The 121,896-nt window shown below is 40.4% G+C and overlaps 11 protein-coding genes and 1 long non-coding RNA gene across 15 annotated transcripts; 6 read left to right on the plus strand and 6 right to left on the minus strand.

The window, feature by feature from the left end:
• Window positions 1-3,705: 3,705 nt before the first annotated feature.
• Window positions 3,706-5,359, minus strand: drd5a (dopamine receptor D5a). The gene has a single exon (XM_020086384.2). It carries the CDS (start codon window positions 5,225-5,227, stop codon window positions 3,845-3,847), a length of 1,383 nt encoding a protein of 460 aa, XP_019941943.1. The 5' UTR covers window positions 5,228-5,359; the 3' UTR covers window positions 3,706-3,844.
• Window positions 5,360-7,365: 2,006 nt separating this feature from the next.
• otop1 (otopetrin 1) lies at window positions 7,366-15,238 on the minus strand. Its single transcript, XM_069511018.1, has 6 exons — window positions 14,185-15,238; window positions 13,831-13,967; window positions 13,415-13,473; window positions 13,071-13,201; window positions 10,425-11,329; window positions 7,366-9,451 (listed from the first exon to the last, which is right to left on the minus strand). The coding sequence occupies exons 1-6, from the start codon at window positions 14,555-14,557 to the stop codon at window positions 9,281-9,283; spliced, it is 1,776 nt and encodes a 591-aa protein (XP_069367119.1). The 5' UTR covers window positions 14,558-15,238; the 3' UTR covers window positions 7,366-9,280.
• A 2,500-nt stretch (window positions 15,239-17,738) lies between these two features.
• On the plus strand, window positions 17,739-18,378 carry LOC138405066 (uncharacterized). The gene is made up of 2 exons (XR_011238726.1): window positions 17,739-18,227; window positions 18,320-18,378. It is a non-coding gene; the product is annotated as an uncharacterized lncRNA (long non-coding RNA).
• Window positions 18,379-19,416: 1,038 nt separating this feature from the next.
• tmem128 (transmembrane protein 128) lies at window positions 19,417-23,241 on the minus strand. Its single transcript, XM_020086539.2, has 5 exons — window positions 23,051-23,241; window positions 21,317-21,449; window positions 20,846-21,007; window positions 19,998-20,106; window positions 19,417-19,849 (listed from the first exon to the last, which is right to left on the minus strand). Exons 1-4 carry the CDS (start codon window positions 23,148-23,150, stop codon window positions 20,007-20,009), a joined length of 495 nt encoding a protein of 164 aa, XP_019942098.1. The 5' UTR covers window positions 23,151-23,241; the 3' UTR covers window positions 19,417-19,849; window positions 19,998-20,006.
• A 2,401-nt stretch (window positions 23,242-25,642) lies between these two features.
• lyar (Ly1 antibody reactive homolog (mouse)) lies at window positions 25,643-29,482 on the minus strand. The gene is made up of 8 exons (XM_020086956.2): window positions 28,836-29,482; window positions 28,616-28,730; window positions 28,419-28,526; window positions 28,244-28,324; window positions 27,498-27,810; window positions 27,123-27,188; window positions 26,873-26,958; window positions 25,643-25,923 (listed from the first exon to the last, which is right to left on the minus strand). Exons 1-8 carry the CDS (start codon window positions 28,955-28,957, stop codon window positions 25,786-25,788), a joined length of 1,029 nt encoding a protein of 342 aa, XP_019942515.1. The 5' UTR covers window positions 28,958-29,482; the 3' UTR covers window positions 25,643-25,785.
• On the plus strand, window positions 28,736-34,782 carry zbtb49 (zinc finger and BTB domain containing 49). 3 transcript variants are annotated; one of them, XM_020086952.2, is made up of 9 exons: window positions 28,736-28,787; window positions 29,495-29,587; window positions 30,056-30,218; window positions 30,873-31,981; window positions 32,090-32,136; window positions 32,223-32,296; window positions 32,506-32,588; window positions 32,737-32,898; window positions 33,557-34,782. In XM_020086952.2, exons 3-9 carry the CDS (start codon window positions 30,067-30,069, stop codon window positions 34,285-34,287), a joined length of 2,358 nt encoding a protein of 785 aa, XP_019942511.2. In that variant the 5' UTR covers window positions 28,736-28,787; window positions 29,495-29,587; window positions 30,056-30,066; the 3' UTR covers window positions 34,288-34,782. The 3 variants fall into 3 exon arrangements, with proteins under 3 accessions (XP_019942511.2, XP_019942512.2, XP_019942513.2); XM_020086953.2 differs by lacking the exon at window positions 28,736-28,787 and having other exon boundaries at window positions 29,500-29,695; XM_020086954.2 differs by lacking the exon at window positions 28,736-28,787 and having other exon boundaries at window positions 29,512-29,646.
• Window positions 34,783-41,175: 6,393 nt separating this feature from the next.
• On the plus strand, window positions 41,176-58,822 carry synpra (synaptoporin a). 2 transcript variants are annotated; one of them, XM_020086974.2, is made up of 7 exons: window positions 41,242-41,335; window positions 41,467-41,532; window positions 44,755-44,888; window positions 55,418-55,542; window positions 56,673-56,871; window positions 56,986-57,177; window positions 57,324-58,822. In XM_020086974.2, the coding sequence occupies exons 3-7, from the start codon at window positions 44,832-44,834 to the stop codon at window positions 57,573-57,575; spliced, it is 825 nt and encodes a 274-aa protein (XP_019942533.1). In that variant the 5' UTR covers window positions 41,242-41,335; window positions 41,467-41,532; window positions 44,755-44,831; the 3' UTR covers window positions 57,576-58,822. The 2 variants fall into 2 exon arrangements, with proteins under 2 accessions (XP_019942532.1, XP_019942533.1); XM_020086973.2 differs by lacking the exon at window positions 44,755-44,888 and having other exon boundaries at window positions 41,176-41,335.
• Window positions 58,823-60,645: 1,823 nt separating this feature from the next.
• On the plus strand, window positions 60,646-65,785 carry LOC109629302 (interferon-induced GTP-binding protein Mx). The gene is made up of 12 exons (XM_069511080.1): window positions 60,646-60,990; window positions 61,800-61,937; window positions 62,066-62,220; window positions 63,157-63,295; window positions 63,383-63,581; window positions 63,734-63,812; window positions 63,902-64,024; window positions 64,140-64,281; window positions 64,356-64,514; window positions 64,608-64,684; window positions 64,791-65,030; window positions 65,166-65,785. Exons 1-12 carry the CDS (start codon window positions 60,804-60,806, stop codon window positions 65,388-65,390), a joined length of 1,863 nt encoding a protein of 620 aa, XP_069367181.1. The 5' UTR covers window positions 60,646-60,803; the 3' UTR covers window positions 65,391-65,785.
• A 758-nt stretch (window positions 65,786-66,543) lies between these two features.
• thoc7 (THO complex 7) lies at window positions 66,544-69,245 on the minus strand. The gene is made up of 8 exons (XM_020086976.2): window positions 68,915-69,245; window positions 68,554-68,674; window positions 68,301-68,422; window positions 67,754-67,840; window positions 67,213-67,270; window positions 67,054-67,120; window positions 66,880-66,949; window positions 66,544-66,715 (listed from the first exon to the last, which is right to left on the minus strand). Exons 1-8 carry the CDS (start codon window positions 69,054-69,056, stop codon window positions 66,654-66,656), a joined length of 729 nt encoding a protein of 242 aa, XP_019942535.2. The 5' UTR covers window positions 69,057-69,245; the 3' UTR covers window positions 66,544-66,653.
• A 918-nt stretch (window positions 69,246-70,163) lies between these two features.
• Window positions 70,164-98,953, plus strand: LOC109628866 (ataxin-7). The gene is made up of 13 exons (XM_020086292.2): window positions 70,164-70,464; window positions 73,230-73,329; window positions 77,691-77,903; window positions 78,101-78,169; window positions 84,736-84,840; window positions 89,585-89,882; window positions 90,609-90,934; window positions 91,121-91,203; window positions 92,122-92,396; window positions 92,567-92,756; window positions 92,870-92,991; window positions 93,196-94,339; window positions 95,847-98,953. The coding sequence occupies exons 3-13, from the start codon at window positions 77,699-77,701 to the stop codon at window positions 95,862-95,864; spliced, it is 2,835 nt and encodes a 944-aa protein (XP_019941851.1). The 5' UTR covers window positions 70,164-70,464; window positions 73,230-73,329; window positions 77,691-77,698; the 3' UTR covers window positions 95,865-98,953.
• A 46-nt stretch (window positions 98,954-98,999) lies between these two features.
• Window positions 99,000-103,259, minus strand: psmd6 (proteasome 26S subunit, non-ATPase 6). The gene is made up of 8 exons (XM_020086291.2): window positions 102,945-103,259; window positions 102,370-102,575; window positions 101,331-101,476; window positions 101,020-101,239; window positions 100,797-100,905; window positions 100,407-100,575; window positions 99,303-99,380; window positions 99,000-99,220 (listed from the first exon to the last, which is right to left on the minus strand). The coding sequence occupies exons 1-8, from the start codon at window positions 103,087-103,089 to the stop codon at window positions 99,124-99,126; spliced, it is 1,170 nt and encodes a 389-aa protein (XP_019941850.1). The 5' UTR covers window positions 103,090-103,259; the 3' UTR covers window positions 99,000-99,123.
• A 2,205-nt stretch (window positions 103,260-105,464) lies between these two features.
• slc2a9l1 (solute carrier family 2 member 9, like 1) lies at window positions 105,465-115,457 on the plus strand. The gene is made up of 12 exons (XM_020086580.2): window positions 105,465-105,561; window positions 106,413-106,508; window positions 106,646-106,806; window positions 106,889-107,013; window positions 110,483-110,612; window positions 111,190-111,338; window positions 111,719-111,906; window positions 112,074-112,184; window positions 112,273-112,374; window positions 112,746-112,821; window positions 112,910-113,037; window positions 113,491-115,457. Exons 1-12 carry the CDS (start codon window positions 105,538-105,540, stop codon window positions 113,674-113,676), a joined length of 1,476 nt encoding a protein of 491 aa, XP_019942139.1. The 5' UTR covers window positions 105,465-105,537; the 3' UTR covers window positions 113,677-115,457.
• The last annotated feature ends 6,439 nt before the right edge of the window (window positions 115,458-121,896 follow it).

A 121,896-nucleotide genomic window follows, 5' to 3' on the forward strand; every position in this document is an offset into this window, starting at 1 on the left:
TGACTGAGATCAGTGAAGATAAAAAAGGAGAGTCTGCTGAGAACTGAGGAGAGGAGCTGGAGAAATGGCTCTCTCTCTCTCTCTCTCTCTCTCTCTGTGTGTGTGTGTGTGTGTGTGCAGTATGAGAGTAAAGAGACATTGAATAGAGATTCAGAACAAATATCAAGTAAGAGTAGTGCATCTTTGTGTTTGAATGTGTGTGTGCAGGACTAGAGAGAGTGATTTTGATGAATGCGTCCTGACGGATGGTGTAACACCCCTAAGCCTGCCCCCACTGCCTCTCCAGCTCTCCTGTCATGGCTGAATATCGAGGTCAAACCACCTTCCATATCTGTTCTACGCCACAAGGACACAACCAGAAATCCAGTAAACACCTCATACCCTCACAGTGCTGCTGTTTCATTAGTTTCATTTGTGATCGATACAAACATCTCTTATAGAATACAGAAGTTATGCTTTTGGGAATTTTATATTATGACCTTCATATTGAATTCAACCTTTTATTTTTTATGTTCAGTGTCAAACTGCATCAGTCTGATAAAAAAAAAACCTTTGCACTGGTGGTGTCCGTGAGTTTAATCACAGGGTGAAGAGTTGTCATTGAAACATCACCTACACTGTCTGATCCCTCCCTCCCCTCCTGTCCGTCTTTCATCCCAATGGAGGATCACTGATCATCAACTGGACGGAGGTGGGAGGTGAACTGGTGAAGCGCGGCCTCCATGTTGGATGTGGTATGAACTTACTGAAGCACAGCCACAGGGCCTCAGTGAACACAGGCTAGTCTTTATTTCATTTAATATGATTCCCTTGGCAGCCGTGCAATTTTCTTTTGCCTCTGATGAGGAAAATGGGAAAATAATAAGAGGTGTCATTTAGAGTTACAGCAAATTACATGTGTCCAATATATTTCCCTCATTCAGTTTCATATAATAAGTGTTTTTTTGAACTTCTTTTTAAACATTTTTAATAAACTCACCCTCAACTACTAAAAACTATGTGAATAAACTTTGTATCTTTGAACAGTAGAATCTAAGTATATTTTAGGGGGCACATGTACTTTACTTGGGTATTACTGCTTCGTCACTCTATTGCACTTTTAACCCCAACACTAAGTTAAAAACAATAGTTAGAAGTGACTTTACAAACTGTATAAAATATAATGCTGTTTATACAATATATTTCAGTGTATAAAGTGGTTAAAATGAATAATATTTCACTCAGCTATAGTTAACAATGCTGTGTATACATTGCCTTTTGTTGAAATATTCTTATAACTTAAATCATACATATAGAATGCTGCTCTACATTTCAAAGACAAACTCTAAACTTTTACTCTACTATATTTAACAGATAAAGAGTTTACATTAAAAACATATGCTGTCCCAACAAAGAACAACAAATTGATGCAGAATAAACTACCTACACTGTATAATTAAAAACTCAACACTACAACAGTAAATACTAAAGAAATTATACATTGATGCACTTTTTATATAATAGTATAAGTACATTTTGCTGATAATATTTATGCACATAATAATGATAATTGTAATAGTTGAAAGCAAGTCTTATTCATAATGAACGGTTGTTACACGTTATATTGGTACTTTTACTTAAGTTAAGGCTCTGGATACTCCTCCCACCACATATGTCAGATAAATGAATGAATGAACACAACATCAGGTGTCACATGGGTTAACGTGAAAACCAGGATTCAGAGAAGGAACACATCAAGTTTAAAAAAATTCAAATTGAGTTATCTTTTGGAGGATTAATTATCTTGTTTTTCATGCTGTACGGGAACATGTTATAGCAAATGGCTTCCTTATGGTTTGCAGACATAATGTAGATCACTGTGGCTTCTGAGATAAATGAGACAGATCGGTCTTTTATCAATTTACCAAATACATTTCATTTATCTAAAGATGACAATAAAATAAAAAATTCAACTTTGCTTTCAAGCATCAACAAATAAAGTTAATCTTAGGGAAATGACAAGACAGGGATGCATAGACTGAGTTACAAGTATTTTTTTATATTTATTAATCTTGTTTCACATGTAAAAAGCTACATAATTTATGTGTTAACACATATATAAGAGAGAAACAGAGAAGCGGTTTTGTTTTGTGGTTGACAGAAAAGCTGAATTGACAGATGCTGTTGGCAGTTCAACAGAATGTGGTCACTCAGGTATTGTGTGTTAGGACAGGGCAATATGATCAGAGGCCAAGGAAAACAGAGCTGCTTCCTGTTTGCTCTTTTTTATTACTTTACAGCTGGCGGAACCTCTGAATGACGGTCAGACTGTATTGAAGGGACTTAGAGGAGCAGCAGCCTATTAGTAAGATGCTCACCGCACAATATCCCCAGTTTGAGTCTGGGGACCTCTGTTGCACGTCGTCCATCACTGTCTCTCTGTGCTAATATTTCCTGTCACTCTCTACCAGCAGTCTGTCCAAAGGTGGTAAACAACTGACAGGGAGATCTAGAAAACAAACAAGACACAGAACAAGTCCGAGGTGGACATGAGATGATAGCAAAGTACAGCTGAGACGCAAGGGGAAACTTGAGGTGAAAAATCCTACAACCCTGCAAAGTTTCATGTCACCTTCAGGAAGATACCAGAGCACGCTGTTCCTCTCAGTATGACAACATTTTATTTGACAAATGATGACACACTTCACTGTTTAAAGGACAGTATACATTCAGATCAGGTCATCTGTACAGTACAAAGATAAGAGAGATGTGGGAGAGGTGATGTATGACATCCAGTTGTGTTGGCCCAGCAGCCTCGCGTGTGTGTAGGCTTTCTATAGCAACCATTCCTCTAGCTGACAATTGGCTGCAACCTTATTGTGTCTGAGTTATTGATTTGCTCCTCGACGTCTTTGGTCATATCGGACAGTCTTTATTCCCGCCTGTCTTTTGTTTCTCGCCTGTGGTTGTGAAAGCAGAAGCGTTCTGTAATTTTCAATACAAATTATTTGTTTTGCATTAATGGTGCCGGTATAAACAGACTCACTTTTCACAGCATTAGATTTTGTGCCTTTACATCATGTTTTGCTTCATGAAAACCTCCTGCCATCGAAGCCGGGGTCAGACTGCATACAAATCCACGTGGTGCAGAGCAGGTGCGCTAGAGGAGTCACTGGGGGTGGGTGCAGTGGGTAAACACTGTAATACTGCATTTGGCATCATGTAACTTATAAGCTCCATACGACACATTCCACTCATGTCTCCAAAGTCGTCTTTGAATAAGCTATAAGGCGCTGAAATGACTGCATTTGAGTAGAACTATCTGGATTGAACTGTCTGTAAGGCTGCCCTCACTTTTCATACTCAGTGGAAAGGCGGCACTGGATACACATGAGGTTTGTAAAGCAGCAAAAGGTTTTCCTTCATAAATCCTCAGTGAGTCTTTACAACATTTCCCCCTCCACGTGGATGAACATGAGACGTGGACGCTCTGAGTAAAGCCTTCCAGTAAACAACAGCTTCAACAACACTTAACCTTTGAACTAATGAACACAGACTTCACTTGCCATGTAAATAAACACCTACACATTACTTTTTTTCAGAACAGGACAACAACATCACATCTCATATTTGACAAAAAGCTGAGGCAGCGCAGGCTGCAGAGACACTCTGCTCAAGTGTCCATGACCAAGTCACTGTAGACTCCCCCACCAGTCGCAAAGGGCCGCTGCTCAGGAGCTCAGAGGACCCTGACCCATGTGGGCCCCTTGTGGAGAGGAGCTTCTGGGGCAAAGGAGCTGAATAAACGATATGGCATTATTATCAATACATCCAATTACGCACGGGGAGACATAGAAAGTAGGAGTCAGTGTAATCCATTAGGTGTGAATGGTGACATCCTGTCCAAACTGATGTCTGCCTCGCAGTCTTCCAGGTCACAGACCGAGTCGGTGGCGTTGTCGTTGTTGTGAGAAAACTGTGAAATCCTGTCGAAGGTCTCTTCGTGCTCAATACATTCAACCACGTTGGGGATCATGTTGACGTAGGCGTTTGCGATTTCCTTGTGGATGAGGGTATCTTGGTTATATGAGACCAGCTCGTTACTAATGTTTACCGTTTCCACCGGGGTGTTGGAGCAGAAATAGCGACAGCCCAGGAGGCTGGCGAAAGCCTTTCTGAACTCGGCGTTGAAGGCGTAGATGATGGGGTTGAGGGAGGAATTGGTCCAGCCGAACCACACGAAGACGTCGAATGTCGTCTCGCTGACGCACGGCAGACCTGCGTCCCGGTCTGTGGCGGGCCTGTCGCAGAACGGGACCATGCAGTTTAGGACGAAGAAAGGTAACCAGCAACACACAAAGACACCCATAATCACCGACAGAGTTTTGAACACTTTGGTTTCCCGTTTGATCGAGGTTTTCAAGGTGTTGTGATGTTGGCACTCTATTCTGTTGGTTCTGCAACTTTGCGCGTGTTCTGCTGCTCTCTCCAGGGAGGCTATTCTCCTAATTTGTATCTGTGCAATCCGGTATATGCGGGTGTAAGTCACAATCATAATCGCCACGGGGATATAGAAACTTATCAAAGAGGAGGATATAGCGTACTCTCTGCTCAGGCTGGAGTCGCAGTTTTCCTCTACCTGCCAACGCGTGGAAGAGTTGTGCGCCCCAGCCATGTCGTCCGCGCTGGCTTTGTGCCAGTTTAACTGCACCGGTATGAATGAAATGAGCACAGACAACGTCCAAGTGATGCTTATCATGACAAAGGCAACTCGCTGGGTCATTTTCCTCTCGTAGCGGAAGGGGCTTGAGATGGCCCAGTATCTATCCACGCTGATAATGCAGAGGTTGAGGATGGAGGCGGTGGAGCACATAATGTCAAAAGCGACCCAGACGTTACAGAAAGTGCCGAAGGGCCAGTATCCCGCCACCTCTGCCACAGCTTTCCATGGCATCACCAGGACGGCCACGAATAAATCCGATAGAGCCAGGGAGACGATGAAAATGTTGGTGACTTTTGTCCGCAGGTGCCGAAAGCGCAGCACCGCGGAGCAAACCAGTATATTCCCCAGGAGGGTCCATAGGATGAGTAGGGACAGCAGACAGCCCGTCACTGTGCGCACCACCATATCCTTCCCCCCTTCGCTTGTTGCCTCTGTTTCGGTGCCGTTCCACATAATCTCTCCTTGGGGTGCCGGCACAGAGTCAATCCCCTGCACCGATGAGAGGTACTTGGCTGGGTTCTCCATCTGTCTCTTCAAGTACAACTGCAGTCCATCGCTCCTTGCGCGGGGACAGGCGCAGTTATCAGCAACTCACTGCATAGTCCCCATTGACCCGCTCGGCTGCCAGCCTGGTGAGAAGTGCGGAACAGACGGAGGGAGAGGAGAGAGCGCGTTAAAACTGAGCCGAGCGACGTGCCAGGTGCGCTGATGGGCTGAAGCGCAGCAGGCAGTGGCGAGCGCATGTTGCAGCCTGGTCGGTCCAGATGTCTGTCCTACAGGCTGCTTCAGTGGATCCCTTAGTCCGAGAGGCGCTGTGTGGATGAGGAGGGAGTCCTCCCAGCCTGACGCACACTAACCTGACCAGGGCTGGGCGCACAGTCCATCACACGTCCTCTGTGCGTGTCGTTGCGCACAACAGTGCGCTGTTCTATAGGAGTGTGAGAAAATCCTCAACATTTTTTGAGGTTTTTCGTCGGAAGAAAATTGTGTAATTGTGTAGCCCAATTAACACTGTGTGATTAAAAAGTCAAATTCGAGAGGTTTCTCTTATTGTGTTTAATCTATCCTCCGATGCGCATTGTTTGACATCACATAATGCCGCAGTCTTGGAGGTGAACAATGATTGTGCTTGATTACATTTAGTAACGTTAATATATTTATATATATGATGTGTTTTCTGTATTTTAGGTTGTAAACGTATTAAACCATACGTATATTTATTTTAACTAGAAATGAGCCTCGCAAGCACTTAGAGCTGTCCATGGTCCTGAAAACAGCAGAAAGCCTGGAGCATAGTATTTCCATCTATCTATCTATCTATCTATCTATCTATCTATCTATCTATCTATCTATCTATGTATCTATCTATCTATCTATCTATCTATCTATCCATCTATCTATCTATCTATCTATCTATCTATCTATCTATCTATCTATCTATCTATCTGTCTATCCATCTATCTATCTATCTATCTATCTATCTATCTATCTATCTATCTATCTATCTATCTATCTATCTATCTATCTATCTGTCTGTCTGTCTGTCTGTCTATCCATCTATCTATCTATCTGTCTGTCTGTCTATCCATCTATCTATCTATCTATCTATCTATCTATCTATCTGTCTGTCTGTCTGTCTAAACCTTCTATGATTATTGACACTGTTTACTGCCTTGAACCGTTAATGAGCATAATTTTGATTCATACTTGCAGCACCGTAAGTCATACTCCTCATGGCTCAATGTTAAAGTATTTTCAGACATATCTTTAATTCATTTTTAGATATAAAACGTGAAAGGCTGATGTGTGCAGCTAAATTGAAAAAAGCCACTTAGATATTTCAAACTGGTTGGAAATATCTATCTGTTTTAGAGTATCTCTAAACCTTTATTTCCCCCGGACGTCCGCAGACTGGAGGTCACAGCTCAGCCACTTTTTTCAGAATTGTGTGAACAGGTGAGTCACATTCACACTCTCTGCGGTCACGATAGCCAGGAGTTCCGAGCCATGCGTCGTGCGCTGTCGTGCGTCTGTGGAGCAGCAGCGGCAGCGGCAGCGGCGTTTCCGGCTCTGAGACCTCGCGGTTATTTTTAGACGTGTCTATGTGCCTGTCAAATCGTTCTGACTCTACGTCAAAATAATCCCCCCGACTCTCGATGCCAAATTCTCTGGAGTATAACCTATAATCTCAGGATGTCGTGTCAGCAGGCAACCTGATTCGAACACAACGTTTACTTCGGTCCATGCAGATGTTGCTGCAGATGTTACCACAGCCACTGAATGTATGTGCGTAAGTCAAAAGTATGACGCTTATGTGCGTGTTTGCTCAGATGGTGCTGGCAAAAATGCGTCATTATGAAGAATATCGTAGCTGTGGTAAAGACAAAGAAATCCACCGATCATTGTTCGTTGATATGAAGTCACAACCTGGAGGCACAGTTGATGCTTTTTTGTTCTATTGCATTAATTTGTTTCTGTGACTTGATTTATTTTATTTAAAAGCACTTTGTCTCGAGAAATTTTCATGGCACCAAAACGCAAGCTGCAGTCCCGATAGCACAATTCTGTGGCGCCATCCTGTGGTGCGAACGTGTATTACAACTGCACCGAGAAGACTCAGGGTGAAAGGGAAAGAGGCAAATGTCAACAAAAGAGATGTGGAATATGAAAAAGCAAACTATCGTTTATTTCGATATACATTCATTACTATAGTACAAATCATTACATATGAGCACCATTTCATTGGAATCTCGCAAAATTGTATCACAGTTTCTGGATGATTCTGATCGGCAAGGTAGTATGTACAGAGAATATTACAGTTTGCACCTAACACACAAGAATTTTACCATTACTTGGCACATAGCGAGGATACATACAGCAGGTAGCACCAGGTTGAGAACTATACATTGATTTAACACATTGTACAGTACAACTATACAGTATATTTGTGCTTTATATAAAGAAGTGATGTCACTGACTGTAATGTTTTTATTGCAGATTCTTCGAGTGTAAACATACAATATCTGCTCTGGCATAATAATTCTGGAACTAGGAGTTGTACAGGTCTGCATAGGCCACCTTGTGTTTCTTAAAAATGTTTCACCTGGCAGAACTGAAGAAGCCTCTAGAACGAGAGGTGGAAAGACTGAGAATCTTTAAAATAACTACTTACATACAATATTCATCTTTTTACCAATGTAGATGCACCTGATTTGAACATGTTAAACCACAATCTTTTCACGTTCACATACATGAATTCAACATGTTGTAGGTTCATCAATTGGAAATGATAGTAAATGTTTGATCTGGTCTTGAACTTTTTAATATAAATTGGATACAAATCACAGTGTATAACAGTGCTATACAGTATTTTACCAAAACCTTTCATTCAACTTGACTTTCAGGATGACACTGATGAAAGTTCACTGAGAGATGCAGGTGTTTCTGAGAACTAGTATCCAACTCATAAAGATTATTTAATATATAGAGCTGTTATAATGGTGTGTTCAGACAAAATTCTCACATGAGTAAGGTCGCTGGACTGATTTTGGGGTCATTGGGGGACTGACTAACTAAATGGGTCAGGGTTAAGTAGCCAATGCTAGAGCTAACTCCGTTCATATAAGTAGAAAGTGGGCTGAAAAATAGCCAACTTATGTTTTCTATAAACTGCAGACGTTTTGTATATATTGTGGTATCTGGTGCCCACAGGAAAGAAGTTGGTCCTTCATTCATGATTCCTAGTGACATGCGTTGAATCTCAACACCGATGAGCTGAGACGTTATCATTTCGTGTAGACATGTATTTTCTTCTATTCATGTCGTTGCATTGATTTTGCATGTAATTGTGCCATGGGAAAAATTGGCTTCACTTTGGTCTAAACACACTGAGAGATTCTTACTATTCTAGTAGCTAAAGTGTTGCATAACATCCATCAAACTACATGAACTACTAAGTAAAGAACATGAGAACGATTATCCATAAAGTGTATGCACATTTTAAATGCAGATAAAATGTGTGTCAAGTGGTAAAAACAAGCCGTCATGGCTCTGTTAAATACAGCACTATTTCCTTATTAAATGCATTAGACTAAAGGTGTTTCAGTGACTTGTACATTTGAGAAATTAAAATCAAGTGAGAAGTCTATTCTCCATTGTCAATTTCTAATATAAAACAATACAAAATGTTTGTGTAGTATTCGCTCTATGTACAATTTTGACAGATGCACCAATGAGAAAAACTTCTACTGATATGTAATTATAAATCAAAAAGTACACTGGTCTTTTTAAATCACTGGAAATCAAAGGTTCTGTTCATCACCATCTACAATAGGCCTTGTGTTTTACAAGGAATTTCTTCAAGGAACGCAGGTGAGCAGGTTCTTCCTCTTCTGCTATCTCCACACCAAGGGATCTACATTTTTGTTTGCCTCTGCAGCTTGTTTTCAAGTCTGTTGGAGTGTGACCGTGACTGCCTCCTGAACGGTTGACCTGCGCTATGAGACACTCTAGGGGAGCTGGTGGTGACAAGTGTTCCCGTGCATGTTACCTGGCATTGTCAGTCATCTGCCAAATATTTCAGACCCTGCGGAACACCTCGAAGAGGGAGGCAACTGAGTGCATGCGGTAGAAAAGGTTCAAGGGGATGGCAAAATTGAGAACTGTCGTCCATATGCTGAAGCCGAAAGTCTCCTGTTCCAACCCGTTGTCGTACTGTGGCCGGCAGCCAAAGGCGGGAAGGATCCATAGCTGAAAGAGAGAATGGAACAGAATTAATTAAACCTGCATTCGCTGACTTCTGAGCCACTCGGGAGAAGCCTGACAATCTGTAAACAAAAGCCTGAAATATGATCACTTTTTAAAGCTGCTCAGTTTATACTACCAGAGGACACACTGCAACATTAGCATGCATTTGTCGTTTCTGGCCACCTGATGAATGTAAGTTTGATATTCACCCTCCTCATAGCTCTGTTTTGGTCTTCATCAACTCGTCTCTAACTTTGACTGTTCTAAATGCTGCACTGATAGTGTAGTGTAATGGAAGTTTTTACATTTGTGTATGTGTAGTTGCATGAGCAGACATGTATGTGGATGACTGACCAAAGAGTTGATCAAATTGTTAATCTAAAAGGGTTAACTTTAAGGTTTACGATGGTGGCTTAAGAGACTTGAGTTTTCTGGCCTCGAGAAACCAAAACTTTATCTCTTGGTATCTCTGATTGGGATCTCACAGGGGGGTCATCCACAGAACATGTAAACAAATGGACAGGATGTCTCCTCCACTGAGTGAAACTACAGGAGGGTAATAAATACCTTTGCATGCTTAGTGGGAGGGGGCTGAGAGTTATAAGAACACAGATTCTCCTATGTTCTTTGCTCATTTGTGCATGTCATTCAGGTGATATGTACTGATGAGTCCATCTGCAGATGCTGAATTAAACTTTCAGAAAGAAGTGTTTGACTTTGTGCTTGTTTCACAGAAATTGTCACCACAGTAGCCACAGCAGGTTTGATACAGTTCCTCTCTAAAAACATCTTTTACTCAAAAAAGATGGATGAGAGAAATGAGACCAAAGAGTATAGCAGCGAGCCGAACAACCAAAACAATCAGCTGACAGGTGGAAATGTAGATGGGTAAATCAGATTTGGATTTACATAAGCATTTAATATATATATATTATTTAGATACTTTACACTTAAACTTAAATTCATATATACTCACAGAGATGTTGCACATTATGAGGAAGACAGAAATATTCTTCAGGATTTGCCTCTTTATATTTGGAGTCTCCACAACTTTGCTCCCCACAGGCAGAGGTACCTCTGACGGTTTCCTCGGACATCTGTACACCTGCCCGCTCTCCTCCTGCTCATTCTCCATGGTAACGCAGGCTTTCTCTGGCGTCTCATAAGCTCGGTTGATGATGCCGTTGTATGGCGGGGCTAAAGAGGAGGTGACGGAGAAGATTTCGGGAGCAGACGGTAACTCTGGGTCCTCCCTCTCTCCGTCCCCTTGCTGGCGGTAAAGAGACTCTATGATGAAGAGGTTCTGCATGTATTTCTCCAGCACAATCAGCAGAGAGTAGAAGAAGTTTGTCCACAGGTACGGAGGGCTGCTATTGGTACTCAACACAGCCACAATGCTGCACCAGGACATGAGCCAGGAGCCAATAGAGGATCCAAACAGCAGCTCTGTGTCCAGCTGTCTCGACGGGTTCTTAGAGGTGTCCAGTGGTATGTGGTCCGCTCGGTATATGAGAAGACCTAAAGCCCCGGCAAAGCACATGAACAGTAGCATGACAATGCCGTAAATGTAGAACATGGAAATGGCAGACTGGCGTGTCTGAAGGGACTCCACATGGGTGATGTAGACCACCAGGATCCCGATAGTGCTGGCCAGGGCTAGCAGACCCAGGAGAGGGCCAACGGACAGGCCCCGGGTTTTGGTGGCCAACCTTTTCCGGTTTGAGGAAAGGTCAATGGTCCGCCCGATGTTTTTCCACATGACGAAGAGCATGGCAGAGACAAAGATGTGGTACTCGATGTTGAAGGGATAAAGATAGTAGAGGCTGCTGGTGAACATGGAGCAAGTGCTGGTGGTGCAGTTACAGAGGGGATCCGAGTGAACTGCAGAACAATGACAACAGATGCATATGCATTAGAGATATGGAAAAGTACAGCAACACATACAACCATTTTTATTCTGTCCCACATTAACCCTTGTTGTCAATCTTGAAAGACAGTATTAACAAAACCTATATCAAACTATCAAGACATAATACAGGACAGAGAAAGAAAATACTGGCATGCATATTAGAGTAAACATAAACATAAGATATAATAAATAGCACATATTTGATAGACTACTTAAGTTTATGTAATGTCAGTACTTCCCTCTGACATTAGAGTCAAATGGTATTATACTGCATTTAATCAAATCAATCAATCTATCAATAAATTAATCAAATTTTAATTGTTTAGACCATATTTACAAATCACAATTTGTCTTAAAGGGCTTAACAAGGTGTGACATCTTCTGTCCTTAACCCTCAACAAGAGTAAGTAAAAACTACCAAATAAAAAACATTAAATCTCAGAGAGCCACATGTGAGTGATCCCAGGATGAACAGAAGTGCAATAGATGTCGCATGTAACTGAACGTATAAACAAAACAGTATTTACAACATTGATTAGAAGAAACTGGTTGTAACATAATGGAGAAGTATGTTAGTGTTGAAGAATTTATACAGATATAAGAAAATGTCTGCTAGAGATGAAGGGAGCAGCAATGACAAATTAACTGAGGAGTTAATCACTCAAGTAGTGGTTCCCTTATTTGACTTGTTACAAAATGGTGTTAGTGCCCACTGTGAGGTTGAAACCAGTTCATCCAAGAAGAGTTTTTTTTAAATGTGTGAAAATGATTATTCAGTGATTGATGAGTAAAATAAACAGACATTAGAGAGTGGACTAAAATTATAAACTTGTGTGGCTGCTGCAGAGGTCCCGACCCTCATGTTGGACACCTCTGATCTACACTAATGCAATCCCAATGATTTGGTCCATCGCAACAATAAAGCCCGATCGTTAGGGTTAAACTAAATTCAAAACAAAAGATTGCCCTGTAATCAGGGATGAGCAAAGATTGGGGTATTTATGAAATGTCTTTTAACTTGATTATTTATTTATTTGAAAACTTCAATTTAAAGTATTTTTAGTTCAATGAAACCACCCATGGTGGTCAGTAATCACGGGCCATATTTTCCTGATTTGAATTTCCCTCATTAGCTGAAAACCTGAGCATCTTAGACATTGGCGACAATACACGTTTTATTCTTACTCACTCCTTGTAAAGCTCTACCCAACATATACCTATAGAGACCATCTCAACAAAACCCTGCCTCCCCTCCCCTCTGCTATGGTCCTGCACCCTTTAATTAAAATGGGAACAACAGTCAGGGTGCAGCCAGCCTCACAGTCAGCCGGATATGAGGAGGAGCAAGCGAACCCCCCAACCCTAGGCTTAGATGTATCAGTTACTGTAATTGCAGCACCCTTGGGAGTAAGCAGCCTGGGGACAAAGCCGTCTGAGGTCAAGTGGGGGGTTGCCAAGGAGGGTGGTGGTGGCTGAAGTGTGGGGAAAGGGCCGGGAAGGGGGCCTCAGCACTAGCAACACTGTGTCTCCTGAAACCTAATAGAGAGATGCTCGACACAAACAAGACCCACCGGGCCTGCCGGGCTAACCTCCCTTCCCCTTGGAAACCGTAATCTCTTTCCTTTTTCTTTTATCCATTGACGTGAGAGCTCAAGTGGACTATTGTACTTTTCTTTCAGGTACAAGCCAGCAATCGACCCCTTGGCCCCTTACCTGTGGTGAGGTTTCCATAGCCTAGGGCAGAGAGTCTTCTCATATGGTTGTTCAAGAAGTGCTCGGCCTCTGACATCACACCGTTGCACCACAGGAGGAGATTTGTAAAGACTGCGTGGATTACACCGAACCTGAGGAAGCAAAGAGTTGCAAACAAGGTTGATGACCCATCATTTGATGGCATTTGGCAGTATTATGATAACATTAGTCTGTTTGTTTGTGGATGTAGATTTCATATTTTGCACATAATTTTTTGTTACTCGTCTAACATTTCATGACTCTGATAACATTGTTGATTTATTTAAAATGTTGTTTGAGTAAAATTCCGACATAATTTCACATACCTCTCAAATGTTTCAAAGCTCTTGATGACGTCCTTGATGTGAAACCAAAGAAAATGCACCTGAACACCAAAACAAGACACAGAACTTAAATATAAAAGGCAAAACCAAACATTACCCAAACTATAAATCGTTTAACTACAACTAAACACGTTTTATAACAGCAAAACCAACTTGGTTAAGTATTTAAGTCCCTTTACCAGCAGGATTTTTCTTGTCATATGCAGTACACTCACTTGATAACAGGGACAATGACAGGACTATATTGTTGCAGCAGCCCTGTCCTCTCCTCAGCAACAAAGAGCACATTATCCACAGACCTACCTGGTTAAGCGGTGCGCAGACAAAAAAAGACACAGTGTCCAACACTGCTGAAAGATTATCACCATATTGAAATGAAAGTGGGGCTGTAAACTTGCCTGTGCTATGGTGTGAGTTGCATGGATGACAGGATATACCCCGAGCACAGCAGACACACAAGACTGGTAGCCAACATAATGCCCGATTCGGAAAGCGTCCATAATGAGTGAGAGGAGCGCAAGTAGAGTCAAGCCACCTACCGAGAGAAAAAAAGATGTAGCGATCAAGTTATTATTATGACTGATGACAAAACCAACATTTATAGAGAAAATGTGTCACAATCACTCGAGAATTGTTGGACTCATGAACACTAAAATACTCCTCTGTAATCTCCACACACACAGACAGTACAATTATATTTGCCATTTTACGCATTTACTGCTGAGACACCGTGCGTAATGGCACAACCTCACCTCTTATCCAGCATGTGGTGGCGTGCACGTCTTTCTCGGTCCGCGTGTTCTTCTGTCTGTCCCGCACCAGGATGTACCACATCATCCAGATCAGCTGAAGGCTCATGAGGCAGGTGACGAAGGACAGAAAGTGCTCTTCCTTGACGAAGGGGTCATGGTGCGCGATCGCCAGCATCAGCGCGGCCCCGATCAGCAGCAGATTGGTCCCGTACTGACCGCTGAGGATCTCCGCGTTCTTCCTCGGGTAGTCCCCAGACAAGCTGAGTTTTAATTTGGCGAAAGTCTTCTTGTCCTGATCGGAGCTGGAGGACGAGGAGGAACTATGGCAGTACTTGTTCAGACACATAATATCCAGGCCGCTGTGTTCCACCATGGTGGGAGACGTAGAAAAACCGCAGAACCGAGAGAAGAGGAGAGTCAAAGCGGCGCGCTATAAGTGCATCTGAGGTGCGTAACCTGTTGCTCCAAGGTGGGGATTCAGACGGACAGGTACTGTGCCAAACATGTTCATTCAATCTTCCAGGTTCGGATCAGTGGCCATGCATAGTTTCAGTGTCCGGCCTCGCCGAGGATGGACTTGATAGATGCCATTGTCACCTTGAAACCCTGAAACTGAAATATGTTGTCGTGCGCCTCGCTGAGTCACTGAAAATGGGAGATTGCGTTTCAGTTCTTGGTGATCTCAGACCCCCGTCCTCCTGAAACCCCCATATGTTTCAGAGAAACCATTGGCTCGCCGTGCCAACCATTCACCGCATAAAGCAGCAAAAACACCAAGCACGGAATTATCCACAATAACAGAAAAAACCGATATGCGCCTGAATCCACCTTTTTAGAGCAGCTGCCAGCGCGTCTTTCCAAGTCTACTGAAATCCTCTCGGGGTGGCTATCGGATGTTAAAGTCTAGATCAAAAAAGAGGATGACATTTCACAAACCTGCGATTTCTGCAGGCTGGAGGGAAGTGACCTGTCCTGACTCAGAGCGCTTCAAATCCAAGTGCCACCTCCTCAAATCCTTATGTCCACTTGTGGTGGAGACATGGTTAAAAACGTTAAATCAGATTTCAATGGTGAAATTCACAATGGCTTCTTGTGAGGAGATGTACGTCAATAAATAGCCAGGGACGGATGAACACAATCAGCATGTGAAAGTCTGCTGACATAGACACGTCATCAGTGTGATGTGGATTGTTATTGGAGGGCTTGTATACACGTCCTTCATAGATAAACAGGCCTGTGATTGGTTTCAATTACAAAAAAATATATTATAAAGCACAACACATGAATGAAATTGATAGGCTCACATGCATTGTGATGGCTTCACAATAGTTCCTATCATGTCGCGGGACTCTTCTCAGTCCCTCCCAGTCCTCAGGGCTGAGGCTGCCTGTCCAGCAGCTTTTTAAGAAGTGGAGCAAGTTGGTGGAAAAGGGATAACAGTCATCAAGAGGGTTTTTGGTGCTTGATTAAAGCAAAACAATCTGTTAACTCTTAATGTGAGCAACACTTGTGTCTATCAATGCCAATTTCCTGAGTATTATATCTTATATTAGTGCATATTATTATCTATTTCACAATAAACTACCGCATACATCTATGGAAAAAAAGATACCACTTCAGATTTCACTTAAATCATCATCAATATGTGTGGCAGCCAATTGCTTGCAGTGTCTGTTGAATTTGATAAAAGAGCTTTATAGTTTAAAGAATAGACCGACATTTCACTTTCCCTATTAATAGCAAAATGTATCATCTTGAAGTGTTCTCTTGAGTTGTCAATTCGATAAAAATCTGTTTAAAAACGATTCAACAGTGAACCTTTTATTTTGTATTTTCGGACTGAGGTTTTTTTATTCAGAATAGTATAGGAGGTGTTGCAGACGGCCTTCAATCTGCGGTGCTCTCTGGATGACTGTGCGCCATTACGCACAGGAGCGTGTCTTCTGCGGGTGTTTTGACGGACAGTTTGACACTACCGTGGTTTGTTCAGGCCATTCAACACAATCTGTTCTAATTGTTCAAACAAACAATTCAAACATCAACTCTGTTTATTTTCCTTCAGTAGCACGAGGAGGAAAAAACAGACACTAAACCTCCCCTGTACGAACCGTTGGCACAGCCTTGGAGTAAAAAAACAAACAAATCCCAAACTGTGAATAGGGGGCGAACCATTTGCCTGTTTATCATGTGTATCTCTCTACACCACCATCACGTGCACCGGATAATTGATCGAGTTATGTTCTTTAACAGCTCATCTCGACACCATCTGCCGCTGAGTATCGATGTCTTGATCACAGACAATCAGCGCGATAAAGAAAGTAGTCTAACATCTGCGTGTTCTCACAGAAGTTTAATGGGCGACTGATGAAGTCTTAACATTTTGATTAAAATGATTGATTGATTTGGAAGCATCCTCCCACCTCGCTGTTTGAGGAGCATCAACCCCCCCCAGTAGACACTGATGGCAAATCATTGACACCCTGACTCACTGTATATGAGCTTTATTATCAACTGTAAAAACAAAAGCTGGAAAACTGTTTCCATCTCGTTATAGTTTACAGAGGGAAATGTGTTTACTACACATTTCATTACATTGAACTAACAATATATATTTACTTTAAAGATTTTACCTAACAAATGATAACCCTATGAAATATATTATATAAAATACTAGTCCATGCAGCTTCACTTTGATACATCTACATGTTTCAATGCTTGATGCATCACTGCTAACACTAATATGGAACATATAAAGGAAACACTGCAAGCTCTCATTCTGCATCACTGGTTTGGATCAGTACATTTTCTAAAATAATAAATCTGGACTTTTAAAGTCAGGACATCTACTTGTGTAAGTGTGTATTTTTATATGCATGTTATGTTTCACAGGAATATGAAAGGTTTATCCACAACTGGGATTAAATAAACCATATGTTGAACATCTATTATCAGATGTAAGTGGATGAACAACTGCTTAAAAATGATAAAACTACAAACATTGGCATCTGGCAGTGTTGTACAGCATTATAGGATTTTCACTGATATGTAAATAAACTGGAAGTTGATCCTCATTAAACGCAGGGTAGTAAAGGGTGAATTTGGGTAAAGTGGGAAATCCAGAATGTTTTAGTTTCTTGTTCTAGTAAAAATCTAATCAACAGGACTTTTACTGTAAGTTAGCATGAGCATCATGTGAGTGAAATCACATGACTTCACAGAAAGGGGTGGGGCCCCTGTTAATCAGAAACTCCCCCTTTGAATTGCATGACAAGGTCAGTAACATAGGATTCTGATAAGATGCATATTAGGATATAAATTTGTCATAAATTAGACAAAGTTCTTAATTGTTATCAAATTAGATTTGTGATGTACTGAGTTTGTTTAAAATTAAAACAGCTGTGCCTCTCTATCATGTATGATTGATAATGAGGGACAGCAGGCTTTGGGTAATCTGTCATTAGAGTTCTCTAAATGGGGGAAATGTGCTTTTATTCACTTCCTGAAATAGATGACATGCAGAAGGTGTCACCTGAGAAAAAGATGAACTAATGGTCAATTTTGAAAGTGACAAGACTGCGCTGGTCAACAAGAAAATGATCAGCTCATGGCCAAACTGAAGGCCATGCAAATTGAGATCCTGCAGAACAAGGGTGACTACCTACTTCAAATCAACACTCTGAAGAACCAGCTATTGAGTGAGAAAGATTTCTGAGTCAAAGAATCAAGAAGCTTGAGAGTCTGGTTGAAGCCACAGAGAAGTGGTTCAACTTGCAGACTTGCAAAAGAATGTTGAGCTCATGGAAAAACTGAAGACCATGCAGACTCAGATCCTTCAGAGTGAGACTGACTGGGACCTTAAAGTCAACACTCAGTAAAATCAGCTCAGGAGGATCAGATCAGGAGTGAGAAGGTGGAGAAAGAGACCTGCCTTTAAAAAAATCAAGGACCTGGTGAGTCTCATCATGGAGCAAGACTCCCAGATCCAAGCTCAGAAGATGGAGGAGGATATCAAGCTGCTCAACGTGAAGAATATTTAGCTTCAGGTAAGCTAACAACTTGTTGGATTGTGAGTTTGTTTCAGATTTAGACTTTGAGAGTGGAAATAATTAAACATGTGTCATCTCTGTCTTTTCAGAAGTTGGCCCTCAAGTCAGACAGCGGCAAGGCCAGAAATAAGGATGAAAGAAAAGCACAGAAGGTGAAAGAAAAGAGGCAGAAGAATGAGCTGAAAGAGAAGAAGGAGCAGGAGGAGAAGAGAATGACATTTGGTCATTCAACCTCTCAACCTCCTTCACCCTTTTAACCCCCTTCACCTCTCCTATCCTTCCACTCCCTCAATCCAGTCTCCCATCCTCTCATCCCACCTCCCCTCTGCTCCCTTATTCACCCCCCTTCCCTCTTCCAAACCACAATTGTGTAAATTATTCTATATGTAATTATTAAAAAAACAAAAAAGTATGTATCACGTCTCGTTTCAATTCTTCTTCAAAACAGCCTGATGTTCATTTTGTAAATCAGACTAAGGTAGATGAGAAAACACAACATGCAATTGGGCATGGATATTGTGATTGAAAGCTAGTACCTTCCAGTGGGTGCAGGTCGCAGGTGCAGTGTCTTGCTCTCAGACCCACCCACGCTCACATCAACCCATTCTATTATTATATGGTATAATATATGTTTTAATATTGTAATATAGTTAAATATAACGAGAATATTCCTCCCAAAAAATGTGTAAATGTGAAGTGCATCTTGTTGACACTAACCCAAATGCAGGCGAAGGAACTTCGAGTTAAAGTGCTGAGAATTTTATAGGATTTCAAAATCAGCATTTGTGTTTCCAGGTGAATGAATTGACATTTAGTCACCGTTTCAATCGATTTAATGGATTTACCGTAAACATGCACAAAAATCAGATCCTGATCCTGACATTCCTTACTCTCATCCAGTGGACTCTCACTGACACTTTAAATGTTTCATTTGGACCATACTGCTGAGGTCTGGTCTGTGTGTTGCAGAGACTGACTCAAGGTTAAAATGTGTGTTTGTGTGTTGAGGATACAGTGTCATATGCGTGATCATCTGTCATATGCTCCTTTGTGTATATCTGTGTGCTTTTGCAAAGCAGGAGCTTGTCTCAAATAACATGTGGATAATTCAAACTACACTGTGTGTGTGTGTGTACCAGATGCTTGGTGGGTGTTTGATTCAGTTTCAATGAAAAGCAACAATTCATTTAAAATTTGTTAACTTAATATAACTTTATTAAAGACATAAACATTTTAACATCCAACATTTAACATACCTCACCACAAACTGCTTGATAAAAAATACAATATTTTATAACTTTTCACAGCTATAAATAGTCCAACACATTTTCTCCAATGCTCTCTCTCACACACACACACACACACACACACACACACACACACAGTGTAGTTCAGGCATATATCACAGAAGACATGTTGACATGTCGCTGTTAAAAAAACTGGTGTAGTAAAATGAATTATGGTTAAATTCCATTTGGTTGTTTGAAGAGAGAGTGAGATTCAGTAAAATGGAAGTGAGGAGATATGGGGGAGTTGGCAACAGAAAATATCTGTAAGTAGTGGAGAAAAAGTATAAAACCACAACTCAGTATTGAGGTTAGCATTGTGTCGATCCTCGGCTGCAAAACAATAGAAAAGATTCTGAGTTGAGATTCACGAATGAAATTAAAGTTTTGATTTTATTCCATAAAGATATTCAACAATTTATGTCCAAATGCAATGTTGTCATTGAAAAGAGAACACACACAAAAAAAGTATTGTCCTCACCCTTCACATTCATCCAAGCAAAGAGATGAGCATGACCACACCCATGAACTGTGTGAAGAGGATGAGTGGCGTGAAGAAGGACCACACTGGCCACAGTGCTATGTTAAAGCTGAGAGAGAAGGACACATGTCACTTACAAATACACACAAATACTGAAACACAAAAACGGCTGCTTCCTCCTACACTGTCATGTTTTACACATGATGCTGCAGTGATCCATAGCTTGTAATGTATCCACTTGATGAGAAAGCAAAAGTGATGGCTTCCTAACAGGCAGAATGAAGAAGAAGAATGTGGCAAGCTGTTAAATGACAGTGAATATTGGTGGTCCTTTCCATTAATATCTGGCTTGGACAGCTTGTTTGGGTGCTGTTGATGATGCCCCGCCTCACAATAAGATAAAAAAAGATGCAAGTAGCCACGAATTTGCACCAGGTGTCATGAACAGATAAATAATATGTGTATGCGATACAATTACATATCTGTTTGAGTTATTATTGAAAAGAAAGAAAATCTTGATGTTAGAGCATTTGAACAAGATTTTAGACAATAGTTTGTTACTTTAATGTTTCAACATAACAGCTTAAAGCCTGTCTGACACTGGATTTTGAGGAATATACCAATGTAACTATATTATGTCTCGTCATGACTATGTGATCTTGTTAAATTATCACATTCAAAAGGGAGATGTATATAATTCAATGTTAAGTGTGATGATAAACATCTGATGCTGATATTATTTGTTTGGTTTCAAATACAGCATCCTATAGTTCCCCTGGTATGAAATTGAAAGGATAAAAGAGTTTGTTCGAGCAATTTGCAGTTATGCTCTTTTGTTTGCGTTTTACCTGCATGATGCAGCAATAAATGCAGCGGTGGTGAGGGGAGGAATGGCAGGGTATTCTTGGTCATAGTGCTGGATGCCTTTGAACCACTCCAGGTATACGATGCAAAACATGGCCAGCGACAGGCAGATCCCAAGGAGTACCAGACCCACATAGAACCACCAGCTGGAAAAAATAGGGGTTAGAAAGAGGGAGAATATTATTGAAGATCTGAAGTTAATTAAAAAAAAATTTTAAAAGATGTAAACTTTGTTGTTTTACATGAGCATGTACCTTCCACAACAACAGACAATTAGGATCTCTGTGTGAAGATAATTTAGAGAAAATACAGAAACTAAAAATAAGGCACAGTTGGAAAGTGACCTCATACGTATGTAATATTTTGCTTAGCTGTGTGTGTATTATGTAGGGTACAGAGACATGTGAATGAAACCTTGGAGGGAGTTTCATCAGCTGTCTCCATAACTCAGTCACCTTTTGATATTATCGTTCTCCATGATGTTTTGGATGAAGTTGACGTAGTAGGTCACAGCCATAGATGCCACGATCCAGAAAACGGAATGTCTGTTAATGCGAGGAAGAGGTTTGGCATCTTTTTCCTCCGGACCTGAAAGATAATCGAAAACAACAATGTCATAAAATCTTCAAATGGGAGTTTCATACATGTGTCCACTTTGAGAGCACAATTCAATCCATGACAACTTTGAAAGTAGAAATGTAAGTAAAGATTATAGGAAATTGATTCATAGCTTATCACATTTAATTGGACCTCAATAATCCACGTGCACACAAATGTGAGACTAGTCTTACATTATTTTACCATTGATTAGATGAGTAATAAATATAGTTAGCACAGTAGTACCATGTAACAAAAACACACTACATTCAATTTCAAATAGTCAGTGAAAGAATTACAGTATAGCATACTATTTACTACCAACTGAGATTTGTCTTGCTTCAATAAAATGTGCCAAATCCCAACCATTCAAATTTCAGGAGCTTAAGAGGTGAATCTGATAGTTTTCCTGGAGATAATCTTACTCCTCCGAGAGCTATTAATCTCTATAATTTACTGGTTGATTAAACATATCAGAGCTTGTTGTTGGCTGATGAAGTGCTGCTCTGCTCTGCAGAGTTCACAGTGAACTCCATGCCTCCATGCCCCAGACAAATAGTTGACCTGCATCTTTAATCAAAGGTTTGCCTTGTGGTCCATCTTGTATACAAGATATACTATAGCAAGCCAGCTCACCTAAAAGACCACCGGAGGCATGTAAACTGGAATAATCGCAGACGTTGATATGAAAGGGATGACCACTCAACAAATGCTTGGTCTGTTGCTTGTATTACAGTGATCGGTTTACACTGGCAAAGAGATGGTATTGGACTGGCGACAGCGTAGGAGTACAGTTTCCTTCTACCGTGTGGCTGGCCTGACACAGCGTTTGCTCCCAATCAAAAGAATCAAGAATTGTTGGGTATCTGCCAGTCGACGCCTCAGAGTGGGACAATTGTCCACTGTACCAGCTGCACACAAACCCCTTTTAGAATGAAAGTGTTGCAGTCGCACTGTCTGTTGTGTATTGGCTGCACTCAGCAGCCAGTTTATTAGATACACCACAATAAAACTAACGAAGGAGTCCAATAGTAAACAAAACTTTCAAATTGAAATGTCCATGGTTTGTTGAGACAGTTTTGTGTTGATGGTTATTTAGAAGGATGCAATGTGATGCTCTTGATTCATGTTGTGTTATATTTTCATTATTGCGTCTAACCCATTTAGTAATACAGCAATCCAGTTCAACAGCAGCACTGTAAAACACGTCCAGCAGTTTCAACAACACATGTCATTCGTCATCACAGTGGGGTTCACTGCAGGTCTGCTGTATCAGGCTGCATTAGCTTTAGCTTGGTGTTCCTAATAAACTGACAGCTTAGTAAATCACGAGTGGCAGCTCGTTATGGTTCCGTGAAAAGAAAAGGTCACTATGTTTAAACCCCGTGGTGGTTGCACACTGGTCTTTCAACAGTTTGAGCCATGTGACTTTAGAATTGGTTTTCTGCTCAAGTTGGTCAGCAGGCTGTGTTTAGCATTTAGTCAGGATGTCAGCCCCCAAACCGGAAGTAAGTGACGTTTCCACTGTTTATAACGCTGTTTAAACTGTGACAGAAAACCCGGCTAATAACGTTAGCCACTACGTTTCTTACTCTTTTCATCTTGGTCACTCGCTGTCGTTGTTTGCATAAGAAACTCTGCATCTCTCTTGAATCTGTTCCGCAGCGTTGCCAGCTCACTGTCGTTCAGCATTATGTTGATGCTATCAGTTTACTAGCATTAGCTCTGAAAGCTAAGTGAAGATTGGAAGGCACTTCCTGTTAGATCCAGAGTCGCCTTTTTTATGACGCACCGGACAGCGACCGTGGTAGTTTTCGTGTTGTCTCGTGTATACAAACGCTAATGTACTTAGAGAAAAACAATAACCCGTAGCTAAATAAACAAACATTGAATTTTTATCCAGATTAAACCAACAATAGGACATAATTACATTACAATGTAAAGGGCAGGTCACACAAAGCTTTAATTCACAGTATGTTTTAAATTATTTCAATTATTTCCAATCATTTGATGCAAAGCTATCTTTGTTACCTGTGAGAATAACTAAATCAATCTGACCTGTCCATTATATTAACACAATGTTTAGTTTCCATATATTTACATTACATGTATGACTGCAAAACGTTGCTAAGAGTAGGATGTTCTTCAATATTAAACCATTATATTTTAAAATATCGCTTAAACAGGTAGAATTTATAAAGCACAAACTGTTTTTAAATTAAAGTTCTATGTTAGGTTGTATTTGTGTTTCCTTATTATGTGTAGTTTTGGAATCATTGGCATTTTTAACATATACTGTATGTCAGATGATATATTGGTATCAGAAATGTTTTTTTCTCTAATGTTGGTATTTACATTTGCCCCAAAAATCCATATCAGTCAGGCTGCAACAGTAAGTGTGTTGTGTACTTCCTTCTCGAGAATCATCTGGATACCAACAGCAAACCAACACCAAACATAAGCTTAAAAGGGTAACTGAGGATATTTGCTAAAAAAAACAGGACTGACTGAGTCTATTTGCTCTCATTCCTCATCATCTTAGCAGTATGCATAGTAGCTGGCTCCATTCCAAAGTTTATCTTGAACGTCTACCTTTACACAGCGCTGGCAAGAATCTGACACTGCTGATGCCTTTGTCCCATTTCACTCCCAATTAAAAACTTTCCAAGAAAAGACAAGATGTGTGCAGTAAAGAAACGTGAATAATACCTAAAGTGGTTGATCCCCAGCAGCCAAACAGCTGACCACTTTTATGCCAGTTTATTAGGTACAAAACAAATGTAAAGTAATACAAATCCTTTAACAATGAAGGTCCAAGTCCTTTTTTTACACTAAGGTGTCATTGATTTAGGACTATTTGTTTATATCAATGTGGTAGACTAACCTTTCTGTATTCACCTGTAAGGAAACATGTCACTCTTGCTCCTCAAACAGGTGGAGGCCACTGAGTCATCAGTTACTCTTCACTCAGGGACGGGGTCTTGTTCCAGAGCAGATGCACTGTTACCTCACGCTCATCCATAGATGCCTGGTGCTTACGAGCAGAACGAATGGACATTTGTATCATCAACAGATCAGAGCAGCACCCAGTATGTGTACTATCTGTACAATGCTGTTTGTTGTGTAAATTCAACTGTGCGATGCTCTGTAACTATATGGATAACGTAGCTCCGTAATGTTAACACTTTTGATTAAATTCAAAGATTGTTCAGTTCCACAAGTAGCAAGTACTGGTTACACAGATAAAACAATCAGAAGAAACAAGTAAATCTGTTTAGTTTCTTAATAATCAAACTTTTCTTCTCTAAGACTGTTTCTTTCAGATGCTGTAGTGTCTCTGCATTGTGTTTAATATCAATAGCAAGTCTTCCGATTAACTTGAAAAAGACTTTCCTCAAATAATTATGGCCATTAAGTTCAGTGTTCAAGGATCAGACTGACCCTTCATGAAAAAAGATAGTGGCCACAGTTCATCATGTCATGTTTATTGGCAGAAATGAGACGTGGAGTGATGTGGAGACCCAGATTTGTTTTGCGACAGTGAAGACAGGCTCAGTTACAGTTTTTCTGTGGGGTCTGGATTAGTCCCACAACAGACTAGAAAACACCATTTTAATACTAGCAAACCTGAGTAACAGCTTGACTAATACCCAAGTATCTAATATACAATTACAGGTAAGCAGTGTGATGAATGAGCATCAGTGTTAAACCTGCTGGGATTAGCAGAGCTTCATAAAGCTGGGCAGATTTCCTCCTGTAGCTCCTCCCGTGTGTGTGTGTGTGTGTGTGTGTACAGGGGGTAAAGAGGCTGCTCATTCTAGTGGTGGAAAATCAGACAGCATTAAAACTTCACCTGAGGCTGACACCAAGCATCTTGCTTCTATGGAGCTTCTGTGTCCACAGCCAAGTGAACCCCGTTCGGGGTGCCGAGGAATGTGCATTAGCTTCGTCCCGTGTGAGAGTCAAATTCACCTCGGGTGCACCTCTCCTGTTTCCCTTCCCCCACTCCAACATCCAATCCCACAGATAAGGTGCCATTTCCCAGCCTTACTGTGGCCTTGGAATGTAGAAGAGAGTCATCGTCTATCACAATTGTCATTTTATACGTTAAACAACCCAGATGCGTTCTGGGATAGCTGGTAAAGCCGACCGGCTCCCCTGCAATCAGAAACAAGACACACATATCACTTATAAAATGGTTTAATCTTCAAGATTATGCCATCTGTATAAAAACATCCACAGGAGGATGACAGACAAGAAACTCTTTTAAATTTTAAAAGTCTATGAACAACATACATTTCATGCCAGAGGTGTGAGATACACAAGTCTAATTTATTAGTTTAACTCTGTCTTTCAAAACTCTAAACTTGGGATTGTTTTTGATCTTCTTGTTGAATATGGCTAGAACCTCCTCTTCAGTTCGAAAATTTCCATCAGCAGTGAACGAATAGTAGGCAGCCAAAATCTGTGAAATCCAGAAGAAAAAAAACATTCGCCTTAACATCATATCAAACAAAAGATTAGTTCAGAGGAACATGCAGGGTTTAGAAGTCAGATGGGATGCTGCGTAAACAAAGAATTACAAACAAAAATACTTCATGGGTGCATTCCAGTACTTCAGCAACTGCCATAATAAGAGCTGTTTAAATTCTCTAAAGGATAACCAAATGAGCTTCAATGTTTCCTAATTTATCTCCTTTCACAGGGTAAACACCAGACCATCCTTTATGAAAAAAAGGAGAAAATGCTTTGCAGCAGCAACATTATATTTACACCTGAAAACACCAGCATAAATAAAAAAAATTAAAAGCAGCGATCCAGAAGTGATGTGAATCGTCGCATGCTCCTGATTTCTTCTCTGTCCCATCTGTTCAGTCAAGAATCCCATGAATAATGACCCGATTTAACGTATAGTTCACTATATCAGCATCAGTATTAAATATAACATTTATTTCAATCCCTTGAATGTGGAATGGACACTTTTTTTCTCCACTTATATAAGGTATTCTTCACACATGTACCTCAGAGCATTATATTGTTTCAACCTTTCAGTCCCTTTTGTTTTATTGTATCTATATATTTAATTTATTAGCCATTTTAATCAAATCTGTTTTGTGGTTAAGTTGCAATTTAAATATTCCCTCTGTGTGAACCGAGAACTTATTATTTTGTTTTAAACAGGAAACCATATTATATATTATTATGCACAGCCTTCGACATGGACTACTGGATATTTTGTGCACATGTTCTGTTATAAATAAAGTTAAAGTTAAAAAAAATCAGGTATAACTGGAGTGGGATTTTCTCTGCACTCTGCACTACAGCTTCTTCACATCTTTCCTTGACCTTGTGGCGTATTCCATCAGGGGGCAAGGAATAGTGGTTAGGAAAGGAGATCACAATTCAATTCTCACCTTCTTCCTGAGTTTCTTCACTGGAAGTTCCTGGTCAGTCGAGTCTCTCAGCACAGCCTTGATATTCCCCTTCCAGTTGAATTTGCCTGTAAGATGATCAGAACAAGAAATTTGCTTCTAGCATGGAGAGTATTCACTGAGGGTAATTTTCTCAAAAAAAGAAACACTGACCCCTGGTGGCTTCACTGTTTAACGCCATCATGTATCTATAACAAGACATTGTTCAAAGACATGAACCAAACCATGTTACCTTTGGAAGCTGTTTGGTCCTCAGTGTCATCTGACACTATGTCAGCAGACTCTTCTGGTTCAACAACTGAGAAAGGGAAGGAAGAAAAGTTGTGCTGTAAGTGCATACTGAGATACTAAATCTACACTTTAAAAAATGAAGAGGAGGATTGTATGAAAATTATAAAGTTTGTTTAAATACATGATAAAAAGTGCAGAAGTTTTACACATGGTTAAAACGCTTAAAACTTTCATTCTTGGCCTACATTTGGAGGCTCAAACTTAATCTATACATCTGGTCTATGTTTACATTTCTAACAATATACAGCATTTGCTGAACAATACAACTAACAGATCATGAGTGAACCTTGACTGAGAATCTTCACAGACAACTTACTCTTTTTTTTCTTGTTGGATGTCTCATTTTCAGCATTGTGCCCGTTTTGCTCTTCATCTATATCCTCTTCGCTGCTGCGCTTTCTCTTTTTGTCCTTTTTCTTAATTTTGCCCGTCTGCTCTCCCTCTCCTTCTTGTGCGTCTGTTTTGTCTATGTTCTTTGCAGATTTCCCGTTCTTCTGCTGACGGGCCTCTTTACGCTCCCTTTTGTTGAGCTTCTTCTTCTTCTCATCACCTGGCGGTCCATTCTGCTCTTCATTCCCGTTAGTATGCACCTTGGCTTCAGGCACTGTCTGCTGGGGGACCTCTGGAGCCTGTTGGGTTGGGAATGAAAATCAACTTAGATGTTGAAAACATGGAATTTATTTTTTTCTATACATTGAAATAATTCATTACACGAAACAGCAGAAGGAAAACCACATACATGACTACATGTCTTTTGCTTGTCTAATGGCTTCAGGTCAAAACTATACCAAACACCTTTAAATGCTGTGAAGAGACTATGGCTCTCATGCTAATTATTTGTGGCAAAAATACACACGCATACATATATATATATATATATATATATGTTTACAATGTATTTTTAAGACAATACTTACTTTTAAACTATTTGATCAGCAAACTAAACTAAACAACTAATACTAAGCTTTCACCTTACCTGCTCTATGCTGACAGAAAATAATATACACAAGGAATGAGCTATAGTAGAAACAAAAATAGTTAACTTAAAGCAGCTGAACTTACACTGTCGGCTGCAGCGAGGATGTTCCACACTTCATCGTGAAGGCTGGTGTTGGTTATTTTAAGACTGTTTCTCATCCAGTTCTGAGGGAGAGACACAACATGAAAACAAGCTGACAACCAGACAGTCTGCTCAATAAAGTAGGAAATGACTGTTACAGTTGGAAGAAACTCTTACCTGAAACTTGGCCTTCTTTCTTGGGACATTGTCGTACATGCTGACTTGTTTGAGCACGTCCTTCAGCTTCGCACTGACCCCGGGTTTGTCCATGGCCTCGTTGACTTTCTTCAGTCAAGAGACATTTCAAGTTAGATTTTAAAAGGCACAGACACAAACATTACTTTTATTATTTCATCACATTCTGTGCATCTCACCTGAATCCACTGCTGCTGCTTCACATCTCCTTTGTTTGCCTTTGCCTCGTAGCCTTTGCCTCCATACTTCTGATCCTCACTGATGCACTTCAGGTGGTTCTTGTAGTCATCGCCCCTGTTCACAGAGAAACAACACAGCACCGATGAAACTGCTTCTGTAACAATGGGAGTGGTGAGTAAACAGCAACAGGGGGGAAGACAGGAAACACTCGGTCGTTACCAGAAATCTTTTCCACAGTCGATGCAGGACAGGACCTGGCAGCCCCGGCACATGTTCACATGTTTATCAACCTGAGCTTTCTTCAGTGATTCACCGCATGCGTTGCAGGTGAAAAACACCATTTTCAAACGCCACTAATGAACGTGGAGGATCCAAACTCAAAACAAACCCGGTGTAATCCTCATGCGACACCCCCGTCTGCAGCGCTAGCTAATGTTAGCCACAGACAGACGAGTAACGTTATGCAAAGCTGACGAGTGTTAAGCTAAGCTAACAGTTGTGAATAGCAGGGAGTTGATCGACATGTGTAAATTCAGTAAGTCGCTACGTTAAAGTAGTTTTGCTTCTGACTCGCATTTAAAAACTGCGACACCCCTGCTCTCCTCCATCCGCGTAAACTTTCCAAAACACACGTGACGGCTGCGACACGCTGTGGCCACTTTAATAGTCTTCCGTGGGCAACCGCAACCAAAGAAAGGTTCTGAGACAAATGAAGTCAAATACCATCCAAACGCCCTTCTGCTCTGAAAGGCTATGCATAGACGTCTTTAGCATGTGAGCCACGTCGTCTTTTCAAGTTAAAACATGTCGCACACTCATTCTCCAACACTGTTTTTTTTGTCTTCCCGGTTTCGTGTTTCGGCGGGTCGAAAAATAAGCTGTACCCGGAAGTGACGCCGAATCCTCGCATTCGAGAAGTGACCCATCATCCAAATAAGAGGTGGAAACCTGAGGCTGCTGCTGTAACACAGGTCTGGACCAGGAACTGATGTGTGTCACTGCTGCTAATGAACAACTCCAGGCTCTCCGTGTGGGTGGAGACACTCCTTAGTTCAGGCTGCAGACTCACACCTCATGAGGCTAGTTTGTTAGCTTAGCTTTGTGTTTGTGACGATCGTCCAATTTTTGCATGGGTGGTCTCATATCACACACACACACATACACACACACACACACACACACACACACACACACACACACACACACACACAGGTTTCTGCCTGGTTGATGAACTGTATGATTTATACTGTATGTGTGAACATTCACTTGTGGAACAATGTTGGCAGCACTCTTTGCATCACTTTTTATCAGTTTACATTCCAAGAGTTACCAGATCAGAGGGATCATTAATAACTCTCTCTCTCTCTCTCTCTCTCTCTCTCTCTCTCTCTCTCTCTGTGTGTGTGTGTGTGTGTGTGTGTGTGTACATGATGGAGCAGTTGGACTGACCATGGACACTCTGTCCAGCCACAGCTCGTACCTCCTGCAGCAGCTCCAGGAGCAGAGGATTCAGGGGCTGCTGTGTGACTGCATGCTGGTGGTCAAAGGCGTCTGCTTCAAAGCCCACAAGAATGTCCTGGCCGCTTTCAGCTCCTACTTCAGGTGCGTTCATATGACCACGTTCGGACCTGGTGGTAACATCCATTCTGAGGGATCCAATCACAAGCGGTCATTGCAAAGCTCAGGTCTGAACACCAAACCTGTCTCAATGAGTCCTGAGATCCGAGTTCAGACCACATTCAGAAGAGGTCACATTTCTTAGCTGTGTGAATACAGTGCATCCTGAGCCACATGTGAACCGTGACAGTTTCACAACCAATACAACAATTTTTGTACTCTACTCAGTGTCCATCTGTTGATTTCTTTTTGGCCAAAATATCAACACTGACATTTTTTTCCCCAAATGGGTAATATCCTATTCCACAGCAGACCTCCATGCTGCACATTGATTCATTCAGCCACTCTCTGTACCTCTTGCTCTCACTGACACATCTATACTTTCAGATTGGGTTAAAAGTAAACAATTTGGTGTTCACAAACTGAAATGACATACATGATTGTTTGCATATAGAGTGGAAAGTTAGTCCGATCACAAGTGGTCAAAGGAAACACATTCAGGAATCATTTTAATTCCAGGTTTGAAGAGACTGGATGTTAACACCAGGTCTGAACAGGCCCCATGTCAATAGATAGTTAATCTACTGGCACATTCGGGAATATGTGTGAATTCCTCCTCTTGCCGTCTGATCTTTTCAGGTCTTTGTTCCAAAATTCCCCCAGTCAGAAGAACGAGGTGTTCAACTTGGTTATCCAGGATGTCAGTGGCATCGGCCAAATATTGGACTACATGTACACCTCCCACCTCGACATCAATCAAGATAATGTACAAGCGCTCCTGGACATCGCTCAGTGCTTACAGGTTCCAAACGTGCAGAGCATGTGCAACACTTTCCTCAAACCTTGTCCCCCACCAGTAGAGATCCCATCATTTTCGCTCCCAGGCATGCTGAGCTCTGAGCACGACTGCCTCTTGGGAAGCAGTCTTCCTCACGATGTAGACCTCCACTGTCCCTCTGAAGGCCAGAGGCCTGGCCTCGGCAATGATGCGGACCACACCAAAAGGCTGCCAGTTGCTGGGCCTAATAACAGCTCTAACTATGACACAACTGGCACCACTCAGGCACCTATAGAAAAACAATTAGTCCACGGCTACAAGCTCCGTAACTTCTACAGTAAACAGTATTTCAAACAAAGCGCAATTCAGACAATTAATGCAGCGAATCAAGGCCCAGGTCCTTTGGTGGTGGTGGAGCGGCAGCAGCAGTGTCAGCTTGGGGTTAACCAGGGAGCCAATAATACACCTGTATGCTCAGGAAACACAGCTCAGCCTAATCCACCCAGCACATCTGTGGCAGTGGAGAAGAACCCTGTCTCCTCTCTGACACCCTCAGACAATTTAAATGCTCCCAACTGTGACTCAGCAGACTCCATGCTCAATAGGCCAGTGCGTCCCAAGAAGGCTGTGTACCTCAAAAAATACAACTACCTGAGGTCTCAGAAAGCTTTGGAGGAGATGTGTGCCGAGTCTGTCAGCGAGCCCGTCCTCAGCTGTCCCAAAGAGAATCCTCAAGAGGAGCCTGTTGTCCAGACTGAAACGCCAGCAGCTCCTGCTGAGGGTGTTACTGCAGGCGAGGAAAGGGTTTCTGAGACAGAGCCACGACAACCCAGTCCTCCACCTGTGACCCAAGAAGAGCAAAATCTGAAGCCGCAGCAGCAGACGGGTAACAAGCAGTACTGCTGTGATGTGTGTGGGAAGATTTTTAAGCACCCGAGCAACCTGGAACTGCACAAGCGCTCACATACTGGTATTTACAGTAAATATTCCAGAATAACACATGTCACTTACACCAATGATTTTGTAGGATTTATTGAATCAATATTTTTAGACGCAAAATGTATGTTTGTTGTTGCAGGTGAGAAGCCCTTCCAGTGTAATGTTTGTGGGAGATACTTCTCACAGGTACAGTTTGGTGTATTATTCAAATGTAGCAAAGTGATTCTTATGTGCCCACATTATATTGAGGTATTTAAGTAATTTTTTTACAGGCTGGGAATTTACAAACTCATTTGCGACGACACTCTGGAGAGAAACCGTACATCTGTGAGTTATGTGGAAAAAGGTGAAGAATCTCCTGCTGTCTATTGTATGTGTTATTGCATGTGATAGTTTTCAAAGCTTGGTAATATATTTCAGGTGTATGCAAAGCTACATATTTAAATACTGTTTAAGTTGCATATTGAGTTAATAACAAATGATTTGTGGTGACAACTTAATGAACTGAGTAAGTATTAGTGTCACATAAATATAATGTTTATCTGTGATGTTCAGCTTTACAGCATCAGGTGATGTCCACCGTCACAAAGTGGTCCACACAGGAGAGAAGCCACATCTCTGTGATATATGTGGACGAGGTATGTGACATCAGTCAACATAACACATCTCATATTTTAGAAGATAAACCATAAACTTGTATAAGCTTGTATAATTTACAGAAACACTGCGACACATTTAGTTTTCATGAGATTGGTGTTAAACCCTCTTCACTGTTTTATCCCTCAGGATTTAACAACTTGAGCAATCTCAAAGAGCACAAGAGGACTCATGCCACAGACAAGACGTTCACTTGTGACCAGTGTGGAAAATCTTTCAACACGCATCGAAAGCTTCTGAAGCACAAGACCCGCCACGCTGGAGAAAAACCACACAGCTGTGCCACATGTGGTAAGGAGCTTACTTTTCCGAGCAGTATGAGAAACTTCTGGTCAGCAGATATGAATGTCAGATATTTAATAATTTCCTGCAGTAGGGCCAATCATTTATTGATTCTTAATACATTGGATCGATTTAGAAAACCACTGATTTTACCTGCAGAGATTGAACAAAACTAGAGCTTTTCACAGATGTATTGGTGTTGATTTTACAGATTATACAATGCAGGATAGATGTGCATTAATGTTTACACTCAGCAAAAAAATATTTATTTTCCTAATTCAAGTTCTATATATTAGTTTGTATTTGTTTTTCCTTTTTTTATTTATAGTTATTTATTGTAAAGTTTATCGTTAAAATGTCAAATATCAAATCTCAGTTAAATTTCTTTTTCATAAGGGATTGATAAAGAATTCTTAGGAATCGTTGCCAATTTCTTTTTTAGCCATGTACCAGCTGATATATTGGACATTTTTTTTGCTCTCCAATGTTGGTATCAGCATCGGCCCCCAAAAATCTGTATTGTCGGTCTCAAGTAAGAATGATTGAGAGCATATTTTAAACTCACCCCTTAAGACTCACCACCTACTTTGTCTTAATAAGTATCTCTGTATGGACCATAGCTAACTTGTGCAAGGTGTTTTACACTTCATTTGTATCATCAACGCAGGGAAGTGCTTTGTTGGCTCAGGGGACCTGCAGCGTCACATACGTTCTCACACTGGGGAAAAACCCTATATCTGTAACGCCTGTGGCAAGAGTTTTACCCGCTCTGCCATGTTGAGGAGACACAGCAACATGCACTGCAAGGGTGCTCCAGCCGACAGCCCGGTCATAGACAACTCTGAGCAGGCGCCGCGTTGCTCAGACGGAGCAGCCTCGTTCTCTAAACCTGACGGCCACGATAAATCTCCTGCCTCTGCCAGCGAGCAGAATTTCTCCACCATGATGCCTCACGCAGACAAACCCTTACCACCTACTCCTTCACCACCACATATAGACACTCCTTCCCCCAGCATGCAACTCAGCCCAGCTTCCACCCCCACCCCCCTTCCAGAGCTCCGCTCCCTGGTACCGCATCAACTCCTCTCCTCCAACCACCAGGAGAAAAGTGCAGCCCTGGCGGCTCCAGACCACACAAAGCTGGGCAAACCCCACCTGTCTCAGGAAGTGGTGTACGGTCCGTATGTGGAGAACGGGAATATGTCTGTGGAGATGGGCAGAGGTCTGGCGGGAAGGCCCTACCTGCCTCCTGCAGACAATCACTGCAGTTCACTTACATCTTCTGGCAGGACCAGCAGTGGCTCCTACAGGTCCAGTGAGGGCCAGTTTATCTCCAGTGTGACACTGTGGGGCCTGGCAATGAAAACTCTGCAGAATGACAATGACATGGAGCAGTGAAACACTTGTACTCATAAGTATAGTATAGCCAGTTCAAAGGGTGCACAACTTTTTCTTGTTGCCACCTTGCTCTTGGTTGGTCTTGTATAAAAGTCTTCACTCGTTTTTCTTGAAATAATGGAATACATTTACTCACAGGGATGAAAATCACTGTTGTGATGCTTCTCTGACAACACCCAATTTAATGATGTCACAACACATGTGCCTCCCTTGACAGCTGATGGAGGACATCCACAGTGATGTCAGTGATTAGGGTGCCAGCTGCAAAGCAAAATGCTTGAATATTAAATATAAAAGAGCGGTGCATGTGCAGTGTTTGTGTGTGTGGATCTTCCCTTTAAATTCCAATGATGCATCAGAGCTTATAAAAATATTCTTTTTTAGTTTGTATATACAGCACTGCACTTTAAAATGTAATAAAATGCAGACCTATTTTTAATTATCAGTGTCAAATGTTAGTATTACATTAATTAGGAATAAATTATGAACATTCTATTCCGTGTGTGACTTTGTTATTTAATAGAAAACAGTTTTAGTTTTATAATATGTTTTCAATGTAGTATAGGTACAAGGTGTTTATTTAACTGTTCGGGCTGTTTAAAACAAATAGGATACAAGGAGGAATTATATAGCCTATAGAATAGAATTTAAACTTCTTTTGACTGAATCACTGTAATAATGTGAGTATAATCATAAAGTGCATGAGTTTTATGATCTCACAAAATCAAAATGTATATATACAGTTTTACTTGCATAAATACAGAAACGAAAATACATTACTAGCCTTTACATCAGTACATCTTCACATCTATATTGATTAAAAATTCAACAGATAAACATGCAGTTATGAGTTTGTAATCATTACATCCGCCATGGAGGTTATGTTTTTATCTGCGTTGAATTGTCTCTGTTAGTTCGCAGGATTCCGCAAAACTACAGGATTAATTATCACAAAACTTGATGTAAGGATGTGATATGTGTCAGGGAAGAACCCATAAAACCTTGGTTTGGATCTGCATCACAGGGTGGATCCAGATTCTTCTTTTTTCACTTTCTTTCACATTGCGAGATCGTCATTGATTTCTCAGAGAATAATGGATGGATGGATTTTGATGAAAAAATGTTAAGATGACTGATATTTATGAGTGGTGGCATTTTGGTGCAGATCCAAATAAAAGATCTAGTGAACTTAAAGGTGGTTTCTTAAAGAGACTGTTGGGCCTTAATGGAGGTATATCATAATGTTCACTGCACAATCTCTTTCTCAGATTTTTCCAGGTGCATTTAAATTTTTGACTTGCAGTGCATTGTTAGACAAAATAAAAAGGAGGCTATTGGGCACCTAATGTAAATATAAACTGTATATGTAAAGTGCTAGGCTCTTAAAAAGACCACAGAGGGCGCTATAAATCACATAGTTCATTGTGGTATGCAAATAAATTTGTCAGAGCCTCAGATACTCTAATGACACAGGTTTGGATCTGCCACGTATTCATCATATCAAATAATGTAAGTTATCTTGTAGAGAACAAAATTAAAACTACCAATGGTAAAATTTACAGCACAACTTAATAGGACGTTATGTAACGTCAGACCCCTCTGACCGACTGCCTGAAGGTATGAACATTGCTCCTGGGATGGATTTGTTTTTTTATGCAAACTGAGAAAGTGTGATTCATGTTCACATCCGGTCAACACTGTGCACCAGTAAACATTGTGCAACAGCACTGCAGCATGCGAGATGTGTAAACAGCGGACTGAGTGGAAAGCATTCACTACAGGACAGGCAGCTGATAATTGGCCGTCATTGTCACAACATACTGTTACCCAATGCCTGCTGGATTAGTTGCCTAGCAACACATTGCATAAGTCTGTTATCATCCTAAATTTCCCTTTGCATCAGTCCTCCAACTGCTGACATACAATGGATCCTGGGCAGGAAAATATACCTGACCCTGATGTTTACACACCAGGGAGAGTGTGTGTCAACGCCACAATATTCCTGCATTCTTGTGCTTTACACAGCGACCATGTTACTGGAAATGAAACGTGCTGTTATCGCCTTTTAGCTGTGATCATTTCACTCTGAACACGTTCTCACTTTACAGCAGACACCAAAGTGTGAGAGCGTGAAGAAAAACCCTTCTGTTCTTTGCAACGAAATCTGAGGATGCAATCTACAGCACTGTCATACCAACCATGATTACTTACAAGTCCGCCTCTTCAATCTCCCAATTTTTGTCCGCTGCTTCACATGCATCCACTCTAACAGCTGAAAATTCTCCGTACATGCGTCTTCAGAAAAGAGGCAGGCTCCTTTGGCCATTGAAAGTGGTTTCCATCTATTCCACGAACTTTGGGGAACTTGGAGTAGACAGAGTAAAACAAGACTTAGTGTTTACATCCACTTGCAGCTCTGCGAGGCTGTATTTATCCATAAATCAGTTTTTAACACGCTCACATGGATACAACCTGCTTCAACTGGTCTGCACCTCTGAGCAGTGTGAGCCAAAACATGCCACATCAACATTAATTGTCACATTTTCTTTTTTATCACCAAAATTACCTTTTTGTAACAAACAGAGCTACTGATGATCATTAACACTTTTATTTCATCCTGTTAAGATGACTGGAATTTCCTGTTTATCCTGCCTCAATAAATCCTCTCTGGACCATATTTAAGTAGTCCAACACTTCTGCTTGTCTCCACCAGGTCCTCTCACATCACACCCAGACATCTTATCATCCAAACTCTGGCTTCCCATCAATTTTATTACCATTCTGTTGCATGTTTTTCAAAATGTTCTATTGCGTACAGTATATATTTATTATGTATTACTACTTTTTGGGATCCACACCAAAATTGATTAAATGGCTACTTTTCTGACACATATCGCATCCTAGTTTTCATGTAATGCTGCTTACTGACATACAATGAAAACGAAGGGGCGAAGGTGATAACACCTGTGACCACATGACAATGTCGGTTATCTTGGAGTTGTTCAATATCTTTGTAGCACGAAAGAAGAGTTATTTTTGAGCAACCTTCATTACTTAACCTCAGAAATCATACAGAGGTCTGGAGTTCTTATATTCAGCCGCGGGGAAGGAATGGAGGTAGGTGGCAGGTTTACACTGGGGATACAGTTTGGTCTTTTCTCCTCCCTCATCCCATCAGATCACCTACTGACAGACGTCTGAGTATTAGTAAACCCTGCCACTGAACTAAAGCAGCTTCACTTGTTATGGAGACAAAAGTGCTTCTTGTGTCTTCATCACATGACAACAACTACACCAGCTATCTGTCTCTGTCTAAAAGTGACTTTGAGAATGAATACTCTCTTCCCATGGTTGTCTCTCCTCCCCCTCTCAATGTCTCTCTATCATGCTACAGTTAATCCTGATTATGTACTCTGTTTAACCAGTGAAGAATGAGACCAGTGCTAATGCCATTTTACCCAGAAACAGTTCCAAAGCCCGTCTTTTGTTCCGGTATCTAATCACGTTTCATTGCTTTGTGTCGTCACAGGCGTATGAGGATAGGTTTAATTAACGAGCGAGTGTGAAATATATGAATCCATCCAAATTCGGCCAACTGTGACATTTAACTGAGGATAATGAGCAGAGCACATTCAAGTTTGCCTGAGTCTCAAACCTATTTTCTGTTGTTGTTCACCTAAATGACAGTTATTGTTTATCTAACCTTCTAAGGATTCTTTCCATATGTTAACCCTTTTGTCTCTTCATGCGATTATAACAATTTAAAAGACTAAATTTCTGGTTGCCATGGATGTTTCTGCAACCAAGCATTTGTAACCAATGTTGCATTTGAAACTGCATCAGCACCATGAGGATGTGGACATGCTCTGGCAGCAGCTCCAGCTCAGCAGTAATTGCTGTGGGGTCCCGGCGTGTTGCATTGTTGGATGAGATGGATAAGTGGCTGACCTAGTCTCTGTGCTATAATTCCTCTGTGTGTCACAATTTGAAAGAGGATTAACCAGAAGAAGAAGAATGGTGATTGCTCCAATACTGCTGCTCTGCTGCCTGGTGGATGTGTGTGATGAGGCTCGGGGGCCAAAATGCATGCATGTCCTGCAGAAAGAATGTGCATCCAAACTCTGCATCTTCCTCCATGCTTATTATCTGCTGCTCTATTTCCTCTTGTGCTCTGTCTTTAACACACACACACACACACACACACACACACACACACACACACACACTGGCCTTTAGCTACGTTACCCAGGTGTGTTCCTGCCTGAGTCTGCATTATCATGAAATGCATTTTGACACCTGTCTCTATAAGTCACAGGTTATTCCCCATTTCCCCCCTCAAGCAAGGAAATGAGGTTGCTTCAGCACATATATATACAGTAACAGGCTGGTGACAGGTAACGGACAGGAAGTTGGTTACGCAGCTAAATACCAGTTGTACATATTTTGAAACACACTGCAGATTAGTGTAGAGATGATTGGCTACATCATCTGGGAGCCAGGTGCTTTGTGTCTGTAGATTTTTATTCCCCATGATGAATTCAGATGTGACAGCAGCTCTTCACTGTTGGTGTGTTCACAGTGATTTGTGCTTCAAATAGTCATATATTCCCAGACAGGACACTGAGTCAAAGCTATGAAATATGCACTAAGAGTATTGCTGCATATTATTACACACTCAGTTTGCATACTTTGAGACTCTCTGACATTGTCAGTTCCATAGCCGATTGTCCTTCCACTTATCAGAGCTCGAGTTCAGGTCACAGAGGCAGTAGCCCAAGAAGGGTATCCCAGATGTCCCTCTACCTAGCCTAGCTTCCCAGCATTTCCTAGGGGACCCTAAGGCTTTCTTAAGCCAGATGGGATATGTTGTCCCTCAAGCGAGATCTGGGTCTACCACGGGGTCTCGTCCCAGTTTGGCTTGCTGGTACACCTCCAACAGAAGACCTCCTTTCAACACGAAGGAGCAACGATTCCAAAGGGAAAAATTGCTGATGAAACAGGTGAAACCTTGCCCAGAATGGACAAAGCGGAAGAATTGTGGTAAATGAGGTGATGATTGACTTTTCATTTTCCTGTAATTGGCACATGTAGCCATAGCAGCTGCTGTTTGATTAAATGCACATAAGATCATGTTATATCAGTTTGGTAAACTAGGGTAGCAGAATTAACATTTCTTCATATGGAAAAAGTTAAAGGTCAATTTGACTTAACCAAAAAAAAAAACAATCACCATCCTATATAGCACAGATTTCTTTCTCTGCATAATATTTCCATGATGTCATGCAGTGCAGTCAAACGACAGCCCGCCATGAAATCCAGTCGATTTGGCTCATAATCGGAATCAGATCCTGAGTAAAAGGACGAAATACACGAGACTCGTTCTTCTTGCTCTGATCCTGATTTCCTATGGTGAAAATATTAGCCAATCAGATTCAATGATTCCTTAATCGCATGGACAGAACCCTTCAGGCAGGCAGTGTGTGTACTTGTGTGTGCCTGTGTGCATTAGAGGGAGAAGGGGAAAGAGACGGTGCAGGGGGGAATTTAAAGAGTATAGGCGAAGAAGCGATAGGGGCGATGCTGTAAAATTAGTCACGCTGTCAGAGCAGTTTGCACTTGGCTTTACAGTGTAGCAGACTCAAGGAAGCACCCCTCCAGTCTCTCTCTCTCTCTCCCTCGCTCGCTCTCGCTTGCTTGCTCTCTCTCTGCCTGGGAGAACTCATTAGACGACTAACTGACTGAGCTTCTGCATCTGAACAAAACAGCAACTAGTCCTACAAAGTTTCCTGAGTGTGTGTGTGTGTGTGTGGCTCCCTGGCTGGTTCCTGGTTGTCATAGATTGCATTAACCTGCAAATGTTATTCATGTTTCCAGCGGGTAAATGTTGTGACTTATTTGTTACAACTACTGCTACTTGAAGGTTTAGTCAGTAACTAGTACCTCTGTCAGTCTACAAAGAATCCGGCTACACAAATAAATTTAAAGAGACACCCTGAAATTGATGTTGTTGACATGTTTCCAAATCATAGACTATATAAAGATGGATGACGAGTCTCTACTCCCTCCACCATCAGATGCAACACAACCTACTTCATCCACTCATGTTGCACTAAGGCCAGACAAGATGCTACCCTGTCTCGCTATCACTTCTTGAGGTACAAAGTACTATTACAAGATGGGAGGGGAAGAGGCTAGCTGGTTAGCATCTTAATTTTGGTAGACTTCTGCAGAACGGTGCTGTCTGTGATATAATCTTTGTAAATCTTCGAATGTCAGCGCAATGAGAAGCCTTTTTTCTATCGGGACACAACTCTTTTTCTTATTTCTTTGTGTCATGAGAAGACAACAAAGATTTTATCATCTTACTCTTGTCAGAGTGTTACATTAAAGCAAGAATTAAAACTTAATTTTGTTTTCTCAGCATAAACATGACTTTTCTTCTTTTAGAGAAGAGGTATTTGGAAATATTATTTTATGAAGTCAAGTTCGTTTGGATACTATGGCTATTTTCATGATCAAATATACTAACTGAATGTTATGTTTGTTTAATGGATGTCTTATTGCTGCAGCTATAGCCGCCTACTGTCAGTTATTAAAATGATTATTATGATTATGATTCATATTATCATCATATGGGCCATTCATCTGTATTGTTTTAAAACACATCACTTAAAGCCTTGAGACTAAGCAGGAGCATGTAGGCACAGTCATTTTAGCTTAATATCATGCTGATGTATTGGAAGTTAAAAACATAAAATAACAAGTTTGTTCCCTCCAATCGAAAAAAAAACATGGAGACGTCAGTCTCTCTTCTTTCAATCCAACCTCGTGTCCACGGCAAAGTCTTTCCCCCAGAAGAAGAAAAAAAACGAAGAGCGCTCGGCTTTCTCCGGTCAGAGTCGGAATCGGAGCCGAGAGGGTCCTGTCTGATACGCGCCACGGTCTCGTCGTCAATCTGGTCTTGTCTTGTGGTTTGAGATTGTTTACATCCAGTTCACCGAGTGAGAAAGAGAAGTATCCTCCTGCTGAAATGGACACCGCCAATCAGGTGCGTAATTTAACGTAATAAAGGTGGTTTTGACGCAGAGATGTGCGTAATTATGCTCTAAATTGGCCAACGTGTCGTTAATTGATGATAGAAATGACAGCGCTGCTTTCCTCTCTCTGTGTCTCCTGCAGCTTGTATCTGTGGGGACGTTTCAGGTTCTGAAATTGCCTCTTGGATTTATTCGGGTTTTGGAATGGGTGAGTTGAACTTTGCTTTTTTGCATGAAATAACTTCACTGATCAATGTAAATACATGAAGGAATCATATTATATAATGAAACATATATGATGTGATGAGTGTCTACGTGTTTATCTTGATAAATCCCTGCACCTTTGTGGTGAAATTAAAATTGATCTCATCTGCTGGCTTTTGCGCGTAAATGTCGGTGTTAGTTTGGCTTACACACAGTAAGCGGACCTTATTCCCGCAATCATCTTCACCATGACTAAATGGCTCAAGTTTATGTAAGGATCCACAGCTCCGTGGGAACCAAAGGGCACTGGAAACCCGTTATGAAGCGTTTCAGTTGTGCGTATTTTGGATGCGTTATTGCGCCAAACCCCCTGCGTTTTGTGTGCCAGTCCACCAAGGATATTGTCCTATTTCCCCCCGAGTGAAATTATATATATGAGGGATGAAATGTGGGAACGGGGTGTCCTCGCTCTGACTGAATCAAAGCTTTACTACCTCTGTCTGTGTGGGTGACTCTCGTGTTTATTGTACAGTGCAGAGACGCCTGAGGAAAAAAAAGAGATAAGTGATTTCCTTTGATGTGAGTTTAGAGAAATTAGCCATAGAGGCTATTCAGTTCTCTCTCTCTCTGTCTCTCTCTCATTCTCTCCCTCTGTCTTATATTTTGTGAGAACCATTTTAAGGATAGATCCACAGAGTGAGGACATTTTGGCCCGACTCACTTTTTCAATGGGTTGTTTGAGGGTTAAGACTTTTTTAGGGTTAGGGTTAGAATTAGGTCAGGGATAGGCATTTAGTTATATTATGTCCATGAGTGTCCCCAATAAGATAGAAGCACCAACTAGTGTGTGTGTGTGTGTGTGTGTGTGTGTGTGTGTGTGTGTGTGTGTGTGTGTGTGTTTGTGTGTGTGTGTGTGTGTGTGTGTGTGTGTGTGTGTGTATGTGTGTGTGTGCCACTTTTATAAATGCCATCAAATGTGCAGAGACTCTCCGCCCCAGAAAAATCTAATAAATGCAGATTTATTTATTTTTGCATGCGAAGGGGAGTAAGCCCTTTCACTCAAACCCACTGTCATCAGACACATTTTAGCTGAGATAGGTCAGATGTATGTTAGTGAGGTGAGTCCCCGAGTGCATCTGTTTTGTGTGTTTGATCAGATTCGCTGTGATATTTGTGGGCTGAAGCCAAAGAAGAAAGCGGACGATCCAGAGCACCATTCGATGATGAAGATAACACTCTGTCATATCTCCCTCTGTGTGTCTTCATGTGTGTGTGTGGCAGATGGGCAGCATGTGTGATTGTGTGAGCATGACTGCACACTGTCCTGTGACATCCGGTGACACACTGATCCACCAATCACCTGACAGAGCTCAATAAGGTGCAGGGCCATTTCTAGAAGGAGAGTTGCAATATTCCTGCTTGGATGATCTTGCTATGAAAATAAAAATATACATGAGAACCTAATTTTAAAGTTACAGTGGGTAGAATTTTGTGATGTCTAGTGTTGAAATTGCATGTTGCAGCTGCATATCCCTCACCTCACCCTCCCCTTCCAATCATGAGAAAGAAACTGTGGTAGCCTTTAATTGTCATGAAAACTCAAAAGGTGTTTAGTTTGTTCAGTCTGGACTAATGTAAAAAACATGGCGGCCTCCGTAGAGAGGACCCCCTCGATGTAAATATTAAGTATTTTAATATAAAGGGCTTTTTCTGGTGTAAAGAAAACTACAATTCATACAATTTAATGAAATGAAATGAAATGAAATTAAATAGTGAGGATTGTTCTACATAAAATTTCTGCCAATACTTTCCGTTCACCTAAATCTTACCCACTGGACATTTAACATTTTACCATTGCCATTCACACAAGCTGACGCGATAGACAGGTATTTATAATTAACTCTAAAGGTAATCAGTCTGACATTGGATGGACGTTTACATGGACACCAATATTCTGTGTGAAAAAATAAGACACTGCCACGTGAACAACATTTTGTCATTACCTTAACCTGAATACGATCATAACCATAACCAAACTAAGACTATTCTAACCCTTGTCGCATTATGTCGATATGTATACGTCTTCATCACATTATAACGTCCTATTGGAGTCTTCACAGTATTTTGCAACATTGACATACGGCACTGGGTTTGAGTGAAACAAGTTGTAGGATGAATTTTAATGTGAGACATAATCCGACTATGCTGGGTGTATTGGAATATGGATGAAACATTCTATTAGCAGCTCATATAAACATTATAATCACATATTATTCATAATAGTTCAATTGTCAGATCATTGGTTCCCATGTCAACGTGGTCACTGAAACTAACTAGCCAGCATTATGATGGACGTTTACTGTATAGCAAGACTAAGATAATTGTCGCATGATGTTTGGTTTCACACTTAGGGTTTTCCAAGAAACAGACTAGACATCAGAAGAAGTCACACAGGCAGAGATTCCAGGAAGTAGTCCGAAAAAACTGTCCACAATCCCAACAGTTTGGAGATTATAGGCACTGAGATATTTGTATCTTCAGTGTTTCTGTCTGGAAGTAGCATATAAAATTATGTATTTATTATGTAATTAACTTTTGCAGCTAATTAAAAACCAACAGCTAGTGAGTTAAAATTTGATCCCTGTTCATTTTAAAGATGATCATCAACAGCATCCTGCACCCAGCCTGAGATACATGCAGCTGACCTTAGACTGAGTAGTGTGAAACCATGAAACACTGCATTGTGGGTTTATAACAATCATGCTTCATTACCTAAAGGCCTGCAGTGAATTTCTTTCCACATTACAACACCAGCAAAAAAAAACACATGTCTGTCAGTTTGGTTTGTTTACACGGCTCCAAGCACTAAAGGTTTTTGTCCGGGCGACGATTGACATTTACCTTGTTAATAACAATGAACCCTCGTCTGTATGGCTGACTGGTCATCAGGACAAACATGGAAGAAAAGGTTGTTTTAACTTTGGTGTAGATGAGTGGGTTTCTTACTGCTTCAGTCAGGACTGCACATGGACAAGGCAAATTCATAATCAACCATGTCTGCAGGAGATTCTCGAGGAGGGTTTCATAGCTCTCTCTCTCTCTCTCTCCCTCTCTCTCTCTCTCTCTCTCCCTCTCCCTCCCTCCCTGTGTGTGTGTATGTATGTGTGTGTGTGTGTGTGTGTGTGTGTGTGTGTGTGTGTGTGTGTGTGTGTGTGTGTGCGTGCAGTTCTTGCCTCGTTTGGCACACTGTCAGTAGCTGGCATATTCTGCTCCAAACAGCTGTAAGGTCTCCTCCTCTCCACCATGGACCAACTCATGCAGAAGCTGTCCTTTGAGATGCGCCCAAACTCTTCACTGCAAGTGTGTGAGCGTGCATGTGTGTTTTTCTTTATGAGTGTGTGTGTGTGTGTGTGTGTGTGTTTGAGAGAGGGATGGAGAAGGAGAGAGGGAGAGCAAATATTGTTCAGTTGATTGAGCACATGATGCAAATAATATACATGCATTTGTTATGCACTGAAACATTGTCGTGGCCATTGTATCATCTCAAACTGTACAAATTTACAAGCACTGTATCGACTCTGTGGCTTCTTGTACTAAACTCGGACTTATGAGTCACAACCAATGAGTCTGGCATGAGTCTAATTTATGAGTAAGGGTCCTCCTCTCATCCAAAACCCACGACTGACCCACTGTCTCATGATGTCATCCTCAGAACCTTACTGTACACTGTTTAGTTTGCATCAGAGTGGGCAGAGAACTGTGTTTGTGTGTGTGCCAGATAAATCTGTACCACAATAAAAGGTCATTTGCCACAAGGGGTTCCACCACACTTTGGACCTGACTCAGGAATTTACAAAAAATCTAAACTTTGAATAAGCCAATTTCATTCTGGATCAGCAGTTTACAATGATAACATGAGCAAACTTGTCAACAGTCTTTGAAACAGTGCACCCAACAGAAGGGTATTGAGCCAGGCATGAGAGAAAAAAACTAAGATGTTTTTTATTTTGCATTAAAATAAAAAGATACAATTTTGAGAGTGAACTTGAAATTTCAAGATGAACATTAAACATTTAAGAGAACATTGTTATAATGTTATAGCATATACACGTATATGTGTGGGAAACTGATTACCATATGTGTTATAATCAGTAGTAGGATTTATGGAGATTGTACAGAAAACGCATCTGTTCAAAAGGACAAACCACACAAAGAAATTTGTGCAAACCGGTAATGGACAGTTGCAATGATACCAATTTGTACCAACACTTAGATGTAACACCGTGGCAGCTCACAAAGCTGTCAGTCCCTCCTCTAACTGGATTTGATGTTGCAGAGGAGTTGACTTTATTCAGTGTTAAGAAACTCCATCCTCTCATTTGTTTTTATTTTGCTATACTGAGTGGCAACTCTTCTCAAGATAAATCATCAGCTGGTCACGATACGTCAAATTCAGATTTAATCAATATTTTGAGTTCAGTAACCTCATAGCTCTAGGTCAACTCCATTTTTTAAATCATGTAGTTTGTGAAAAAACCACACACTCAAGCTACAGAGAAAATGTAGGTTTTCTGTTTTAAGTAACTATAAAGGTCAAAGTATAACAACTCATGCACTGCTGTACATATTCATGGAAATGCCCTTGGAGTTGTGCTGTGTTATTAGGCCATTCTAAATAGTAAACAGATATGTGAGACCTATTACTATATTCATCATGAAATCTAAAAAAAAAGTCTCATTAGTACAGACAAATGCATGCATGGATCCCTTTTTTCAAACACGACACAAAGTGAATACTCTATACTATAACAGCACCACATTATAAAATGAGCAAGACTAGAATTACGTTTGTAGTTATGCAAACCCTCACATGAGTGAAACACACTACAGAAGAAATAGATTTTTGATCCAGTGTGATTTGCAAAATTAGATGTATCTCTTCTTATCTCTTCTTAGAAAAAGCAATCTCTCTCTTTCTCTCTTTTTCTGTCTTTGCCACATTTTGTGGTTTTTTTCATTGACCTATCATCTTGTGCTACAAGGGGTTTTCACAAATGTCTGCACAATATTCACAATAATAATAGTGCAGGGGGCTAGGCGCGCACACACACACACACACACATATACACACGCACCAAAGGAAAATAAATGAAAGGAGGGAGATGCAGAGAGATTGGCGACAGCTGCTGACAGCAATCGCTACACACTTGTCAGGTCAATGATCTGAAATAACTCATCTCTTTTTGACAAGAGGAGTAATGCTTGAGGAAAAAAACTACACCTTTTAAATGATTCAAAAGATGGCGTCAATCTTCGAATATTCATTTAAACAAACATCTCTGTCCACCTGTGTCAGGCAGGTGACCGTGAGCATCACTGATGTTTATATAAGCTAAATCAGTATAGCAAGGTAGTTCACCTCTTTGTCAGGTATTGTTTAAAAAATATTTTTTGGCAAAAATCCCAACATGCTCTGCAGCTGGTGATCTGTCATCTCTGATATCTGTCAGTCAGTAACTACAATGTCTGGTATCACAAAACTTTTTGTGTCTGACATTCCCTCCTCAAACAACTCTGCAAAATATCCACAAACACATCAACATCATCTGACGCTTTTTGTGAGTTATAATAATGTTTACTGCAGGTATTCAAATAATGTGTATATTTTAAATTTGTTAATTAAATCTACTGTGCAACATGCAACATTTGTTCAACACCACAGAGTGGGGAAATTTAAGCTTTTATGGGCAGCCTCTCGCCCAAGATCAACTGGGATTTACATCAGCTTCACCAACAACCCTCAAAGTGTAAGCGGTATAGATAATGGATGGATGTCAAACGTTGTTTTTTGCGCCGTTAACTTGTTGAACTGTGTGTGGCGCGCTTTGCCCCGCTCGAGACGTTGTTCAGTGGACTGGGTTGGATCTTCTTTCTCTTTTTTTGGTGACATTTCATGTGAACAACTGACTGTGAGTCGGTGGATATCTTTCAGGAGTCAATGAAGAGTCTGAAATAGACAAGATACTGACTCCCAAATTGTCCCTAATGACTGTGCTGACACTGTATGAATGATGTCTGATAGAAAGCACTGCATATACAAGTGCTGTACTAATCTGAATTGTAAGGCACATTGAATAAGACTGAGACAGAGTGCTACATACATACAATACAGTCCATTTAACTTGACTGTATAAGTCAGAGTTGTTATTTCATTTGTTATCTAATTAATGTGCCCATTTAGTGCTACTTTCTTTAACCTCATCTGTTCCTCTAATGATATGATGTTTACATTTGTTTGATGGGGTTGGTATTAGTTGTAGAATGTAGCTGATGAACAGTTTGGATGTTTGGACGTGGGCTGTCCTGACCCATCAGTTCAGAGCTGGACCTCTGTCTCCCTCTCGCTCCCTCTGTCTTCATCTCCCTCCCTTTGTCTCCCTCTGTCTCCCTCTCCCTCCCTCTGTCTCCCCCTGTCTCCTGAGAGGATGGTCCACCATCTGTGACTCAGACGGGGAAAAGGTTAGCCTGTCTATTCCTGTAGGTGGACATGTCTGATCAAATGGGACAACACACACACACGCAGAGTACATATGAGCGGTGTGGAGAGGCAGTATACATGGACAAGAGCATGTAGAATAGGAACTGTCATAAAAATACATGGAGATTTTTGTCTCCTTGCTTGTGGTCAGAGCGAGAATAGAAGGCAGAGAAATAGAGGGAAACATGAATGTGGGTTGCACCAGGCAAAAAGCGCTCCCTGTGCAAGGAGGGATTAGCCACTGCTAAAAGAGCTGCTGATTTGAGCTTTTCACATGAAGGCTTGAGGATGTCACCTCTTTGTGTGAAGATGTGGGATTTTCAGCCAAGATCAATTTCACTGAAGTATCAACGGATCAGTAGCTGATCTAGGATTTTCTAAATCAGCGGCCATAAGGGGTCACAATTTACACATAGGGGCTAATTCCATGCACTATTCCTGATTCATCACATTTAAAGGTCCAGTGTTTAAGATTTAGGTGAAAGGGATCTATTGGCAGAAACCTATTGTAGAATAATTCTCATGATGTTTTCACTAGTTCGTTTCATCTAAATCATATGAATTGTAGTTTTCTTTACCCCAGAAAAGGCCCTTTATATTTAAATACATTTACATCAAGGGGACCCTCTCAACGGGGGCCACCATGTTTTTTACATTTGTCCAGACTGGAACACATTTTGAGTTTTTATGACAATTAAAGGCTACCACAGTTTCTTCTTCATGTTTGGAAGGAGAGGGTGAGGTGAGGGGTGTTCAGCTGCAACATGCAATTTCAACACTAGACATCACTAAATTCTACACACTGTACCTTTAAGTCATTCCTTGTTTACTATTAGTTCTGTAGATTTGAGCAAAGCCACACATCATTGAATATGTGTTCCTTGTTCAAGCACATTGTGTACTCCCAAACAGCATATAGAGAAAACAATATCATATTTATTGTTATTATTGTTTTTGTTAAAAAAGAAAGAAAAGACAACTGACAGGACAGGAGCACTTCAGGGGGCCAATCAGAGTTAAGCAGTGCCAGTGCCACACTGGCCTGCATCTGGATCTGCCCCTGAAGCTCCTCTGTTTGATGAGAAGGGGAAACCTTTTGTCTTAGGTGTGGAAGAGGGAATTCAATTGTCAGGGTGTCCTCTAATGCATTTATTCTGCAACATTAGAAGTTGTACAATTCAAATTCAATTTTCTGGTCATTTTAAAGTCTAAAATGTCTAAAGTGTGTATTTCTCATAGTGATCAGTTTAAAAAAGATTTAAGCAAAACAAAACAATCACAAAAAATAATATATGCGAGTGTTGTTTTCCCTGATGTCTCCATTGTGTCAAAGTTCAGTTGAAATGTGCGTCTGACTCTATTTTTAATTCTGATGCCTGCTTGGTGTTTGGTTTTGTGTTTATCTAGCTAGCATAAAATTGCTCATGTTTGCACACTGGCAGACCATAGCAGTAAGAGCAAGTGAGACTCTGAGTGTGTAGCGTGTGTGTGTGTGTGTGTGTGTGTGTGTGTGTGTGTGTGTGTGTGTGTGTGTGTGTGTGTCTAATGCTTCTGCCTGAGTGGAGAGAGTGAGATATTTTTACTCCATGTACACACACACAGAGCTCACACTCACATCTCAGTCCCTGGACACTCAAACACACATGCACAGAGGGGGGTACGCACACACATGCAACCATGCACACACAAAAACATGGCAATGCTGTATAACTACACAGGCGTGAATACACATGACAAATGCAAACAGATTGGAGATGTAGTGTTTAGCAGCAAAGTCAGTCAGTCCATTATTTCTTCTCAGGCCATCAGATCCATATTGTTTTTAATGAGTCTCATCATTGGGGCCATTCTGCTGATAGGCCATGATCACTTTGATGATGATTCACAAAATGCATAACCCTGTTAAAAACCAAATACAACATACATTTTCCGATTATTTTAAACAGTTATCTCTGATTCTGAATCAGACATCATCTCTCCACTGGCCTCCTGAACCAACTACTGTTAATAACTGTGTTGACATCTACTTCTGGGGACATTTATCAGCTAACTAAACCAGCTGCCTTTCCTCTGTAGTAAACAAAATCAGTCAACACAGCTGTCAGGCAAGTTGGGGTCTTAGTATCTTGCCCTGGGGTAACTCAGCATAGGGAATGGGAGAGAGTGGGATTGAACTGTCGTCCCTCCAGTTAGTGGACGACCCGGTCTTCCCTCTGAGCCTTGTTGGAAAATATCAGAATATTAATTCAAATTTTGACACTTGTCACTGCAACCAAAAAAAATGGACATACTTTTTTATATCTCACTATAAGATTGCAATTGCCATATTGTAATTTCTTGAGCCTCATAGATTAAATATATTTTGATATTATTATTATTTTCACATGGTCTCAACTTTTCCCATTTCAAGTGTTTAGAGTAGTTTGATATTACGGTTTGCAGGATAAGCACTTTGAAAGAGATATGCCTCCCTTCTCAATCTGTCTCACTGTTTCATCCGGCTCTTATTTTCTGTGAGTGTCCTAGATTTTCCCTCTCTCTCATTCAGAGGGGCTGATCATCTGAGGCATTTTTCTCCTCCTGAGGCAGCCACTTGACACTGCAACGACTGCTATTGACTTGAATAGAGCAGGTGGACGGTGTGTGTGTGCGCTGTGTGTGTGTGTGTGTGTGTGTGTGTCTGTCTGCATCTTCTTGACAGAAATGTCAAGTGCAGCTCATCAGTGAATGCACCTTTTAGCTCATCTGCAAGTTGGCTTGCCTCCTCACTCGCTGCTCTACCTCTGTCGCTTTCACGCTATCACGTCCTCTTGTTTAAACAGCTCCTCTGGTTTTTCTTGTTAGTTTGAATATTTTACAGACTTATATTCCTCATTCATCAGACCCAGGAGTGATTTTTCAGAGTTACATTGTGAGTCACAGGTAACATTGCGAGATAGGATGTTTTTCAACATTGCTCTCCTGAAGTCAGGCATGTTTAGGGAACTGATGTCTATGAGTTTGTCATATTTGGTGCAGTTTGATTGACATTCACATCCTGATCTCCTGATCTTATCAGTCATGATTGGACTACCAGCGCTGAATGCAAACAGTTCCACCTCATCGTTGGTCCAAGAAAAGAAATCTCTGCTCTTGCTTTGTTGTGTTTTCTGTAATCAAGAAACCAAAGAGACAATCTAGGGGCTGCTGGTCAGGGGATAGAGAAAGTGCTGCACATAGATGCAGTGTATGATTCTGTGTGAATTGGTGAACAGCAAAAAGTGTACTGTAAAGAGCTTTGAGACATCAAGACTCGAAAAAGCTCTATATAGATAGCGACCATTTACCATTTACAATCTGCTTCCTGTTTACACTGGCTCTCACATGCCCAGTGTACGTGAATGGTCACATGATGTACAGTTTCAGATTTGTTAGTCTGAATGGGAATTATTACTGATGCAGAGTTAGAACACTGATATAGATACCAGATTGTTTTAGTTTTAAAACGCCATCTGACGGTTGCTGAAGTCTGAAGCTTGATGATCAGTTTCATTATCCTGAGCCTCCACTTATCCACAGTCTTCATCCCTTTGAGCCTTCAACTTCACCTATGCTACATCCTCAGACAGAATCTTTGCAACCTTATCCACATCCATTACACATCTGTAGTACAAGATGTACTGTTACATCTTTGGCTGAAGTGCGAATACACCTTACTTTGATTTGGATGCAAACTTTGATCTTCACATGAGTACCAGGCTCCTCAGTGTTTGCAGGGAGAAGAGGGCAAACAGGGAGATGTTTCAGAGCTTTCTTTGCGCTGCAGACTGTTTTCATTCCTGCACTCAGGCATTTCTCCCTGTATCAGTCCCCCTCACTCTTTTTGCTTTCCCTCCCTCTCTCCCTCTGTATCTCTTGTTCCCCGAGGAGCCCAGCTGGGAGAGGCAGATAAACACACAGGGGCGCGGGGCTTAGCACCCACCCTCCTTCCACAATGCCACGCTCGCTCCTGTTCAAAGGCCCCAGCCAGAAGTGAGAGGGGCTAAACCCCAACCGAAAATCACAGGGAGAGGAGGCAGCTGTGGGAGAGAGAGAGGGACGGAGGGAGGAATAGAGAATTGTTTATCTGAGACTGTTTGTAATAATTAGGAGGGAGCATTTATTCTGATCACTTTTCTTCTACCATTTGTTTGTTGAGATACACATGTGCTACAGTCTGCATGCACAGTTTTTATGAGCTGCATGGGATTCAGCTGCTTACTTGAATATGTTAAGCGTGTGTGTGCGTGTAGCACCTCTCTGTGTGTTGTTTGTGACCTATCACTTACAAACACTCCAGTAAGGATTTCCCTGCAGATGTTCCAGCTGTGCACGTTGACAGCCACATATAAGCTTTATTCAGCCTCCACCTGAGGCCCGAAGGAAGTGGGAATTGGAGTTATTGGTTTATTTACAGTGTTTGGCTTTGAACTGAGCTGAACCTACTCACCCAGATCAGCCTCACAAAGCCTCACCTTGTATTTGGCATTAACACCCTTGTGAGCAGTCACCAGGGTTCAACAGACGAGAACTGGAGGAAAGTTAGGACAATAGACAGTGGTAAACCTTTTCATATCTCTCTTTGCTTGTGTGTCTGGATGTATCAGCTGTGACAATGCTATGATGTAACTGTAACTCAACCCATTCTGCAAACGCTTGCTGTTGTTTCAATTTGATTTGGATTACAGTCATGGTAAAAATCATCTGCCAAAATACTTACCAGAGAGTGGGAGACATTTAAAAGAAAGGATCACACAAAAATCATGAAAATTCAGGTGATAAAAAAATCTTAGATATTTGTATTATGACAGGGCTACATTAGCTGAGTGTATAATACATGGTCACCATGATGGGAATATCAGCATCCAGATTACATCACAAGCTTTACTATGAGCAGCAGCTGTATCTCATGCTTACCAGTAATATATAACCCTGGTACATTGATCTGTGGTTGGTGGTGTCACATTCTTTATGCTGACATGTGAGTTGTGAGTCTTTATGTATTCTGTCAGTGCTTTGTTGTACACATTTTGCTGCCTCACATTTGTGATGAATTTTAATCAAACGCCTCCTTGTTTGGTTCAGACTGTGAATGCAGACACTTGCATGAGACGAACATGCTCACACTATTATCTGTTCGCACTTCAGGAACGTGCTCACCATTGACTGCATATAAAGAGGCGCTCACACACATCTCCCAGGATGAGTGTGGGTATAGCTGAATGATCTCATTGCGCCCTCCTGAGGCCAAGGGGGGCATTGAGGCTGAAGACAAATATTCTCTACAGCTGCTGGCAAGCTGCACATCCAGCTGCCGGTAATATGGGAGAGGGGAGGCTCATGCTAAACAGGCGTCAGGTCTGATTATGGTGATCATGCTTGTGAGAACTCTTGAGGCAAGAGTCGCTTAATATGGAAAACTGGGTAGAAAGAGAGCAGGAAAGAGCGAGAGAGCATTTTGAAGGCAGAGGTGGTGTGTGTTTGTGCCTAACCCAACCTCAGCCCTAACCCCATATGGTAGGATTGCATTGCTATAAGGAAACTTTGTTTTTACACAGGGGCAATAAGTCAAAGAAAAAACAGTGAGTATATCATGTCCCTCAAGTTAAATATCAAGTTGAAATTGCACGCCATCCATAATGACGTAGGCCGTAGTGTTATTGGACTGGGCAGCAGTGGTAGGGACTGTAGGTGTGGTGAGTGAGAGCACACCAGTATATTTTAATTAAATTACTCAATAATATACATGCCTCTTTCAATCGCAGCATTCACATCATTGAGCATTTGTCTGAGGAAACTACTCACCACACCTACAGGCCTCACTTTCTACTCCAGGTTTAATGGACTATTGGGGGGGTTAACACATGGTTTTAGGGTTAGGGTTAGAATTAGGTTTAGAGTTAGGCATTTAGTTGTGATGGCTAAGGTTAGGGTATTCCACCACATTTCAGAGAGACATGTTGATTCACTGCATTCTGTTATAGTTACTAATTTGACAAATCATGTTGTGATCTTATAAAATATGATTCATTGTTGAAAACGAAACCACTCAACATTTTATTTATATTTACATGTGCTTAAAATGATCTTTTCCTTCTTTTCCAAATAATCTCAAGATTATATAGATGTCACTTGAAGGCCTCTATCATTTCAATTCATATTTACCATTATAAATTAAGTATATTATGGTAGCATTAGCTTTTTACACACATTTTTTTGATACTTTCTCATAGCTGAACACAAAAAGCTGTTTGTGAAGTTTTCAAGTGTCTTGCACGAGGAGCCAGTGAGCTGTTAATTCAAACTTTATTTGTGCACAATATATTCATCTTTTTAGTACACAAGTGCAAAGTGGCCAATCCTGCACATACCTAATGTCCTGTCTCAGCCTCCACTCTGTTTTATTTGTTGTTGTCACTGTAGATATATTTTGGTTATTGTTTCGTCAGTCATACTGTAGTTATATGGCCCATTGGATTTTTCTTTTTTTTTGTCTTCTCTACTTTCTCTCTCTCTTTCTTTCTCTCTTTTTTTATTTCTCTGTCTCTCTCACACCTCATGATAATCACGAAAGTGGTAGAATAATCGAGGACTGGAGGGACATGAGATTAGGAGAAGTAAACATTATACTACTCACACACACACACACACACACACACAGTGTTTCCTCAGGCTGTCTCTCCCAGCTTGTGCTTCATTATCAGAATACTTCTGGGAGCTCTGTAGCATATAAAAGCTGGATTATACTCTCCCCCTCTTCTATGTGGTTATATTTGCTCCACTTTTTTCAAATGTTTTTTTGTGGCTCTAACGTAGCGCTACTTCAATGATTCAATATGTTCGTTTTTTGACATTAAACAACACTTCAAACATTTACAGTGTATAATAAAAGGATACATGTTTAACTGTGTCTCTAGTAAAATACTAGTAGGATAAATAGACTGGGTGGTGGTAATCACATTAACAAAAATCTCAATCTCGCCTGTTGTCCTCCTAATGAGTCGGCTCATTATCTGCTCAGCAAATCTCTAAGCTGACAGCCAGCACTGTGCTCACGCCTCTGATCATGTGTTTCAGTAGAGCTGATGCTCTGATCTGAAGGTGGTCGTGTGTGTCACTGATACAGGGCTGAGGGAGAAAGATGTGGGTCTGACGACATTGTGACAGCATCACCTCATCATGAGTGGTTGTGTGTGAATGTGTGTAACTGACAATATAATATTTTGTGTGGATAATATGGCAGCATAGCTATGTTTTGCATGAGGTCGTCTATCTTCTGAGTTCCAGTTGTACTGTAGCAGGTATCTGATTTCTCTTGTATTATTTTGTGCAGCTTTTTGCCATTTTTGCTTTTGCAACATGTGGGGGCTATTCTGGGCAGCTGCGGGTTAGTGTGGACTGCATGGAGAAGGCCAGCAGCAACCTCAGCATCGGCATCGACTTTGCTTATCCCTTCAGGTGAGTGGGCTTCATTACGAGTCTTCAAAGTATGGTGGCAGGAATATGAATCTGTGTCGGACACTTACCCAGTAAATGATCAGTCACCTTGGTAAATCCAGCAAATGTCTTCCGTCAGTGTTCAATGTCTTTTTGCCTGCACGATGATCTGTTGTTGTTGATTAGGGCTGTGTGTATTTTGAACATGAATACTTCAGTGCAATTTGAACAAATTATTGTTTGTGACTTTTTTTTAACTTCTACACTTAAAGGTACAGTGTGTAGAATTTTGTGATATCTAGTGTTGAAGTTGCATGTTGCCGCTGAACACCCCTCCTCACCTCACCCTCCCCTTCCAAACATGAAAAAAGAAACTGTGGTAGCCTTTAATCGTCATAAAAACTCAAAAGGTGTTTAGTTTGTCCAGTCTGAACTAATGTAAAAAACATGGCGGCCTCCGTAGAGAGGGTTCCCACGATGTAAATATAAAGTATTTAAATATAAAGGGACTTTTCTGGGGTAAAAAAAACTACAATTCATACAATTTAGATGAAACGAACTTGTGAGGTTACTTCTAGATTTGTAGTCTGAGGTCCTCAGGTCTGTGACAACATGTAGGAAGTTAATTAATTTAAAAATAATGTATGTAGGAGTATGTGGGACCCTTTCTTTAAAAGCAGCACTTGAGAAGTTTTTTTCTGATCTTGGTAAAAGTGACTCTTTAATTTCACATCTATTCCATTTAGTTACCTAAAGTTAGATTAGGAAACTGAATTGCAATGGGGGCAATTCCCTTTATCTGCAATCTGAAAAGAAAGTAACTAAATTATCCACTTACTATAACTGCATCCAATGTTTATTCAGCAGATATCACAGGATCACATCTTAATGCTGCTTCACAGACAAACCCCCTAATCATGGTTTGCACACACACTGAAACCAGGTTTTGATGTAGCAAGAGAGAAGTGCCTGAAGAAATAATACTTTTGAAACACTGTGTTTGTTGAGCCAGATATGATATTTGTACTTTCCAGTGTTGAAAAACTAAAAAAATTTCTGATGAGAATAAACAACTCTGGGTAAAACATATAGTGGACCACCATTTTTATTAGGAGCTGAATTTGACCCCTGCAGGTTTCTCTGTGTGCCAGGTTGTACCAGGTGTCCTTTGAAGCACCCATGTGTGAGGGCATGATACGGGAACGCGTGTTCCTCATTGGAGACTATTCATCCTCCGCAGAGTTCTTCGTCACCATTGCTGTCTTTGCCTTTCTGTATTCTCTGATGGCAACCATCGTCTACATCTTCTTCAAGAATAAATACCACGAGAACAATCAAGCACCGCTCATTGTGAGTATTCAATCGCCTCTGACCTGGGATCTTTTTACAACGTGACTGTCAAAGGAATTGTTCGTCAGTTTGACATTTTTGTTCTGTTTTTCTCCTCTCTCGTCGTGCCATCAGGACTTTGTGGTGACAGTGGTGTTCTCCTTCATGTGGCTGGTCAGTTCATCTGCTTGGGCAAAGGCTCTGTCTGATGTGAAACTGGCCACTGATCCAGATGAGGTGCAGCTCCTCATCCCTGCCTGCAAAGACCAGACCAACAGGTGTGGCTCAGTGCACGGATCGCACTGGTCTGGGCTCAACACCTCAGTGGTAGGTTTGCGAGAGTCAGAATGTGCTTCCCAAACGGTTGGAATGAATGAGTAAATAAACCAGAAATGTTCGAGAGTATGCATCACTGAATAAAATTTCTCATCTGCCAGTTTCATATTGCTCTTCCTTGTTCTGATTCTCTTCAGGCATTTGGGTTCCTCAACTTTGTTCTATGGGCTGGAAATATCTGGTTTGTCTTTAAGGAGACTGGTTGGCACAAGGGGTCTTCCAGGTTGGCAGGCGGGGGATCCGAGAAACAGGCCGGCACCTTTAACCAGCAGCCCTACAACCAGGGAAGCTTCGACCAGACGGGGAGCCACAACATCCAGGGAGACCTCAGCCAGCCATCTGAGTACAGCCAGGTGGGAGGTCCCACCTCGTACTCCAATCAAATGTAGCCGTGCCTTTTCGTTTCACAAGTGGCACTTCGGCATTATAAACCAGGGCAATCTTTGGGGGGGGAAGAGGGGAGAAGAGTAGAGTTAATGTTCATTTTCAAATCAGTTTGTTATCAAACTGTCATCAAAAATGTGTCAAAGGTGTCCAAGTACAACCACTGTAGATAGAATAAGTAACGTTAGGTGTTGTACAAAATTACCAGACAAAGTGTTTTGCTCCACTTTCAGAAGTGTTGTTTGCTGAATCTTGTATTTCGTGTAGTTTGAAACACATTAGTGACACTTCCTGTCTCTGTGCTTGGTGATCGACATTTACTGTTTAGAAGGGATGTGTTTTTCAAAGTGGTTTGCACTCTATGGTGGAGGGGAAAAACTGCTCTGCGTTTCTAATGCTCTTCAACTTTTCAAGTGCATGATGTTGTATTTGTGCTAATATGCTCTTGTCAAAAGAAATCATCCATTTTATCTCTGAGAGTTTACAAATCCATAAATCCCTGACTCATTAGTGCAGGTCTGTATTTTGATCTGTATTGTTATGTTATTTTAATGATGGTTATTTCTAATTCAAATAAAAACTCAGAACTTGTTTTAGGGAGAGTTCTGTTACATTGTTTATAAATTCATGTCAACACATCAACATGGGGTTTCTAAAGCAATAACAGCATACTGGAAAAACACTATAAAGGGTCTGTGCAAGAAACAGCCACCACAAGATGCGGCCAGTGCAACTTGTTTCTGTTGCTATGGTTTTCATTCTTAATTGCATCTGCTATCACATTGTCATTTTATCTGAAAAGAAGGGTGTTGTCTACAAGTGTTTACAACTGTTTACAAGTGGCCGCTCTCGCTACACATTACTGTGACTGTTTTCTATGCTATCATCAAACTACTGTAAACTCATAGACATAAGTCGTACCACTCTAAAGCATGTGTAGAGTGGTGCTCATTTACACTTTTAAAGCCCAGCAAAAAAGCGCATCAGTCAGAGAATTTTTCAAAAAATATGTGCAATTGTAAAAAAGAATGGGTGATCTTTGGTTGCTGTTTGTATCGATTTATATGACTTGTGCAACCCTGTTTTTTGACCTCCTAAGCATGTGGCTTGCATTGGTGTAATAAAGCAGAGTGAACATCTATGTATGTATAATAGTCTGACGTCCATGATAAATGTCTGCGGGTAAATATACTTAGTGTAGATCATGATTTACAGGATTTCATTTCAATAAAGATGCACATATTTGTCCATAGTTAGTCTCCTATATCTGCTCTGATCTTTTTGTCTTGGGGTCTGACCTTTGACCTGTTGGTTACAGCAAAAACTGATGCTGCTTCTTCTGTCAGGTACAATGTGAAGTACAGACTGCTCCCTCTGGTGGTCATCAGATACAGTAAAGTACAGTATTTTCCAGACAGGCTTTAATGTACACAACCTTGTCAGTGTCCAACAACTTCTTTGTAGTTGCATTTCCTTTTTCAGGTTGCACAGGTAGTCCAGCTCCTCCAGGAAGGCCCGTCCATACATGCGGTCACAAGAAGGTTTGCTGTGTCTCCCAGCACAATCTCAAGAGCATGGATGAGACACCAGGAGACCAGCCGTTACACAAGGATAGCTGGACAGGGGGTAGAAGGGAATCAACCCAGCAGCAGGACTGGCATCTGCTCCTTTGTGCAAGGATGGACAGGAGGAGTGCTACAAAATGACCTCCAGCAGGCTACAGGTGTGCATGTTTTCTGATCAAACTCAGAAACTGACTCCATGAGGGTAGCATGAGTGCGCAACAACCTCTAGTGGGACCTGTGTTCACAGCCTAGCACCCTGCAGCTTGATTAACATTCACCAGAGAACACCAGAATTGGTAAGTTCGCTATTACACCCTGTTCTCTTCACAGATGAGAGCAGGTTGACACTGAGCATGTGTGGCAGTTGTGGTCTGGAGACACCGTGGTGTCAAACCGGTAGTGCTGGATGATGTTACAGGCCACTGCCAGTGGGTCAATGATGGTCTGGGGAGACATATCCTTGGAGAGTCACATAGGCCTCCATGTCATAGCCAACTATACCCTGACTGGTTTCTGATTTTCAGACCTTACGCTGGTGCAGTGTGCCCTGGTTTCCACCTGGTGCAGGACAATGCCCGGCCTCAAGTGGCCAGAGTGTGTCGGCAGTTCCTAGATGACGAAGGCATTGAGTCCACTAACTGGCCCTCTCGCTCCCCTGAATTACACTTCTATACAATCCCTCAAGATCTTAGTGCCAGACTTAAACTTGTAGTTTAGTATTTTCATTGATTTGTATTAATGTGATTATACTTATACTTACCATATGAATACAAGTAAATACAATTACTGTAACTTTTTAAAAAGTAGGATCCAAGTGCATAACCTACATGAGCATGATCAATTCATAATGCTGCTGGCAGCATGAATACCTTCATTAGTTAATAATGTTGTTCATTTCTTTAAAATAACAACGATGGTTCAGTTGGCCACTTGTTATTTTACATGATATGTGAACAGGATGCAAGCTTGGCCATTGGGCAACTATTACATGGAAAGTAAAAGTAGCTCCACCTCACAGGAAGAGAAATGAAAGTTAAGGAAATGACGCCTGCATTAAGTTTCATTTTCTCACCTTGCTTTTAAGGTTTCATTTCCGCTGTAGAAAATTGTTATTTGTGAATAAAACTGTATCAGTCAAATTTTACCTGGTAATATCCCGGCTAACATTATAACATATTCTTTAAAGTTATATACAGTTCCTGTGATAAATTCAATTTTTTTTTTTACTGAAAATGAGGTGTACTTTCAGACAGACCTGTGGTATACGCTCATAAAGAACCTTGTTGTAAGAGAAGAGTGGTCTTTTGACATGAAGTAGTAATGATCACATTAATTAAGGTTGAGTATTTATATATATATATATATTTAACAATTGTATATTAATGCTTTTTAAACAGTCAAAGCAGACTAGATTTACGCAGATTAAATATATCAAGAGTTATCATTTCCTCTGAGTGAACGAACATGATGCAGCCGCTGCAAGTACATGAAAGTCGAGGAAACGAAACCTAACTTCAGCTTTCTGTGATTCAGCCTCACTGCCATCATATAAAAGACTGAACGAGGCGGAACCACCAGGCTCTCCCTCTCTCAGCATCGCACGACCAGCTGCTGTCTCTGGCTCCTTCTTGAACTCTCTGTCTCCATCACCGACCAGGAGTCCCGACCATGAACAGCCTGAACGAGCAGTATGAGGAGAAGGTGCGTCCCTGCATCGACCTCATCGACTCGCTCCGCTCTCTGGGTGTGGAGAAGGACCTGGCGCTGCCGGCCATCGCCGTCATAGGAGACCAAAGCTCTGGGAAGAGCTCCGTGCTGGAGGCGCTGTCAGGGGTGGCCCTGCCAAGAGGAAAAGGTGCAGTATATTCCCTGGAAAACTACACAATTGTTCGCTCATGTGCCACTAATTAATTAACTAATTAACGCTCCAGACTTGCGCATGCGCCACCAGTTTCACATATACAGAGAACCAAACTCTTCCAAGGCTCTTCTTATTTATACATTGATAAAGTTCTTGCCAACGTAAAACGTTTGTGGATATTGGTTATTTATCAATGTAAACATTTTATTAAGTTAAAACAACACAGGCACTTTCACAGCAGTTAGTTCCCTTCTTGTTTAAATCCTTTATCCATCCTGTCTGCAAAGTGTTTCGTTTCAAAAGTACAATGTCATACACAGGTTTAGGAACCCCTGGTAAAACAATTTGTTACTGTGAATAGTAAAGTGAGTAGGATATGAACCGATCTCCAAAAGGCATATAATTGGAAATGCCTGACACCTCAGGAGCAATATGGAGGCATTTTATGTTTTTTTACATTTGAAGGAGTCACCATTTATTTCAATTGTATTGCTTTTTACCCCTGAAACTCCAAAAGGGTTTTGTGAACTCAAACACTTCACTCAACCCACCATTAGCATAGTAATGGGTATATAATGAGTGAATCATTTTTGGGTGAACTATTGCTTTAAGGTAAACGTTTATATTATATATTATATATATTTACTATGGTTATTGACATTTTGACCAGATGACCGTGCTAAATGAAAAGTATTTTGTGTCTATGCCATCTGAGATTGCCTCCTACTTATACTTTCACCAAGCACAGTGGACTTCAATTTATATATTTCTCCTCTCTCGTTATTCTCTCATTAATAACTCAGGCATAGTGACAAGATGTCCTCTTGAACTGAAGATGAAGAGAAAGAAAGCAGGAAACGTGTGGTACGGAAAGATAAGCTACAGGGACTACGAGGAAGAGATTGATGATCCTGCGGATGTGGAGAAAAAGATTCGAGAAGGTACAGTATACCACATTCTTTAATGTTACTACCAACAGCCAAGAACTGAAGGAGCTATTGTATTTTCTAAGGTTTCATCTTTCATCAGCTTGTTGATTATTATCATATATCACATCCCTTCTCTTCAGCTCAGGATAAAATGGCTGGGGTCGGTGTGGGGATCAGTGATGACCTCATCAGCCTGGAGATCGCCTCTCCTGATGTTCCAGACCTGACGCTCATTGACCTGCCTGGAATCACCAGGGTGGCTGTATCGGGACAACCAGAGAACATTGAACACCAGGTATTCTGGGTCCAGGATCTCTGTAATGAGCGTTTTGGCTCTGTATCAGTTTTAATCCCCATCCATACTAAAATGCCTGTTTTATATAACGTTACCACTCACGCACACTGGGCATTTGCATGCCAGTGTACACAGGAAGCAATTGGTTGTTGGTTGCAGAATTATCTCAGATTGCTCGAATAAAAGCTTGTCTCCTGCACATGTAAACTGATCCTGAACCTAATCCAGGCTAAAAGAAACAAAGCTGCAACTGCTGAATGGGGCACCAAACGCCACCCTGGTGGGCTGAAGCGCAACAAAGCAGCATCACCCACAGTGTACAGGTCACTCCCACAATCAAAGAAACGCAGGACAATGCAGTGTTTATTTTGAGTCCATTGCCCCTTAGTGTCACGTTGGTTAACATGGCTCCAGCAGCTGACAAATATATAGATCTACATCTTTCATAAAGATCATTATCGGAGTAAGCAAAATGATTTAGCAGGTCTCTGAGGACCCTTAAAGGTCCAGTGTGTAAGATTTAGGGAGAGGGTGAGGTGAGGGGTGTTCAGTTGCAACATGAAATTTCAACATTAGATATCACTAAATTCTACACACTGTACCTTTAACAGTCTGCACTCAGCTCTATGGGATCCTTTATTTCATTTTTAATTTTTTAATCCACGGGATCCTCTAAGAATGATGATGCCATGTTTCAACGGAATTGATTGGTCATCGGCCAATGCTTTTATACGGGAAGAAGTGAACAAGCTTTGTAGGAATGAAAACTACAGCAAATCAGTTGCAGATTTGATTGTTCTTCAAACGAAAACGTAGTAATGTGGATGTAATTCTGTAATATTCATTCATTATGTGATAAAAAACACTCTCAAGCACAACAACATTGTTCGTTCTACTACTCAGAACTTGAAAAACAATATGAATCAATACTTTCAGATAAAGAGACTGATCCACAAGTTCATCACGAAACAAGAAACCATCAGCCTGGTGGTTGTCCCATGTATCGTGGACATAGCAACCACAGAGGCCTTGAAGATGGCACAGGAGGCGGATCCCGATGGAGAGAGAACTTTGGGTAAATAGATTGGAATTTTAGAAAACATTGGTCCAGCTCGAGGGGAAGTTACTCAGCTCTCAGTTTATTTCACTCTGTCTCTTTCAGGTATTTTGACCAAGCCTGATCAAGTGGACAAAGGAGCAGAGGAGTCAGTGATTGACATTGTTCATAATGAGGTCATCCACCTGAAGAAGGGCTACATGATCGTCAGGTGCAGGGGTCAGCAGGAGATCACAGAGAAAGTGTCTCTGACTGAAGCATTAGAAAGAGAGAAAGCCTTCTTTGCAGACCATGCACATTTCCAGTAAGTTCAACTTCGGGGTAATGCTACAAAATATGTATATGGTAAAGTGTTAAATGGTTTTGGTTATTTATATAGTGCTTTTGTAGTCTTGATGACCACTCAAAGTACAGGTTCTGTATAATGTACTAAGTCGCTGTTAATTCCTTCTGTAGCACCCTGTACAATGAGGGCCATGCCACAGTTCCGAAACTGGCTGAGAAACTCACAATTGAGCTGGTGCATCACATTGAGGTGAGTTTTTTTATTATTGATTTGTCATAATTATAGTATAAACGATGATTTGTCAAATTTGGTAACAATCACTGCTGTGTTATTTTCAGAGATCTCTCCCTCGACTGGAAGAACAGGTCGAGGAGAAACTAGCACTAACTCAGGCAGAGCTGGAGAGATATGGCAGTGGACCCCCATCTGACCCAGCTGAGAGACTCGTCTTCCTGATTGATGTGAGATCTTCCTCATGCTTCATAATATTTACCAGGCAACACAAATACTCACAGCTACTATACTTTTCTGGACAACTTGTAAACAACTGTTTCTGCTGTCACATGTGGACTCTAGAAAGTAACAGCGTTCACTCAGGATGCCATCAGTCTGGCTGCAGGAGAGGAACTCAGATGTGGAGACAAACTCAATGTCTTCTCTATGCTCAGAAAAGAGTTTGGGAAGTGGAACACCCACCTGGACCGCACGGGACACAACTGTGAGTGTTTAATTTCTGTCTGGTGTACAGCTGTCCATCAGCAGGACTCAGAAATATCTGTTGTTGTGTCGTAGTTAACATGAAGATCGATAAAAAGGTGGAGGACTATGAAGAGAGGTACCGTGGAAGAGAACTGCCAGGCTTCATCAACTACAAGACGTTTGAGGTCATGGTCAATGAGCAGATGAAACAGCTGGAAGAACCATCTGTCAAGAAACTCAAGGATATTGGAGGTAAATGATTGAATAGAAGACAAATGCAATGTGTTTTTCTGCATTCTGTATGCCTCAGTGAAAATCAAGCTGCTGCATTTCCATTTCCTCCAGATGCAGTTAGGAGGGTGTTCTTGCAGCTGGCCATCAGTAGCTTCACTGGATTTCCCAACCTCATTAAAACAGCCAAGGTCTTCTATAAGTTTGATATTGACATTCATTTAATTTGATCTTCATCGTCAGTAAACATGCTGCATACTTTTTTGCAACCAAAGATGTCAAAATCTCATTTTCCAGGCAAAGATTGAAACCATAAAGCAAGAAAAAGAGTCCATTGCAGAGTCCATGCTGAGAACCCAGTTCAAGATGGAGATGATGGTTTACTCCCAGGACAGAACCTACAGCAGCAGTTTGAGTGACAGAAAGAGAGAGGAGAACGAGGAGGAAGAAAAACGTACTAAAAAGACTCCTAAGTTCTTCATGGATAATCATGCAACTCTTCAGGAGTTGATGTTACACCTTAAATCATATTACAGAGTAAGTTTTAATTTAGGGTGATTGTTCATGTACAAATATGATGATTCAGGTTTAGATAGAGGGTCTGTTTTTTTTTTTTTTACAAATGTTAATGTCTCAAACTCATTTCTCATATACGTCTCTATTGTATTCCAGATTGCCAGCCAGCGTCTTGCTGACCAGATACCGCTGATTATTCGCTACCACGTGTTGCAGCAGTCCGCCGTCCAGCTGCAGAGGGAGATGCTGCAGATGCTTCAGGATAAGGAGAATTTGGAGCTCTTGCTGAAGGAGGAGCTGGACATTGGTTGCAAGAGAGCTGCTTTGCAGAGTCGCCACAAACGCCTCATGAAGGCCCGCACGTACCTGGTGAAGTTTTAATGGAGGTTAGAGCATAACTCTACTGTGCTGCATTAATTTGAGAAATACAACAAATCCATGGTTGAAGATTCTCATACTATTTTTTGTTTTATTGTGTAAGTTTGGAATGGACAGGATGTGTTTAATGTCCTGTAATATGCACTATATTGTTGCTCAAGAAAAGGTCATGAAAAGGTCATAGTCCTGTTATTTATTAAACAAGACTTGAATGTTGCCTAATGTATACTTATATTCTTGAAACATATCCAAAAGCAACATATTCATATTTGTTACTGTATTGTTAAAAGAGAAGATTTCACTTGAACTGTCAAATTTTTCGATTCCAACTTGCTTTTAGGGGTAATAGTACTCAGATAATCTCTTGTCTTGAAATAAATATTGGCATTTTTCCTATAGTTATGTATTGTCAAACAAAAATTTTTGTGTTGAATATACAGCTTATTGAGATATCCAAAAGTAGAAATGTTATCTTTTTTCAGACATGTTTTAGGCGGCTTGGCCAATATAAGTTCATTATTAATTTTTGTGGAGAGAATTATCTCTCTTAAGCTGCTGCAGGACTGACACTGAAACAAAAATGGTATGGCTGAGGACCAGACAGAATAAACAAGTAGTGGAGACTTATTATTATTATAAGCTACCCAAACCTGAGATGAGGTGCGGATTCAAGCAATGACTCGGTTCATTTTTGAATACTTTATATTTACTTCAGGAGTGGGGTCCTCTCTACGGAGGCCGCCATGTTTTTTACAGTAGTCCAAACTGGATAGAGTGAACATCTTTTGAGTTTTTATACTCAATTTAAATAAATGTACTTTGACTACCCCTGGTGGTTTCACACAGGAACTTGTAAAAACAAAATCCCATCTTGACAAGATATTAATAGAAAGTTGATTCAATACTAACTCCCTACTAAGTAACTATCCACCAATACTGGATTTTACTAATAACCTTTTTATAGCTTTTTTCCCCCAATCACTTGTATCTTTGTTTATATCAGTCTAATGTGCTGTATGAACATAATTTGTCTCTATCATGAAATCCTTGTTGGCCTGGAAACCTTTAATCATTCCAAAAAAAGTGAGATAGACAATTTTACTTCTATGCGCATCACATACGCATATCAATAAATAACTATACTGGACAACAAAACTGTAGACAAGCAAACTTTAATCAACAATACATACAAAAAGATTCAAGGACAAATACAAAATCATTTAAAAGTTATCCGCTGCATTCATTCTACCTAGGACCTCTACACGTTCATTCTCCATTCTCTGCTAGGCTCTCCTGGATGTTGTCGTCATTGTCTGATTTTTCATCATCTAGGAAAGATAAAGAAGATTAGCAAGGCCTAGTTACATTTTCAATTTCCAAACCATTACGGGTTAAACATTTCCTGGTTTGTTGTGCAGCACAACAGCTACTGAGAACAGAGAACATAAAGACAACACAAACATGGTTCCAGTGCATGCCCTTGTTTACTCACTCTCAAGAGTCTGCTGTAATTCCTGTATGGTACTGAGTAGCACATGGAACTGCTTCTTCCTTAACTCCAACTGAGTGAGAGAAAAAGGGATTTAAAACAATTGAAGTAAAATGTTATTAATGATCTAAGGAACTGTGATGTAGAAAACGAAAGAATAAATGTATTTGTTTTTACCTTATCATCCACATTCTCCTTGATGTGAGACAGTTGCTGGAGTTCTTTGTCAAGCGCCTCCAACTGCCTGCACCAACACATGATGATTATCAGCACATGCTAAGTGGATATTTGAATGAAACAATATTTAAATGAAACAGAAGACACAGGCCGACTTACTTTAATGTTTCATGTCGGTCTGGGTGCTGCTGGATAACTTTGGCTAAAGCATCATACTCTGAAAAGAAAGAAGAAATAAAGGACGTGAAACATTTTAGCTAAATTTTGCCATCCCATGTTGCCACCATGTCATCTAAAATGACTGATGACTTATATTTGAGGGAAAAAAATCAAAGCTACTTTGCAATTTTAACCTTTTGATAGCTTACATCTATAGACCTCAATACAATTTCTCACTCCCAATAACTCATTGGATCATGGTTGCTAGTCAAATGACCTTATGATATTTATGTCTACATCCGAGTCAGCTATGTTTCTTAACTTACAAAAAAGATGTATACATAATTGAATGTACTGCAAACTATTTTTTTACTATCTTCTTCAAAGAAATTATTATTTTTTGTATAATAGTAGGGATTTCACCTTCACATGGGTGGGTCTAATAATGGCTACACTATACTGTACATAAGAAGTGCAAGAAGTTAGTCAATTGCAAATACACACATCTTCTAAAAGTCTAGAGTCGTGAAAAGATTCTTACCTTGGCGATTTTTTCGTATCCTCTTTGCCCTCTGTATTTCCTTTTTGCATTCTGCTATCTTCTCATGTGCTGATGTGATGTTTTGTTCTGCAGGGAGAACAAAGAGCTGGTTATGAGGTTATTGTACGATGCATTTGAAACACAAACATTTATGTTGTTACGTGGTCACTCAGTTTTTCTAATTTCTCCTTTGTGAAAAGGTGGATTTTGAAGAGTTTTAAAAAATGTCCAGAGATGGGGTATTGTGGATCTCTGCCTGGAGCGAGGCTGCCTGTCACCATAGGTTTTCATGCTGGTACAGATGATAATTGCCAGAACTTTAACTGAGGCCCATAGAGGTTTCAGGATGGAGTAAATGGGTTAAGAAAGCCAGGCTGAAACTAGGGGCCCAGGACATGCTATGGGAGGATTATGAATGTGATGCAGGACTAAGTATGTATTGGGGGGAGGTGATTTGCTGGGGTTTGGTTGTCAACAACTAATATATAAACTCCAATAATGGTTCAGTGTTAAACATATACCTGGTCATTGTCAGAACATTTCTTACCTATGTTAGTGTAGATTTTCTCATAGTTCTCCATTTCCCGGAGATTCATGTCATAAACCATCAACGTCTTCCCCATGGAGAACTCGCACTGGGCCAGTGTGCTCAGCATCCTCTGCGTGAAGCTAAATAGAATAACAAGACGGAGTGAGACTCGGAGCAAAACAGCTCTTCACCGCAGTTTGAAATGTTAAAGTACTAGGCGACACAGTCCAAGGCTGAGGTGCTGTCGCCTTCCTCTACGGAGATCATTTACCCTTCCTCCGGGGTCCCAGGCGAGTTGCACCATTTGGTGAAGCTCTTCAGCAGCACATTGATTCGACGATCATCTCCAGCTCCGTCCCCGTCAATGAGAAGACGTTTCCGAATAACTTCATCTAGGATATAGTCGAGAAAGGGAGGAGGTCAAACAATCTTCTATACACAGCAGCTATGTTAGAAAGCCTCCGGCTAACTGTTAGCTAGCTAACGTGGCTACTGTTCCATTATATGTTCTGAAAGCATGCTAACACGCATGTGTATAGAATGAGTTTGGTTATGTGTGTCCATACTTTGCAAGGGTATACGTTTCTACTGGTGACCTTTACCAAAGCTGAACAAATGAAACCGTAACTTACCATCTGTTACTGCGCCCATGTCTGATGGAGCTAGATAAACTTTATTGAACAGCCGGAAGTGAACAAAACACCCGGCGGCGGCGAATGGTCTTTTTCTTCTTCTGTGTTTATTGAGCGTTGGCAGACAACCGAGTCGGGTCATTACTGCCACCAGCTGATATGGAGTTTGGATCAAAATGTCCACAATTCACAATAAAAAACTCCTTTCAATGAGATAACCTATTCTAAACTTTGAAAGGAAATGATTTACAGTTTATCTTGGGTAGTAATCTGTTATACTTTGTTTATACTAACAAAAATGAATGAATGATGAAATAAAGAAAAGAAAAGAAATATACACAAGGATCATTTTGTATATTTTACACCAGGCCAAGACTTCTCATCAACGTTATCATCTGAACATTAAGCAATGTAGTTTCTTCTTCTTTTTTTATATCGTCATTAAACAGTTGGAATTACAATTCATAGTCATTATTAACTTTCATAATTTTTACTCACTGTGGTGACATTGCATAGCATATTCAGAGTATTTAAAGCTGAAGCCATCAAATTGTGCCTGTGATCTTTTCTTCTTGCATATTGTTCAAGGTTCTCTTTGATGGATTTTAGCAAACACAGAGTGAGCAACCTTTATTTTATATCACTTAAATGAATAATGCAATACTAAAATTTGTTGAAACCTCAACTTTTAAGAGACGTTAGAAAGGAAAGGTTGAAGCCATGAAAACATAATAACAATCTAGCTTGCAAGGGCTATTAAATGACAATCATATGTTCAAATTAAATGTTACAAGTTGTTTTAGCTTTTTTACAATTTACAATTGAGTAACAATGTATATGCTTATCCATTAGTCTGCTATCTTCTCAAAATAAAACAAAACACAGAGAGAAATTTCAGGTCTGTTGAAAGCTTCTGGAAAAAAACAAAACACTGTTCAAATCAATGTAAATATTTTTCATTTTCACAGAGACAATGTACAGAGTTAGCTAGTAGCAAATTTGCATCTGTTGTCATCTCTGGGCAGGTAAACAAAACAACAATAATTGATATTATATATTATCTCTGTGTATTAGCAATATTATACATATTATCTCTGTGTATTGCTTAAATAGATTATCTCTATTACCGATTTTGCATATCACCTCTTTATATTATCCGTATAATATATATATATATATATGATCTATATCATATATATTATCTGTTTATTTCACCTTCATAGTATCTGTTTACTTTATTATTATCAGTGAGAAACTTTATAACCCCTGTCGTTGTATATTGGTAAACCTTCTTATTTGCATTTGTTTGTTATGTTAAACATATATTTTTGATTATGGAAAGGCATGTGCGCGTGCGTCGTGACGCAGTGACGTCTCCGTCCCAGAATGCAGTCTGGTAAACAGACATGGAAGCACCAGGTGAAGACCTCCACACAGGCTGAGCACTGCCCTCGCTCTTTCCCACCGTCTTCTGTCTCGTTCGCTCAGCGCATCCAGCTGATACACGTCTGCCCGGTGTCCCAGTCACGTCCACAGCATCCACAGCCCCGGTAAGAGCGAAGTTACTGTCGGTGTGCGGCGGCGGTGAATGACTTCTGCTGTGCTGTCAGGCTGCTGCCAGCTTCCTCGCTAACGCTAGTCATGGCTGGCTGGCTACAGGCTGCAGCTAGCAGGCTAATGTAGCCGCCACTGCTCCCCAGTAACGTCTGTACCTGCCACAGATTCTCATTGTCATCATGACACAGCTCCTCGTGGACTTACTGCCCCTTTCACACATCATGTTTAGCACATGGATACATTTTCTATTGGAATACAAGTTAATGTACGTGCATGTGAGCAGTGTGCAGTAGAGGTGGGGGCAACGCTAGCCAATCAAACTGCTCGCTTCTGATGGTCAATGCTAGTTACTGTTAGCTAAGTGCTGGAAAGTTGTGAACGTCAACTAGTCGCTTCCATGGAGCCCAAATCACAACTGACTCCAGGTTAGACTACGACTGAGTCACATGTTTGTACTACAAGCCATCAGACTTTACACTGTGTACACTGGTATTCACCCAGAGGCCATCTTTATAGTTAGTGTGAAATACACATGTTCATTGGCTGGGTGACATTTCAATATCTTTTTGTCTTTCAGTAGAGTTGTGTTGAAATAATATAATCATAACTTGGGATGGTTTTACATAATTACTTTTCAAGTAACTTCTCATTAGAATAAACACATTGACTTGTTGAAGTTACTGACTTACAAATCTTAATTAGTTTAGTAGACTTTGCACACATTTGCTATAGAATAATATTGGATATAGATCCATGTCAGTTAATATTGAAATTTAACATGTGTTTCAAACACATTGCCAACTTCTTTTAAGAAATGGAGAGGATGTGCAGGACACACCCCACCACAACCCTCATGTGTGCGGTAATACCACCATTCAAAACACTCCACAGTTTATATATCACATGGCTTTACACATGTCACATTGGTTACATTACATATCATTTAGCTGACGCTTTTCTCCAAAGCGACTTACAATAAGTGCATTCACATTTTAATTAATTAACAAATATTTGGTTCTGAATTTTACAGAAATGTAATTCAGGTTTATAGGTGTTTGATGATGATCTTATGATGGGGAAGGTTAAGGAGTGCTAATAGTGTTATAATTATCCCCAATTTAAGGAAAATACTTACTGCGTTTTACATTGAATAGTTTAAGGCAGATTTTATTAATATTTTTGTTACTTTTGTGTTTGGTAACATGTAACATGAAGATGTTTTATTATTTTTTGCTTTACATACTTTAGGCTTCAAGGTGAGCGATGTCTGAACAGTTATCCAGGCAGCACAACTATACAATATAAACACTTTTACTGTCTATGGATTCTGCAGGCGATGCACATTGTATTGATAATTGGGCATTTCAAGCTATTTATAATAAGTGAAGGAAGAAGGTTACTTTTTTGAAACCATTACTTCTAGATTTCGAGCTACAGATAATTATGTGTTTTTTAGGGCATCCAGCCCAAAGGCTCAAGCACAAGACATTGTGCCATACAACTGCAGTTTTAATTTGGCAGTAAATGTTATAACTCTACTTTTTACACATTTGTGTGAAAAAAACATAATTGAGAAGCACAAGACTCTGCAGCTATTAACATGAATTACTGCTGCGTTCATCTTATGCATGCGACATGGAGCAGAGGAATTTTACAAGTAACACAGGAGCTTTTCCCTTCTATTACATGTCAAAATGTCTGCTGTGCCAGTGCTGTGCACTGCTCGTGTGAAGAATTTTGTTTTCGACATAATAGAATATTACTCCCATTTCATTTTAGCCTTTTGCTGATCCTGCTCAACATAGTTTTTAGCATGTACATGGTGTTATTTCATACGTTGCCCATTGGAGGTTAAAATTTTGAACCTTTAGACATAAACACCTCTTGACTCTTATCTTCGACTTGGGGATGTTTTGAGTTCTAATGTTTTTACCTTATTTCTTAGCTATTGCATAGTTTAAATATAATTTGGATGAAAGGGTGAAACTACTGCACTACTTTCTTCTGATTCTCTCACTAGTTTTAGCAAGGGGGTGATCAATATGTATTTTAAAATGGTTGTTATGCAAGCCATGTTCATTTCTATAGATAGCACATTCATGAATTTTATAAGACATCAAGACAAATGTAAAGCCAACATAACACAAAATACAAAAAGCATTTATATAGAGCTACATATTTGCTGTGTTGTTAAATGTTATGGTAAAAGTCAAGAATCCATGGGAATGCTTAGTTCACTCGGATTAAGTGAGTCATAAATATTTGCTCCTGGGCTTTAATTGGCTTCAGAAAAAGCTTATAGGAAACAACATTTAGGTATGATGCACATTAAATCAAAACTAAAGTAAGGTGTTGTAATATATACACAACACTTAATATTGTATGACTTTGTGTTCTGTTTAATCAAGCCACTTGCTACCTCTTTGGATATGTTGCAGTATGTTATTCAATCACTTAAAAAAAGAAAAAGAATGATAGAATGGTATGGTCTCTTTGGTCTTTAAAAGGGATAACAGTGGGGCTGGGTAGGTGGTTAGGGATGCTGCTTAATGGATTGGATTACTGCACAGTGGTGAAGAAGTGTGTGATAAGGCCCAGGGAGGACAATGTTACCTTCCAGACATAGTCTTATAATCCCTGTTCACTGAAGAGCTACATCATAAAAACAGCAAAACGAAAAACCTGATACTGACTCATCTTTCTTCCATGCTTGTGTGTGTGTGTGTCCGTGTGTGTGCATGCATGTATGTGTTTCCAGTCTTCTTCTCCAGTGTGTGTGGCAGCCAGCGATCACCCATACTGATGAGGATCGACTGATAGAGTTAAAAAGAAGTTCCTTTTTTTCTTATTTTGCTAAGGTAAGTTCTCACAACTACTCATTATTACACTCTATTGACAATTACTGTTTTCTAATACAATACATTACAATAATCATAAGTGGTAAAGTAGTGCTGACAGTTGTTTGAAACTTATTTAGAAACACAATAGAGCAATTGTTTTACAATGAATACACAACCCTGTAATTTCCCCAAACTGACTTATTTTAGTTCCTGGTTTCATTTCGGTTTCAGCCAGCTTACTTTGGATTCTCCTCAAGTTATTTTCAACACATATACAACAAACATATTTCTATGCTGGTGTGTGGTTAGAAAATAAGAGATAAAGGAGAGTAGTTGTACAGTTGATGCAGTTGTATACTTCCAACAACTACTCAAGTTCCATTTTGCATCATTGTCTTTTCTACAAAATACATGTAGAGAAGAAAGGAATTTAAAAAAAGGGAAGAATTTTATTCGGTCATAATTAGTACTTGAATTCTTGAATTACAGACAAAAACATTATTTGACCATCAAAATATATTCTCTTCATCTTTGAGTCCAAGTGGTCATTTGTAGCAGATGCAATAAAATGTAGTCAGTTTCAGTGACCTTGACAGATGGATGGGTGGAGGAAGAACCAATAAACATAATACTGAATGTAATATTTTAATGTTAATGTACTCCCACTGTGAATTAAGTCTTACTTAAAAACCTATAAATGTAGTACATATTATAATAATTAATAATAATAATAATAATAATAATAGTCCTTGAAGGAATATTACATCCACTTTCACATTCAGCAGATTTTGTGAGGAAGGGGATGCGCATATATTGAAGGTGAGGTGTTTGTTGTATTAGACATAGTATCATGATTACAACTGTCACTGAAATTTAATCCAATACAACACTAACACCTCAGCAAACAAGTACTGCTACAAGGTTCTAAAAAGCAGTAATTACAAGACTTAAGCTTTGGACAACGTTATATTGTACACAGAGGTCTTATTTATTGTGATTGAATGTACAATCAGCCTGAGATGTTCAGTCTTCAGTGACGAGTTTGGGTGACAAAAGTGACACATTTGTGTTTGCTTTTTTGGCAATGTCAAAGCTTTTAGTTAAGTTAACATTGTTTCTATTAAGGGCCAGATCAACAAGATTGCGCTCAAGAACAGCACAATGATGCTTTGGAAGAAACTTGTTTGAAAAACAGCTTGCTTAAGAAAGATATACTACTACACTTCTTGTCATATCCTAGATTAAAAGCCACTGCCCCTCAGTATAGATTTACTACTACAGCAGTAAGACATTAATGTTATAAAGCTAGAGAAGGTGATGAAATGATAATGGCCGATCAGTAAAAAATGATACCTACAAGTTTCACATTTTTGTGTGAAACACTTGTGCCTCTTGTACACTGCAAAAAATGGTTAATGTTTTATGTTACATAATTGATGCTTGATGATCTAATGAAGTTTTACTGAACATAATGCAAACTTTTGGGTATTTTTCAAAAGAAAATAACAAGGTACTTAAAAAAACAAAAACATAATAGCTTTTGTTGTGTTTTAATCCTTAAACTACAACCAGAGCATCAAACATCAAGCTTTTTACATCTGTATCTCCAGGAATACAAAATAAATGATAAAGTAGTAATTATAGTGTTCCGCTCCCGGTTGATGCTTTTTTTTTTTTTACATTTGTAGGTGCTAGTATGATGAAATTCAAGCCTCAAACCATCCCTAGACAAATATATATCAATGATGTATATCAAAGTCATGATTCTTACATTTTGTGGTTTGACCATTTTAACAGTTCCTACGGTAAACAGACTTAAAAAAGAATAGAACGCCCTTATTGTCATTGCACCGCTGTACAACAAAATTTAGTGTGCCTACCTGAGTGTTTCTTAACTGTGAATGCTGAATTCCGAAACTCAACCCCCTCATGTCTGTGCAGCACGATTTTCAAATTCACCAGAGAATTCGGGAGTGTTCACGTTATTGCTCAGTTTGATCATTTGTGACAAAGGTGTATGTATATGCAGTAAATAAAGACAAGATAAAATATAACTTATATTTTAACCACACATCACTGGCGAAATCTTCAGGATAAGCTTCTTAATTTGTATTTCTAAATTTAGAGTTTGTCTAAAGACAAAGCCAAGTTTGTACACTGTACACTTGAAACTACCAGCAGAGCGCCAAGTTCATATTTGCTCAAGGTTCTTCAGTGTACGTGCCAAATGGGAATACATTCAACTTCTCTGACATTTATTAGGAGGAGATGTTTTTAAACATCCCCTTTTGGTATCAGAAGAACAGCCCACATGCTAGGGCCTTGTTATTCTGTCAAGTAGACAGATCATGTCTCAAGGAATTCAGATGAATTGCCATCAGAAACAGATCAGAGTCAGCACAACGGCAATCACATAATCAAGGACACTACTTAATGAAGACTACATGCTGTAAGTCAGGTTACAATAATACTTTATTGCAATAAGCAATCTCTACACTATAAGTTGTCTGCTTCTGTTTCTATTTTCTTCTTGCATGCCAGTTTTTGTCAGTTTAAAATGTGCAGCATTCTTACAGATAAGAAACTTTTGATTTTGAAAGTGAAAGTTAAGAAAACCAGGCTGTCGATAAATTGAAAAATCCAGAAACAACAGAGGAATCTGTTTAAAACAGTCAAATCACATTGAGTGCTAGATTATTCTGATTAACAGGAACAAGCTACACAGCACACCTTGAGTCTGTCTTCATTTCACTTGCACAATAGCAGTTACTGATTCAACATCCATGAAGATCGAGTCATTTTATCATTAAATCTGTTTCACCTATGTTATGTACTGTGTGAGGACATGCGTCTATGTAAACACCATAAACATGCACTGAGAAAGCGTCATACATTATATCAGTTTCACTCTAACAGTAAGTTCTACATATTATAGTTCTAATGATATTGATGATCAAATCATTTAAACATTTTGTTCTGCACATTCCTCCTGCACTAAGTTGGTTAATACCTGCATATGAAACATCTTCCAGGACTCAAGATATGAAACAATTTGTGGTTTGTCTTTTGTTGTGTCTTCTTATGGCTATGTTTTAATTTTTAAATGCTTACTTGTCTTAATTGAAGAACATTCTTTACTATTTTGCATCACAATCTCAGCATTATACAGAATTTAAATGAGCACAAGGCTTAGACTGTAATCTGACTTCCATAGTAATCACACCTACATAAGTGTTTAGTAAGCTTACACTGTATTCGTTGTGGAACATCATTAAACTAATTACCCCCTATTTTATTTATTTACACTGCACAAAATAATAAATTGAAGCATGTGTGAAAAAGATTCAACAGAGATGGTAGCTGTTGATATTTTAACATCCATGTAGCCATGATGCAGTTTTGTAAGAACAGCTGAGATAAACTTACTTACTTTGCACAGAATTAACTGAATGATATTTTATTAACCTTGATTGTTTGTTAGTTAGTCAGCAGACATGCAAAAATTATGGATTACCATGAAACTTGGTAGATAGATGCATTATGGGTTAGGAAAGAACCCATTAAATTCTGGTGTGAATCCATATTACGGGGTGGATCCTGGAATTACTTTTTTTCTCTTTCATTAATTTTGCAAGAGAGAATGTTTCGCAACATTTTTCATGATTTCTCAGAGAATAATTCATGCATCTTGATGAAAAAAGAAGCAGGCTCATGTTAAGGGGACTATTTAATGGAAGCTGTTTATGGGGCGGCTGTGGCTCAAGAGGTCATCGGGGTTGTCCACTAACCAGAAGGTTGGAGGTTTAATCCCAGTCTCCCCCATTTTGCATGCAGAAGTATCCTTGGGCACGACACTGAACCCCCAAATTACCGGCTGGTCGTTTGTGTGATTAATGTACTGTATGATGTGTCTAAATAGGTGAATGGCAAAAACAGTACTGTAAAGCACTTTGAGGGGCCATCGAGACTAGAAAAGCTCTATGCAAATACAGCATCGGTATGACTGAGTGCAAGTGAATTCAAATGTGGGACTGCTGGGCCTTGGTCGAGCAATAGTTCAATACCAGTTCAAGTTATTTATGATAAAATATTTGAATGAGTTGTGCATATCTTTTTATTCCATATTAAATGAACCAGAGTTCATTAGACATGTGTGCCTATTCAAATTAACCACTGAGCTAAGTGCAAAGCACCTCATGCACTGTAGGAGATGTTCAAGCCAACTAACCAGGAACCTAGAGAGCCGTGTATCTGTGGTGTGTGTACTTGTTGCCTGTGTAATGGCCACACACAGCTCCGAGGTGTGCGCGGTCCCTCGGTGAGAAAGTCCTCCTATCCCGAGCGCGACCACCGCTGACTCTTGTGTTGTTACATTGTAGCGGAAAGAATGTCGGAAAGGGCCGAGGATGACGTCAGGGGGGAGCAGCGCCGAGCGGCCAGGCAGCAGCTGAAGCAGCAGCAGCTCCAGCGGGGAGAAGGCTCCACAGCAATGGCGACTGTTGCGGAGCGGAGATCCCTGCCTAGTCCAGAAATAATGCTGGGGCAGCCTTGGAGCAGCTGGGTCGACGCCGCCAAACTCCACGGCAACGACGGTGAGTCCCTCCGGCTTCCGAAATGTGCGCGGGGAGGCGAGGCGGAGCGCGACAGTTGCCAGTCCCGACCTGTTTGTGGCCGATTGCATGCAGTTTTTTTGGTGGAATATGAAGAAACGATACTGGTAGCAACAGCACGGGCAGGCGAGCAAGTGCAACTATTTATTTGTCTGTGTGTCGAATCGCCTCGTTTTCAGGTGCCGAATCGGAGGAAAGTTTCAAAGACTTCGGGAAAAATCGAGAAGCCATGCGTCTGTGCAGAGAAGGTGAGTGTTCTTTTTTTTTTTAGTCCAGGGCCAAAGGTGTATTTTGGTTCTGGGGTTTGCTCACATACACACACACGAGGATTAAACACTTTACACGCGTTGTTCGGTCAGCATGCACTCTTACTGTAAACCATGCGCACTGTGAATTGACTGGACAACCGGATATTATCACCGAGTCGTGTGTGCTAGACGTGTGGCAGCAGACATTTACATCTGCTCCTCAAATAACTTAACAGTTAACAACTTAGACTCACTGTAGGTGAGTGCAGGCCCAAACATGGCACTAACAATATCACAATCTGTGTGGAGAGTGCATTGTATGGACTTGACTGTTCAGCATCCACATTTCTGCCATTTTACATGTGACACCCTCCACCATATTTCATGTGCGTCCCCTCACTGAAAGACAACAACAATGTTACCTGAAGTATTTTAAGTTAGCGTAAAGATTTCAAAAGTTAATAAATAGTAGCTTGTGCGTTTTGTAAAAACCCCCAAATGGAAATTTACAAAGGTAGGATTTTTATTTAAAAGCTCCATCTTACTCATGGTGAAGTTACGCTCCTATATCACATTACAATATAGGAGCTATATATCAATATTTAATTTATTCATACAAATATAAAGTCTTGAACCACCATCGAGGAAAATCAACAAAGAAAACAATCTGACTACTCTGACAACTAACTGATAGGATGATTACCGTCCTCATATTTTCTATCATTTCCAGTTTATCTCAAGCCGAAACATGTTGAAGAGTGTTAATGTTCAGTCATATAATCAAGAGAAAGGACCACATATCACGACGGTGATGAAACGCACAATCCGAAGTGCACATCAACTGGCTTCTCAGCCACACAATAATGTTTGCAAGCACGTTGTGCTGCAATTTTATTTTTGGAAACACCCCCATTAGCATTAGCTGATTTGTCCTGCTGACAGGCCTGGATTTGCAGCGAGTTTCACCACAAAGGTACATCTGTTACAACAATAAAATGGCATCTTGTTATATTACATATCAACAATCGTGCAGTCATTTTCCAGGCTCACCAAGCTCTGAGACTGACATCAAAATGAGTCAGTTGACAGGATGAGTCAACGACTGACTTCTTCATTTAAGTCAGATTCAAATGAATGAATGATGAATCCATTTTCTTATTATAATGATAGAGCGATTGTACTTAGAAGCCCAGGTTGTTCAAAGACACTTTTCGTGCTGTCTTAATGTTCACAAGTAGTTAACAGGACAACCTTCTTTACCAACAAAGATGATGTGTTTATCTCTGCTTCTAATATGTTTCAGCAACACATCCACAGCTACTTACAATCTTTTTGCAGTGAGGATTTGAACGTGACAGTGCCATCCTGAGACTGTCATTGCAGCAACTAGGACACTAAGATTAAGATGCCTGCTTTCCTTTCCCCTCTCTATTTTACAACTTGGCATGCTCTGGCCACAATCAAAAAAGTAAAGAAAAATTGCTTTCCTAACCACTTTTTGTTGACCTCGATGGAAAATGTTAGGAGGTCAATGAAAAATGTGGACAATCCATAAGGATTATGGAAAAGACTTCTGCCGTGCTCAGAGAATCACAATGCACTTACATACAAAATAATTATATATTAATGATAGACGTTATTGACATAGATTCACAGTGGATGGTTCAGTGTCATGCTAAAGGAGGGGGAGTTCTAAGTAAACCATAAGGAGCTACTTCAGAACACCTCTGGACACTTGGTGGACACTGTGTGGGGGTCTGTCTCTTTCTCGGTTCTTATTCACGCTCTTTCTGATGTATTTACATAACCGTGTGTGGCTGAAGTGTTATCACAGTGAGGAATGACCATCAAGAAATGAGGCACATTTCGTTTTGGTCACATGATTTTGGCTCACACTGAGAATGTCATCAGTGTGTGTACTTTCTTTCTTTCTCTCAGGCCCTGTTTATACCTCACTTTTTGATGCATCTTGGGTTACCCGATCACTAGTGCACATCTCTAAGTACGTCAGTTCATACCTGACACTGGAATGTGTCTCCACATCACATTTGTCTCCAGTGACCACTTGTGATCGGATCTCTCTTTGCTGCTCTACATGCATATAAGCACGTAAAAACATCATTTCTCTTTGCAAAGACCAAATGCTGTGTTGTTTTTAGCTCGTCCAACAATGACAGATAGGTTTTTTGTCAATGTGATTGTGAGAGAAAGGGCCGGGCAAGGAGGGGCCGAGCAAGAGATCTGCAATGAAACAAGATTTTACCCATTTTAAATGAAACAAAAATTCTGTGGCGGTCATTGTTGATATTGTGGCGGGACACCACAAATAAATCAATGAGTAGGAAACATTTAAGTGTATAAATATTTTCTGTTAATATGAAACTGTAGTGGGTCAGAGGACAATAGTTGAGTTGCTGATCGTTCGTTGTGGCCCGGCACGCATTTGCATTCACACACATACAAGAATGTGGCCACGTGTGGCCTAGACCACCTCCAGATGTGGTCTGATGCATCCTCCATCCATCTTAGGGGCACACACACCTTTGCCTAGAACTGTTCGCTTGTGTCTGAAGATCTTTGCACAATATCAGCAAGAAATGTCCTATTACGTATCGTAAGCATGGCTCAGAACAATATTGAAAATAGGGTTATAGACATTAGACTACATACGTTTTTAGTTTTTGATTGACCTAAGACATGCAGTCTGAATCAATACTGTTTGAAAGTGAATGAAGGTAGTGTGTCAGAGGCAGGCAGAGAGATGATATTAAATTCAAGGTTGTTACGCCACTTGCCTCGCAACTGGCTCGAAACATGCTTCCATCATGTAGCAGCATCTATCAGTGACAGTTGTATGTGTCACAGGGCGGATAAACACTTGCTGTGTGTGTTCGTAGTATGTTGTTCTGCATGTGTGTGTCTGTCTAGTGGTGGTATTACAAGGGTATGACTACTCCTCTCCATGACTCACCACCAGATTCCTCCTGTGGTGCAACTGCCATTCTAATACACACATTGAAAAAAAGGATTGAAATTAATGACGAATGATGAATCTACTCATCATCTGTCTTATTTTTTTTCTTTTTAATTTCACAGTTTAATCTGTACAGTCAGGAAGCTCGGAAGTGTAGTCCCAGTGTGAGTGTCACAGTTCAGATTCAGTGTGTGTGTGTGCTACTCAGAGGCAGTCAGAGATGCTGCTGTTCTATCTAGATCATTCATCACTGCCATGGATGAGGATGCTGAAATTAACTGGACTCTAGTTCTCTTCCTCTGTCTCGTGCTCACAGGCTCTCTTTCTCCTCCTCAAGCACAGGTCCACTGCTCACTTCCTCTTTGTCTTGCTGAGGCCTCAGCCTGCTTCTCTGTGTTTGTTCTCTGTCACGCTTTCCTCCATCTCTTGTTTCTCGTCCACGGTAACTTCCTTTCTCTCTCATTCCTTTTCATCTGCTACTTGCACAAGATTAAAATGGAGAGGGAGAATTGGTCAGACACAGTGGCGTTTGACCACGTTTTAAGACAGGCCATTTTAGTCGTCCAGTTCAGTTGGTGCCAGTGGGTTGAATGCAGAGTGGCAAGGCGATGTAGCCAGGCTGCTTTTATAGTCGAGCAGCCTGTTTGGAGAATGCTCCACGTGTACAACAGCAGCAGTTTGGGAATGTATGTTGTTTGACCTTGCAAGTGATCTAATGAGGAAATACAGTTGGCCTGTTGGACTCTGCAATTTTAGGCCTGTCTCTTTAAGATTTTTGGAGAAGGTGGACTTATAATAGAGAATACATGTGAAGTTGGCAAATATGTTTGCTCTTTCATTATAACTTCAGTTTTCCAGTTGTACAAAAGAATGGCTCACAGAGAAAATGAGATGAAAACGGACATGCTGAGTAGAAAAGAAGTTGCCCAGAATTTTCAGGACGGCTTCCAAATGTTGCTTTAGTGGCGTATGCATCTGCAACTGGCAACCAGTGAATACTACCTTCCTTACCACATCTCTGCACTTGTTTTCTTTGCACAGCAATAAGACCCGTTCTTGTGCACATCAGCAGTGCTTTACTTCTCAAGTTCTATATAATTTACATCCCTTTGTCTATTAAGTGAAGCAATTTGCCTATTCTCTGTGGCAGACCCCAGTCGCTGTGAAAATAAGTCTTTTCATTCCACTGCTGTTGAAGGAGGCACTTAGTTGAGTGGCTTCAATTGAGCACATTAAATCGCATCAGGTCTGTCAATTCTTCCACACAAGTCTGCCACTGACCTTCTTGAGAGGGAACCCGCCAGGTAGACCCTTTTATATGGTCTTTGCTTAATGGCCCTCATCCCTTCCAGATTCTGCTAGCGATGTTTGAAGAACCCTTGAAGGCCCTTGTAGAGTACGTCTTGGAGAGGGGCTCCACTTCTTTCCTCTTGTATCCTCTCCTCTGCTCATCTCATCATAACACCCCAGGCAATCAATTAATTAGCCTCCTTAATTAGCTGCTTTCTGGTTCTGTGCACCAGAGTAAATTTTGATCACATCCTGGTGAGGAGCGGCACTTCCCTCTGATTTACCATAGAGTGGCTTGAGAAGTGCATGGCTTGACTCATACCATTGGGTAACTAAAGATGCTAGAGCTGTACACATACAATTTTTGTACCATGGTGTTCTTTGATCCCTGTGCCTTTCATGATCATCTGCCTAAAACTGCAATACCTGCAGAAAAAAGATACTTTAAAATCATCTATTTCCTCCAATTTGTCCCTATGTAAGTGATAATTGCTCTCGTGCTATAATAACTGAGTCGAACTGTTAATGGGGCTAAGGCCCTTTATATTCGCAAATTATCTATTATTTCATATCTTGTGTTGAGCATACGCTGGTTTTAGGGGAGGAGATTTTAGGTCACCATGCTCAGCATTATTGTATTAGCCATATTTCACTCTTATGGATTTAAAATACTTACATAATTCTCATTCTGATCTTCCATAACTTGACAGACTGTGATAAAGACCAACAGGTCTTGTTTGATTGTAGAGCATAAGCAAACTATTTCCATTGTGAATTAATTTGAGAGGGAGAAATGGAGAAGAGTGGAAATCACAATTGCCTAACCTCAGAGATGATGTCTTCTAATTGCTTGTTATGTCTGTCAAACAATCCAAAACCCAAAGATATCCAATGTATAACTTACAGTGCATTCAGGAAGTATTCCCCTTTACTTTTTTCAGATGTTGTCCATGTTAACCATTAATTAACTCAATAATGCAAAAACAGAAATTAAAAAAATTTGTAAGTTCACAACAAAGGCAAAAAATTAATTGCTGTATTTAAAAAAGTTCAGAACCCCTTTGCTATGATTTGAAATTGATTTGGGTTTTATGGCATAATGAACGAAAACCACTCCTCAGTGAAAGACACATGAAGGCACCTAAAAGACTTGAAGTTTGACCACAATTCTAAGTGTCATGTCTGGAGTTGACCAGGCATCACTCATCACCTGCCCAACAGTATTGGCAGAGACATGGAGACTGGTCAGGGTTGAGGGAACATTGAACGGAGCAAAGTACAGTACATTAAGGGCATCAGACTGAACTGAAGGTTCACCTTTCAGTACAATGGCCGTTAGCCTACAGCCAAGATAGCACAGGAGTGGCTTTTTGAACTATTTGAATGTCCTTGAGTGGCCCAGCCACAAACCTGACTTGAACCTAGTTAAACATCTCTGGAGAGACATGGAAATGGCTGTCCAACAACAATCCTCATCCAGCCTGACAGAGCTGGAGAGGTTCTGTAGAAGAATGACAGAAAATCCCCTAATCCAGGTGTGCAAAGCTTGTTGCGTCATACCCAAAAAAGAAGTGTAATCGCTGCTAAAGGTGCTTCAACTAAGAAATGAGTTACAAGGTCTGAAATAATGTTTTCACTTAGTCATTTTGGGTTATTGAGTTCAGACTCATGATTGAAAATTGTAGAGTATTTAAGCATAAGTCTACCACATAGCAGAAAGCTGGAGTTGTTTGAATACTTTTAGAATGCACTGTAAAAGAGAAAAATACCAAAGAGAAGTGGTCCAGTAGAATAATACAGAAAACATGAAAATGATCCTGCTTGTTGAAGTCGATTCCTCAGTGACAGCTCCGAATATATTTATATTCACAAATCCTCCACACTCCATGCTATGTATATTTTGTAAGGACTGCCGTTATTTGTGTCTGGGAGAGACACTGGCTTTTTGACAGTGAGTAACCTTTGGATTGCTGGCTCGGCCCTTTTCTGGTTCTTATCACTAGGACATGTATTCTGTGGTGAATGGGGACTGGGGAGTGATGCACACTTGCATGTTCAAACTTTGCTTGCCTTGTATTAGATGTTTAGTTTTTAAGTATGAGATGTTATATTTTTAGATTATGAAAAAAGGTGCCATCACACTTTCATTACTCTCTTGAACTGTTACAGTGTTGTGACAGCTAATGACAGATGCTTCAGTGTAGATGCAACTTCCAGCTGGGGCACTAGATGAACACAGGTCTATTTTATTTGCCCCTACTTGACTTGTGCCCTGTCTGCTTCATTCTGCCCCTGTGTACAGACATGCCCATATTCGGCCAGTGTCCCGCACAGGACGACTTCTACCTGGTGATGTGCAGCCACTGTGGTCAAGTAGTCAAGCCCCAAGCCTTCCAAGCACACTACGGTAAGCATCATTCCCATGCACACAAGTATGTATATATCCAGTCGTATTATATGCTAACACCATGCAGACTTTGGTTTAACATTTTAAGAATATTATAGATCATTTCAGGGAGGAGGTGCATGTTGAGAGTTAAGCTGTCACATGGACTCTTTGGTCAGACCTCAGGATGAGGTCAGGCAAATGGTGGCATCTATGCAGGAGGCAGGACATACAATCTATAAATTCCTATTTGGAGATCACATGTTTTTGTTTACAGCACATCACCTCAACCCTTATCACAGAAAGCTATCAAATCTCATTGTCTTTCCAAGATGCCTGAGATACTTGTATTACTTGTGGTCATCATTGTGCCCAGTCGCTCATGGTGAATCCTACAGATAATCTCCTACTGTATTATTGAATTTTTGTTAGGGGAGCCTAATAAAAGCCCTGGATGTAACACAAAGTACGTTCCATGTGTAGGAACCCTATACTCATCCTGTACACCACTACAAGGCTGGTGGTGATATCTCACACAATAACACACCATGTGGTATAACTTCTCCTTCTACCTTTATATTCCCTCAACACTTTTCCTTCTCCACACAGCAACCTGAGAGGGGACGCTACAGACTCTGATTTATTTATTTATTTATTTGACTCACTGTATCACTTGTGTGTGTGTTTACAATTCCCCTGTTAATATTTGATGTGGCTCTCTGTCTTCCCAGTAATGTACTGTTTTCGCAGTTAAAGCTAAGATCAGATTTCTAGTCAGGGATGTGCGTGTTTACCCTTCAGTGTGTGCATTTCCACTGCAGAGAGAGTTGAACTGGATCTTTGACTAGAGTGGTAAAGTAAAGTGATGAATGCTTGATCTTTGAATGTAGTGATTGCATGACTGCGGATCTCATTGAATTTGACTCACACAAACCCCCTCAGTCAAGAAATGAGCTGTCCTTGTCATTGTAAGGCTGAATGTTGGAGTGTCATATCATGTCGGGCACCTTGTTTAACTTAACAACTTGTTTTAGTCTTTGTGAGTCAAGAGGACAGGAATTGTTACTCATTTCACGTGACACAATTATGACCATCTGGTGATTTCAGCTCTTGTAAGCATCATTTGTTGTCTTCACACTTTCAGCATCTGAATCTGAACTCTCTGATAGCATTCTCTTCTCATAACATGGTTCTTGTTTACCCTAAATGAAGATTGAATTTTAGTCACTGAACTCTTCTCAGTGGTGCATGTTTTCCATGAAGTTAGATAGCAATTACAAGGTCAGCCACAAGAGGGAGGTACAACAGCACATGGCTCAAAAAGAAAATGTTCTTACTCCTGTGTCAACACCATAGACTGTATATAAAGAGGTCAACACTCAAAAGAATAGGATTCCTCCCACAATGGTGAACAATATAGACAATTATGAGCCTGTCTGGACCAGACTATTAAGCATGCACTACAGCTTCCAGTTGAGTTTTCTTACCTGCCTAGGGATTTTAAATGAGACGTAGACAAATACTGGAAGGCATTGTAGTTCCTGTAAAGTAAAACAATACTGATAATATCACAGCAGGTGGCCGAGTTCATCTTGCACAGGCTGGTATTGTTGATGCAGACTGTACACAATCTGATCCTTGCAATACGAGCACCCAGGATGAATAGTGATGAGAGTGAAATCTGTTTATAGACACGTTTTCTCTATTTTTGTAATGTGGTTATACACAATAACAATGTGTTTCCTCTTTTTCTGTAATGTGACAATACATAACAAGTCAAGTGGCACTCAGCAGTGTACATACTTCTGCCAAGGCCAACAGTCCTGGACTTAACTGTCTAGCTCTTATTGAAGTAAAATACAAAAGGATGAATGTAGAAAACTCAAAGGAGAACCTTCCTCTAAACTAACTGGTGTTATTTAAACATTCAGTCAAAACTGTAAATGTAAATTTTAAATAAAATACTTCAATATTAATTTTCAAAATAAAATGGCATACATCAAGTGATAGATGTTAACCCTAGTTTTATAATTATGTATTTTACCCACCAATAGAAATGGGTTGTATTAGAAAGTTAAAGTTACACTAAAGTTATAACTGACAGTTACTGGATTAAAATATTAAACTATTCTCTACCTAAGTAGTAGCTTGTGTGACACATTTTAATGTAAATGATTCAGTATTTTGTTTCTAAATGTTTTAAAAACAATCAATTATCAAACTAGTTAGAATACATTTCCTTTTGATTAACTAATGGTTTCAGCTCCAAACTGGAACAGTGTAAATCTAAGTGAAATTCAGTTGTGATGCTGCTGCATGTGGCCGAACAGAGCAGCTGTGCTCTAGCTGTGATTTCCCTCCCTTCTTCCTCTTTCTGATGTCATTATGGGAAGACCACATGTGGCGTTAACTTAGGGCAAAGGCACTGATCTCAGCACTGGCGAGAAGGTCTCGATATGACTTCAGCGGGCTTCTTTGAGCACAGATGTCTCCCGTTAGGTGTTTGTGCTTTTAGGCTGCGGCTGATCCCAGCAGGGGTGACACTCACTGCAGAACAGGAAGCCAGAAGCTCGGCTGCCGTTTTATGCATTCATTTATGAACATGTAGAACAAAGACTTGTCTCCTCACTGCTCTGCTCAGACACAATGCCTCGGCTAAACAAACACTAATACTTGTATCATGTACCTTGAGCTTAAATAAAGAGGCACTTACCTCAGTATATTAACTATTTTTGCGATGACAACAAGGTTATATTTAATATAATAGCTCAGCTCGACTGTGTTGTGGCTTGAACATCGTGTCTTCAGAGTCTGCAGTAAGGCCGACACATTTGCATGTTGATGTTGAATCCCAGGGTCAGGCATTCCCCTTAGCACCACGATAACAGTTTAACCGTGTGAAATAGGACATTAAGGCTCCTCCTATTCCTTGTGTCTGTCTTTTCCCACTCCCACGTTTTTCTTGAGATCTGTTTTTTTCGTCTACTGGTGCCGTTGGTGTCTGCTCGCCTTTCTGAACCTCACTGAGTGTCATGCCGGGGTTTCCTGGTGTGAGTTTGTGTGTAGGCTGATATGTTGACTGTGACTGAGATAGGACAAGAGAGCAGGGGAACCAGGAAGGGAGGAAAAGAAAGACTTTAGAGGTTTTTTGCTACTAAGAAGTGGGAGGGAAACGGGTATCGTGTGATGAACATGTCATGAATTGGTGTGCGAGAGAGAGGCCCTCAGGTGACAAGAGGGCACTCTTTAACACTTTTTTTCCTCCCTGAAAAGGGAAATTGGAGGAAGGCTAAACAGGATGAAGGTGTTTGTTTTCAGTTTGCAGCTGAGGGAGATGGGGGAATGACGGCTCTCATGCTTGCATGTGTGTTCGTATCCCCTTTACTGTGTCTGCAGCAACAAGCTTGTTAGCAGATCACCTGCTGAGACTGAACTTTGGCTGCAAGCCCACTTTCCAGCTACGCCATGGAGTTAGCTCAGTCAGAGGTTTGCTAACTAGGCCCACACTTTGCCATGGTAATTATCAAAACCAGTTAGTGCTCCTGAGGCTGTTTCATTGGGCGTTCTGTAATCGTTCAATCCCAGGCCAGAGGCAGACACCCAGGGAACCATGCAGAGCTCCAATGCCCAAGGCAGAGCTCAAGGAGCTGTGACACGGGCCCTGAGAACACATCCTGCGCCAGAGTGCGTGCAGCCCAGCCACAGCGCCACCAAGCCTGGGCAGATACCCAGGGAGCCATACAGGGCTCCACTAAGTCCGCTTACAGGGTTCTGTCAGTAATGTACTGCTCCTCTCTGTGTCTCTATCATTCGAGCTGCACACTGGCGACCGCATGGAGCCGAACAGTGCATGCCCCGCCATCTCCTCTTACTCGCCATATGTTGACTAAGTTCACAAATTCTTCTGTTTTTCATGTCTGAAGTGAGAGAGAGTAAAGTTAGCAGCGGCTTGTGTGGCGCCATTACCTTTCCCTCAAGTCCCGGGACTATCATTCAGTTGCTATTAAATTATTTTATAGGAGTTAACTGCTTATATTGATGAATTTGGTCTGGGACAAACGTGATCTCTATAAGCTGTTTGTATTGAACTAGAATTATGACGTGAGGCAGCTCTAAATTTGACTCCTCGCAATTCTCTATGCAGGTAAAACCCGACTCTTTGAAATGAGCCTTTGTTGTGAAACAGTAGCGGAAGTGTCAATTCAATTATTGTCATTGTGCAATTTTCATTGCTCTTACTAAAATAGCTTACTCATCAAAGCCCTAAGTGTCTCTGATTATTGTTTTCAACATACATGAGACCTGTGTTTTAATATGAGATATTTCATTTTGGAGGTAAGCACTTAGTGATATGCTTTTTTAATTTCTATCCACAAGTCAGTTTCACCCTAACCTTTTCTGCTGTCATCCTGCTTTTCATCAGTTTGCACAGCAACTGTTATAAGAAGCTCAGGCAGGAAATGAAGCTCTTGACCTGTTAGCTGTTTCTATTTCAGTCCAAGTTGGCATGAATCACAAATGGTACTTATTTGTTGTCAAGTTAAACTACTCACTATTGTCAGAGAAAGATTTCTATGTTCTCATGTGTTTTCCTGTTTCTCCTGACTAGTGGCCCACTTACTGCTCCATCTACCCAAGCAGACATGTGATGGCATTTGATCAAAGCTTTGTGACTTTTAATGCTGATCATCTAAATTTGTATTATTCGATTATCTATCTCAAACTACTATGTTTTAATACCAGCCTGGTTTATACTACTCTGCAGAGAGAAGACATAGTTCAGCCAGCAAGCCAGCCTGCACCTCGCCCTTCCAGGTGTCGGGCAGGAACCGGAGCAGCAGCAGTGGGCTTGGGCCTGGGCTGGGCTCAGGGTCTGTAGCTGGAGTGGCGACTGGAGGCATCCTTGGCCGACCCTCAATTGCTGGATCCAGCTTGTCCTCCTCTTCGACTTCCTCTTCGACCTCTAATCCCAAACTCCTCAAACCAGCCAAAGAGAAGCTGCCAGCCACTCAGCGAAGACTGCCCTTTGCACCCTTCAGAATGCTCCAGCCAGACAAGACTCAGTAAGTTTCACTGTTATGCAATTTTGGGTTTTGCCAGGGTTTCATGAAATTGTGACGTATACATCCTAAATATAGTATATAGTGTAGTATTATGAATTTTCACACTGACCATGATCTGTTATAATGTAATCTGACAAGATTATAATGTGCTATTTAGTAAAGATGTCTTTTAATATTTTTTATATTATATTCACCCCCTAAAAATTCCTGGGTATAACTTCTTCACTGCTCCAAAACAGCAGCCACTGGCAAGTACATGTTTTAGGGCAGCAACAAAGAAGTGATTTCCAGTAGTGCATTTGCAAGGGCTAGCTAAAATGTCAGCAATTTGACAATATTATGTGCTGCAAATGTCCACAAGTAAAAGGGCGACGTGTCTCAAATGCAGTTTCGGTTTAGAGGGCTGGCACTAGTGTTGCCAGTTTCAACATTAGCAATAGGCCATACTACAATGATAGCAATCACCCACAGCTTTTAAAATATGTCAAGTGATATTTTTTTTATATGCCCTGGTATCTGACCAGTACTCTGTATTGGCTGATACGCAAAATCTCTATTGAGTGAGTGAGTGTTAATAATTGATCTTATTAGTTTCATGTTTTGTCCTCCCAGCTCCATTCATACGTGTGCTTCCGTCTCTTACCATGCGTTTCTCACTGGCTCAGTGTTTCTAACTCTCAGCTTCCTCCTCGCTGCCCTCTTCATCTCTGTAACCTTCTCTTCCAGCCTCACCCCGGCTGTCAAAGTGGAGAAGATGCACCTGAGGGTGGACTCGTCAGCTAAGCTGGTGCAGGCCCCACCCGCACCCACCACCACCTCATCCTCCACATCCTCCTCTAGCACCACTGTGAGCTCCAACACTACCACCATCACCACCTCCTCATCATCAGCCCTTAAACCAGGCCTTAACTGCCCCTCCATACCAAAGCCTCCATCACTGACCCTGGGTCAGATCCCCAACGGCAAGGGCCACCTCTCTGCCCTCTCAGACAAAAAGCAGGACAGCAGCAGCAGTGCCAGTAGCAGACGCCACCTCAGCAAGAAAGTAAACGGTGAGCGAGATGTTTCTTAAACACTTTTGTTGTTTTGTACTATTGAAATGAACTGTTATAAATTCTATTTAGATTATGGTTTATATCTTATATAAGCACTGAGGAAAACACAATATAACTTACATAACCACTGATTTGACACAATGTAAGTAACAGTTCTTCCTCGCTCTCCTGCTGTGCCCTTAGAACGAGAGTTCAATCCAGATAACCACTGTGGCGTCATGGATATTACAGCTCGGAAACCATGCACAAGATCTCTAACATGCAAGGTAACTAGTCGATTTTCTGTGATGTACACTCTTGGTCTGAAGTAACTTTTCATTATTTAAAACCTAAAGCTGTCACTCTTCGCCATTTCTTGTTATTAACAAATCCCTTTAAAGGTACAAATCCTTGAGGTGGAATCTAAATTTGAATGCCTTCACTATTTGAGTAAGGAACAGTAGAGCAATGGTGATACTGAAGTTATTGCTAATATTTTTAACAGCGTGTAAGCATCAAGCCTCTTTATAGGTGTTCTCTTTGGTATTGAAAGTTAAAGATCAGTGTTTCTAAAGCTGCTTTTTAGAACCCATATGGGAATACAGCAGGAATATTTCTGTAAAATTTACAGCGAACAAGTGGAAATAAATGGAAAAAAACAACAAAAAAGTGTACAAATATCTCAGGATGAATAAGTGGTGTCACACACGTAGATGTCAACTTGGCAAGACATCAAGATTTTTTGTGATTTCAGCCAACACTGGTGTAAATGTGCTGTAAACAAAAACATGTGATTAATTAATTCATCATGTTCTGCCTCCTGCATGCTCTGTCTACCCAGGCGCAACTCCTGGTCTGACTGTTCCGTACATTTCCTGTTTTCATAAACGCGCCAATCTCCGGCTGCGATTTTCATATGTGAAAGGCAAATTCCAGAAAAGGCTATTTTCGAATGTTCATGCCTGAACACAGCTTTAGATGCATGTGGTTTACTGCTGTGGTGCGGTACTGATTGCATCACAACACAGCCCCATACAGCGAATGTAATGATAGAGTATGTCATGCAGTACAATTGTGTTGCTTGTTGACTTAGGTTTAAGAGGTTTTTGGAAGACAATGTTACGTCAGGATTAATAATTAACACGGAAGATATTGCAAGTCTTATCCTTGATGTTAAAATTGACCACTTTCCAATGTCACAACAGACACATTCCTTAAGCCAGCGAAGAGCCGTGCCAGGGCGGAGGAAGCGCTTTGACACATTGCTGGCAGAGCACAAGAACAAAGCAAGGGAGAGGGAGAGAGAACTCCACCCACCCCATTCCCAGCAAAACCCCCCTCTCAGGGACCCACACCCCCCCTCCCACCTCGCCACTGCCCATGACCCGCACCAGGTGGCTCATGGCAACGGCCCTGCCCCAGACGCCACTAAGCCTTTGCCACTCTGCAAGCCCAAATTTCACAGCCCTGGTCTTCCACGGTTAGTTTTACACCGCATTCTCTTGTATTTCATTTTGTGGCATATGCTTTTGTTGTGTGTAGTGGTATCAGACAAACATGGTTGAAAGTTTGGCGTTTTAGCCATTAGCTCTCTCAGTTTCTCACAGTTATGATTAAGCTGAAAAATGATCTTCCTATTTCCACTATCAGACTAAACAGCAGTCACGGAGTTGGCACCCCCGGAGACCCTGCGGTAGTCCACGAATTATCACACCATCCCCAAACTACCCCCGATGGATTTTCCCGACCCTCCAGTGATGAGGGTGAGAACGAGGAGCGGGAGGAAAACACTGACAAACTGGACTGTCATTATTCAGGTTATCACCCTCGACCGGCAGCTGTAAGTGCTCCCTGCTATCACTGATATGTGTCATAGACATCTTTTCTTTTTTGTAACAGTATTTAATCTATGAAGGATTCATGACTAGATCTGTGCCTCCTCTCTTTTCCCAGTACTGTACCTTTGGAAGTCGACTGTTTGGAAGAGGCTTTTACTCGTTTGACCGGCGATGGGACAAAGCACGATGTGCCCTTACAACAATGATGGACAAGCATGTCAACTCTCAGATGTGGAAGTAAGTCTGGACAGCATTCTGCACATTGACACAGCGGGAGGATGGGTTAAACAACAAAAAAGTGCATTTTCAAAATACATATTTAAATAGTCACATGGTGGTTACACAAATGGAGAAAATAGTTTTATGTCTTTTCCCTTGTGGTCAGAATTTTAACTTGTTTACAGTTATATCTAATGTACGATGTGTTTTTCCTTATTGCAGGAAAATCCCATTGGCCTTGGAGAACTCCTCCTCTGTTGCACCTACCCATAGGACAAGCACAAATTCCCATGGTAGCACTCCCTCCTCAGGCTTCCTGGGCCCCCCTGCCACCTTGCCCCAGACTCCTTATAGCCAATCGTATGAGGGCAAATCTGTGCTCTCCTATGGGACCACCTTAAATGCCCGTAGCTCCCCACAGGGTGGGGCTGAGCACCCGGCCTACGGCACTACGCAGGCCCGACAAGTGTCTTCGTTGCCGCAGATGCCTTCAGCCCACTCGTCCTCATCTTCTTCTTCAGCTTCTTCCCTAGCCTCAGGCCGGGCGCTCAAGTCCCGCTCCTCCAGCAGCAGCACTACCAAGTCATCATCGTCTTTCAGGCCCAAGGAGATCTCCTCTGGCTCCTCCGCTTCTGTCGTACCCAACGCCACTGGTGGGGGCAGCAGTGGAGCTAACAGTAACATTAGCAGCACTAACGTCAGCTCTGGGAAGAAAAGGAAGAACAGCTCTCTCCTCTCTTCATCCCATGGCGCCTCCGAATCCTCCTCCTCTAATGCCAACTACTCTTCCTCCTCCTCTTTCAAGAAGAACTGTGCAAATGTCAGCAGCTCAGGGAGCACCTACCACTCATTAGGCTCATCATCCTCATCGTCTTTATCCTCCTCCCACAGTGGAGTCCACAGCGTGGGGCTTAACTGTGGCCCTACTGTGCGGACCAACTCACTTAGCCTCAAGGCCGAGCCTCCTGGAGGTTCAGTAGGCGGCTCTTCGGGTCCCCCTGCTCGAGGTCCTCCCTCGGGCAGCCCCGCAGAGTCCATCAAGCGTATGAGTGTGGTAATGAACAGCAGTGACTCCACCCTTTCCCTGGGGCCCTTTGTCCACCACCAGTCCTCATCTGACCACCACACCAGCTTCAGCCACCACTCCTCAGACGGGCGCCTGGAGGGCAAGAAGCGCAAAAGCTCTCCTGTCTCCAGCAGCATTAATAGTGGAGGTGGGGGAGGAGGGCTAGGAGGAGGAGGAGGGGGACCTGGACCTGGTAGACCAAAGGTGGCCAAGTCACCTGCCATTAACAACATCCATGGGAAACATGGTCGGAGCATTCCAGGGACGCCAGGGCTGCCCAACAACTCCCATCTACATCAGGTGAGTTTAATACCATTCAGGATGTTTTAATTCACTACAGAGCAGTGATTGCTATTCAATGAAAAGATTCATCTGTTTAAATTATAGATTTGTCACATTTCACAGTATGTGATAGTGTTTATGAAACAACTGTTCCTTGTTTGACTGAAAACAAATTGTTTGGGAAATCCCATTAATTGTTTTGTCATCAATCCACAATGCCAAATGTCATTAGCTTTGGCTGTTCAACTGTCATGCCACGTTTTATATAGAATAGAATAGAATGCCTTTATTGTCACTATACACATGTACAATGAGATTTAAAAACCACTCCAATAACAGTGCAACCAGCGTAAACATATAACAATATAAACATATGACATAAAGTGAGGTAAGGTAACAGTGCAAAAAAGAGGTAAGGTGCATGGTCTTGAGGAATATGTACATTTACAGATAAATACAGTGTTTAATAAATATGTATATTGCACGTTATGGTATGGGTATTACACATTGTGAGACTTCTAAAGAGAAATCAATGTGATTAATACTGGTTATTGTTTTTATGTTCTATGGATTGTTTGCCACGATGGTGCTGTGCTAGAGCTTGCGCTGTCAATAAGTCAACTCACCACTTTGGTTCAGCCTGTTTGTTCAGACATTCACAGTCTCAAGAGGAGGAGTCCTAGGTGACAGAGGTGAAATTAACAAAAATTAAGTTTCAAAGCACATACTCTTGTTCGTAATATGCTCCTACTTAGGCAGTTGCAGAATTAATCTACTAAGATGCAAATGCATTTAGCTTTTAAAGGGAATGAGAGATTGGACTGTGGTTGGTTTATTGCAGTAGAACCCTTTTGAACCACAACAGAAGCAGGACCTTATATATGTCTCCTTTAACCAAGCAAAAATGGAGTCATGCCCTTGAGCTGAGATTGTTAAAATCATGCCCTAAGTTAAAGTAGCATCATCATGGCCTAAGAGAGTAAATCATTTGGGTCCAAATCTGTGCAGCACAGACATAAATAGTTCTTAAAAGTACAATGAAATTTTATGTGGAGCTATATATATATATATATATACTACTTATATAAAAATATATAAATATGTTTATGCTTATAATTAAAGATGGAGCGACGTCAAACATAAAGTGTCAGTGTCGAGAAAGGGTACAGATAAAATAGAATAAATATTGTACTGGTGGTATATAGATCTAAAGATACTTGACTAATCAATAATGTACAATTAATAAATAAATAGAGCAGTGCATGTGATGATTTCAGTGACTTCAAGTGGATTCGGCTAGTCGGGTAAATCTATAAAAAACACTGATGGATTAAGTTTTACACTTGACTTCTCTCACATGTTCATCTAAAGAAATAGAGCCTGGTGGCAGATTAAACACATTTCGACAGACACTGAAGTATAAAGTGGTGAATGGCACTACCACAGCAAACTTCTAGTTGTCTAGATTATGCTTTGCTGATTAAAAGCATTTTAATCAAGTTTGTTTTTTCTTCTTCGTCCTCAGCCAAAGGCTCGTCCCTGACAGCGGTGTCTGGCTTCAGTGTATGGACCCAGCACACAGACAGGGGAGAGTCCGGAGCGGTCGGCACGCCGCTCTGGACTGCACGAGGCCTTTTAAAATCAAACCCACATTACTCTCAGCTTCCCACAATCCTCAGGGTGGAGATGATCTGGACTGCCCAGTGAAGTCAATGTGGTCCTTACTAATTCTCCCAAAGCCATGCGTGTTTGTATGTGTGTCTGTGTCTGTGTGTGTGTGTGTGTTGGGCATGGTGGCACTGTATAAGGTTAGGATAGCAGCATGGGGCACAAGGGGTCTAATGAGTGAGCCAAGCGACCCCCCCCATTCTCCACGCAAGTGTTGTCCCAGTATTCTGAGAGGTCTTCCTGTCTGGTTGGACATAAGAGAAACGACAGCAGCAGCCATGGGTCTCTTGAACTTTAAAGCTCATTGGTTCAGGTTAATGGCTGCAGCAACAAGCTGTCAACAATGCCGAGCAACTGGGGGGGGGGGGGGGGACAAACCGGCCCCTTCCGTTAGAATGTGTGTGAATGTGAGTGAGTGTGTAGTATTTTTCTCATGTCAGATTCTGCTGGACTACTGGAATATCCAACTTAATTACACCCCCAGCGCCTGATCTCAGAAGCCTTTGGAACAAGAGCAGGAGGAGCAGCAAACTGTTACTTGCAACATCTTGAACAACACACAATCACCTTGTTGTTTCACTCTATCATCAGTCGGACCCTCTCTGGCGGCGACACGTCGAGGAACCTCGGGGTAACACGCAGTAGCCTGAGACGAACCTGTAAGGACGATCTGGTCAATTCTTTTTATTAACCCAGAATAATTATGCAAGTGTTACTTTTTTATGATTTCGTATGAACTTTTTACACTGAACTACAAAGAGTCTTTGTAGGCGTGATGAAGACAGTTGTGCTTTCAAATGTGAAAAGGATGCCTGATGTGCCCGGTCGATTAAATCTTTTGTCAGAGACAGAGCGAGGTTGGTATTGAGGACACCTGTTAATTGTCTGAATCTCTTCATTGTGCAGAATGATAGCCACAGCAGACCTACCCCCAACTGTGAACAGCACTAAATAACTGCTTTCTCCACAGGCACTGCTTAGTTGTCCACAAGGCTCGCCAAAAGCTGCTGCCAGCTTTGCCAACTACTTTATTACTAAAAGGTGGGCCAGGCTTGCTCATGAAGTGCGGTGATGGTGCATTGCCAGCTTACCTACTTTTTTTTTTTTTTACCCATACAGCTGTGTAACATCCACAGCTGCTATCGGGAAGATGTGAATTGTAATGTTTTCTTTTTTTCCCGACAAAGGGAATCAGGTATGGTACGTCTTAACTGGAACAAACTTTATGCACATCACCTGTCTTCTGTGGGTATGATTGTCCCTCCTGTGTAACCACTACCCCAAACTCTGGACTTTAAAAGGTTTCGATGCCTCGTCAGCGTGATTTGAGAAGAGATGAGTCCCAGTGGAACAGATAGCCAGGCATTATACTCTATTCCTTTTGTCAAAATGGAGTCATGTATTGACATGCCTGATTTCACGTTGGGATGTTATCTTATTTTTGCGTGGTCTCCAGTTGGTTTTAAGGTGCGAGATTCATGGAGATGGCTTCACAGGATATATTATTTCAACTTTTGGCATCTCTTGTTTTTATGGAAGCTCCACTGATGTCAAGTTAGTGTGGAAAAGTAGAGACAAATTTTTTTAAATCTTAATTTAGATTTTTTTTTTTTTCCCTCTAAGCCTCTGTATCAAACAAGTATTGAAGTATCCCTATTTGAGAATACATATTTTGTTAACAAATTGTACATAGTGAAATATGTATTTTTGCACAGGCATTTTTCGTACACACTAAATTTTTGGTACAATTTAAGAAATAAAAATAAGAGAAAGTTATTTATTTAGGGAGAAAAAAAAAAAGATGAGAAGTCAGAGGACTATTTGAAGTGGTTCACTGCCAAGTCTATAAAATGCAATACGCCTATATGTAGAAGCTGAAGCATCTCATGAATCCTGTACTGAGATCCTTTAAGGAACAGCGGTGAAGTGTCGCCACTGTAGCATGTGTCTGTATGACAGAGGATACCTTTATTCACTTTTCAAGGTCTCAATCACGTGTGCTTTTACAAGACATTTTACGTTGCCTATGAATCAACACGACAATGGGGGGAAAAAACAATTTGCTCTGTGACCCAGTTAGCCTGTGATTTTCAAATGTCCTGCAGGCTTGAATCTGTGCCCGTCAGCTGACTAGTTTCCATGTACTCTTTAGACACTTTGCAGACCATGATTGAAACACTTGTGTTGTTTTTATAAAGGCTGAAGGGACTTTCAGCCATCACTGCAAGGAAGAGGACAGTCCAGCTGCTCGCATCATTGTTGCCAAACAATAAGTAATTTTAATCACAGCTTTTAAACGAAACATCAAATTTAAGAAAGTGCCTGAATTTGTTTCACCAAGACTGTTGGAGGACAGTATTCTTTGGGTTGTTTTACCTTACTTGAATGTTGGAAGTGTTTAGGAGTTTGCTTTTAAATCTGCCTAAGAACCCTAAATGTGGTAAAACCTGAGCTTATCAGCTGCCCAGTACAAAACACTGAGTGTTTTTGTTTTTTTTTTAATCAAAGTTTTCCAGACAAGATGTTGAGGTTTTCAGTTAGCTTCAGTGTGGCTGTAATCCCGTCTGTTTACTGGGATTTGTACACGAGAACCTTCAATCAAGTGTTTTGTTTACCCTCAAACTCCAGACATCTTGACCGTTGTTTCCTGTACATGGAAACATTTGCAAAGATGTTTTTTTATTTTTATCAGCACCACAGACTTGGAATGTGACAGTGAGAGACTACGGCTCGTGTCTGGGAGGAAAAAAATAAAGCCACCATTCATACTATGTAAAAGTGTGTATAGATTTCTTTTGTATACATTATCAGAATCATTTTCAGCTGGACTTGTATTGGCTGCTATGTAATTCATGAACAAAACATAGGTTAGAATTAATATTTAAAGAAAAAAGATTGTATAGTATATTTGTTTTGTAACAAGTTTCTGTAAATAAAATAATTTATACTGCTATTTATATGAAATCATGTCTCTGTGTCTTTCCTACGAGAAAACAAACAAACTGCAGGGTTAACAGTTAAACAAATTTTATTTATATACACAATGTAATAAGTCACTTTGTCGACAAACAACAGGTTTGAGTATACCAAGAAAAAGTCCCCATCGCTGTGATGAGAAAATATGGCCTCTGTGTTTACATGTTGATGACTCTCGACAGCTTCTGGACTCTGTTGAGGAGCAGGTCGCCCTTCTTGATGGTTTCCTGGTACTGCCAGTTTTTACTATCAGGTCTGGAAAGAAGAACAGGAAATGATCAGTGTTCGGCACCTGGTTACTGAGCGATGTAATGAGGTTAGAAGAATGGTAAAATACCTATTTGTTTCCACAATCTCATTCACTTTATCAATTTTACAGTGAAGACGGCCGGCCGCAATGAATCGAGACAGTTCCCTGAGAAAAAGAGGAAAAAGAATTCAGCTTACCACAACAAACGTTAATGACTGCATGAGATTTCTTTAAAACCAAAGTTAACCAAAGCACACAACACAAATTAGAATGATTTCCCATATCACAATCTCCCTTCAGGTCCTGAGTTATGGTGTAAGCTTATGACTAGAAATTTGCAATTATGATACCAGTGAAGTTGACCTTCGAATGTTTAATATCACCACCTCTTTTATCCATTTAGAGATGTGTCTGAAAATTTGTGGTAATTAGTACATTCATTCTCAAGTTATGGACAAAAATCTAATTTGTGAATTCAGAGTGACCTTTGGAAGTTAGACTTTTGAGTTACACTCAGTGAGACTTTTAGGCCAAGTAAAGGTTTGTGCTCAATAAGAAGAAAATAACTTCCTGAGATATCATGGTGACGTGAATTAGACAACCTGAAAACACGTTGTGGCTGTTTTCATTGCAGGGCATAAAAATAAATACTTTTATTTATAGATGTTTTGTATGTATAAATCTTTTTTTAACACAAAAGGAACAGTTCAACATTTTGAGAAAAATTCTTCTTCATTTATCGAGAGTAAGATGAGAAAATAAGGCACTACTGTGCTCGGTAATATCCTAAATGTTTCACTGTAGCCAGCAGCACCATTACCACTGACGCTCACCAATTCCACAACTAATCCTTTAATATTACAGCTCTACTTGAACACTATTAGATTGTAAATAAAAGACAAGTAAAACTGATCACTGGTTCCTGTGTGCTGAGCTTCTAACCAGTTTAAACCAGTCCATCCACAATATTTATCTTATCTGAATTTCCAACCTGAAAATGCTTTATCAGATACACATGCTGATCTACACATCTTTCAATTAATCTGCAATTGAAGTAAATATATGCAAACTGAAGCTAAGTGCTGAGGACACTATAGAGGGCGACTGCTAGGATTTCTGTTGTGACCTTGAAGCTAACCGTTTGTACAATAATTAAAGTGCGGCATATAAATGTGGTGTACTGTCACTCACTGGTCGATGAACTCGGTGCTGACACCGAAGGCCTCAGCCATGTAGCCCAGGGTGAGGGAACGGTAGGACTCCAGTAGCTGGCTGTAGGCCTGGATCCTCATCTCCCTCACATAGTAGCGGTAATGTGGTGCAAAGAGCCAGTCCTTCTTCATCTCCTGCTCCACTGTGGCTGTGGTAAAAAAGAAAACATTTCACATGATTATTCAAGTGGCAGAGCAGGAAATATACAGCGGCATGTGGTACATTTTAAAATATACTGAGAGAAAGACTGTAAAGAACTGCGCTAACTAAAAGTAAAACATACAGACACTGGCATATGTGAGAGTGAGTGAAACATTATTCACAAGATGGGGTTTTTATTTCAACTGGTAAAAGAAAAATCGTCCTCACCCAGAGACTGGAAGAAGACAGAGTAGCGGCACTCGTAGAGCGAGAAAAGATACTGGCGAACAGTGGGCAGACTGTGCAGCACCTCCAAGATCTCTGCTCCCTTTATTACCTACACAGAAAGGTTTTGAACACATTAGTTAACAGCAGCCATTTCACACATTTCTAAAAAGGTGTGATTTCCTCAAAAACATCTTCTGAGTACATTCACTGTCCTTCCCATTACCTTTTCGCGAAGATCAGGCCTTTTGAGGGCAATCATGCAGACGTAAACGGTGTAGGTGACAAATGTCTTGTAGTCCATGAGCTCATAGGAGGTGAAGGTGGAGACTGTGTCAAGGAAGAGCTCGGCAGCTTGCTTGAAGTCCCTGATGGCCACACAGTAAAGACCCTGATAGACCTTCAGGCGGTTCCTTCTGTCCCAGTCGCCTCCCTCTTCAATGAGGCTGCAGAGAGAGAAAAAAGGTCCTTAGAGAGATAAATACTGAGGAGGCCATACGTGGAGATGTTTCAAAATAAACACATTAGCTCCTTCACCTCTTTGCTTTCTCAGAGTTGCGTGTGATGAGGTCGCTATCCATGTAGAAGAGTCCGATCCTGAGCAGGTAGAAGACGATGTCTAGCCTGTGACCCAGAGCAACTGTCTTGTCATAGGTCTTCCTGAAGGCTGTCAGGGCGCCCTCCTGTGGAAACACACAAAAAAGAAGACACTGTCAATGATTTGTCGCCTACAAAAACTTGGACGTAGATTCTGGAGATGGATAGGAAATACATTAGAGAGTAACTTTACATTAAAAATGTATTGTGTATATGTATTAACTACAAAACTTTAAACCTATCAGATAGACACTGTTAACTGTATGTTATTAACACACAGCCTGCCCACCTACATAACGTCCAACCTCCTCTTATTGAATGTTGATTCGGCCATTGTTTCTCAATAACCTTCGTACTTTGTCTGTCACATGTTTTTAGGTTTTAATGCCAGTTTGGTTTCTCATCTTTTATGCATTATATCCTTTGATGTTGTATCTTTTCAAGTGTTTTTAGGACAGGTTCAATATTCAACTCACTTTTTTTTTTTGCATTGTTATTCTGGGACTTACAAGATATGTCTTTGTGTGTTGTTTTTGTTGTTTGTTACACAATGTACTGTTCTGCAGCTGCTGTAGCACTTTGGCCCAAGACAAAGTTCCAAATAGGGACAGTAAAGTATATTTGATGTGAAAATCAGTCACTCTATGTAATAATTTCACCTGTTGGCTTTCTTTATTTTAAATGCTGCTATTTTACTCATCCTGTGGAAGTACATTACTTTTCATGAAGTATTTTGCACTTCTGAATCCATCTTAGGGCTATTTCAGTTTGCACTACTCACATCCTATCTACCCTGAGCCCTTTGATCGTGTGTTCTTATGTCACTTGTGTACTTCATATGCAGCATACTTATGTTTTGTCTATGTAAATGTTTCCACCAGGGATTAGGGAAAACATTTCACAGCATTTCAATTCAATGTCTATGTTCTGTACATGTGGCAGAATTGACAATAAAGCTGACTCTAACTTGGACTCCTACCTTGTCTCCAATTCTGATCAGATATTCAGCTTTGGCCATCATGGCGTCTCGTATCTCGCTCTCTCCCAGGTTCGTCTCTGCGTCTTCCAGCACATCGTCCAGACGCTTCAGCTCCTCCTCGTTCGCCTTCTTCATCTTGCTCAGCAGATCAGCGTCCAGCTGCCACTTCAGATCCTTACACAGACCCTCATAGTACGGAGCCATGTCTGCACAGAGCAACGAGCTTCTTCAACACTTCACAGTTATAACACATGTGAGGCTCAAACTCACAGCTAAACAAAGATGTCTCGGTTCTACTTTAGAGATCGATAGACACAGAAGAACAACTTGCTGCTGTTACACGAACGTTGACAAACCACCTAACTCACTTAGCTTGTATGGCTAACTGACGTTTGCTAGCAGCGCTAACAGCCAATGCCGACGTTCCTAATGCTCATGGTTTAATTACAGTGGAGACATTAAAAAAGATCGAACAACCAATAGAAAGCTTTGTGTGCGTACAGTCGCGTCAACATGCAAGTAATGAGCAGAGTTTTTAAAGCTGCCGGCACTCTCGAGTGGAAATGCTAACTCACTGTTAGCTTTGATAGCCTCCATGAGCTCGGTCTTCACGCTAGCATCCTGTCGGTGACCGTCCATCGTCAGCAGGAACTTGAGCTGCGCTATCCTCAGGTCGGGGTTCTTGGGCAGACCCTCCTCCTCCAGGTTCTCCAGCGGCATTTTGACTCAAAGATGTGCAAGCGAACACGAACTGAAGCTTTTCTTTGTGCAGACGGAGTCCAGTGCTCAGCGCTCACTGCTAATGAACGATGACTCCGGGAAACACTGCACCGTGTTGCTTCCGCCGGAGCGTCCGTCAACGAGCGGAAACAAGAGCGGAGCGTTAAACCACCGAGCTAACATATACTGCCACCTCCTGGACGTGAGGGGGAACAACACCTCCAGTCCGATGAGCTGCTCAACCTCTTTCTATACAGTCTATGTGCTCAACTCATGTACTACACATTATGCTCATCTGGTGTGTGTGTGTGTGTGTGTGTGTGTGTGTGTGTGTGTGTGTGTGTAGGAATATTAATATCACCAGATGAATAACTTTTGCAGCTGATCAGTCAAGGCCAACAAAAAGATGGTCCAACAGACACCCATTCCAAAATATCACTGTTCAAAGATTTATTTTTCAGTTTCTCTGCATCCTATAGGACTAATTGCTTTTTGCAGTTAGAATATAAATAATCAGCTGACTGTACATTATGTGTTGTTGTGGTTGTCAATTGTCGACATGTCACTGCCATTCATGTGTTTGTTCTGTATGTTCTTTGTTCTGTTGTAGTCACAATTATCTGCAGTGTCCATCCACACTGTAGCTGGACACTGGTCAGTCACTGGTATGATCCTTCAACATTTAATTTAGAGTTTATTATTATTTCTGATGGGGAAATCTATGAAATCTCTCAGGTACACAATATGATCATCAAATTACAATCAAGATTAAGTAGCAAATTTGAAAAAAATGTAGCCTGTTTGCACTTTAGTTTAAAATGTGAACGTATACACACATGGTGCAATAACTGTACATACACATGTGCAATAACATTCCATACAGTTAAAGTCCAAGCAGCTTTGAATGCACCTTAGTTTTGTATTGTATTGCATTTGACTCTTTATTGTAGCTCTTTTTACCTTGCTTTGGTTTTATTTTTATTGAACTATTGCACTGCTGAGCTGCCCAGCTTCTTTTTGTCCAACACCTTTCATTGTACTGTTGATCCTATGTTAAATGTTTATGACAAATAAAATGTGAAACTTTGTACTCCATTACATCACTGCACCTTTATGCCATTATACATTATGCTGGCTACTAATCAAATCAAGCTGAATTAGATTGATGGTCCAGCAAAATAATGTCAGTCCAGATGAGGAGTCACTGTTAGGGTTCTGGTGATATCATTTCTCTGTAGGACTGAAAAGTTAATGATAACCAGCCTGACTTAACTGAGTCCTATATGTAGTCTGGGCATGTGTCTCTACCAGAGAAGACAAAATGGAAACCTTTCTACAGCAGCTGGTGAGATTTTACTCAACTCTTCTGCACTTCCTCAATACTACTCTAATTGTCATATATATGTATATGTGTATATTTTCACTGGATATTTTAAAAGTGAGAACAGTGTCTTTTTTTATGTCTTTGTTTTATAAACCAAACAACACTATTGTGTCCTGTATAAAACAAACATTATGCTGTAGCTCTGACTGATCCTCAGAGGAAAAAAAAACACTTGTTATTTTAAACAAGCATAATCAGTTTGTGAGTTGGTGTGAACTCGATCACTCATGTAAGCCTCCACTTTTAGCTGAATCATTGCACTTTGTCAGCTATTAGTTATTTTGTAAGCTGGTCATTCACAGTGCAGCACTCACCATGTCCAAAAAACCCCTCATCTGTGAACACATGTTAAAAAAACAGCTGTTATTTCATTTTGTTACGACAGTTTATCAGATATTCTGATGATGTGATCAGTCACTGACTTACAGTGGTCCTAATATAAAACCAAAACACAGGTACTCTCTTGTATATTTTATCAATGATGTTGACAGTTTTATTTTAACAATTTAATTTGAAAGCTACATAACACTTTAGCATTTAGTATAGGCTACAGCACTATGGTTACTATGTTCTTACATTTTTTGTAGAAAATATAAAATAAGGTTTTCTGATTGGTATTAAACTAATCTTACTCTTGTATGTATCACCATAGTGGGAGAAATTCATATTTTATCTTAACTTGACTTATCTTCACTTCTCTTCTCTTATAATTGTTTTATTTTAATTTAACTATTGCACTGCTGAGCTGCCCAGCTTCTTTTTGTCCAACACCTTTCATTGTACTGTTGATCCTATGTTAAATGTTTATAACAAACAAAATGTGAAACTTTGTACTCCATTACATCACTGCACCTTTATGCCATTATACATTATCATGGTTTCTAATCAGATCAAGATGAATTAGATTGATGGTCCAGCAAAATAATGTCAGTCCAGATGAGGAGTCACTGTTAGGGTTCTGGTGATATCATTTCTCTGTAGGACTGAAAAGTTAATGATAACCAGCCTGACTTAACTGAGTCCACTATGTAGTCTGGGCATGTGTCTCTACCAGAGAAGACAAAATGGAAACCTTTCTACAGCAGCTGGTGAGATTTTACTCAACTCTTCTGCACTTCCTCAATACTACTCTAATTGTCATATATATGTATATGTGTATATTATCACTGGATATTTTAAAAGTGAGAACAGTGTCTTTTTGTCAAAGTGTTTTATAAACCAAACAACACTATTGTGTCCTGTATAAAACAAACATTATGCTGTAGCTCTGACTGATCCTCAGAGGAAAAAAAAACACTTGTTATTTTAAACAAGCATAATCAGTTTGTGAGTTGGTGTGAACTCGATCACTCATGTAAGCCTCCACTTTTAGCTGAATCATTGCACTTTGTCAGCTATTAGTTATTTTGTAAGCTGGTCATTCACAGTGCAGCACTCACCATGTCCAAAAAACCCCTCATCTGTGAACACATGTTAAAAAAACAGCTGTTATTTCATTTTGTTATGACAGTTTATCAGATATTCTGATGATGTGATCAGTCACTGACTTGTAGTGGTCCTAATATAAAACCAAAACACACTTACTCTCTTGTATATTTTATCAATGATGTTAACAGTTTTATTTTAACAATTTAATTTGAAAGCTACATAACACTTTAGCATTTAGTATAGGCTACAGCACTATGGTTACTATGTTCTAACATTTTTTGTAGAGAATACAAAATAAGGTTTTCTGATTGGTATTAAACTAATCTTACTCTTGTATGTATCACCATAGTGGGAGAAATTCATATTTTATCTTATCTTATCTAATCGTCTCTTTTCTCAACCGCAACGTTATCACCTATAGCAGTTATAACTTGCCTGAGAGGATTATGAACAGATATCATTTCCATGTTTAATCACCACTGCGTCCTGCTGTATTTGTGATCCTCTGTAGACTCGTGGCAATGCTCTGTTGCTCATCATTATTCTGGGAGCTGGAGGAAGTTTTCAGGTTGGCTACCACTTGACTGTTTTAAGTTCCCCCTCACCGGTGAGATACATCCACCACACACATCTTTTCTTTTCAGTCCCTTTCTTTTCTGTCTTCAACAATCCTCCACAAAACTTGTCATCTCTCCCTGAGCTCAGGCTACAAACAGTTGCTTCCTTGTACCTTCCTCTCTGCAGTACATACAGCGTTTCATCAACAGCAGCTGGTACTACAGATATAAAGAGCCTCTGCCTGCTCAGACCGTCACCATGATCTGGTCTCTTATAGTCTCCTTGTATGCAGTTGGGGGACTCTGTGGTGCTGTCTCTGTCAAATTCATCTCAGGCTGGCTGGGGAGGTGAGTAAGAGACAGTTCATGCAGCATGTTGTCTTATTGAGTGTCCTTACGAGACATGAAGGGGTGTGTGGTCCCTCATCAGAAAAAAGGCAGTGATCTTCAACTGCTTCATTGCCATAGTTGCATCAGGGATCATGCTGACAAGCAAAATGGCCAACTCCTTTGAAATGATCATTGTGGCAAGGATCCTGTACGGCTACTCATCAGGTAAGAAAACATAATATATTATGTCACAACCATGACAAACTGTATTATATATACACCTGCAACCACTTCAGAATTATTCCTTGTCATTAGTGAGTCCTCCTCAAATAGTTCTACAGTATACTGTCACTTTTTATTGTTTGTGTGCTGGACGTTGTGTGGGTAATTTTTTATTAGCAGTCTATGGTGCGGAATAAAGTTAGAAAACTTTGTGTTCATCCTACCTGGTTTATCTGCAGTAAATTTTTTCATTGTCAATGAAACTTAAATTGCTTTAATACTGTTCACATGTGGTTTATCACCGTAACGAATTGCTGTAAGAAAACGGCCAAATTCTGACAGTAACATTCTGTTTTCCATTAAAAACGGTACTGTGCTGTAGAGAACAATGCATTCTGGGAAATATTTATGAGCAGCTTGCTGTTTTCCTTAAGATACTGCAATATACTGTAAACAGCATTGCATTCTGGGGGTGATGTCAGAATCAACGACAGAGAGGTCCTGTAGAAATTGAATGCTACTATATTTCTAGAAGACACGTGGAACACAAAGTCGTGAAGCCAACTCTGGACCTTTTTTGAAAGGATTATCCGTCTGAATCCTGCATTTTATGAACAAGTCTTCGGTAAGTTGAAATAAACTTTATCTGCCTTGCATCATTTGCTTACTTTTGCGGTCTTTAAACAAACTTGGACTGATTAGAACTGTTACTTAGCTAGTTTGCAGCAATTGCATGTGGTCCTCTGAATTAGCCATGTAGTGACTTGTGAGTACAGCAGAAAAGCTCATTTTGAAATTATTATTTTGTAGGTTAGGCCAATTTCTTATCAGTACTTAAAAGTTCTTCTTATTGGCTTTTGTGTGGTTAGTTGGTTTACAGCTAGGTGCATTATTGTGAGTTTGTCTCCTCTGTTCATTTTCACCATAACCTTAGCTCCAGTACAGCTTCAGTAATGTTAGAGCTTATTTGGTGTTGACTCATAGTATTTTGTAATTTTAGTATGTTTTCTTCAACATTGTCCGGCTGCTGAAGGCTCACTTAACAAAGACTTCAGATGGACTCATTCGTCTAGTTTGTTTCTTTTCCTCATCTAATAGAGCTAATATCCTAACCACAGTTTTTTTGTCTGCTCTACAGGACACTCAACCTACTTTTGACTCCTCGTCTAATATTGCTCGGTATGTATTCAGAACTTTGTCTATTGCATATCTAATGAGTTTTGTTATAAGTTTTAATAAGGTATCTGTATTAATAATTAATAAAGTATACATTTTCTTCCTGTTAGAGATGTGTGCAAAAGTCAAGACTCTTGATTCATGTTTCAGGTGGAAAAGTGCCTTTGACAGTTGGACACTGGATGATCAGCCTTGAGGATCGTATGTTGGGGCATCCACTCAACTTTTGTGACAGGGCTGCTCTGTTTACAGATCTAACATCTTTAACTGGGAAGCTGTCTGTACAAGGTAAGGCTTGTGCTGCCCATCTCTCATTTTCTCTTTTTTTCACCTTTTTCTATTTTCAACCCTTACTTCATAAACACTTTATTATAGACATCATATATTATAGACTTTATTTCTGTTCAACCTCTAATCTCTTGTGTTCTTCTGTGTTTTGTAGAGGCTTCTTTTGAATCAACCCAGAAAGAGGAACAAAAGCTGTTTGAGGGAATCGTCTCCAAGAGGACAGGGAGAGTTATTCAGAAGAAATCTGTCACAATCAACCTTATAGACTTTGAGTGGAATTTCATAGCTCAGTGAGAGCTCTCTCCCCAGACACTTCACATCAGTGCAAACATGGTTATTTGTCAATTTTTGCCTTTAATATTGTACATGTGATCATATTCTTGCATTATTTCACTTCAAAAATGTGGGTATGCTTACTTTTTATGTACATAAAATGTCACTTCTTGGTCTTCCATGCAAGCAAATTACATAGCTCTCACTGTCGGTGCTTCACACACAATACCTCAGAAACCATAGTTGTTAAATTAGCAGATTTAAAGAGATTTATCTGGTAAAGGCACTCTTCCTTTACCAGGACCATTCAAGTCTGACTGGCTAAACATTCCACCATTTAAACAAGTAGAAAAAACTCAAAAATATTAATCTTTCATATTTTTCTGTTTGTATTTCAGTACCACTGGTTATAGATTATATTTGTAGAATTCATGTTTTTGATGCATCATTTCTGCAAGTGTTTTACAAGGTTTATTGTTTTATCACATTTAATGAACATACTGGTAACTGTCTGTTGTGCATAGCTTGAAATCTCCAACTGTAATGGACAACTTTGTTTCTATCAACAAAAAACAGTATATTTAGTATTTCAATTGGTGTTCCCTTTTATAAATAAATGTTGGGTTACTCAATTGATGTTGTTTTCTCTTAGTCTCCTCTTTTGGTGTGAATTTTTGGTTGCTGTATTTTAGTCACTTTAATCATTCAGTCACATTGTGCAGAATATCAACTCAAAATAGTGAACCAAGGTTTTAGTAAAGAGGAGTTTAATTTATAGGAATTGACTGTCATCCATTACACATTACATTACATTGTGCTGTTTTTGAGATTATGTTGAATTTCCATTTAAAACAATATTGTACAGACTGATGCTAATCGTAAACTGCAAATTTAAGAAAATACAGAACAATAGTATGTTTTAGTATGTGGACAGCAATAAACTGTAAATTAAGGTTACAGTAAGAAAACGGTAAATTCCTGGCAACCCTGCTGCCAGCAGTTTACTGTTAAAATAAGAAAATACAGCAATGCACTTGTGATTACAGTAATGCACTGTCAAGTTGATTACTGTATGAGTACTGTAAATTAACAGTAAAGAGCAGGCAACCCTTCTGCCAGCAGTTAACTGTTAATTTACATGACAATTCTTTACAGTGTAAGTTTGAGTTGAGTAATTTTTTGCTGTCATGTTTTCATACATTACTTTTTCTTTCTTCTAACCCAAGTTCACAACTTTTCAAAATACTGTAGAAGTTCTTTTGAAGGAAGAATTCTGTGAATGTTGCTGCCATGACAGAGATCAGCACCCTTGATTCCCATGAATGTCTGTGTCAGTCCGATATGGAGAAATAAAAAAAAAATCAGATTGTCAAAATGATCTGATGGCGATTTTAACCTTCATTGACTCAGTTGTTGACCACTGCTGTAGTGTATCTGAAGACATAGAAGAAGACATGTTTAACTTGAACCACAGACTGAAGGCACACTGCCCACCCCGCCTGTTTATTTACATTTTGATAATATTGAACAAATTGCATATCAGCTAAACACAAACACACCGAATTGGACATAGCTCTTCCTTGGGCAAATAACAATTAACATGCCAGATGTGAAGCCGATAAGATGAACGGTTCGCGAGATGTGCGTTCCAGATACAGACAGAGAGACTTTTGTGAAATTAGTGGGTAGATTATGTTTTTACCTGTTTATCAAAAATATTTTAAATTTCTTGCAGGTTTGGGATCGAGCTTACATGTGATGTACCTCGGAGAGATCTCACCCAGAAAGATTAGAGGCATAGTGACTCTCACCTCTGCGACGTTCTCGTCACTCGGCAAACTGTCAGGACAGTTTTTTGGATTAAGGTACATGCTTATTGGGAATCTGTGTGAGATGTCAAAAGTTGTGGATGAAAAGTGCAACTTGCACTGAAACCATACACATACAGTGGCTTCTGCAGGATGTCGTTCTGTGGGCTGTGCAATGTGCTTCACCAACGGTGACGGTTATACACCATAATAAAATTTCAGTGAGGTCACCATTCAATTCAATTCAATTCAGTTTTATTTGTATAGCGCCAATTTGCCAAATCATAATATACATTAATTCAAGGCACTTAACATAGACGGTCAAGACCTCAAAGATTGTAAAGTAACCCAACAGTTCCCACCACGCAAACTCCAAGCTTCATAATGCTTTTATTGCTATAGGTCTGGATAAAGTTCCTTTGACTTTCTACATCGTCAGTTCAGTTTGGTAAATGCAGGTGGACTAAATCAAGTCACATAAATAAGAAAAGTAAAAGGTGTCTGATCATGTGTCACACTTTAACATCTGAAAACCTCCTGAAGCCACAGTTAGTGGATTGTGTGTTAGAAAATGTCAAAAGATGTTATTTTCTAGAGTAAAGACACAACAAGGAATTCCCATTTTTCTTCTCAGTGAGATCCTTGGACGTGAGGAGCTGTGGAACATTGTCCTCTGTGTCTCTGCATTTTTCTCTCTGGTTACTATCATGGCCTTGCCTTTTCTTCCTGAGGCTCCCAGATATGTACTCATAGAGAAAGGTGATGATGAGGCATGCAAAAAAGGTTGGTATGTTTCCCTACAGTCATAAGAGTACCTGACCAAACCGCCCATCTATCACTAACTAACCAGAGGGTCTGTAGTTCGTACTGAACCCTAGCTGTGCCGTCAGTAGCATTAGCAGTAGCAGTGACAGTGTGTTGTGTAAATGGGCGAATGTGACTTGTTGAGTTAAGCCCCTAGAGTGCTAGAAAAGCATCAGATGAATACAATCCATGTATTATCAATGTTTAAAACTACTACATTTGCATACCACCGAGTTTAGTAGTGTCAGTTAAGGCCTCAATATATATAATACAACAGATAATACATTAATTAGTCTATATTTCACCAACCTTTGTATCTTGAACAAGGAAGTACATTTTTGTACTCTTTTTAACTCCAGCCCTGCAGACTCTGTGGGGTCCAGGTGACTACAAGGAGGAGATGGATGAGATGTTGACGGAGCAGGCATCCATTGAAGCCGCTCCACCAAAGAGCCTCCTGCAGCTGCTGAGTGACAGGACGATCCGATGGCAGCTCATCTCCATGTCCCTCATCTACAGCTGCAACCAGCTGTCCGGCATGTCTGCAGTGAGGATGGATGCACTATATCCATACACTGTTAATGTCACTATATCTGTATTTGTTTGTATCCTGTCACTCTGCATCATTGTAAATGAGGGCCTCCCTAAATTATACTTTGAGTTAAATAAAGGTTGATTGAAATTGAAAAAAATCGGTGCTTTTCTCCCTTACAGATCAACACCTTCTCCTTCGACATCTTCACGGAGGTGGGCATACCGGCAAACAAGATTCGCTACGTCACTGTTGGTCTCGGAGTTTGTGAGATCATCACCTCAATCTCCTGTGTGAGTAACTATCTCAGTATGTACATGATTGCAACCCCTGTCTATGCATCAAAATATATTTTCACATTTTCTACCTATTCCTTCTCAGGGTCTGATTATTGAGCGCACAGGGAGGAGGCCGTTGCTCTGGGGGGGCTATGGTCTCATGTCTGCCTGCTGGGTGTTTGTTACTGTCACAATGAACCTGAAGGTAAACCTCTCACCTCAAATATTGATACAGATATGGGAATAGTATACTCACTGTGTTTTAGAAGGGACATTTCACACAAATTGCAGAAGAATCCATGAGCACGTAGAGAACATTTGCAGGTGAGAATATTTGTTTGGGCGTCAGTCACTCTTGATAATGCACAGATGTCACTGTGAGCAGTTTTCAGGGGAGAATACTTCCCAACAAAGTAAGAGCAGTAAACAACACATGTGGAAAAAAAAGAATATAAAAATCGAAATGTGTAGTTACTTTGATAAGCATTAAGTCAGTGATGTAATAATTGCTCTAAAAGTTATTAATCTAATAAAAGTTTGTTAATATTCACATACATACATTTGTATTTCATGCAGAATTCCTATCATTGGGTTCCTTACATTACTGCTGGTTTCATCTTCATCTTCATCATCTTCTTTTGTGGAGGACCTGGTATGTGCTTTACAGTGTTGAAAATTAAATTGAAATTCAGGGCATCAGACACTAAACTCTTACCTCTCTGTGGTTCTGGTTCCTCCAGGGGGAGTGACAGCGACTCTCAACAGTGAGGTGTTTATCCAGTCTAATCGAGTGGCAGCGCTGGTCTTCATGGGAATCCAGCGCTGGTTTACATTCGCTGTGATGGGTCTCGTCTTTCCATTCATTATTGTGAGTTCAACCAACCTGAAATCAAACCACACAAATATACAAAGCACTGATTGAAGAAAAACTGAATTTGTCTATAAGTTACAGATACACTCCAGTTCAATTCATTATTGGTATAGCATGTTTATGTCATATACAAGCAATTAGTATTCAAACCAACATATGTGCGGCCCCAAGCGACCACAAACATACATCTGCACATGTACATAGAAATAAAAATCTTTGCATTCATGACACATGCTCACATGTGTGCACACAAGTTCAATGTCGACAATAACAATGTATATTTCTCCGATGAGAGCTTCTGACTAAGACCTTCTTTGGCCCCTTGAGACTGTGCAACATATAAGGCAAACAAATGTTGTTTTTAGGGATTGATTGAGGCTGTGTCATGGTTATTTTTCTTTTTTGCGAACATGAACCTCATTCTGATGCTTTTCTCTTCCTGTGTCCCAGGAGGCCCTCAGCTCATACTGCTTTGTACTGTTCGCCTGCATGTGTCTGCTGGGATGTCTCTACACCTTCTTCATCCTGCCAGAGACCAAAGGAAAGACCCTGCTGGAGATCTCTGAGGAATTTAAAGCCATCACTGTCTGTGGGAAATCCTTCGCAGGGAAGAAGAGTGTGGAGACCAGGTTATAATACAGAGCAGATACATGGAGACTGTTGTTTGAAATGAAATGAGGAATAATGACTGACTCTGTGTGACCAAAGGGACAATATGTGGACATGATTGTAATGGTATCAAACATTAAACATCTTATCTTTAGATGGAGAAAATGAAACAGGGCAACAGGATAAACTGGAGTCAAATGACTGAGGTTATAATAATGCGATAATGAGATGTAAGAGTTTTACTTTTTGCTGCCCATAAATGGGTATAACTATGAGAAACATTATTAATGCATCTTTATTGCACAGCAAAACTGTTTCTTTTGCAAGGGAGGATTTTTATTTGTGATTCATTCCATGTTTTAAGCCCAAACTGTAGCACTAAACCCACAATCACCACCTCTAACATAATAGACACATGAGGATTTAGTATTCTAAAAAGATTTAACTGAAGTAATTTAATTAATTTATATGTCCTTAAACATTTTGATTTATGGAACGTCATTAATGATGAGTTGACTCGGCCTACAGAGGTTGAAGGACGACGTCTGATTTTTACCGTTTACTTTATTAAAACAACCAGAAAAGCTCAATCTCTGTCAAGTCTTCATTCTTATGTTTAACGTATTAACATAACTCACCAAAGAACAGAAAAATAAGTTCATCATTTCATTTTGCAACCAATTCTTCCAAAGTTCGTAGAGTTAGTTAATAACATAATTTTAGAATAACACATTCTAAAATGATCCACATTTTTCCAAATCTCTTTCCAATATGCAAAAATCGTATCTTTTAACTGCTGATACTCGAGGTGCTGTCCTGAAAACAATGAGGGCTTTGTAGATAATTGGCCAACTTTCTTGGGGATACCTGTTGTGACCAGGAGAGTCTGCAGCTCTCATATCTAGAAACCAAACTGTTTATTAGGAATCACTGAAAACTGGTTGCAGCAAGAAGAATGTATTAGTCTAAATTCCTAATAATAAATAAATGAATACCACCCACATTAACACATATTCCTTGAAGCACAGGCAGAGGATTTGTGATTGAAGCGATTTGCCATTGAAATGTATTAATTCAATCTCAATCTAAATACAGTTAAAACTCATTTGAAAGTCTCATTCTGTTTCTGTCACACTCATGGCGGAACATACAAGACAATTCACAACTTGTAGAAAAAACATCCACAGGTAGAAGAAAGAAGATTTTTTGAGTTGGCAGTTTTGAAAGTGGATACAAAGATCACTGACAGAGATGGCAATAAATTAGGAATCTATGTACCATTTAAAAAAATTGCAGATTTGGAGTAGCAGTTAGTTTTCCACCAGGTAAAATAAAACAACGTCCTGATGGCAACAAGAACAACTCACTATAAGATTATGTTCAGAAGAAAATATATTAATATGATTTCCTTGTCAGAAGATTTGTTGGTTACAGAAAGAAGTCAGATCTCTTTGTCTCACTCTAATTGATTTTAAAACAGATTCAGGCAATGTTGTCCAGGCTGTTTCTGCCTTTTACCATAGTGAGTCAATAAAGTAATTATAGTGAGTTAATAAAGTAATTATAGTGGGATTATAAAGTAATAACAGTGTGTGATTATAACTTCCATGCAGACATTGACAGTGACAGCTTTAAGCTCATGGTCATATTAGACCAAGTGAGACTGTAGCAGCCAAACCGCTGAGTTTAATAACCTGAGTAACGTTGCTCTTTTTGGTTGTGGAATAATATGTTATTCATTTTCTCAGTTACAGACTCACGTTTCAGTTATCTATGTACAGTTAAGACCATTCTCCTAAGTGTTGAATAAACGGATGTGATTCACATTAAAGTATTTGACATATTGTTACTATTTTTTTCCTTTTCTGGGTTCCATATGTTTAGTATATATACCATGCATACAACATAATGTCAGCATTTTCTCTTCTCTCAGAGAAATATATTACATTTATAATTGCCTGCTGCACATTTTCTAACCCAGGACCCTTCCCACCACCATCCATTTGCTTTCTTCTCCTGTTATCCTGCAGCCTTTCTTTCCTAATCAATGTGAATGCAGCAAACCTCGGCCTGCGAGTCCTCCTCACCTCCCGGTCGGCTCCCTGCCTATAATGAGGTACATTCAAACCTTTGAGGGTCTCCTCTTCCTTATCTCTGGCTGGCAGCTGCAGGAAGATACAGTGTCTTCATTAGCAGCTAAATCCACCAGGCCCACAGTTCAGTGTTGTGAGGATGAGAGCTGTGATTGGCCGTATCTTGGCTGTGCTGATCATTCTGTCAATGTCCTGCTGTGCCATGTTAAACACTAGAGGAGGACTAACTGAAGGATTAACTGTAGGAAGCATCATGAACAATGTGGTGCTGCAAACCTGGTGAGTCCCTTTATCCACTCTGGGTTTTTATGGGAAATATTATGGTAAAAAAATGGATGTATGTTTTCATCCATTTTAACACTTGCTCATGACAATAATGTATAACTGACATTCTGTTGTGTAGTGTTAACATGCAGGGGTCTCTGTGGGATGGATAACAGCTGTAATAGCACAGTGACACCAGCAGGTGACGATGTTTATCTTCTGAATGCACTACACTGATGAACATGAAGCAGACACTAATGTAAACACTGACCATGGCCTGTTTGCAACTAGAGTGAATCATTCAAATTCACAAATATCAAGCTTCACAGAAGTTTTCATTTAATTTTACAGTGATATGGAGGGAGGGAAAAGACTGGTATGAGTCAAAGTAACTAATTGTTTTACTGTTCTGTTTTATTCAGCTTTTTTGACTTTTCATTAGTATTATGTAAAATTCTATCAATATCTCAAAACTCAGTAAGTTTGAAGACATGTTCAATGTGTTACTTTAAACCTACTAACATCAGTATTTTACCATAGATTTTGTGTAACTTAAGAATGTCGTGTTAATGCACTACACATTCACAAATGAAGACAACCTGACTCGTAACATTTGTCTCTGTTGTGGGTTATACTTTTCTCCCTGAGGAGATTTCTGTCTATTAAACATCCTTAACCTTTTTACATTCTCTCTTAAAGACACAGTTTTATAAATGTGATTCCTTTGGGGTCTGAATTCCCCTTCAACTTTTCAATGTTTTTTTATCCTACTTACAGATGATTTCAGTCTTTTTACAGTGTTTTATATCGTTTTATTATTATTATTATCATTATTATTATTATTATTATTATTATTATTATTATTATTATTATTATTATTATTATTATTATTATTATTATTGTACTATAAAAGCAGCGTTTTGAAATGCTGGATGGTATTTTAAATAAATCCAGCAGAAGGTGAAATCCTCCTGCAGTGTTGAACCCATACATAGCAAAGAAAAGGTGAAATGAAGGCCTCAAACATTTTGTTACTCCACACGGAGACACTGAGCTCAGAAGAATCTCTGCAAATCAGAGAAGAGGGAACACAGTTGGATGTGTTACAGATTTAATGAGTCACTGTTTCACGAGTATCAAGTTGTTCCTCGATTGACTTGGACAAATTCTGGACATGGAGCTGTGCTGATTTCTCCAGTGAATAGTTCTACATGTGCTGTTCTGTGTTGGCCATGTGAATATGATGATTAGCTGAAACAGTGTCAGAGTACAAGCTGTACAAAATGTCCATGTGCTTAAAATGTCCACTGTGTCTGAAGAGGATCTACTTTGTCTAAGAGGGAGAGAATGAGCCGCAGATGTCAGAGGGAATTACCAGGTCACACTGACACTGGTCTGAGTGAAGGGTGATTTCATTTTGGGTCTGTGACAATGAAACTTCTTTTAGATTTGGATGCAGAAAGCTGATCACAAAGCTTTTACATTGTGGGTTAGGGGCAGCTGTGGCTTAGGAGATGGGGCGGGTCGTCCACCAATGGAAAAGTTGATGGTTCGATCTCCAGTTAAATGGAAAGCCCACCCTGTGTGAGTGGGATGTGAGGAATAGACAAGCACTAGGTATAGAGAGCTCTGTGTGAATGATGTATATTAGAAATTATTCTTTTCTGATTTTAACAAGATTCACTTTTTATCACCTAGGCAACAAGTGGCCTTCTGAAGTATCAGATGGTTGCTCATCTTCCTGTAACCTGTGACCTAAACTAAACATTTGTCCACACTAAAGCATTTGGAGTGGCTATTAAGCATAGACAAATGCTATATAAATGAAGTCAATCACAGCAGAATCATGGGTATTATACTATGTGGCAAGATAAACCATTACTCAGCACCCAGTAGAGCTCACCAAGGCCCAACAGTCTCCTTGTGAGGCCACATTTAAATTAACTACATCCAGAGTCTGGATACTTGTTTGGATCTGCAACAAAACACACACACACACACACAAATCAGTCATCTAAACATGCCAGAGTTTTTCTTCATGATCCATTAGCATTTTCTGAACATTTTCGAGGAAAGTGACAAAAAATGCCCCCATCTCGTTCTTCTTGTCTCCTCCTTCTTGTCTTGTCTCCCAACTGAACAAACACCAATGAAAGCATAACCTCCTGAGGCAATACACTCTCCCCATAGTTTATACATGCAGTAGCCTGAATGACCATTTCCTCACCACTCTGTTTGCACAACTTGAAAGCTTGAACGGGCTTGAACGACCACTTGAACGTGTTTTGAAAAGTGAAAAACCCTGTGCAGGGGAATCTACCTGGAAGGTGGAGTCACGTCATCAGACTTTGACTCACATGGTTTGACTGACTGTTGAGATGATGCCAGAAATGTGTCAGATTTGTGAAAGTGGCTTTCTCTCCTCTCTGCTTGGACATGTTAGGTTACATCTAGCTGTTGTTCACAGCAGCGGCCTATTGTTCAGCTTGGCTTTATTGTGGTAATTGTTATTGCTCTGTTAGTCAGTAAAAATGCTTTAAATAGTTATATAAGTATATGTGGCCTCCCCTAGAAATCATTGAAGTTATGATCCTGTCCACGTTGTTTGTTGGCTTTTTTGTTTGGATGCCTCATAAATGTGGTCTGACATAAAAAAGTTCTTCAAGTTAGTAACTTTTACAACCTTTTTTCGCAAATCATTAAGGATATCATGCTAAAGTAAAACCTTTGCTGACTAAACTTGTCATGTAAACCTTGTAATGTAAACATCTTCACACTGTAGATTAAACCATAACTGCAGGTCTTGGAACGTCTGGGAAAAATGTGTTGCTGTAAAATCAACATCGTGGTCTCTCTATGCCTCATTTACAGCTGCAGGACTAATTGATCCATCCATCACTTCTGCTAAACAGACAGTCAGAGAGAGGTGGGAGGAGGAGAGAGAGAGAAAGATGAAAAGACTGGGAATAAGTGAATAAACACAGCAGACACTTAAGTAATGTGCTCAAGGGACACAAATGTGAACATGTCCAGGATTAAAAGCTGCTAGCTGTGGGGGTTGTGTACAGGTGACACACAGATGGGACCCCTCCTGGGACTGGAGCCTGTGAATGACGTACTGCCAGGAGGGAAGGCGAGAGCTGTATCCTGAACCAGACGGCGCTCTCTGGCAGCGCAACGTCGAGGTATATCCAGGTACACCCCCCTGCAGATTAACCCAAACCTGGCCGGATTTCAGCACGTGTCAGAAACATTGCAAATGATTTGCTGTTATTTCCTTGCACTGTGAACAAAGGACAATCAACTCTAACTAATAGTGCTGATTGTGTATCCTAGTTATCTAGTTTAATTGCTTTAGTAAAACTTTGCAAAAACTTGAGGATAAGCCTATTGACAAAGGGATTAGACTGAGAAGTGAAGCTGATCGGATACAAATTGTTGACCGGTCACAATGAAGCAAGTGGAAGGGCAAAGGTCACGATTAAGTGAGTGAGATTGCATTTTGAGATTAGTGGATATAAAGTCTAATACTGTTCAAAACTACTTAACTGTCTTTCACTGTCCTTCCTTTCTGCAGTCGACTGGAGGGGAGAGAAAATGGAAGGAGAAGGGAGAGAAGTGGAGCAGATGGACAGTGGAGTTAGTGTCACACAATATTAACAAGTCCACCTCAGGAGAGGAGTGGGTCTGTCAGACAGGACAATGGTACTAAATTGCTGAACGGAGGGGATTCTGTGAAATCCCCCAATGCTCTTACGACCTACACAGATTATAGTCCATATAGGATGACTATATCCAGATTCTTGTTAAAGACTGGGGATTCACACCTCAGGGGAGAAAAAAAAAAACCCAAAACATTGGTAATGAAATGTTGAAAAGTGGCTCCATTTATGCTTTAGGTGTTTGGCCGTTCTTAATGGTCCAGTGTGGCTCATGCGTGTCGAGTCAGACTGTGGTAAAATGTGATCCTGTATTTGCGCATCTGTTTTGTTCTGGTACATTCTTCCCATGGTAATTGAACACACATGATGAGGCTGAAGGAAGGGAGACTGCTCGTAAGGCCCCAGCCAGTCTTGTCATGGGGCTTCTATTTACCAACTCAGCCCAGTGTGTGTGTATGTGTGTGATAACACACCGTTGGCATTCTTCATTTGTCAATAATTGAATCAGGCTATCTTAGTTCGCTCATAGCGCAGCTGTAATTTGCAGCCGTTCTTAAAGACGGGTAATTATGGCTTTTAAAGTTTCCCAAAACATCTCAAATGGCTTCAACTCATGACAGCTGTGCATCTGGGCTTCACACACACACACGTGAACACGCACACACGCACACATGCACGCACACACACAGTATGCATTTAATTGCACTTGGATTTCAATACACATGTACTACACGGGTAGAGCACTTGGGTAATATAGGGGCACTGAGATTTTATTTATATATTTGTAATATTTTTTAATGACACCTCTATATAAAAAATGCACACAACAAAATCAACAATAGTTTCAATGTCAATTGTCCATTTATCCTTTAGAGATAATTCACACCTACGAACAACTGAGAGTCTCAAATGAACACAACCTAATCTGCATGTGTTTGTACTCTGGGAGGAAACTGAAGTACCCAGAGAACCAGGAAGCTTCTTGCTGTGAGGCGTCAGTCCAAACCATTGCAACATGTTCCGCCTAATGTCAGTTGTCAAATCAAATATCATATTTATGGCCCACTGTCACAAATCACAGTTTGCCTCATTCGGCTTAACAATCTGTGCAAGGTGTGACATCCCCTGTCTTTAAGATGACAGTAAACTCCCCAAAAAACTTTAAACTGGAAAAACCAAAAAGATCAAACAGAAAAACATGCAGAAACCTCAGACAGAGTCACAAATGAGGGATCCCTCCCTCTGGATGGACAGAATCCCAATAGATGTCATGAGTAACACAGCACATCGAAAACATTATTTTAAAAAGAGAGAGTTACCTCTGTCACTGTAACTGCCTGTGTCACAAAGTGAAAATGTCACATATTCAATATTTATGGGAGATTCCTTTTTCCTCAACCTTTACAATTTAGATTCAGGAGATTTTAACGGCACAAAAGAGGGTTTGAGCAGAGCTTACAGACCCCTCTGTCTATTTTCATGCTGTCACCTGATTTGGTTGTTGTATTCAGCACAGACACATACCTCAGAGTTACTGAAAGGATGGTTGTCATTTCTCCTGACACCGGCTACTCTGTCAGACCTCAGGGAAGCAGGGTGCAGGAAATTAAATTCAATAGGATCAAATTAAACACAAGCAAAAAATTCCTGAACTGGTTTATGTAACGACCTGCAGTAGAAAGTGAGCAAAGCACCTGAACGACTAATTAGAGTCATCATGGTTGAATTTTCCTGGTTTCTGAATCGACCCTGAATTGAATTCTTATACAATTTTAGCATAAATTAAACAAAAGTCACATTAAGGAAGAATCCAGAGGAGGGGAAGCAGAAGCAGAAATAAGACTTTGCCTGACACCTAAATATTTGTTTTGAGACTTGTCATCCCAGGTAAGTGCTCTGTCATTTTATAATCTGAAGACAATTATACAGCAACATGTCTGGGTAAATGCAATTGACTTTTATCCACGTTCCATATCAACATTATTGTTTCTGAAGAGACTTCGAGCAGCAGCAGTAAGAGTTCGGCTGGAAATGCCACCGTCTCAACTGGAAGCATCCACGGAACTCCAGGATAATCTCCCCACCATCCATGATCCTGAATATGGTACGGCCCGGGAAGCATAAAGCTGCAATCTGTGGCACCCCTCCATTTGCTTTTAATTAGATACTGGAGATATCACCCTCCACACACACACACTTGGGTAAAAGCCTGGCAAGAGACTAATAAG

This window comes from Paralichthys olivaceus, chromosome 2 (assembly GCF_024713975.1).
Source record: "Paralichthys olivaceus isolate ysfri-2021 chromosome 2, ASM2471397v2, whole genome shotgun sequence".
Classification (NCBI taxonomy): Eukaryota; Metazoa; Chordata; class Actinopteri; order Pleuronectiformes; family Paralichthyidae; genus Paralichthys; species Paralichthys olivaceus.

Bases quoted from the DNA above. Each gene is read 5' to 3' on its own strand.
- drd5a (XM_020086384.2), bottom strand. From the start codon at position 5,227: ATGGAGAACCCAGCCAAGTACCTCTCATCGGTGCAGGGGATTGACTCT.
- otop1 (XM_069511018.1), bottom strand. From the start codon at position 14,557: ATGGTGGAACACAGCGGCCTGGATATTATGTGTCTGAACAAGTACTGC. The intron at 13,474-13,830 runs GCAAGTTTACAG...TTTGGTGTTCAG, and splicing joins CAACTCACACCATAGCACAG to GTGCATTTTCTTTGGTTTCA. The intron at 9,452-10,424 runs GTGAGTATATAT...TCTCTCTTTCAG, and splicing joins TCATAATGTGCAACATCTCT to CTATGGATCCTTCCCGCCTT.
- tmem128 (XM_020086539.2), bottom strand. From the start codon at position 23,150: ATGCTGAACGACAGTGAGCTGGCAACGCTGCGGAACAGATTCAAGAGA. The intron at 21,450-23,050 runs GTAAGAAACGTA...ATTATCTTTCAG, and splicing joins GAGTGACCAAGATGAAAAGA to GTCCGGAGGAAAAAGATGCC. The intron at 21,008-21,316 runs GTGACTGAGTTA...TATTTTTTCCAG, and splicing joins GAGAACGATAATATCAAAAG to CTGGTGGTTCTATGTGGGTC.
- lyar (XM_020086956.2), bottom strand. From the start codon at position 28,957: ATGGTGTTTTTCACCTGCAACGCATGCGGTGAATCACTGAAGAAAGCT. The intron at 28,527-28,615 runs GTGAGATGCACA...TCTTGACTGAAG, and splicing joins AGCAGCAGCAGTGGATTCAG to AAAGTCAACGAGGCCATGGA. The intron at 25,924-26,872 runs GTGAGAATTGAA...TGGATTTCACAG, and splicing joins TGAAGAAACTCAGGAAGAAG to ATTTTGGCTGCCTACTATTC.
- zbtb49 (XM_020086952.2), top strand. From the start codon at position 30,067: ATGGACACTCTGTCCAGCCACAGCTCGTACCTCCTGCAGCAGCTCCAG. The intron at 32,137-32,222 runs GTACAGTTTGGT...ATTTTTTTACAG, and splicing joins GTGGGAGATACTTCTCACAG to GCTGGGAATTTACAAACTCA. The intron at 32,589-32,736 runs GTATGTGACATC...TTTATCCCTCAG, and splicing joins CTGTGATATATGTGGACGAG to GATTTAACAACTTGAGCAAT.
- synpra (XM_020086973.2), top strand. The intron at 55,543-56,672 runs GTGAGTGGGCTT...TCTGTGTGCCAG, and splicing joins GACTTTGCTTATCCCTTCAG to GTTGTACCAGGTGTCCTTTG. The intron at 57,178-57,323 runs GTAGGTTTGCGA...GATTCTCTTCAG, and splicing joins CTGGGCTCAACACCTCAGTG to GCATTTGGGTTCCTCAACTT.
- LOC109629302 (XM_069511080.1), top strand. From the start codon at position 60,804: ATGAACAGCCTGAACGAGCAGTATGAGGAGAAGGTGCGTCCCTGCATC. The intron at 62,221-63,156 runs GTATTCTGGGTC...CAATACTTTCAG, and splicing joins CAGAGAACATTGAACACCAG to ATAAAGAGACTGATCCACAA. The intron at 64,282-64,355 runs GTGAGTGTTTAA...GTTGTGTCGTAG, and splicing joins GGACCGCACGGGACACAACT to TTAACATGAAGATCGATAAA.
- thoc7 (XM_020086976.2), bottom strand. From the start codon at position 69,056: ATGACCCGACTCGGTTGTCTGCCAACGCTCAATAAACACAGAAGAAGA. The intron at 68,675-68,914 runs GTAAGTTACGGT...ACTATATCCTAG, and splicing joins CATGGGCGCAGTAACAGATG to ATGAAGTTATTCGGAAACGT. The intron at 68,423-68,553 runs GTAAATGATCTC...TATTCTATTTAG, and splicing joins CCTGGGACCCCGGAGGAAGG to CTTCACGCAGAGGATGCTGA.
- LOC109628866 (XM_020086292.2), top strand. From the start codon at position 77,699: ATGTCGGAAAGGGCCGAGGATGACGTCAGGGGGGAGCAGCGCCGAGCG. The intron at 92,757-92,869 runs GTAAGTGCTCCC...CTCTTTTCCCAG, and splicing joins ATCACCCTCGACCGGCAGCT to TACTGTACCTTTGGAAGTCG. The intron at 92,992-93,195 runs GTAAGTCTGGAC...TCCTTATTGCAG, and splicing joins GTCAACTCTCAGATGTGGAA to GAAAATCCCATTGGCCTTGG.
- psmd6 (XM_020086291.2), bottom strand. From the start codon at position 103,089: ATGCCGCTGGAGAACCTGGAGGAGGAGGGTCTGCCCAAGAACCCCGAC. The intron at 102,576-102,944 runs GTGAGTTAGCAT...TGCTCTGTGCAG, and splicing joins GGAGGCTATCAAAGCTAACA to ACATGGCTCCGTACTATGAG. The intron at 101,240-101,330 runs GTGAAGGAGCTA...CTCTCTCTGCAG, and splicing joins AACTCTGAGAAAGCAAAGAG to CCTCATTGAAGAGGGAGGCG.
- slc2a9l1 (XM_020086580.2), top strand. From the start codon at position 105,538: ATGGAAACCTTTCTACAGCAGCTG. The intron at 106,807-106,888 runs GTGAGTAAGAGA...GTCCCTCATCAG, and splicing joins ATCTCAGGCTGGCTGGGGAG to AAAAAAGGCAGTGATCTTCA. The intron at 112,822-112,909 runs GTATGTGCTTTA...TGGTTCCTCCAG, and splicing joins CTTCTTTTGTGGAGGACCTG to GGGGAGTGACAGCGACTCTC.